We start from the raw sequence: 144179 nt of genomic DNA, 5'->3' as shown, positions 1-144179 counted from the left end.
ATGTGTATATGTGCATGTATATATGTGTGTATGTATATATATGTATATGTGTGTATATGTGTATGTGTATGTATGTGTATATATATGTGTGTGTGTGTGTGTATGTGTATATATATATATATATATATATATATATATATATATATTGTCTTATTGTGTATTCTATATATACTTCATTTTCTATTCAATTTTTATTTATTTGTTTTTCTTAGATTTTGTATTATTTTTTATTATTATCTATGTCTTGTTGCTGTTTTGTATTGTTGTGCACTGGAAGCTCCTGTCACCAAGACAAATTCCTTGTATGTGTAAGCATACTTGGCAATAAAGTTGATTCTGATTCTGATTCTGACACCATTACATCGTATATACGTTTTTGTGAAATCAGTTGTGTTCAAACAAAAACAGTCCCAATGTATCCAAATAACAGGCTCACTAAAGACCTTAAAATGTGTCTTAATGAGAAAAAGGTTGCTTTTCTCAAAGGCGATTACGATTTGGTTAGAAAGAAAAGAAGGGAATTCAGGGGACAAATTAAGAAAGCTAAGTTAGAATATAAGAACAAGATTGAAAGTACATTTTATATGGGTAACGCAAAGCAGGCATGGGAAGGTCTTAACAATATGATGGGAAGAGACAGTAGTAAACAAAGTTCCCTATCTGTCACTCACTCGATGTTGTGTCGATGTAGTGACACTAGGGGTCGCCCTTGGGAGCCCCAAACACCTCTGATCTTTGAGAAAAGGCAAATGGAAATTGGCGAGTGGAATTTGCATGCCACTCCCCCGGACATATGGGTATAAAAGGAGCTGGCTTGCAACCACTCATTCAGATTCTCTCTTCGGAGCCGAGCAGTTGTGTTCAGCGAGCTGAATTACTCTGCCATTCACCTCTAATATCCAGTGAAGCTGTTGGATTTATGGCGCATTACAGCGGTTTCTCGCCCTCTTGCACCGGCGTTGTGCAAAAAATGCCCCTGGGCACTTCAGCAGCTAAAAGAGTATATTCTTTCCTCATAAAGAGTATATTTTCCTACTAAAAGAGTGGCACATACGAAGCATCTTTTTCAAGATGCATTTTCATTTGTGTATTATTCCTGGTTGCAGTGGCTATCTCTCTGCTTCCCACGCAGAGACATCTTTCATGGATGGTTCGTGTCCTCATTGCGAGAACATGACCATGGCAACGTTGCAGTCGTGGCTTTCTTTCGTCAGAGGGAATGCCACCCCAGCGGCTACCCGCCTCGGTCCTTCTACCTACGGGTATGAGGCAGAGACGGTTAGTACTGGGGGTGATTTGGGGACCTCAATGGGAGCTCCCATTCCCCAGCATGCTCGTGTGCCCCAGTCGAGTTCTGGGATGAGGCCGCGGGCTCATCTCAGGGTGGGTTCATGATCTCATTCGGAGCTCGCGAAGAAGATGAGTGTTGATAGCAGCATCGGAGAGCGGGCTCGTCCAGTCCGACGTGGAGGACTCGGCTGGGCTCCCACCCTCGGGTGCGGTCGGCCAGTCGCAGGCTGACATGGAGCTGGCAGCCATGCTTGCCCGGGTGGCTGCGAGCGTCGGGCTGGAGTGGAATCCTCCGCTCCCCCCTGAACCCTCGTGGTTCGATGATTGGTTCCTGGGCCCAGAGCACCGTTCATGGTACCTTTCTTTCCGGAGGTGCATGATGAGCTCATGCGATCCGGTTTCCGGTTCACGGGCTCCTCCACTCTCACTACCCTCGACAGTGGGGTGGCAGGGGATACTCAGCGATTCCCCAGGTGGATCACGCGGTTGCGGTGCACTTGTGCCTGCAGAGCACTGCCACCTGGCGGAGCCGCCCGAGGTCTATAGGCTTACGTCATCACTGGCGGCTAAGGCCTATGGTTCTGCTGGACAGGCCGCCTCTGCCCTGCATGCCATGGCTCTCCTGCAAGTGCATCAAGCCAAGGCACTCAAAGAACTGCATGAGGGTAGTCCTGACCCAGGATTGATGCAGGAGCTGCGCTCAGCGACCGATCTCGCCCTCCGGACAACGAGGTCACGGTGCAGTCTCTCAGGCAGGCGATGTCCACCCTAGTGGTCCAGGAGCACCACCTTTGGCTCAACCTGGTCGAGTCAAGGGAGGCTGACAAGGTACGATTCCTTGAAGCACCCATCTCCCAGATTGGCCTATTCGGCAACACCATTGAGGATTTCAGCCAGCAATTATCGGCGGTCAAAAAGCAGACCATACAACACATCCTGCCCCGGGGTGACTCAAGGTCCCACACCCCGTCTGCTCGTTGCCAAGGGTGTCCCCCTGCGGCTTCGGGTCAACTGGGAAAAGAGCAAGCTCTCCCCAGTTCAGAGCATCTCTTTTCTCGGCATGGAGTTAGACTCAGTCTCGATGATGGCGCGCCTCATGAGCGAGCGCGCGCGCGCAGTCGGTGCTGAACTGTCTGAGAGCATTCAGATGGAAAACGGCGGTCCCACTGAAACTATTTCAGAGGCTCCTGGGGAATGTGTTGTCCTCAGCGGCGGTCACACCGATCGGGTTGATGCATATGAGACCGCTTCAACACTGGCTTCAGACTCGAATCCCGAGATGGGCATGGCGCCACAGGGCACACCGTGTGCTCGTCACGCCAGTCTGCCGCTGTCTGTTCAGCCCTTGGACTGACCTAGCATTTCTATGGGCAGGGGTTCCCCTAGAGCAGGTCTCCAGGCGTGTCGTGGTTACAACGGATGCCTCCAAGCGTGGCTATGGGCGCCGTGTGCAATGGGCCTTGGACTGGCCCGTGACTGCGTTGGCACATCAACTGCCCCGAGTTGTTGGCAGTGTTGTTGCTCGCCCTGCGGAGGCTTTGGCCATTGATCCAGGGCAAGCACGTTTTTGCTTGGCTGGGGTTTTGGGACTTATTTGTTAGGAAATGTGGCAATTATTTGGGTTTTTTGGGGGACTCTCCGAGAGGGGATGTGGAGAGTGTCATATAGTTCCCTATCTGTCACTCACTCGACATTGTGTCGATGTAGTGACACTAGGGGTCACCCTTGGGAGCCCCAAACACCTCTGCTTTTTTAAAAAGGCCAATGGGAATTGGCGAGTGGAATTTGCATGCCACTCCCCCAGACATATGGGTATAAAAGGAGCTGGTAAGCAACCACTCATTCATATTTTCTCTTCGGAGCTGAGCGGTTGTATTCAGTGCACTGAATTCAATTCCCCCCAAAGACGCACCTCAAAACTGCTGGATTTATGGCGCATTTCAGCGGCTTCTTCCCCTCTGCACCTGTGGAGTGCAGAGAACACCCCTGGGTGCTTCAGCAGAGTGAAAAAAGAGAGTATATTCTAAAAGAGTATATTTTCATTCACAAAAAGAGTGGCACACACGGAACGTCTTTTTAAAGATGCCTTTCCGTTTGTGTGTTATTCCTGGTTGCAGTCGTTATCTCTCCGCTTCTGACGGCCACGATCGCTGTCTGACATGTCTGGGCGCTGACCACGTGGAGACATCGTTCGTGGATGGGTCATGTCCTCATTGCGAGAACATGACCATGGCAACATTGCGGTTGCGCCTTGCTTTCATAAGAAAGCAAGCCACCCCAGCGGCTCCCTGCACCAGTCCTTCTACCTACGGGTTTAAGGCCGCATCGATTAGCACTGGGGGTGATTTGGGGACATCAGTGGGACCACCTCCGCTGGGTATCCCCCCACGGACCTCCCATTCCCCAGCACGCTCGGTTGCCCTGGTCGGGCGCTCGTCTCAGGGCAAGTTCGACCTCTTGTTCGGAGCCCGGGAAGACGATGAGTTATCGAGCGCAGCATCGGAGAGTGGGCTCATTCAGTCGGATGCAGAGGCTTCGACTGGGCTTTCTCCTTCGGGAATGGTCGCCCAGTCTCAGTCCGACACGAAGATGACGGACATGCTTTCCCGGGCGGCCGTGAGTGTCGGGCTAGAATGGAACCCTCTACTCTCCCCTGAACCCTTGCGGCTAGACAATTGGTTCCTGGGCTCGGGGCGCCGCCCACGGCCACGCCCCGCCCCGGTTCCTTTCTTTACGGAAGTGCATGAGGAGCTGACAAGATCGTGGGAGGCACCTTTTACTGCCCGGTCCCGGTCTTTCAGCTCCCCCGATCTCACTACCCTCAATGGTGGAGCGGCCAGGGGGTATTCGGTGATCCCCAGGTGATAAGGCGCTCGCGGTGCACTTGTGTCCGCAGAGCGCCGCCAACTGGCATGGGCGTCCGAAGCTCCCGTCCAGGGCTTGTAGGTTTATGTCGTCCCTGACCACTAGGGCCAATGGTACCGCCGGACAAGCTGCCTCCGCCCTGCACGCCATGGCTCTCCTGCAAGTAAACTAAGCCAAGGCGCTAAAAGAGCTGCACGAGGGTAGTTCTCGGTGGTGAAGAAGCAGACGAAGGCCATACAACACATCCTGCCCTGGCGCGGCTCAAGACCCCACACCCCGTCTGCTCATCGCCAAGGGTGTCCTCCTGCAGCAACAACACCGGCTCTACCGCAGCCCGCCTCTGTGGCCCCTGCGTGGAGCCCAACGCAGGAAGCAGACACCACCCATCTCACAGCCAGCCGCCAAGAACCCGAGGAAGGCTTTGAAGATGGGTGACCCAGGGGTGAGGAGACCTGCTTCTCTGGAGCTGGTGAACAGACCACTCCATCCCCCAGTGGAGGGCCAGGAGGAAACTCTTTATTTAATTTTTTGCCGCATGCCCAAGAGGCTGAGCCCACAAGGGATTGGTTCCGGTGGACTACGGGGACGAGATTCCTCCTCCCCCCTCCTCAGCCAATCTTATGGTGGGCAGCAGGAGCCAGGTAAGTGCTTCGATTTCCCCGGACTCAGCATGGCCATGGGGCTCGAGTCCCCTTGAAGTGGCACCTCAAGCTCTGCCACACCGTGAGGCCCCACCCGCCGGTACATCCAACGTGATCATTCCCTTGGTCCCCCTCACCCGGAGTTTCGGCGCGTGGCTCACGCTTTCCAACCCGTCGCAATGGCTGACCCAGACTGTCTGACTCGGCAATGTGATTCAGTTCGCCAGGCACCCACCCAGGTTCAGCGGCATCCGCTTCACCTTGGTGAAGGGCGAGAATGCCGCTACCTTGCATGCGGAGATCGCGACCCTTCTGCGTAAGGGCGCGATAGAGCCTTTTCCTCCAGCCAAGATGAAGAAAGGGTTCTACAGCCCTTACTTCATCATACCGAAGAAAGGCAGTGGGTTGCGACCAATCCTGGACCTGCGAGTACTGAACCGGGCTTTGCACAGTCTCCCGTTCAAGATGCTGATGCAAAATGCATTCTAGCGAGCGTCCGGCATCAAGACTGGTTCGCGGCAGTAGACCTGAAGGACGCGTACTTCCACGTCTCGGTCTTACCTCAACACAGACCCTTCCTGCGGTTTGCCTTCGAAGCCCAGGCGTACCAGTACAAGGTCCGCCCCTTCGGCCTGTCCTTGTCCCCTCGTGTCTTCATGAAGGTCGCAGAGGCAGCCCTTGCCCTGCTAAGGGAAGTGGGCATCCGCATCCTCAACTATCTCAACGACTGGCTAATCCTAGCTCACTCTTGAGAGTTGCTGTGCGCACTCAGGGACCTCATGCTCTGGCAACTCAGCCGACTGGGGCTTCGGGTCAACTGGGAAAAGAGCAAGCTCTCCCCGTTTCAGAGCATCTCTTTTCATGGTTTGGAGTTGGACTCAGTCTCGATGATGGCACGCCTCACAAACGAGCGTGCACAGTCAGTGCTGAACTGTCTGAAGGCATTCAGACAGAGGACAGTGGTTCCACTGAAACTTTTTCAGAGGCTCCTGGGGCATATAGCATCCTCAACGGTGGCCACACCGCTCGGGTTGATGCATATGAGACCTCTTCAGCACTGGCTTCAGACTCGAGTCCTGAGATGGGCATGGCATCGTGGGACACATCATGTGGCCATCACGCCGATCTGTTGCCGCCTCTTCAGTCCTTGGACCGACCTTGCATTTCTATGGGCAGGGGTTCCCCTAGAGCAGGTCTCCAGGTGCGTCGTGGTTACAACAGATGCCTCCAAGACAGCCTAGGGTGTCATATGCAATGGGCACACAGCTGCCGGCTCCTGGACTGGCCTGCGGCTGCATTGGCACATCAACTGCCTAGGGTTGTTGGCAGTACTGCTCACCCTGCGGAGGTTCCGGCCGTTGATCCAGGGCAAGCACGTGTTGGTCTGGATGGAAAACACAGCGATGATAGCGTACATCAACCGTCAAGGCGGTCTACGCTCCCGTTGCATGTCACAACTCGCCCACCGTCTCCTTGTCTGGAGTCAGCAGCGCCTCAAATCGCTACGAGCCACTAACATCCCAGGCAACCTCAACACCGCAGCGGACGCACTGTCACGACAGGTTACCCTCAGGGGAGAGTGAAGACTCCACCCCCAGGTGGTCCAGCTGATTTGGAGTCAGTTTGGTCGAGCACAGGTAGACCCATTTGCTTCCCAAGAATCCTCCCACTGCCCGCTTTGGTATGCCCTGACCAAGGCACCCCATCGGTATAGATGCACTGGCACATAGCTGGCCCCCTGGACTATGCAAATATGTGTTTTACCCAGTGAGCCTACTTGTACAGACCCTGTGCAAGGTCAGGGAGGACGAGGAGCAGATCGTCCTAGTAGCACCCTACTGGCCCACCCAGACATGGTTCTCGGATCTCACGCTCCTCTCGACAGCTCCCCCCTGGCAAATTCCCCTGAGGAAGGACCTTCTTTCTCAGGAACAGGGCACCATCTGGCACCCGTGACCAGACCTCTGGATTCTCCACGTCTGGCCCTTGGACGGGACATGGAAGACCTAAGTGGCCTACCACCCATGGTGGTAGACACGATCACTCAGTCTAGGGCTCCCTCTATGAGGCGCCTGTATGCCTTGAAGTGGCATCTGTTCGCTAAGTGGTGTTCTTCCCAACACGAAGACCCCCAGAGATGCGCAGCCGGATCAGTACTTTCCTTCCTGCAGGAGAGGCTGGAGGGGCGGCTGTCCCCCTCCACCTTGAAGGTGTATGTAGCCGCTATTTCGGCTCATCACGATGCAGTAGATGGTAAGTACTTGGGGAAGCACGACTTGATCATCAGGTTCCTGAGAGGTGCTAGGAGGTTGAATCCCTCCAGCCCATGCCTTATTCCCTCGTGGGACCTCTCTGTAGTCCTTCGCGGTCTATGGGGAGCTCCCTTTGAGCCCTTGGAGTCAGCTGAGCTTAAGGCACTCTCTTTGAAGACTGCCCTCCTGACTGCGCTCACTTCCTTCAAGAGGGTAGGGGACCTGTAGGCGTTCTCTGTCAGCAAATCCTGCCTGGAGTTCGGTCAGGGTTACTGTCACGTGATCCAGAGACCCTGACCGGGCTATGTGCCCAAGGTTCCCACGACCCCTTTTAGGGATCAGGTGGTGAACCTGCAAGCACTGCCCCAGGAGGAGGCAGACCCAGCCTTGGCATTGCTGTGTCCGGTGCGAGCTTTACGCATCTATTTGGATCACACGCAGAGTATTAGAAGCTCCGAACAGCTCTTTGTCTGCTTTGGTGGACAGCGGAAAGGAAACTCTGTCTCCAAACAGAGGATCGCCCACTGGGTCATTGACGCCATCGCGATGGCATATCAGGCTCAGGATGTGCCACCCCCTGTGGGGTTACGAACCCACTCTACCAGGAGTGTGGCGCCTCTTTGGCAGACATCTGCAGAGCAGCGGGCTGGGCAGCACCCAACACCTTTGCGAGGTTCTACAATCTCCGGGTTGAGCTGGTCTCATCCCGTGTATTGGCAGGTACGAGCAGGTAAGTTCCGGGACAGCTGGCCAGGTGTACCGCTTGCGCATAGCGCCTTTCCCCTCCCTTGAGGTGAAGACATGTGCTCTTGACTCCCAGTCGTCTTCACAGACTGTGATTCCTGGATGACTTTCCTCCTTAGCCCTCTGGCAGTTGAGTTTGTGGAGAAACTCGCTGCTGGCCCAGTTCATGCGCTAATGAGGCCCTGTACTTAGGTAAGTGCTCCACATGTGCTGGTTCCCCGAAGGCAACCCCATGTGATATCTTCCGCAAAATCGTTTCCCTATCGGTAAACTGCATCTTCCTTGGGCAGAGGCCCCTCTGCCCCCGGTCGCCATGCTTTGTAGAAACACCTCCCCCTTTGGGTTGGACATACCATGGGACCTCTCCACATGACATACTTCCGACAAGACTCGGTAAGACCATGTGACATATTCCACTCAAAATACCCCCCTCCCCCCTTCTTTTTGGGCGGGGTGTGGTCTCCGCGGTGTCTTCCCCTTGGGAGGGACACCCCCCGACGTAGACACTTATGGCTCCCAGTCGGTTAACAAATTCTACTCTTTTTAGGGAGAAAAAAGAGGAAAAGATGCCTCAGCTGGGCTAGCCTGTCCCTGTTGTTGGGCAGTTGACTTGTTCCTGAAGGACCGTTCGACGCTCATAAGAGTGTTGGGGGAGGTTACGTGATGGCCTTGTGCGCTGGCTACGAGGCACACAGCAGTCTGCCCGTCACGCACCGCCAGTTCACGTAACACAGTTCAGATAGTTGTGCCATTTTGCATAGGGACCCCTAGTGTCACTACATCGACACAACGTCGAGTGAGTGACAGATAGGGAATGTCATAGTTACTTTCATAACCTCCATTCCCTGATGGAGGGAACGAGACGTTGTGTCCCTCTTGCCACAATGCTGAACTACCCGCTGAAATGGCCGGGACCTGGTCTCGGCTCCTCAGCACAAAACCTGAATGAGTGGTTGCATACCAGCTTCTTTTATACCCGTATATCTGGGGGAGTGGCATGCAAATTCCACTCGCCAATTCCCATTGGCCTTTTTTAAAAAAAGCAGAGGTATCTGGGGCTCCCAAGAGTGATCCCTAGTGTCACTACATCGACACAACGTCTCGTTCCCTCCATCAGGGAACGGAGGTTAGGAAAGTAACCGTGACGTTTAATTATGTATGTTTATTTTATTATATTTTATTTTGTGTGTTTTTTTTTTGGGGGGGGGGGGGGGTTGTTGTGTGTGTGTGTGTTATTATGTGGGACCACAGGGGTGTTCTTTGGGGGTTGGGGGGGTTGGTGAATGGGGAGAGGTATTAGTGGGGTTTGAATGTGAAATATTGATGTGTTGGGTTTTTCTTTATGTGTATATATATGAATCAATAAAAGATGTTAATTACAAAAAGAATGTGTATCAGATGTCAATTGTGCCAAATGCAGTTAGACTATTAAATTGCGTTTTTTTTTTTTTGGGTGGGTATTTGAATATGCCTGCAGAGGGTATACTTTTAATGGATCATATTTGTTTATTGTTTTTCTATGCTGTTTTATGTGATGTGCTGGTGTTTATATTGTCTATGGTGAAACCGAAGACAAATTTCCACATTGTGGATATTAAAGTCACTGAACTGAACTGAATTCAAGAGAGCATTTGATTGGACAAAAATATGTGTAGCGCAGGATGAGTCGTGTGATTTGGCCTGTTTTCCTTTAAGAGAAAGACTGTAAATTTGAAATGTGTTTATATGCTATAAGTGAACGTTGTCAACATATAAGAGTACAAACTAGAGGTCCTCACAGGTCCACTTGGATACGAAAACCCGAGACCCGTGCGGGTTCGGATCCAAAATTTTCACGAATGCCTTGGACATGGGTAAGGGCTGATATTAGTAGCCTCGGGTCTTGGGTAATTTTAAATAAATGTGTTTTTACCGAATGGACCCGAGAAGACCTGAATTCTTTTCAAATATGCCAGCTTTCCAATATTCGTTTTGGCCATTTAACAATATTTAATTATTTAAAACAAATACACATTAAATAATTCTATGACAACGTTATTATCTCACTTTTTCTCTGGTCTCTGACAATCCACGTGCAATTTACCAAACCCCCTGCCTATGCCAAGAAATCAGCGAGTATATTTGAATTTCCGTAAGCCAGGCCTATCAATCAATTTCATAAACTGTATGAGATTTTACACTGCCGTGATTACCTTGGCCCTAATTTTTTTAGCAGATAATCATGGAGGCGATATCAGAAATTGCAAAGAAGGTGAGGGAAAATGAATATGTGGAAATAAAACATCCAGGGTCGTCATCGGTATGGGCAACTTATCCGAACGTTTCTGACTGCTCTTCGTTGCTTTTTCTTTCCAAGCTTCTATAGTGATGGTAATTTGGCTGGTCAATGATGCAGTCGACACGACTGAAAATGAAGGTACTCATTTCATTCGCTGGATTCTGATAAAGCATCTTTCTGAAAAGTGCTTACACATAGGCAGAAAAACATTGCAAATAAAACTCGAAAACACACACACAGTCATAACATGGACAATGAGTGTTAAAAATACTCTGTCTTTCTTTCTGTTTTTCTTATCTTTACAAACACACATTTACTTGGCTAACTAAATGAGGACATGCCATAGGCGTCCATCGCTTCCATTCCAAGTAAATTATAGTTGCTACAGACTAACTGTACTACATTTTTTTCCCAAAATATATATATATATATATATATATATATATATATATATATATATATATATATATGTGTGTATATATATATATATATATGTATGTATATGTATATGTCTGTATGTACATATATACATATATATATATATATATATATATATATATATATATATATATATATATATATATATATATATATATATATATGTATATATATATATATATATATATGTTTTTTATTTTTTATTTTTTATTTTTTACAACAGTTACAGTCCACCTATTTAAGGCATCACTGCCTTTTACGTTCGGGTCCAGTCGGGTTCGGAAAAAATTGTTGTCAGGTCGGGTCAGACTCGGGTCTAATTTTATCAGGTCTGTCTCAGGTCGGGTTTTTCCTTTGTTAAAATTAATTTATGCACATCGGGTTCGGGTAAGAAGTGATTCGGATCGGGTACAGATCTTAGGACCTGAAAAGACCTCTAATACAAACTAGCAGTGTTTGGTAGATTACTTCTGAAATGTCAGTCACAATCTTTTAGATTACACTTTTGAGGTAATCTAATCTAATTACTTTTGGATTACTTCATTGTATTAATTACCAATTTACACTTGTTTATAGAGATGTATTGAAATTTCAGTCTCCTCATTTTTTTTACCGAAAATGGCATAAAATGCTTTTTCCGGTTTTCATCCGAAAGAGAAAAAAAAAGCAGAAATTTTGGCCAAAAATTTGAACAGAAACAGAAAACACTCACATAAAGAAAAAGCATGGTTTATGTTGCACATCCACATCCCCAAAACTGAAGTGATCACTCTCTTGAGTATTAGCATATTAATTAAGAGCGTTTTTCAGTGCTCCGATATTGTGTGTCATGGTCATTACTGTCAAGCTCCAAAATGACATAAAGCATAAAAGCACCTTTATAGCAGTCCGTATGACTACATTATATTTAAAGTCTTGAAGCCATACAATAATTTTGTGAATCGCAAAGGATGCGTTTAAAAAGCATATATAGAGTCTATGAGCAGGGCACTTCAGTGAATGAGTGCTGCTCTGTTGTTGACACACACTCATATCACACGCGGGGCTCACTATATGTGAGTGCTCCACACTAACTACATCAGATGTAGAAGCTTGATCATTCGGTTTGCTTAAAACATTAAGAAAGGCATCCGAGGAGCATTTCACCTGATGAGAAGCATATTAAAACTGTGACCAAGCCAACACACAGACAAGCACAAGTTCTTCCTAGAGTGTTCCGCCAAAATAAAAGCCAGAGGGTTTTAAGGTTAAGGAATTACAAATGAAATGTTATTATTGTATAATATAACTATATTATTATTAATAATAACGATGGTAATAATATATTACAAATTACAATAATATTTAAATTGATTGAGCAATTTGATTTCCGATCAAAACTAAAGTGAACACAAGAGATCCACTAAAGAATCCATTCCACATTCCAGGTCCACATACAATGTGAAAAAAAAGTGCCAATAAAACTGGCTTCATGTTTCATGAAAATTTTCACTGGAATTACGGTTCATTTTAAAACTGATAACAATAAAGGTTTTCTTACAAGGCTATTCATTTTTTATGTAATTCTTTTCTGTCTACTTTATTTTATAATGTGTAGTTCTAGAAGAAATGGTTTCTGTGCATCCCTATTAATAACTTTTAGATATTGTTTAATTATTCAAAACAAAGCCTAATTTAAAATAATTATTTTTGTGTTTCTAAATGTACTTTAGTAAAAGTGTTTAGATGTCGTAAGATAGCATTATATGAGGAACAGCACAAAAAGCAAGCATTTAGGGGAAAAGTGTTTAACAGGGCAAAAAGTATTTATAATCTTCTGTTTTCCTCGTGATTTGTATAAATGAAAATATAAGTCGATGCTGTAGTGTCTCTACTGTTCATTTCACCAGGAAACTGCCACAATACAGTACATACAATGAGCAAGATAAAAAATTATTTTGCAAAAAATATAAGTACAGGATTTTATGAGACCTGGTTAAAAATCATCCTTCATAAAAAAAATATATAGAGAGAGAGAGAAATGATCGAATAAGAGTGATAGATGGTTTCATCTCTATCCCCACCAGAATGAAAAAACAACAAAGACATTTTATTTTTCATTTAGTCTTCATCAATAATACACACACTAAAGCCAATCTGTCCCCATGTTGGGAAAATCGAAACAAACTATTAAGCCCCCTTCCTCACTTTCTTTCTTCTGGCGTATCCATCTCTTACCACCCCCTTCATCTGAGGAAGGGGCCGAAGAATTACATTTTAGCCTGTGTAATTTTTATCAGATTAAGCATCTGGGGGAATTATGTGTGTGTGTGTGTGTGTGTGTGTGTGTGTGTGTGCGCATCTCTGCTTTTTTATGGTTTACTTCAATAGATCCTAGAACATCTCTTGCTACCAAGCAACAAAAACCGAGTAGAAGGTCATTATGAGGTTGAGTTATCAGTCACAGCTAATACTATTAAATACCTGCATGCATTGACACACATGCATGAAATCAAGCACCAAAACAAACATATAAACATATTCAATCATTCTCACAAAGATACATGCAACATATTGGCTTTGGCTTTGAATTATGAACCATTTCATCCACAGTTCATGAAAAGCCTGTTGCATGCAGTTCTGCTTTCTATCTACCACACAGCATGATGGACATCACTGATAAAGGGCAGGATATTAAAAGCAGAGCAGGCCATGGTTGAGTACTTTCTTTTATGATTAAAACCCAGTGAAACACTGATATAAAGATATCCACTTCAGGAATCTCTTTACCAAAGCCCTGATTTCAGGATAGACAATCCATGCTTTCTTAAGCTGCTATGGCATCTCTGTACGGTACAGACTTGAGTTCCTCATTTCTTTTTTGTTTTGTTTAGTTTTTTTGTTTTGTTTTTTGTAATTAAATTTTTTTATTGATTCCATTGACAGATTAAATAAACCTGACAGAAAATACGGAATCAAATTATATTAACTTAAACCCTTCCCTCCGAATTTTCCCACCCGACACAAACACGCACCTCAGTGGTCTGATAGTAAATTAATAATGACACATAGATAAACAATAAATCAACAGAAAGTATTTATAAAAAAAAAAACAAAAAAAACAATAAGAATGCACACACACATTTGACTATCTCCCTCCACTGTCTCCCCCCAAGAGCCCTCCAAAAAATCCAAATAACTACCCCATTTTTTATTAAATAAACTCATGTTGCCCAGTCTTCTATATATCATCCCCTCAAATGCCGCCACACCACCCATTTCCATGCACCACTCCCAAAACGAAGGTGCTCCAGCTGACTTCCATTCCCTAAGGATGACCTGTCTTCCTATCATGACACCAGCCAGGACCCAATTGAGTTCCTCATTTCTGACAACATTCTACTCATGCACCTGCATTAATATTTCACTACATATGGCTGTGTATTGAATTCTTCTGTGACTTTTTTTTGTTTTGGTATCTTATGTCTCTGCAATGTATGTTCTAGCAGTGAGCTCTCAGACAACTCATTATCCAGTGAGCCCTGTGGCCTGGAGAACACAGTTATCTTCCAAAACCTAGTGAGCTGCCTACGTAGACAGCATTTTAATGCATTACAGGCGTTCTCCTGACATGAAGGCAAAAGTTAGGCAGCAAAATTATACCGAGACATGCTAAAGTAGCTCATTTTGGACAAATTTAAAGGAATGAAACATAGTTTTCGTTTGTTTTTGTGCATTGTTATGTTCATCATTACACAATGCGAGTGCACATTGCATTCTCTGGGTTCTTATTTGGTTTCATTCTTAAACTACTGTCATAGTAGTTGAAGAGTTCAAAGTCAGTTAAACTGTCGACATGCTTATAGCTAGGTACCTAAATAATAACATATCTGTTTTAATGACAAAAATAACTATATCGCTGTTTATTTTTGAATGCTAACGAGGCTGTGAGGGATAGACTTACAGGCTCTTTAATGGTATGCACTGTATAAAGCTGTATATAGCTCCTAGATCACATCTAATTTTCAACAACTTACACTGGCGGCCAAAAGTTTGGAATAATGTAGAGATTTTGCTGTTTCGGAAGGAAATTGGTACTTTAATTCACCAAAGTGGCATTCAACTGATCACAAAGTATAGTCAGGACATTACTGATGTAAAAAACAGCATCATCACTATTTGAAAAAAGTCATTTCTGATCAAATCTAGACAGGCCCCATTTCCAGCAGCCATCACTCCAACACCTTATCCTTGAGTAATCATGCTAAATTGCTAATTTGGTACTAGAAAATCACTTGCCATTATATCAAACACAGCTGAAAGCTATTTGGTTCGTAAATGAAGCTTAACATTGTCTTTGTGTTTGTTTTTGAGTTGCCACAGTATGCAATAGACTGGCATGTTGTAAGTTCAATATTAGGTCAAAAATGGCAAAAAAAAGAAACAGCTTTCTCTAGAAACTCATCAGTCAATCATTGTTTTGAGGAATGAAGGCTATACAATGCTTGAAATTGCCAAAAAACTGAAGATTTCATACAAAGGTGTACACTACAGTCTTCAAAGACAAAGGACAACTGGCTCTAACAAGGACAGAAAGAGATGTGGAAGGCCAGATGTACAACTAAACAAGAGGATAAGTACATCAGAGTCTCTAGTTTGAGAAATAGACGCCTCACATGTCCTCAGCTGACAGCTTCATTGAATTCTACCTGCTCAACACCAGTTTCATGTGTAACAGTAAAGAGAAGACTCAGGGGTGCAGGCCTTAAGGGAAGAATTGCAAAGAAAAAGCCACTTTTGAAACAGAAAAACAAAAAGAAAATGTTAGAGTGGGCAAAGAAACACAGACATTGGACAACAGATAATTGGAAAAGAGTGTTATGGATCTTAACCCCATTGAGCTTTTGTGGGATCAGCTAGACTGTCCGACAAGACAGCCACATCTATGGCAAGTGCTACAGGAAGGGTGGGGTGAAATGTCACCTGAGTATCTGGACAAACTGACAGCTAGAATATCAAGGATCTGCAAAGCTGTCATTGCTGCACATGGAGGATTTTTTGATGAGAACTCTTTGAAGTAGTTTGTAATAGTAAATTTTCACGTAATTAATGTCCTGACATACATTGTGATCAGTTGAATGCCACTTTGGTGAATAAAAGTACCAATTTCTTTCCATAAGAGCAAAATCTGTACATTATTCCAAACTTTTGGCCACCAGTGTATGTTTTGTGGAGTTTTTTTGTCTTGTGCGGTTTTCCTCATTGGCTATCATTGGAATATGACCGACCCCTTTAAATGGTTTATGAATCTCACGTAATCCATATATTATCACTAAATATTGCATTAGATATTTTTTTCAACTTGATTTTTTAATAACTAGAAAAGATTTTGTACCTGTTTTTGGAATTTGACAACAGGCCTAAACTAATGCAACATTTTCACACAAAACATTTTTTGTGGATATTTTTTATATATTACAAACCATACATACAATTTTCTGTCCTGTTTATCACACTACTTTGTTTTAATGTTTAACCAGAACATTTTACTCTTATTTTGTTAAAATGGCAGAAAATCACACTTGTGGTATTCAAAAATGACCGGCCCATTAAAATGTAAATAAATCTCTTATATTCACTAGATATTGCTATATATATTAGATCTTTTTGTTAACCTGATTTCTAGTAATCAGTAAAGTAGTTTGGAATTAATTGATAGTAGGCTTTATTGACCTGAAGGGAAAGCCTCTGTATATTAGTAAACATGGATCTTACTCTTTGTGAAATTGTGAAAGTTCCCAAAACACATTATTTTTCCTTTGTTCCTGTAGGGTTAAGAATAGGTCTGAAGTTGTTTGTTTGTGTGCATGTGTGTGGTTTAAGAGGAATTTTTTTTTTAGGTTAAAAACTGGTAATTACAAGGGTATTATGCTATAAATGTGGTTTATGAGGACATTCCTAGTGTCCCCGTAATTCAAATCACTTAAAAAAAAAAAAAAAAAAACACACTAAACAATGTTTTTTTTTTTTTAAATGTAAAAATGCAGAAAGTTTTTTGTGAGGGTTAGGTTTAGGGGTAGGGTTAGGGGATAGAATCTATAGTTTGTACAGTATAAAATCATTATGACCTTAGAGAGTCATCATAAGCATAGCACGTGTGTGTGTGTGTGTGTGTGTGTGTGTGTGTGTGTGTGTGTGTGTGAGAGAGAGAATTAGTGAAAGTTCCCAAAACACATAGTCATAATATTTTTCCCAATGTTCTTTTGTTCCTATGGAGTCAAGAAAGGTTCAGAAGTTGCCTGGGATGTCAAAGATTCAAAGGGTGGGTGTTTATTTTCAAAGACTGCATGCTTATATTGAATGTGCACATCTAATGGTTGGACAGGCTCCTGAACACTCATTATTTTCTTTTTTGTAACCTCATCCATTCATTCCTAATGGCCAGTCATATCTGATTGGGAACACCACAGGTGTGTGTGTGTGTGTGTGTGTGTGTGTGTGTGCGCGTGCATGTCTGAGCACACACACACACCCTAAGCATCCCCACAAGCCCTTTGAATTCCCAGGCAACTTCTTTCCTGCAGTGGTAAAAATCATACAAAATAACAGAGCTTGCCTAGGAAACCAAAGGGTGTGTATGTATGTGGGTGTGTATGAGTGTGTACACATGTCCGAGGACTTTATGTGTGCAAGCACACATGCACATTTGTGCTCAGCAGATGGTTGGACAGGCTCCTGAACACTCATTTTGTCTTTTTTTGTATCCTGCCCATTCATCTGGCCGGTCATTTTTGACCGGGAACACAAGAAGTGTAATAAAGTGAAATAAAACTTATAAAATGTAAAGATAATGGTTATTGTGGGTGGGTTTAAGTGGTTTACGAGGAAATTTTTTTTAGGTTACAAACTGGTAATTACAAGGATATTATGCTATAAATGTGGTTTATGAGGACATTTCTAGTGTCCCCATAATTCAAATTGCTTAAAAAACATACTAAATTATGTTTTTTTGAAAATGTAAAAATGCAGAAAGTTTTTTGTGAGGGTTAGGTTTATGGGTAGGGTTAGGGGATAGAATCTATAGTTTGTACAGTATAAAAATCATTATGTCTATGGAGAGTCCTCCCCTGTGTGTGTGTGTGTGTGTGTGTGTGTGTGTGTGTGTGTGTGTGTGTGTGTGTTTTCAGATACCATAAGTGAACAAAGTCAAGGAATTTTATTCCAATTAGATTAAGTAAAAAAGAAAAAGTAATCCGGGTCAAAACAATTTTATTTTTATGTTTTGACAGCGGAATGATCCAAAGCACTTTAAACAACAGCACAACCCTTTGAAGCAACTGTAAGTCTATCCCTCACAGCTTTTAATTAAAGATGGCGCTCTAATAAGGTCCATTTTTGATTGATTTTGGGTGAACTATCCCTTCAAGCATGTGCAACAGGACAGTGCACTTGTAAAGTCTTGGCCAAAAATTTGCTTCTGCGTATGCGTTACTCGCATAAGGTATATTTTTGGTCAATGGCAGCACTGCATGTATACTGAGATAAATGTTATAAATATAAATATATTTAATTCAATATGGAAAAGTACTGATAAAACAGTTGTGATCAAAAAAGAACAATCTTACCCAATATTTGTTTTTGCTCTGTATTCTTAATGCTTATAAGAGTATTGTGTCATTAGCTGAGCAACATGCTACCATCAGTTTCATGTGGACTTCACGTGAGGAGTGCTATTGGTTTGCTATTCTGCTTGGCTGAACCAATATACTAAAACCTTATTTGTACTAAAACATTAACAAGCAAACACATTTACATTCTGAGCACTCTAACAAATTGTGGCATGGGGGGCGTGGTCATGTGTCTGTCTGCGGGAGAGGGAAAGCGGTAAGGCTTGTCAGCTGGGCTGTAATTACTCTAACACCCCTCTCTCATTATAGTGATGGGAGCCCTGATAAGGCATGCCAGAGCGTCAGAGTGGGAGAGAGAGAGAGTGGCAAGGAACTGTTGTTAGAAGGACTGGCAGCGGTAGACAGAGACTGCACCTTATAGTTCCATTGCCAGGTTTCGGCACCACTGTAATAGGAGGAGGCAAGGAGGAGACGGGAACCGGCTGAACAATCAACATAAACTTTTAATGCATAAATGAACTTACAACAACATAAAACATAAGGACACAGACACACATGCAACGCGTCTCTCTCTCTTGAACTGGCATCTCCAGCTGCCCCTTATCTCGCTCTCCCACTGATTAAGCGCCGGCCATGCTCCATCATGGCCCGGCCACGCCCTCCTCCTCGTCACAGTGCAGTATCTGTCTACTGCTGCCAGTCCTTCAAACGAAAGTTCCTTGCCACTCTCTCTTTCCCACTCTGACGCCCTGGCGTGCCTTATCAGGTCTCCCTCCGCCAACACTGTAATGAGAGATGGGTGTTAGAGTAATTACAGCCCAGGTAACGAGTCTTACCACTTTCCCACTTTCCCTCTCCTGCAGACAGACACATGACCACGCCCCATGCCACACATATTATAATCTAACATGTTAAAATCTATTACTCATGTCAAAAACTACCTGATTAAAGAGGTAAGGAGAGAAAGTGAAAAAAACGGTCAAAGGAGTGATTAAATGTGTGCGATGGGCATGATAAGGCTGGACTTGAGTGAGTCTGTTTCTGTTTCTTCATTAAAGTTTCATCGCCAGGCCACACTGATTTATTCCCTTCTGCAGGACAAACAAGAGACAGCTCCATCTTTCTCTCATGCGCACACACACACAAAAAGCAGGCATCACCTGTTTAGCTGCTGCATTCATGTCTCATTCCCTCTGCCATCCTTGGGGAGGCTCTGTAGTCTTCATTAGACATGCACAGAAAGGCTGGACATTAATATGATTCTACCCTCATGAGGCTGATGCAAGGCCTGCCTCCCTTAACTCAATACAAACTCTAATTATTACCCAAGAAATATCTGACTTGCCCACAGATCAGTGTAAAATCACCTCTAAGAGGTACAGTTTGCTGCTCAGTTTCGTTAGGGTGCTTGCTAAGGCAAGCATCACTATTACTACTGCTCATACTTAAAAAAAGTTTGAGATCTGAACAAATCAGATCAAATCAGGAAAGGAAAGGAAAGTTTGTTTATTAACTTTTAATGCCATGTCAGCAACAAGGCTATTTACATGGCAAGCACAGGGTAAACAATAAATATATACAGGGTGACCATACGTCCTCTTTTTCCCGGACATGTCCTCTTTTTCGGACCTTAAAAAAGCATCCGGCCGGGATTTCTAAATTTGCGAAAATGTCTGGGATTTGGTTTTAGTTGCATTATAATGTGCATCTGGTCTAATACTTCATTGTGTGCACGCATATTTGCATTGCTTTAACCCCTCTTTGTAAGTCCCACCTTCTCGCACACCAATTGGTCGATTATAAGAGGCTTGCAGCAACTATTGGCCAAATTCCTGCCTGTCAATCTCTCTGCGAACGCACGAAGCGCTGTTGTGTTCGGCATCAAACTGTTGCTTGACAGTAGCAGCAAATGACAGCTGAGTGGAAACAATGCCCAAACGAAAGTGCAAATTTACAGAAGATTTGCACAAAAAATTCCCATGCTTTCATCCAGGTCAAGATCCGTGGGAAACAGAATATATGACATGTAAAGCTGGCACTTATGTGTCAGTTGCTAATAAAGGTGCAAGTGATTTAGAAGCACACATTAGCTCTGCAAAGCATAAAGGGTCAGCAAAAGGTGAAAGTTCATCAGGTAAATTAACGGACTATTTTTTGCGACCAGGTTATCACATTGCTTCATTTTCCATGGCCATTCAAAATAATAGTAATAGTTAATGAAGGTACACTCATGGCATCAAATATTTTATTTTAGTACATGGACATTCAAAAGAATATTGGACATTTTTATTTATTTATATATATTTATGTTATGCTAATAGAGTGTCTTTTGTATATAATCATACACACGCACTTAGTTTACTAATTTTAACCATTAATAGATCTAAAGATAACTAATATTGGCATTATATTCATTCATTTTCTGTTATAGCATAATTTCATTTACAGCTGCTTTGAAACAACGGCTGTTGTGAAAAGCGCTATACAAATAAATTTGACTTGACTCATAAGATTGAAGTATACTACCTCCGTTACTAAGAAACAAAATAAAGCAATACACTTTTAGATAAATTAGAATTACAGCCTTAAAGCAAATTACAAAGACCAATTAGAGTCCCCACGAATGCAAGGATGGAGTGGAGAGAAATAATATCAAGGAGAAAAATAAGGATGGAGTGAAACGAAATATATTAGATGGAGAGATCAATAACATATAAGATTAAGATCCTAAAATTTGACACAGATGGGAACTGCTTAAAGAAGTAATTATATAATATTAAATGATGACAATTCTTTCTGTTTGACAGAAATATAATAGGTAGAGCCCGACCGATATGGGATTTTTGAGACCGATACCAATTTTAGAGAGGGAAAATTCACCGATTACCGATATGGTGGCCGATATAGTTCATTTTTGAGCTGGAATGAAAACAGACCTTTTCTATGTGGATTGTGCACTGATTTTGCACCGATATAACTATGCAAAGTTACTCAGAATGCTGCTTTCTTAAACAAATATTTTTATCAAAGAATATTTTACATTATTATTATACATTGTCAACTAATTCTAGAAATGAACACTGAGAAAATAAAGAATAAATAAAAATAAAATAAATAGCTAAATAAACATCAGTACTGTATGTTTAGTATAAGTCAAATGCTGACCATTAAAATAAAGAATAAATAAAATAAAACAAATAGTTAAATAAACATCTGTACTGTTTAATATCAGTCAAATGCTGACCATTAAAATAAAGAATAAATAAAATAAAACAAATAGTTAAATAAACATCAGTACTGTTTAGTATCAGTCAAATGCTGACCATTAAAATAAAGAATAAATGAAAATAAAATAAATAGCTTAATAAACATCAGTACTGTTTAGTATCAGTCAAATGCTGACCATTAAAATAAAGAATAAATGAAAATAAAATAAATAGCTAAATAAACATCAGTATTACTGTTTAGAATCAGTCAAATGCTGACCATTAAAATAAAGAATAAATAAAAAATACAATAAATAGTTAAATAAACATCAGTACTGTATGTTTAGTATCAGTCAAATGCTGACCATTAAAATAAAGAATAAATAAAAATAAAATAAATAGCTAAATAAACATAAGTATTACTGTTTAGTATCAGTCAAATGCTGACCATTAAAATAAAGAATAAATAAAAAATACAATAAATAGTTAAATAAACATCAGTACTGTATGTTTAGTATCAGTCAAATGCTGACCATTAAAATAAAGAATAAATAAAAATAAAATAAATAGCTAAATAAACATAAGTATTACTGTTTAGTATCAGTCAAATGCTGACCATTAAAATAAAGAATAAATAAAAAATACAATAAATAGTTAAATAAACATCAGTACTGTATGTTTAGTATCAGTCAAATGCTGACCATTAAAATAAAGAATAAATAAAATAAAACAAATAGTTAAATAAACATCTGTGCTGTTTATCATCAGTCAAATGCTGACCATTAAAATAAAGAATAAATGAAAATAAAATAAATAGCTAAATAAACATCAGTATTACTGTTTAGTATCAGTCAAATGCTGACCATTAAAATAAAGAATAAATAAAAATAAAATAAATAGCTAAATAAACATCAGTATTACTGTTTAGTATCAGTCAAATGCTGACTATATTAATACTGCGGAGACAAGAGATAAACAGTGGCAGCCATGTTACAACGTATTCTGCTATACAAGTTCAGGGGAAACTTTAAACGGTGGAAAATCAGACTTTTAGATATTACATATTGTAAATACAACGACTGGAATTGTTCGGTTGATGGGGGTACCAAACTGTGAATCCTAAACAAAACAGTTTGGTGAATACATGTTTACTCATTAGCTTCCACTCAGCTGACAACAATGAAAATAGCTACGTGATTAGCTAGTTAGCTATAAGCTTGTTGTCATGGAGAGTAAAAGATGGATGTTGTTTATTTTACTTTCCAGCACTGTGTCTCACCAACTAGGTAACAACATACCGTGAAATCAACACTCAACAGACAAAATCCACCACCGCACTGTTGTCTGCTGAGCTGCAAAAAGATGCTCTGATGTTTACCTTTCAATCTGCTACATTATTGACTGCACTGACAAACTATAGCTGGCTAAAAGCAAACAGACATGAGTGATATGGTTGTCAGGGACAAGGTTAACGTTATATTAGTTATATTGAAAAGGGAATATGATGGGGTCATGGTTTATTAAGTTTCCAGTATGTATTTAACAGACTAGTTAACAACTTACCGTGATGACACTGCTGAACTCCGCCCTGTCTGCAGAACCACCATCAGTTCAGCTCTGCAAACAATGGAGTCGGAGCGCGCTCTGCTGGACAAACTACGCTATAACACCAATTCTAAAGCAATGTTTTCTGCATAATATGTTCTGAAAAAAAGTTTTCATATCAGCGTATATCAGTAAAATATATGCCGCTACCGATATATCGGTGAAAGGCGAATATCGCCCGATAATATCGGCCGACTGATATATCGGTCGGGCACTAGTAATAAGCAATGGTACTGCCCTACTAAGGCAAAACGCAAAATTGAGTTCTGACTGAAACCGGTCTCTTATGATTTGTCCAGTAACAGACAAGTTTGTCTCATATGCTGAAATTCAGAGTAACCATTGTGTGAAAATGCAGTAACAACAAAATCCACATCAAAATAATTCAAGCCATTTTTCTCTGTTTCAATGTTAGTTAATGAGTATGGCCTTTGTAGGATAGCAAAGTGTATTGATATTTTTTACCAGTGAAACTATGTGTAAAGTAATTTGGGGAACACAGGAATTTGGATGGATGGATGGATGGATGGAAAGTAATGCCATGTAAGCACCAAAGGTTATTTTCATGGCAAAAATAGTTTAAAAAGCAATGTCAAACAATAAACAAAAAACTATCACAGCACTGTAAAAAGATGCATAAGAGATGTAAGACGCGTGGAGACAGCATCTCTCATCGACACCGAATTAACAACAGGGAAAACAGAAGCACACGTCCTTCAATCAGTGCGGTGCAGGACAAATTTGATTGCTGAGTGCAGGTGCAGGCGCAGGCGGGATGATATGTGCGTGGAAACGGGAGAAAGAAATGACCCGCATGACTCCCGCAAAATATAAATCTATTTAAAAAATAAACTAGATTTATTTAATGTATTTAAGGTACAGAGTGTTATTTGTGCTCCATGCAGCAGAAAGTCCCTTAGTGCTATGGATGTTAATGCTTTATTAAAAAAAGGTACAAACAAAACTTTGAAAGCAGCCAAAGGTCAATCAGATATTTGGCAATGTTAGAGTGATAACACTACTGTTCACTCTACCTGTTTTTTTTTTTTTTTTGTTTTTTTTCAGATTGGGAATTGGAAATAGGGAATAGGGAAATAGCCTATGATACCAGAATGGGACAGAATCTTACGGGAGTGGGACTGAAAAATTTGCGCACTACCTTCGGGCTTTTGCTGGTGGGAGCGGGACAAAACGTGAAAGTTGCAGGCGGGAGCGGGACAAAATATTAAAAAAAACATTGGTGGGAGAGGGACAGAATCTCTCGGGAGCGGGTCTGAAAAATCCATTCCGCACAGACCTCTACTTTATAATTCATGTCCAGTATTTCACGAACACCTGCAGCGTGATTTTGGGTAGCTGATTTGGAGGGAGAGGGAGATATTTGATAAGAGAGAACCTGTGATACATTAACAGTAGCCACATGGTCACAGCACACTGAGACAGCACCAGGCTTCTTTATGGGCATTAAAAACCTATACATTACACAAAAATATATTTTATTACAATTCTTGCTCGCGTAACGTTTCGGACTCTCTGGTTTGCAGCAGCCGCTTCTTGTTGCTTTCGGCCAATGACAAAAATAGAAAAACACTACACATTTCTGGTGCTGTTTTGTGATTGGCTGGACAGTCTACAGCCCACCCTCAGTGTTTGCAACACACAGCCCGCCCCATATTGCTTTTAACCAATGCACAAATTGGAAAAATATATATTTTTTATTCAAAACCGTGTTTCCCAAATGTTTGATTGTGTGGGCAAGACTCTCATTTGGGTGGGCTCAGCCCACCGCTGCCCATGCCTACATCCGGCCCCAGTCTTGAATGACCCAGACGGCACCTAGTGAACATGACTTGATCATGCCTAGACTTGAAGTTTGAAGAGAATCTTCTTAAACTGGGGTTTATTTCATAGCTTATTATTGTTGCATTCATCCCATACCATCTGCCACTTGTTACAGATATGTGCTTATTAATGATCTAAGGATGTGAAGGGTGGCATTTGACATTCAGAGATTTCCAGGTTGATGGCCTCCTTAGCAGCAGTGTCTGCTGTCTAGTTGCCAACCAGACCAATATGTCCTGGGACTCAGGAGAAGAGGATATTGAAGTTTTTCTTCTGTAATAGAGCTACTTTGGTTAAAATGTTTACAATAATGGGGTGGACAGGAAAGGTAAGGTAAATGTAACCCAGATGTAAAATCAGAGTAAATTGTATTCTAAGTTATAAGCTTAAAACTAACTAAAGTGCATATTTAACTAAAATATGTGAAGACACTAAAGACAAGTAACTAGAAACAGAATGAAAACCAAAGAGTCAGAAAAATATGCAAAATTTTATATTTATTATTAATACTTGCAAATATATGTAAAAAAAATATATTGCAGATAAACTTGACCAATAAGAGTCTGGATCAGCACTGCAAATGTGATTTATCCAATCATCCAATCCTGCTGTAGCCGCTGACTCCACCCTAGAGTTATGCAGACAGACGATGAAGCAAAGAACAACGAGATGCCGATCAACTGCGCTGTTAGGAATTTATAGCAGCAAAAGTCTGAAAAATAGAAAAGATTAGTTTAATCTTAAACTAAAGCTCTAGAAAAAGAGAAAAAATATTTACCTGAGAGTGAATCTTGATGTCCAATCGAGATAAAGCTGATTGATGAAGTCAATTATTTCACTGTTCATCCGGATAAAACCTGGAAGAAAAGAACAAGTTTAGTTAATTATCGAGGAAATCGGTAAGTTTAATCTTTTATTCTAAATATAGATGAGAATCAGAAACGTAAACTTGTTTGAGTAAACTTAGTTGAGAATCTGTGTTGTGTAAATGGTACCATGAGGCATAGCATTTAGAGCTAAAGCTAATGCATGTATTGTAAGTTAAGAAAGTTAAAATAATTGTCTGAGATGTTAGGAAAATATTTCTGTGAATGTTTTCCTGCTTTGTGCAGGCCAGTTTTTGTATATATGTGTTTTGTTCAAGTTGTACCACGTTTTCAAAGAGGATAGTGAACATTTCATTGTGGATGTTTCTGGACGAAATTTCTGGAAAGTTTGATGGCGAGCCAAAAACCCAAGAGTCTTATCTGAACTGTGAATATCTTCTGTTTGTGGATTTCCGAATAATCTTCAATTCATCTCTACTTTTAATTCATTCGACAACGAAAAGGTCGAGGTATTTGTGAATCTGGACATTTATTGAATGTTTATTCGTTTTTTTTTTTTCACCCAATTTGGAATGCCCATTTCCCAGTGCGCTTTTTCCTCGTGGTTGCGTAGTGATTCGCTTCAATTCCGGGCGGCGGAGGATGAATCCCAGTTGCCTCCGCGTCTGAGACCATCAACCTGCGCATCTTATCATGTGGCTTGTTGAGCGTGTTGCCACGGAGACATAGCCCCACCGAGAACGAACCATATTATAGCGACCAGAGGAGGTTACCCCATGTGACTCTACCCTCCCTAGCAACCGGGCCAATTTGGTTGCTTAGGAGACCTGGCTGGAGTCACACTGCACACCTTGGGATTCAAACTAGCCAACTCCAGGGGTGGTAGCCAGCGTCTTTTACCACTGAGCTACCTAGGCCACCACTGAATGTTTATTCTTGAAGAACTCTGAATTTAGTACATTTGGTAATTCAGTTGATTGATTATTGTTTGTTTAATTGTATAATTGTTTATTTTAATTGTATAGGTAATTAATAGGTAACTGTAATTTTATTTGTTGGTTTTAATTACGTTTTGAGTTTATATGGAAAAAGAGTTACAAAATAGTTAAATTTGATAATAGATAGGAAAACCATTTTATTAGCTTTCACTAAACTAAATAGGTGTGATTAGATTAGCAGAATTTGAAGAGAAAGAACATTGAATTGAAATAACTAAAAGGAAGATAAATTTGTGAAAAGGAAACAGAACAAAGTCTATTAATGAATTTAAATATCAAATTGTTTATTGTATTATTTTATTTAAGATCCATTTGTTGTATTGTCTTTTGTTTTTATCTGTGATGTTTATTTTATTCAAATTATTCAATACAAATCAGTTATTTCACTAAAGTCAGTTGTTGAGTGTATGTGTACATTTTGCCTCCTTCACGTACCCTGGTTATCTTCTGATTGGCCCATGTCTTGCCGGCTCGGTGCACCTGCTGGTGTTCCCATTTGAGGTGTGCTGAAAAGTAATTGAATTAGACACCCCTAGTGGGAGGTTGGTGGAATAGTAATCGTTCATACCGCCCCAGGTGCCATCACACATGCCACACGCTACATAAAGGAAAAGGAAAGGAAAGGAAAGGGGATGGATGGATGGATGACTACTTAAATGGACTCCTTAAATGGATGATTATAGATTGGAATCTAAAATTGGAAGCAATGGCAGACTCCATAATAAGTGTAATGATACAACCCCTCTAGTGTTCCAGGAATTAACTGCATGACTACACAACAAATGGGGGGGGGGGTTCTTAAAGGGTTAGTTCACCCAAAAATGAAAATTCTCTCATTATTTAATCACCCTGTCATCCCAGCCAGGTATGTATAACTTTCTTTCTTCTGCTGAACACAAACAAAGATTTTAAAATGAATATTTCAACTCTGTAGGTTCATACAATGTAAGTGAATGGTGACAAGAACTTTGAAGCTCATAAAGGCAGCATAAAAGTAATCTATATGACCATAGTGGTTAAATCCATGTCTTCTAAAGTGATGTGATAGGTGTGGGTAAAAGGTTTTTTAAGGTTTTATTATTATTATGTGTGATACCATGTAAACATTGTAATTTATTAGCTACAAAGGGGGCAGGGCAGTAATGGAGCACAAACCCCCAAGACTGAAGCCAACCTCAGTTTGAACTTGCCAATGAAAATGGCCAACAATTAGAAACTCGGATAGCTATTCATGCGCGAGACTGTCTTCCCCATTGAGTATCTGCCAAACGGATTATGATTTTACACAGGATCCACAGTTTGGAAAAATAACTGCCTGAGAGAACTCTTAAAATTCATACAAATCAATGCTATGATATGCAAGTTGCAGCTACTCCCCACGGTGCAAAGACCAATAGTAGCCTGCAAACAGCAGCGCCTAAGAGAATTTTTGCTGTTGAAACTCAGAGCAGGTTAACAGTGACCGGTGAGAAACAGGTCAGAACAAGCTCCTAGCTCTGCAGCACAATATCTGATCCAAACAAGTGAGCAAACAGGCGCTTGTGTGACACTGTAAGCTCACCTTCTCCTCAGAGTCCTGCACAGGAAGGGAAGCAGGTGTTCCAGAGGTGTCATTCCATCTGAGAGTGCAAGAATGAGTCTTATCAGGACTGTGCCTGCAGAAAATTAGGAACACTGTCCTCAGTGACAGGTTCGGTACCCCTGGACTTTATATCACTGCCAGCTGAAAACCGCTTTGATCTTCTGCCTCACCGTCTGGAAACAACGCTGATTTGTGACCCCAAAAACTGTCTATGAGTATACTACTTTTCTGCTTAGACTTGTTGATATTATGGTGATATTCCAAACGAATATATCTCTAATGTTGTACGTTACTTGTTTTGAGATAAGTGTTTAAAGATTTGATTTTAAGTTGTGAGGTGAGCCCCTTCTTCTACCGTCTTGCTCCTTCAAAAACAAACCTGAAACGAAACACAAATTATAAAAATGCATTGTTGCCATTGTAGTCAGCTGGATAGAATGTTAAAAAAAAAAAATGTAATTAAAAAATAATAATAAGAAAACAAATGTCAAGGCGGGCATCATGCTTCAGCAGTTTAGCAAAGAGCCCCTAGACAACAAATAGCACTTTTTGGAAGGCCTTTATCTTGAGCCAATGCGCCCTCTGCTGGAAACCTGCTTTGACAACTCCGACTAGTACACAGAGTTATGCCAAAATAAAATAGGTATACTGTAACAAGGTGACACCAAAACAGAATATTTTTGGAAATCAGGCATAAACCAATAAATGGAACTCTGTTACATACAGATCTGTGCAAAACCTACTGTGTGTGCTGCTGAAAAAAGGTATTGAACATTTGTAATAGTTTAGGCCATTAAAATGTTTTACTTTATCAGTTATGATAAATTTATGATATTTAAAATACGTGACAATGTACCCCAATAAAAATGTGACAACTTGCCTCGACCTGACATCCTTGTCCTGAAAACATAGTTCAAACCTTCAATTAAAATCTTTCTGTATTATATAGTTGACACTTGCCTGAATATACTGTAGGTATGTCAGTCTGGTTTTATTGTGGTCTCTTGTTTAACAAATAGCATTACAAAAACAATGTATCACCCAAATGGCCCTGATCAAAGGTTTACATACCCTTGAATGTTTTGGCCTTGTCACAGACACACAAGGTGACACACACAGGTTTAAATGGCAATTAAAGGTTAATTTCCCACACCTGTGGCTTTTTAAATTGCAATTAGTGTCTGTGTATAAATAGTCAAAGAGTTTGTTAGCTCTCACGTGGATGCACTGAGCAGGCTAGATACTGAGCCATGGGGCGCAGAAAAGAACTGTCAAAAGACCTGCGTAACAAGGTAATGGAACTTTATAAAGATGGAAAAGGATATAAAAAGATAGCCAAAGCCTTTAAAATGCCAGTCAGTACTGTTCAATCACTTATTAAGAAGTGGAAAATTCGGGGATCTCTTGATACCAAGCCAAGGTCAGGTAGACCAAGAAAGATTTCAGCCACAGCTGCCAGAAGAATTGTTCGGGATACAAAGAAAAACCCACAGGTAACCTCAGGAGAAATACAGGCTGCTCTGGAAAAAGATGGTGTGGTTGTTTCAAGGAGCACAATATGATGATACTTGAACAAAAATGAGCTGCATGGTCGAGTTGCCAGAAAGAAGCCTTTACTGCACCAATGCCACAAAAAAGCCCAGTTACAATATGCCTGACAACACCTTGACATGCCTCACAGCTTCTGGCACACTGTAATTTGGAGTGACAAGACCAAAACAGAGCTTTATGGTCACAACCATAAGCGCTATGTTTGGAGAGGGGTCAACAAGGCCTATAGTGAAAAGAATACCATCCCCACTGTGAAGCATCGTGGTGGCTCAATGATGTTTTGGGGATGTGTGAGCTCTAAAGGCATGGGGAATCTTGTGAAAATTGGTGGCAAGATGAATGCAGTATGTTATCAGAAATTACTGGCAGACAATTTGCATTCTTCTGCACGAAAGCTGCGCATGGGATGCTCTTGGACTTTCCAGCACAACAATGACCCTAAGCACAAGGCCAAGTTGACTCTCCAGTGGTTACAGCAGAAAAAGGTGAAGGTTCTGGAGTGGCCATCACAGTCTCCTGACCTTAATATCATAGAGCCACTCTGGGGAGATCTCAAACGTGCGGTTCATGCAAGACGACCAAAGACTTTGCATGACCTGGAGGCTTTTTGCCAAGACAAATGGGCAGCTATACCACCTGCAAGAATTTGGGGCCTCATAGACAACTATTACAAAAGACTGCACGCTGTCATTGATGCTAAAGGGGGCAATACACCGTATTAAAAACTAAGGGTATGCAGACTTTTGAACAGGGGTCATTTCATTTTTTTCTTTGTTGCCATGTTTTGTTTTATGATTCTGCCATTCTGTTATAACCTACAGTTGAATATGAATCCCATAAGAAATAAAAGAAATGTGTTTTGCCTGCTCACTCATGTTTTCTTTTAAAATGGTACATATATTACCAATTCTCCAAGGGTATGCAAACTTTTGAGCACAACTGTATATATATATACACACAGTCAGGGTTGGGGAATAACGGATTACGTATTTAAAATACAAAATATAAGTAATTGTATTCTACTACAGCTACAATTTAAATCATTGGTAATTAGAATACAGTTACATTCAAAAAGTATTTTGATTACTGAAGAGATTACTTTGCATTTTATTGTCATTTGTTTCATTTAATATTTAGTCCTTTCAGATGAAAAACATTTATACATATAAATGATGCGATCCAAAGTGCATTTGAACAGCGGTGAAACACTTTCTTATGATGTGTAACATTTATATGAGCAGACAGAGAAGTATATTTGAAGTAAGTTTGGAGCAAAAGAAACAGAAATAAACCTTGTGTAAATTGTCAGCTTTACGCTAAGCTAAAATGCTATTTCTAGCCATTTTACATGCACATGTTATCAGGCATGATCATATTTTTTTATCAAGAAAATTCACGTTGGATCATAATTTATTTTTTTCTAGTAAGACCTTTGATATTAGGGCAAAAATCTTATTCTTGATAATAATTTGTGTATTGTTTTCCTGTAAAAATATCTAAAAATCCTTAAAATAAGATCAATTTGTTTTATCTTGTTTTAGAAACAACACTGCATAAGATATTTAGGTTTTTCAGAGAATGTCTTTTTAACGTGTATTTTGTCTTACTGTACTGGCAGAGTTTTTATAGTCAAAACAAGTGAAAAAATCTACCAGTGCTGAAGAAGTAATCCAGAGTATTTAGAATACGTTACTGACCTTGAGTAATCTAATGGAATATGTTACAAATTACATTTTACAGCATGTATTCTGTAATCTGTAGTGGAATACATTTCAAAAGTAACCCTCCCAACCCTGTACACAGTCTATATACAGTGCATCCGGAAAGTATTCACAGCGCTTCACTTTTTCCACATTTTGTTGTTACAGCCTTATTCCAAAATGGATTAAATTCATTATTTTCCTCAAAATTCTACAAACAATACACCATAATGACAACGTGAAAGAAGTTTGTTTGAAATCTTTGCAAATTTATTAAAAATAAAAAACGAAAAAAAAATCACATGTACATAAGTATTCACAGCCTTTGCCATGACACTCAAAATTGAGCTCAGGTGCATCCTGTTTCCAATGATCATCCTTGAGATGTTTCTACAACTTGATTGGAGTCCACTTGTGGTAAATTCAGTTGATTGGACATGATTTGGAAAGGCACACACCTGTCTATATAAGGTCCCACAGTTAACAGTGCATGTCAGAGCACAAACCAAGCCATGAAGTCCAAGGAATTGTCTGTAGACCTCCGAGACAGGATTGTATCGAGGTACAGATCTGGGGAAGGATACAGAACAATTTCTGCAGCATTGAAGGTCCCAATGAGCACAGTGGCCTCCATCATCCATAAATGGAAAAAGTTTGGAACCACCAGGACTCTTCCTAGAGCTGGCCGACTGGCCAAACTGAGCGATCGGGGAGAAGGGCCTTCATCAGGGAGGTGACCAAGAACCCAATGGTCACTCTGACAGAGCTCCAGTGTTTCCCTGTGGAGAGAGAAGAACCTTCCAGAAGAACAACCATCTCTGCAGCACTCCACTAATCAGGCCTGTATGGTAGAGTGGCCAGACGGAAGCCACTCCTCAGTAAAAGGCACATGACAGCCCACCTGGAGTTTGCCTAAAGGCACCTGAAGGACTCTCAGACCATGAGAAACAAAGATTGAACTGTTTGGCCTGAATAGCAAGCGTCATGCCTGGAGGAAACCAGGCACCGCTCATCACCTGGCCAATACCATCCCTACAGTGAAGCATGGTGGTGGCAGCATCATGCTGTGGGGATGTTTTTCAGTGGCAGGAACTGGGAGACTAGTCAGGATCGAGGGAAAGATGAATGCAGCAATGTACAGAGACATCCTTGATGAAAACCTGCTCCAGAGCGCTCTGGACCTCAGACTGGGGTGAAGGTTCATCTTCCAACAGGACAACGACCCTAAGCACACAGCCAAGATAACAAAGGAGTGGCTACGGGACAACTCTGTGAATGTCCTTGAGTGGCCCAGCCAGAGCCCAGACTTGAACCCGATTGAACATCTCTGGAGAGATCTGAAAATGGCTGTGCACCGATGCTCCCCATCCAACCTGATGGAGCTTGAGAGGTCCTGCAAAGAAGAATGGGAGAAACTGCCCAAAAATAGGTGTGCCAAGCTTGTAGCATCATACTCAAAAAGACTTGAGGCTGTAATTGGTGACAAAGGTGCTTCAACAAAGTATTGAGCAAAGGCTGTGAATACTTACGTACGTGATTTTTGTTTTCGTTTTTTATTTTTAATAAATTTGCAAAGATTTCAAACTTCTTTCATGTTGTCATTATGGGGTATTGTTTGTAGAATTTTGAGGAAAATAATGAATTTAATCCATTATAGAATAAGACTGTAACATAACAAAATGTGGAAAAAGTGAAGCGCTGTGAATACTTTCCGGATGCACTGTACACCGATCAGCCACAACATTAAAACCACCTGCCTAATATTGTGTAGGTCCCCCTCGTGCCGTCAAAACAGCACCAACCCTATTCTGAGATGCTATTCTTCTCACCACAATTGTACAGAGCGGTTATCTGAGTTACCGTAGACTTTGTCAGTTCGAACCAATCTGGCCATTCTCTGTTGACCTCTCTCATCAACAAGGCATTTCTGTCCACAGAATTGCTGCTCACTGGATGTTTTTTGTTTTTGGCACCATTCGGAGTGAATTCTAGAGACTTCTTTCTGGAATTTTCCAAGCTGCTTAACTTCTGATCCACTGGAATTGTGATAGAGTCAATTAAAAGTGAAACAATCTGTCTGTCAACAATTGTTGGAAAAATGACTCGTGTCATGCACAAAGTAGATGTCCTAGACAACTTGGAGCCAAAACTATAGTTTGCTAATATTAAATCTGTGGAGTGGTTAAAAAATGAGTTTTAATGACTTCAACTTAAGTGTATGTAAACTTCTGACTTCAACTGTATATAGGCCCTCAAGTCAGGTTGTCGCACAAATGTAAACAGGCTCAAGAGCACAATATTATGCAAAGACCTTAATCAACTCAAAGAAAATATACATATATAGCTTCCCAACTTAAAATTCATAGTTCAACAACATTTTCTGACAAGGGATTATGGTTTTCAGTTTCTTACTGGTTGTTCAATTGCTGTTGCTGTGCATTAAATCCAAGCATGACACTTGATGAGATATTAATTACATTAGTGTGAATTTTCTGATTTTCTAAACATTTGTGTTTATGCAGGTTGAAAAAATAATAAACATCACTGTTGGAAAAACAGTCTGACATTGTAAAACACAGTCAACTAAATACTGAAAGTAGCAAGTATTTATTCAAGGTAAAATTATTTACATTGTAGCCAAAGACAACATCCTTGAAAATTGTACAAATTATTATTTTTTCCCCTTCAATATATATATATATATATATATATATATATATATATATATAATATTTATATATTTACTGTAATTGTACTTTTAACTTTTTAGCTAAAATAATGGGGGGAAAGTATAAAACAAAAATCTGGTTTGGAGAAAGTAGTCTAGCATTCTAACATCAAATAGCAAATATTTACAGAGGTATGTACAATTAAGACAACAAATTCTAAAAAATCAGATCTGTAAATTAACTTCATCATAAAACTTGCTTCAGTTTTACAAAATAGAACAAGCTTTACTCCATATGGCTCTGCTTCAGCAAAGATCTGAAAGGAATAGAAGACACTTGCTTAGCTTTAGGCTGAAAAAAAAAAAAAAAATGCAGCTTTTTTTCTCCCTAAAACCTTTTGGCAGCTTCAAGCCATTCTGCAGGATCACGTTCAGCTGAAGATAAACACAGGATGGAATTATGTTTGAAACACAATTAAGAAACAATATTCCTAAAATCACATTAAAGGTAAAGAAAGCAATTCTGTCATAAAATTATAAAACAATAAAATCTCAATCTATTATATTAAAATCAAGAGTGTTGTTTAAATTAACAGAAGATAAACATTTTTGATGGAATCATTTAAAAACCCAATAAAACACTAAAACAATTTCTAAGTGCTGGTTTTTTTTTTCATAACATGTCATAAAATGGGGATCACACAGCACCGATTCAAAACTAATAAAAAAAAAATAAAAAAAATAAAAAAAGAACACAATTAAATAAAAGGGGGGGAAAGTCTATATTTGATGCGACTATTTAAATCATGGGTTACTCTAGTAAGATGATGATTTTTCACAAATAATTATCTAAAAGAGCCTGTGAATGATCAGAGGAAGTGAAAAGCCAAGAAAAACTAATTTCTAAAATCCTCCACAGATAAAATAAAATAGGTAAAATAAAAAAGTTTGCTGTTGTCATGGTGTCACTTTTTAAAAGAAATTAAACACAACAGATAAATTGCATTGTATTTGCAAAAGAAAGAAACAATGATTGAAACATGGTTATTTAAAACATAATTTCATAAGGAGTCCACAGAAATCCATACAGGAACAAATGGTGTTGTCCTCATTTTTGCAGGACAGAGCTAAGCAAGAAATCTAGTATATGTGCTTTGCTTTGAAATAGCTTGTGTCTGGGATATCTGTACTAAAGATGGTTCTCTTGTGGTTCAACAAACAGATGAACTGACTAACCTCTGATGCCAATGAAATCTGTCAACAACATTCATCTGAGAACCTCACTTTCAAATTGAGTCTGTTTGCCTGTCTAAAGGGGTTTGATCTTTGGTTCAGCACGCATCTTATGACCTCATCAACATATTTTTCCACACATGGTGTTTCAGATATCAATATGTTACTAGTAGGCTTGATATTGACTGTGAAATGGTTTAGAACTGTTGATAAAGAGAAAATATTTAAGCTTAAATCATGGTCAAGTTTAAAATCATTCTTTTGTTCCATAACAGAGCACAAATCATAATTTTAACTGAGGATCAGTGCTTTAAAAACAACCATTATGGAAACACATAGTTTGTGAGTGTGTATGAACAAGAGAGAGAGAGAGACAGCACAGACAACATAACGTAAAAACTAAAAGAATGAAGCAAGTCTCTCCAGTGCGAGTCACTTAAGTGACGTGACCGTAGCGACGCACACCACCTTTACCACCGAAGCTGCTGCATCCTGTCCTGAAAGGCCTAAGGCACGTTGCCAGGTCCAGATTTATCCCACGGAAGAGCCGGTGGTTGGGGAGGGGATTGTGACACCTCTGCTAACAGTGCTCTAAATATTCGATCACCCGTGTGATAGATTTCTGTCCTGTGGTTCCAACAGAACACTGATAATTGGAAAGGAGAGGGAAAGAAAATAACAGATATGAATGTCAATGCCCACATGAGAGCACTCCTGATGGCCACACATTTTGTAAAATCTGAATGGTTTCCAGATACCATGGAGTGCAAATATTCTTCACTTTGACATCACTGATTGCACTTACTGTCAAGTTCATGAAATTAAGGAATTTCTTCAGCATTTCAGTCATTATAGAGAAATCTCCCTTAGGAAGGGTTTCCCGCACTGTTTTCACATTCATCTGAAAAAGAGGTTATTAAAAAAACAAATATTTTCATGAATAAAAAATTTTGTCGTCATTTTCTTTTCTTTGGTGTTCTCTTTGGCTCAAGACCAAAGAACAGAAAACAACAACAAAAAATGTCTTTATGTTGTTGTTAAACAACTATGTTTAATTTTCACACCTCTATGACTTTCCATTAGACACCATCTCTCTCGCTCTCTTTTTTTGTCTTGTCTTCCTTTGAATTGTTGTGTTGTACATCTGTTATTTTAGTGGATTACCTGTATTAAAGGAGCTTCAGATGTTTTTGCTTCTCATTTGTGTTGATATCAAACACACTGAAGTAGATCTGTGAAGTTCTCATGTTTGTGTATGAATTTTGTTTTCTTTTTGATCAGACGTTTTTGACTGACAAAGTTTAAACTCTTGTTTAAGCGCAGCGCTTGATTGACAGATGAGGGTTGGTGCTTCACTGCTGTCTGGGATGCATCAGGACGGATTAGCGTTTACAACTCAAATGCGATGTGGTCATGTGTTTTTGACTATCTCCGCTAGTGGTTTTTGTGATCCGATCACAAAACGTTTTAGACCTGTATTTAGCGCTGACCACGTGATCAGATCACCAAAAACACATCTTAATACCAGGTGTATACGGGGTCTCTGGAACAGGTGGAGAATGACAGAAAGTGATGCTCACCGGACTCTCCTGACATAAGCACCCTAGCAGAAGAGCTGTGTATGATGCCACAATGCTGTCTTCCATGTGTTTCCCAGCATGCTGCAAGGCTGTCATAGAAAGGAGGAAATAAACATGAAAGTTGGCAAGTGCATGACAATGTGACAGGGCACAAATAAAGCATTTTAAAATACACGTTTGAGGGAGTTCTTGAATCTATGAATGACTTCATGTCAATTAGTCATTAATCAAGTCATTAGTTATTATGAATCATTGAATAATTGCTACCTTTATTAAGATCAAGCTCCTCTTCCTCCTCCTCTTTCTTATCATTTGTGTTGTTAGTTTCCGAAGCGACCCACTGGATCTCTCCGGAAGTTTCCTGCCACTCTCCGCTCTGGTCTGCCTGAGACTTTGGTGTCTCGCTGATGAGGTCATCAGTCTGTGCCTCAGCTAGAACAGCAGCTCGCTCCCTTTCCAGAAAGAACTAATGCGAACAGACACACAAAAATACTTGCATTAAAAAGAATTGCTTGACGTGTGCGGTTCTCTTTCCAGTGTTGACATATTTCCTACTGAAACGTTGGGCCCAACACTTTTGGGAAGTTTGGACAGGACATTATTTTATTTTTTTTGTAGTTATGTCACAGCCATGAACCATTATTTGATACTTGTTATTACCAGTCGATAGCAGGTGGTATTAGGGGGAGAGACATTCTTATGCTAGAGAGAATTTTACTGGACATCAATTTTTGTAGCTTTACCAGAAGAAAAAGAATGTAAATTTTAAATGAGTTTATCAGCTACAAAGTTTACTTTAAGTACACTAACATGTACTGTAGATGATTTTGAAACTAATAGACACACTACAAGCAACAAAACTCAGATTTTGAATTCATGGGGAGTTTAAGTGGCATATAACGATCCAAAACAGTAAAATAAACCATAACTAGCTATGTACATCATGTGCCGTGCTTTCTCATAATGTAGTTTCTCAGAATTGGACAGAGCAAAACCCTGAATAACAAGCCTCTATTTATCTGTAGTTCATGTTCTTTTTAGAGAGATGATGCAGGCAGATACATGGACGAGCCGTCCTTAATTGACACTGTCAACATACAGTCACCTGATTGGCTGGGGGCTGAAACACACCTGCACTAGAGCCACCAGGGCGTTTGACGACTTTTGTGTTGTGGGTTCCTTCTTGTCCTCTTCCTCGGTTTTATCCTCCTTTTGTTCCTCCGTTGTCTTCCCCTCCTCTCCTTCCGACTTCACGTTATTCTCTGTCCTCATGTCTCCCTGTGTATCCGTCAGGTAGCTCACATCCACCTCCATTTCCACCAAACCGTGTCTGTTTCTAGCGCTGTACTCCACCAGGTTTATCAGCAGACCCAGACCCTGCGTGCATAAAGAAAAGAGGGTCACACAAACACACAAGCACAGATCATGTCACCGCACACGTCCAGAGGATTATTCATAGAGCTCTCACCAGCACACGGATGTCAAATCTCTGCTCCTGAGGCAAATAACGAGGAACATTCAGAACGCTGTCTAGAGCAGTCAGTATGAGTCTATCCTGTTCACCTGTTTTAGTGCTGCCCCACTCTGAGGGTTCAGAGAGAGAAAGTCTGTTAGCATAAGTGTTCGTTCTCATTCTTTTTATCTTTTTGTATCATGACATTTATACTGGGGGTGGGAGAAAAAAAACAATATAAAGTATTGCAATATTTTTCCTCACAATACTGCATCCATATTCAATATTTTCATATTAATACTTTTGGAAACAACAAGGTTGACCACCACTTAGAGCAAGTGTGTGTGAAAAGACAAAGGTCAACAAATACTAGGGCTGGGTATTGATCCAGATATCCAGATTCGATTCTGATTCACAAGCTCTCGATTAAATTAGATTCCAATTTTGATTCGATATCGATTCAAATGATTCCGTTATAATGTCCATTTTGCTCACGTATGAAAAAAAAACCTTTCTCAGGTAATGCTGCTAATTATAGATACCACCTTCTAAATGGTGTCGATACTATCAAATATAGATATATCGCAATAACTTTTCTCACGATATATATATATAACTTATGATAATAATTTGTTAAATTAATATTTCCGTAATTTAACAAGTTCATCTCATAATTAAAGCATCAGCTGAAAGATAATTTCTTTCATACTGTAAGCAAAATGGACATAACTGACATATACCCAAATTCATTTGAATTGAAAGCGTAATCGAATCATGATATAGTGATGTTTCACGATATATCAAATCGTGACATGTGTATCGCAATATGCATCATATCGTGAGGTGGTTCGCAATACCCAGCCCTACTTCTAACTAGGTACATTATGAAAGTATTAATTTGATCAATTAGTTTTTCATCATTTAGGTCACATTTTAGCTTCATAAAATGAACAAATTCATGTATTCCATCAATAAATAGGATATTATATTGCATATATTATATTTTGTTACATGTTTATTAATTGAATAATCTATTAACAAGTATTTACATTGATTTGTTAAACGTGCAAAATTCTGTACCGTCTCTTTAAGAAAACCAGCATTTCTGTAAAGCTCGTCTGTAAATAAGTACATATAAACGAGAGAGGACTCGAATGGCTTTACCTCATCCATGCTATTTGTGATTAGTTTAATTATTTATGTTTAATGTTTCTTTTTTTATGTTTTTGATCAACAAATGACTGCAAAGAACACAAAGGATATTAAAAGACATTATTCAATGACAAATGGGTTGCGTAGAGCTCGTCTTTGGTCAAAACAAACTTGTACTCACAACATGCAGCGAAAGAGTCTCGCTACTGAACTTCTTCAACACTATACTACTTAATCACAGGTGAGTGAAATCTGAACATTACCAGCCAGTGGCTAATCATCAACATTTTTAGTCGCATAGCGCGAAATTAAGTTGCAAATATGAGTTATTTCCTCTCATTGTAGTAGAGGGTTGCATACAGAGTAAAAGATTGATTTGGGGATTTAAAAATCAATATCGAGATCGTTCAAATGAAGATCGCGACGCATTGTAAAATCGATATTTTTATCCAGTCCTAAAAAATACAGTATTTCTATGACCAAAATGCAAACTCAGAATGAGCTGAGAATATCTAGAACTCATTTAATTTGAAAATGTGTTCATAAAGATCCACTGCATTGGTTTTCATGTAACGACAAACACACTGGAACCAAAGTACGCTATTTCCTCCCACCATATTAACTCTGATGGGTCTATTCTTTACACTACTTCTGTGGCTCTACGAAGAAGGACGTTCAGCACTTGTTGTGCAAAGCTCAATGATGCCCAATGAAGATGAGAGAAATAATTGAGTAAAATGCAAAGAATCGTACAGTATCGCAGCTGAGATATCAATACAATATTGTACTGCCAGGTCCCTGCTGATTCCCTCATCCCTTACATCTTTTTTCCATTTATTAATCTACATTCCTTAATTTATTACTGCTCTTTATTGTAAAAAAAAAAAAAGAAAAGTTTATAAATAAAGCAAGAGGAGAGCGTGGTGTGAATTATCAATGCATCCAAGTGTCTCTCACCATTATCGTGTGTAAGGTTGAGCAGAACTCCAATAACAGCTCTCATACAATCCTCCACAGCCTTACCCACATTGATATGACTACACTGCGGGAGGGCGGAGCTAGATGAAGAGACCTCTCGGCTGTAGCGCTGTATCATCTGTTCACAATAATGCAGAGCCCTACACACACACACACACAGCACAATGATACCACACATCCTTTCAACACAAAGCAAAACTAACTTAGGGAAATGCAAACGCACAAAAATATATCAACACGCGTCACCTTGCCGAAGACACAATGAGCTGGGACTCTTTGTAGGCGATCAGATAAGCTTGGTTCTCGGGGTTGTGAACCGTAACCTGGATTTGAAAGAGAAATTATACATTAAATTAAACAGAAATAGCATGCAGACACGATTGAACATGTATTACACACATATTCACATTCAAAAAGGTGTACACTCACACTCTCCAAAACCCGTAAACAGCGCTCTGCTCCCCATAAGGATGCCACCAGACTCTCCTTATCCTCCTCTTTACTCAAGTTCTCCACACACTCTTTTACTGAGGAAAGAGAAAGATTTCTGATTGATATGTCTTTTAGCAAACATGCAAATCACAAACATATAAATGGGGTAGTTCATGGACAGATTTTGTTAACATTTTTATGAATGTATAAAGGAAAGTGCATGCTTTAGTTACTGGCTGTCCGTTCTTTAGAGTGTTCCACCATTTTTAATTACCTTTTTGCCTTTAATAGTTCATTTTAAATGGTTCTGCAGTCTACTTTATATTATTATGAAGTCATTACAGCTGCATGCACAATAATTACAAAAGAATGAGCAAAATGCTGTTTTAAAATAGCTTTAGATGGAGTATAGCATGTCATACCGCAGGACACTTCCACTTTCCAAAAGTATTTCATGTCAACTACCCACATCAGGCATGCGATTGGCTAAGCACAAAAAAAAAAATGCAGGAAAATGTACGGAGCAAAGTGAACACCCCCACCCCCCCCCTCAGTTATTAACATTGTTATTACAGTTATCAACATTGTATCAACATTGTTATTACCATTATCAACATTGTATCAACATTACTATTACAGTTATCAACATTGTATGTTAATACGTAAAAAAACATTACAACTACTTCTACAGTATTTATTAATCTTGGTTCATTTTAATTTCAACATTTATTTAATATACATTTTTTAATCAAATGTTGTATATGTTAACATTAGTAAATGCACTAGGAACTTCCGTAAACTGACAATAAAAATTTGAAAATGAACCAACATTAACAAAAATTAACAAATGCTGTAAGACAATTATTGTTAATTGTTAGTTCATGATGCCTAAAGCATTAAACTAATGTTAACGAATATAACCGTACTGTAAAGTGTTACCAATAATTATTGCTATTAATATAACACAATGACACATTGCTATTGTTGATCAGCACAAAACCACCCAAACAGAGTGCAGAAGTTATGAAATCTAAGGCCAACATTTGGGAAGGGATCATTTTGACAAGCTATAAATTTGATATAATCATTGGCTCATCTCATATTGATGCTGTTAGCACACAGCCGCTAGATGGTGCCAGCAGCTTGTGCAGTGCTGAGTGAAGCTGTCAATGCAGACCATTTTAAACAAGGATATGACATGCAAGGCTATATCACGATTTCAATCTTAATTCAATCCATAATGCTGCATTTATGGATATCATACCAATGTCTCAGAGGTCAACATTTGCACATTTTAAGAGAGATTTCCCTCAACATGTACTTACTGTAAACACAGCTTTTACAATTGTCACACTGATTTTTCCACAATGTGAAAATGACAATGAATAAAAAATGCAATACTACATGTTCTTAGGAGTGCCGGCCCCTCTTCATCGTGTGGCTAGTATTATTTCTGGATTGAGTTTTTACAGAGTGGTCTCCCAAAAACACAGCTAGAGTACCTTTATCTACGATGTGGTCCAGTCCCCCCAGTAGACGTAGCTCTTCTTTAAACCAGTCTCCTGCTCGCTTTGACGTCAGAGACAGAAGCGTCTCCATTGCTAAATGGCCCGTCTGAGAAAGAGAGAGAAACAGAGAAAATGAAAGTGAAAAAAGTGCATTTAAGTAATAAAAAGGAGACAAGGGCCAAAATGTCCTTTCAAATATTTATTAGAATTTGAAAACACCTCTCCTGCCGAAGTAGCACTTCACACTTAAGAGATAGCAGAAAAATAGACTTCTTTCTGAGAGGCAGGTGTTGAAGAAAGACATGCTCCCTCAAACTTTTATTGTTATACTTTATAGAGCCAATTTTGACACCTTTTAAGGAATAAAGAAAAAATATAATCAAAAAGAAAACTATCAAGTAGCAAGGGCTGTTTACACCTGGTATTAAAGAGATAGTTCAAATCGCATACATCACATAAAGGCAGCATTTAAGTAATCCATATGATTCCATATGTAATCCATGTCTTCTGAAGTGATCCAATCGGTTTTGGGTGAGAACAAACCAAAATATAACTTTTTTCTATAAAACTCGACATCAGCAATCTCCTAGGCGATCATGATTTCAAGCACTTCCTATAGCGCCATCTAGCGCTCTAAGCATGCGTCAAGCACTAGGAAGTGTAATCGAGCTTGAAATCATGATCATGCCTAGAGACTGCAATGGGGAGATGTATAGTGAAAAAGGAGTAATATTTTGGTTTGTTCTCACCCAAATCTGTTTCGATCACTGCAGAAGACATGGATTAAACCACTGGAGTTGTATGGATTACTTTTATGATGCCTGTGTGATATATGGATCTTCAAAGTTTTGGCACCCACTCACTTGCATTGTGTGGACCTACAGAGCTGAAATTTGTTCTAAAAACCTTTGTTTGAGTTCTACAGAAGAAAAAAAAAATCATACACATCTGGGATGGCACCAGGGAGAGTAAATGAGAGAATTTTCAGCTGAGACAGATCACTGTTTACACCTGAAATTAATAGAGTCTCAATTGCATCTCCTTTGCTCAGATTTTGGGAGAGGGTCTCTGATTTTGTGACTACATACAGTACTATGCAAAAGTCTTAGGCACATAAGATGTTTCACAAAAACATTTGTCTTAAGATGGTTATTTATATCTTCAGCTTTAGTGTATCAATAAGAAATATAAATGTTAGTCTCCCAAACATTACTTTTGCAAATAGAAGATTAGAACAGAAGAACAGGGAGCCCTGCAAAAGATGTCATGACCCCCACAAAGCCCCCCACTGAACATCGAGTCAGTCTGAGATTACATAAAGAGACAGAAGCAATTGAGACAGCCTAAATAAATAGAAGAACTGTAGTGAATTCTCCAAGAAGCTTGGAACATCCTATCTGCCAACAACCAAGATAAACTGTGTCCAGGTGTACCTAGGAGAATTGGTGCCATTTTAAAGGCAATCGTGGTCACACAGAATACTGATTTAGCTTTTTTATGTTTACTGGACTTTGTATGACATTAAGTAATAAATGAAAACGGTTTATGTCATTATTTTTGAAGACATCCTCACTATGCAACATTTTTCACAAGTGCCTAAAACTTTCGCACAGTACTGTACATCACTCACTACATCAGTGTTTGCATGTTTGCATATAAAAGAGCAAAATTAACCCCAAAACACATTTTTTACCCAAACACAAATTGATGCATTGAACAGAATTCTCAGTTATTTCAGATCTTCAGATGTGCATGCATCACATGATCTTTCACTGCATGTTGATATTAGGCATACTGAAGAAGCTCTGTGAAGTCTTGTGCATCACTACGTATGGGCTGGTTGTTTTCTTTTAAAGCCGTATGTTATGTTGATCAACAGGTGAATTGTCCAGGATGCCGTTTACACTACAAATGCGCTGTGGTCACATGCGTTTCCAACTTCCTTCGAGTGTTGTTTGAACACAAAACAGCTTGGATAACATTTACACATGTATTAAACAGAGTCATAAATTGCACTTAATTCATTAATACAAATTAACACTATAAAAACACCAATGTCAAACAAAACAGACTATCAAACAAAAAAAGTGGAAAGTAAAGGCTTGGGTATACTTAATTTATACTTTACACGTTCGAGCGCTCAGCCTTTTAAAGTATTCTCTGTTGACCGCAAGCAAATGCAAACACGTTCCACACACTGACATTACAGTCAATGGAAGTCGCATGCGCCAACAATGGGCACAGACGAGTACTGTCTGCATGTGGAGAAAAACTGGGCCGCACGCAGACAGTCCATGCAGACTGTATACTTTATATATACTTTGGCCTTATAAAGCTGGAAAATAAAAATATTTAACACTTTTAAATAATTAAAAAAATGTATTCCTCAAATTCCTTGACACAAGGGAGACTGAAAGGGTTTTTCGATATCACAGTACATTTTAATCATTTAAAAGCTGTTCCTGGGTAGGATCTTAAATGTATTAAGTGCTCTCAGGTCAAAAAGAAGGCTGACCGTCACTTACGTTGATATTCTCCAGGTCTAAATGTTTGTTGTGGACTGTTTCACAGAGTTTGCGGATCTTCTCTTTAACTTTGCTCATTTCTTTAGCCGTGAGCTGATCTGCTACGGAGTCGTCCTGCTCTAGTTCCAGCAGCCTGATCATCAGCTCCAGACAGGACCGGTCCAGATCCATGTTCAGCCGGTCTCTGCTGAGAATGTACATCAGAGACGCCGTGCACAGAGCCAAGTTCTACCAGACCAAGAGGAATGGAGAGAAAGAAGGCAAAGGATTACATTTTAATACCACACTGAAGGTTTTATAAAATGAATAGTTTGAACTATAAATCATGAAATTATTTTTATGTAAATGTAAATAAACCTTCCATTAATATAAAAAGTATATTACAACATAGAAAACACGACGAACACTGCAACATAACAATATTAATTTATATATTACCATTACCTATAATCTGCAATCCAAGTTACTTGTTATTTATTCCGGGGGTTTAGCTAACCTATTTAGCAACAATGTAACATCTCTTCCTCTATTTGTTTGTTCACTCTTATCCATCTCTGTGTTGGCAGACCAAGCGTCCTTTGTCTGAGTGATGTTTTAATTTTCTTGCTTTAATTGCAGACTCCTGAGATATTGCTTTTATTAAAATCTATGCTCACCATATAAATTTCAATGAACTCAAATCCTCTAAGGCCATTTTACTGCAGTCAGAAACAAACTATTTTAGCTACATTAAGCTATTCGAACTTGCATTGATATGAAAAGAAAAAAAAACATGGTGATTTATACAAGAGACCTGAAAGTAGCCGTGATTATACAAACTGTTGAAAGATCAGAATCAATTAGCCTACTGCAGAGAGCCGTGTAATAATGAACTATATTACTTGGCCGAAGAATTGTTTATTGTATTTATAATTAATATGTATAACTATGTATTGAACAATGGTGTCTTTTATCCCATCACTGTTTTTACCATTTTATAAAAACTCTGCTTCACATCGTGCCCCTTAACTGTGGTAAAATCACTGTAATGCATGGCCTCTCGTGGCTTATTGCTTTATTCAAAACATCTGCCTTGACTCATTATGTGGATTTAGCTAGTTTTTTATGCTGTGCATCCTTCGATACATAAATAAATTAAAGTCAGGCCAAATGAGTCAAAGCAAACATTTTCATGCGCCATCTTTGTAAGCAAAACTAACTAGATTTGCAGAGTCACAGCTCTGCATCTGTTCGCGATTCTCACTCGTCTGTGACCAAAGATGATCCCTTCTCTAATCAATCTCTACTAATAAAGTAAACAAACTGCTTTTCAAAGAGCATTATCATTATGAGTACAGCTACGGTACTGTCTGGATTGATGCTCAGTAACTTGGACAGAAGTTTTTTAGTGAATTAAAGTTAGTTGGTTTTCTAGTGAATGAAGAACTGATCATTGTTAGCTTAATTATGCATTGCTAGTTCTTTTGTGGACAAGGCTGACATTTCAGGAGACTCACCGGGTGTTGTTGGGCATCACTGAGCATCTTAAAGACCTGAGCCACCTTCCCTCTAGCCCTCAGGTGCATGCGAAAACTTGGCATGGCACAGCGTGTAGCCAGACTGATTATACTGCAGAAATCGAAGAAACGAGAAACAGCAACAATAAATGAGTGTTTTTATGCATGTGTGCATGGTACGTGACCATATTTATATTTGCAGGGAGCTTGTGCTAAAATATTTAAGGAATGCTCTGGGTTCAACACTAGAAAGGGAAATCACATTACTGTCCCTCAAGCACACAGAATAAGAATAAGTTTGTGTTTGTGTGTCTCACCTAAGGCAGCGTGTGTTGAGGGGTTGTGTGCTCTTCAAGCCCGTCTCCAGATACTCAAAGTCATCAGTGAACTCCTGATTCTCCCCAAACTCCACCACATCATTAAAGTGCTTCACATGCTGGACCACCGTGTACAACTACATTCACAGAGAGAGAAACACATTCCATCAAAAATCTGAGCACATCCTTTTGCTCATTTCTGTCAAATTTATTTACATTACATTTATTTACAGCATTTCCCAGAGTGCATTGCTCACCTCCTTGTGCTCCGTCCTGCATTTGAGAGCAGTGACAATGTCCTGATAAGGCTCAGTGGGGATCGTGACAGACTTGATGACTTTAGGAGGAGGGGGTGGAGCTTTAAACACGCCATCGTCTTTATGGGAATTTGTGTCTTTACTGCCACCTGACACACTGGCCTTCTGTGGTAAAGAAAGAAAAGAAAATACTAAATGGTGTGCAAAGGCAGAAAGAATGGTATTATGTTTTAAATGGTCATGAAGAGGTTGGAGTGCTTTACGTACAGGTACAGTCACAGTGTGGGAGGAAGCAGAAGGCGGCACTTCCTCTGGCTCGGGTTGATTCCAGTGACGAGCGTTATACACAGCTTTAGAAGGAGACTGCATCACATGAACACAAAACACTAGTTTATTAAGAATAATATATCTCAGGCCCTTCTGCACTGCAAAAGTATTTGTACTAAATTAAATGCAGAAGTGCATACATCTTTAAAGGTGAAGGGAGTAATGTTTTTATATTTTAAAGGGCCATGAAACCCCAAAACTAATTTTTTGAGATGTGAACATATGTACAGGTTGCACATCACTGATGTTTGTTGTTAAGGGGAAAGTGGTTAGTTTTCCATTTTATTGAGCCATTTTGTTCTTCCGGTTTCAAAACGAATTTGAAGCAATGTCAAAAAATGCGTAAACTCCGAGTTATTATTGGTAGGACAGCACGTATTTACGTCACCAGATTCTGAGAGTTTTTCCACATTATTCATGAGAAGGAATGCTTCCATCCAATCACAGCGCTGCCTCATGCATGAGCTGGCATTACAGCCACAGCGGAGAATTCAAACTCATGGACATAACGACCGAGACTTCAACAGCACTCGGGGAACAGATTTGACAGCGAACTTTTACATTAAACACCATTGTCAGATCGAAATCTCTTCACAATATGCATCGCAATCCATCACCGGACCTGCGCAAGCATTTCTTGGCTGCAGTTGTGCTAGTCACACTCCAAAGCACGCTGTTTGTGAGGGAGGGCTGTTATGAGCACTGATTCCATCGCTTCTTCTCTGTGTGTCGGATAAAGGACATGATGCGATTGAAATCACACGTCAGAATGGATCACAGTTCATTTCATAACTGCACCGAAGCGAGCATTCCTTCTATCCACAGTATAACGTGCAGAGTCAACTAGAAGTAAGCAATTAGTAAGTTTAGTCCCCTGAAGTGTTTACAATGTGGCTCTATCAAAACACTTTTCTATTGGTATGAGCATTCCAAACAGCCTAACACAGCAAAACTACATTAGCTCATCCAATGGCACGAATTTGGGGCAGGACTACCTGTTTGACGATCAATGGGCTTCCACTGGTATTTTTGCTATGACATTTGTTGACATTAGTAAAGCAAAAATTACAAACTTCACCTCTAGAAAAATCATACCCGTCTGATCCATTTAACAGCATAGTTTTAAAGAACAGACTGAAAACAGAGGTGCAATCAATATTTAAAGATAGAAAGTAAAAATACTTTTTTTTTAGCCTTACTTTTTTAGGCCCACTGAAGATTTTGCGTCCGATCTCCTTTGACTTGTCGGTCTGCTTTCCATGCCGCTCTTTCTGTGACCCAATGGAGCCCGTCTCATCCAACGACTCTTGAGAATCTGACAACAAAGAGGGAGAAAATTAATTAGACCAAAGGGTCAGAGGAAAGCACATAACGGAAACCACCATGACCACATTTGTTTGTTTGTGTGTGTACCTGTATTTGTGCTGCTTTCACTCTGTTGACTCTCCTGAGAATAGCTGATCTGGGGACTGTTCGGGCTGGCTGACTGGGATGCTGTTGCAGCTTTCTTCTCCTTCTTTCTCTGTTTAGCTGCAGAGTCTTCCTCTTCGTCACTGTCACTCTCGCTCAGATCGTCAAAACCAAAGTATTTGATCTTGTAGCTGGTGCTGCCAGACACTGTGGCCTCTCCATCTGCGCCCTGAGCCTCAAAGCCAAAAAACTCCAGTTTCGTCTCCTTCTTAGTTTTACTCTGGGTGGGCCTGAACCTGAATAGAATGACAGACAGAAATATGTCAGTGTATTCTATTCAGTAATGGATGCAACAACACAGAAATCTGGCAGATACAACTTATCATAACAATTAATAATTATTTTAGCCAAATAAGGGATAAGATACAGTCAGCCGATCATTATAAAAAGACATAAACTCCATCAGAGTGACACAAAGCTAATGGATTTGATTAACCCTGAAGGGGTTTATTTTTGCGATAAGGACCGGCTGACTATACATTACTCTGTTTAGTACACAGCTAATTATTACCAAATAAATAAAAAAAAACTGATTTTATTATACAAGAAAAAGATTGTGAAGTGATAAGAGACACATGAAACTAACACAGTTATATAGGAAATTGGTTTCCTGGGACAACAATCAGTTATACCATTTAGCGGTCAGAGGACAAAAAATATTTGGCTGCAGAATGCCAGGAATGACAGAGAGCTGTGTATTAAGGCCGATAAATGTATATGGTTTTACACAAAAGCCACTTTAACATTAAAGCACTGACCATGAATTTTACATGCTTTGTAAAATTGGGGATCAAACCATTTACTAAAAAACTTATTTTCTAAATTGTTAAGAACATATATACTGTTTAAAATGGAAAACAATATAATGAACCATACAACGCATATGTGGGTAAAAAATGACCCAGCGTATAGATTTTAAGACTTTTTTTTATTTTATTTTTTACATAAAGTGGTCTTTTGAACTGCAGCTCCAGGAATTCCTCAATGAAGGTGTCTTCTATCATGTGAACTGACTTTTTTTTACATTTAGTTGAATATTATTTAAATTATAAGACAATCTGCATCACTACCCCAATGCATAGGTGGGTATATAATATGACCCATGTGTGTTTGCTATGGTATTCGATGCATTTAACACTGGTATTATTTTTGCAATACATCAGTTTCCATTTGTTAAATAATTAAATATATGTTTAATACCATGTTCATATTTATGTGTAGTATGCATGTATAGATATGCTTATACAGTATATGCATAATTACACTCATTACAGGGACAGTCACCATGTATAAACCTGAGGTTAGATGCCTAGTTCACGTGAAGGGCACAATGGTTATAGCGTCTGGACCACTGTTTGAACCTGCAACTTTTCTTTTTTCAGTACACCTCACCACTCTGAACAACAACTATAGCTGCATAGAGTGAAATACAAATATAGTGTCATCTAGATTTCACCTGGGTCTTCTTTTTGCTCACATTTTGGTATGCATTTAAGGGGGGTAAAGTTATATATACGTTCTAGTGTTAATGCAAAAAGATATATATCTATTTCTATATATAGTGACCGATAAGTGGGGCATCCCTATACAACAGGCAGATGAAGTACTCTTTACCGAGAAGTAGGTTGGTATGTGGATGTGTCTGACTGTGTGTACTGTTGTGTACCTGGTAGGCTTCGCAGGTTGTGTGTCCGTTTTCCTCCTGAATGTTCCTACATCTCCCATGTCGGCAGGAGCTGGGCTCACAAACTCATCCACACTCCTTTCTATCGAGTCCTGGAAGGTTACATTACACACCGACACACAGGATGGGTGAAGAACGGTGTAGTCCCTAACCCTTCCCCGACCTGCGGGCTTGATCTCTGAACTCCCAGCAACCCCTGAGCTGGTGGTCTTCACTGGGGCAGGTTCTGGTGTAGATCCCACAACTGGTGTAGGACCAACTGCAGGGCTCAGTGCATCACCGGCTGCAAAACTATCTGGCCCTTTATTCCGGTTGGGTCGTCGGTACACTCTATCACTGGCTGGTTTAAGAAGAGGAAGCTGCTCAAAGTCAACAAGTTCCAACACAGGTTCAGGCCCTGCGGGGCACTGCTCTGAGCTCTTGAGCCCATCAGAGGAGTTCCCAGCCTGGGTAAAGCTGTGCTCCCCAGCCCCTGGAGGTGAGTCCACCCCAGGAGAGTCCCAGTTATCGGGGAAGTCGCTGCTGGGGGTCTTTATACTTGAAGGCTGTGAGAGAGGTTTGCTTACTGTGAGACTGGATTTGTTCCAAGCTCCTTCGGTACCAGAGACATGTGATGAAGCTAGAATCGTTTTAGCTGCATTGAGTTGAAAAGAAAATAAGAAATTACATAAAGCTGTGTGTGTAGGGACGGCACTAATACTCGAATATTTATAAATAACAGTAATGAACGATAATGAAAATACAGTATTTGACCCTTCGATAAGCCCCACCTTCAGTGTTTCTGAACAATCCTATCTTAGCAAATGTTGCCATCCGCCATTTCTCTGATGAGTGTTTGCTTTTTTCCAATGTGAGTCTACGGGAGTAATGTGTGTTGGAGTAAGCAGAATTTTACAGAAATTATCCAAAAAATGTAAATAAAAAACCTTGTTGCTGGGTCACTTGTAATAGTGACACGAGGTACCAAGAGTGGTAACACAGTGTTTTCTCTTTCTTTTTTAAAAATCTTTATGAGTATGCCATGGATTAAACTGTGTCAGCCCTAATTCCCAAGTTAACATGTATAACATCAGCAAGGACACTTACATTTGCTCCAAGGTAAAACAAAGCTAATAACTTAACGGTCATTTGTTTATGTATTGATTCAGGTCATAATAATGTCAAAAGAAAATAAAGCATTCACGGCATCATAGTGAGTGTGTTATGAGTAGTTCTGTTTACTTACACTAATGCTATCAGGTGTTTTATCACCATCAAATGACACTTTTCTCTTTTGAAGTGATTGTAATAATCGTTTGCCTTGATTCTGATTCACAGTCTCCACAGTTTTTAATCAAATGACTTTGTAATTATCCATTTATTTTACAAAAAACGTCAGATAACTATGCTTTAAAATGTCACTCTTTATTCCAGCCCACGTAAGAACACGTATATTATCAATTCTGTTTATGAGAATGTTTTGCCAAAAACAGCACAGTTCACTGCAATATCCTATTCATTCCTACGGGAATTTCTGCAAAGCTTGTCAGAGCGAGCAACTGTAACCAAGTGGGGCGGAGCTTAGTGAAGGGTCAATTGCTTGCTTTTATTTCCAAGGTTCCCATTCTTTTGGACCGATGAATTTCTATGACTTTTTAAATTGGACATGATTATTGGATAAGGCTTTATAACAACATATAAGAGAGCTTGCACTCAAACAAAAAAAATCTAGGTGATGACACATTTTAGAGCTAAACATACGGAAAAATTTAATTCACTTTAAGAAATTTCCATTACTTTTGAAAGGATGTATTACTTTTCCAGGCCTGGAAATCTGAATTTTTAAATTCCCTGATATTTCCAGGTTTTCCATGACCATAGGACACCTGTTTCTTTCACCTTTAAAACATTTCACACCAATTGAGATCCTAAGTCAAAATAATTATGTAAAAAATGGCCCAAGTTTTCATTTTTAGACTATTTCACAAAGGACATGTTCTCCATTTCAAACAGTTAGACAGAGTGCAAGTAAATGGAGCAGAGCAAAGGGGTTTGGAGACATGTTTTAAAAAGTTGAACTTTCTTCAATTTGACACACGTTATCTTAAAAAAAAAAAAGCTATGCTTATGGCGCAACGCACATAAAACGAGTGCCTGCGGACATGAAACACAATGGACAAATATAGCCATCTGACACATATGTAGATAGACCAACAATTAAAAAATAGTGCTGATACCTGCACCTAACCCATATTCATCATTAGAGTAATTAGGTAGACAAAATGTCCATCCCTAGTTAAGTGGTTGACAAGTGTAGGAGTTACCAAAAAAAAAAAAAAACGTACAACAAAAACTTAGAATAACAGAATTAAATTTAGAATAATGGAATAACTAAAAATGGAATAACTAATGTGGTCACGCTGAATTGTTAAACCTCAATGAATTGTTCCATGGTCAATTTTATTTCTATTAGAACTTTATTATCTTTAGGGGGTAATAACACCATCTAAGCCTTTGTTTCTGTGCTCCTCTAATGATCGTAATTAGCCTTGCTAAAGAGCCAAGGGAAAGTGTGGAGCTGCGCAGGGCTGAAAATATCTTGCAGAGCCCCAGAATCCATGCCAGTGTACTTAAATGAATAGCTCGTCAACAGAGAGAAGACTTCACTGCTATTCTCAGTACAGTATAAAACAGTCACAGGCACTCAATCCTGCTGCAGAAAGACATCATGACTTAATCACCCCATATAGCACAATGCTGTGACATCATAATATGGCCCTGAATTAAGTGATTCAGTGGCTGGGAGGTCATATTCAGTAACCAGCAATAAGACTAAGCACTCTAAATTACTTTACAGCCAAGTGCGTTTTGGCTCATAAGAACATCAGCAGCACAATAATTACATATTATGTAATTTCATTCATTGTCATGACTGTAGATCAAATTAACTCTAAAGAAATCATAAGGTCACTCAACCAAAAAACAAAATAATAATAATAACATGCTTGCGAGTTTAAGCTTAATTTTAATTTCCCACCTGGGCTGCTGAGACCAAGCACACCTCTTTCAATGCTCGGGATGCTCCCCAGGGTGCCTTCACTGGTCACCGTCATGGCCACACTGGGCTTTTCTGTCTGTGCTGTCTTGGACTGCTCATTTCCAGTCCCAGCAACATCCGAGTCCACCTCAGACTGGGGAGTACCTCTGGACGTTACAGTTTTGGACTCGTCATCGCTGTCAAATCCAAATGGGTCCTCTGAGCTATCGTCATCGTCAAATCGAGGTTGTTTGGTCAGATCTGGGACCTCTGGTTTGAATAAGGGCCGTTTGACCCCCAGCTGGGCCTTATAGGTGGTCTCTCCCCATTTGGTGCTGAGAGTGGCCTTCTTATTGGAAAACACCTCATCAAACTTCGAGCTGGCCTGTCCACCCTTCCGAGTGTACGTTTTACTAAATCTGGACGTCATGGTGACGTTTGTTACATATTCTCTATGAAAACAAAAGTCACAAAGATCATTTTTCAAACATCTCTACAGGTAGTAACAAATATTTATGCTTATAACACCTTTCAATAGCTACAAAGCAACTAATACAGCTAACTATGCAATAAAAAGTTCATTATAACATGATTATAAGTCTAAAGATGGTTTAAAACATTAACCCAAACAAAGTAAGGGACATTATTTTGCAACTCAACTTCCTGTTTCAAGCACATGATGTAGGCTAATAAGCGGGACCTAGATGGGCTTCTGTTCCAGTTACAAACATTACGGATAATAACATTTATTCACTTAAAGGCGCACTCTGCAGCATGATTCATTTAATCCATGAGTGAAAGTGTCCAATAACAGGGCGGTTACTGAAATAAAGCATGTAGCATTCGATCGGTCATGTGATCCTAACATGGTGGCCCCCATGAGGGGACCCTCTCCTTGTAAAACATAATGGCTTTTAGAAGGTTACTGCTGTGACTTAAGTCATGTGAGTGGCCATGATTTTATACATGTTTTAAAATAACTATCTTCTTTAAGAATATTTTTTTTAACGAGGAAAAAAATACTAAGTGTACCTTTAAGAGATAGACAGATCTGAAGAGATAGATAGCACTGTTAAGCTAAGTGTAATTAACTTACAGGAGTTTAAACAAGTAAGAAGCAACGACAGCAAGAAAACAAACACACTGATCTGTTTTATTAGGGCAGAGATACTGCAGTAATGCAAAGCACACAAGCTAAGTAGAGTGCTGAGCGCAGGTTCAAGCACAACAGATGGGACTAGCAGAGCACCGGCAGCTTCTCTACTGTTTATATCGCTATTTTCCAGGCTTTGTTTTAATTCAAGGCTCTACTGCAAGTCTTAACCCACCAGACAAATGTATTCCGAGGCTCGCAGTGGTGTAAAGAGCGCGGTTGGATCATGTATGTTCGGTGTTCGTGAGGGTCAGATGCGCTGGTGTTTGCACACTCACTGGTCCGCCGTCTTTCCTCTGGGCCTCTGCGCTCCAAGCAGCCGCTAAACACAAGCCCAGACGATCTGCTCAATGAGCGAATACGCAAAGCTCAGCTGCGGCGCAATGCGACAGACAAGAAGTACAAATTTGGCACGCTCGTGAAGAACTGATGTTGTTTATTTGTGGCGTGCTGGATCGGTTGGGCTGAGATGCTCCATTAGAGTCGCCCCTCCTTCTCCGCCCCCAACGTCGGCGTAAAGTCTAGCGTCATTCCAGAATACGGGTTGACCAATCAGAAGTACGAGAACTCACGGTCCATGCAGCAAACGTATTTCTGATTGAACGAAAGGAAAAAGAAAGCGCGTTCTAATTTGTGGATCATTTTGGTCGGTGGGCGGGGCTTCACGAGTGAGGGCGGGCAGTTCTTGAAATCAATATATTTTTATTTTTATTTACACAACTGCAGTAAATATCCCAGCTCTGTAGGTCCATACAATGCGAATGAATGGTGACCAAAACTTTGAAGCTCCACAAGGCATATAAAAGCAGCATAAAAAGTAATTCATTTTACTTTCTCCACTTTTACTTCCATATTCTTCTCCTTTTGTTTTTTGGCGATTCACATTCTTCGTGCATATCGCCACCTACTGGTAAAAGGTGGAGATTTATAGTAAAAAAAATAAAAATAATTATTGATCTGTTTCTCACCCACACCCCCATATCATTTTACTTCAGAAGACATGGATATGACCACTGGTGTCGTATAGATTGCTTTTATGCTGCCTTTATGTGATTTTTGGAGCTTCAAAGTTGTGGTCACTGGGATGGTATGAGGGTGAGTAAATGATAATATAATTTTCATTTTTGGGTGAACTGTCCCTTTAAGTCAGTAAAGTGCTCTCACAGTTTTTATGTGCAGAGGAAGTTTGTGATGAAAGCAGTCCATTACATTTATTGTTTCTATTATACAGCCATTGCTTATTAGTGCACATTTTTGACAATATGTATAAAAAACGTTAAATCATTGAAAACTATAGAGCTGTTCAACCGTGACGTCAATTTGTAGGCGAACCCGGAAGGCTAATTCGCCATGGCGGTTCCCTATGGGTTTTTAGAACAGGTGGTTTTCAATTTATGAGCAAAATAAGGTCTGTGATAGACATGCATTGAAGTTTCCTGTGTTTAAAAAAAAAAAAAAAAAAAAAAAAAAAAAAAGGATGTTGCTAAAGAGTTGCTGGAGAAGGACTACAAATACCACAAGCATATGAGTGAACGTCCCTGATAAAATGTAAAGCCGTAGAAGTTATTTTCTAAAAACTTGTTAGCAACATATGTTTTTTTAAAAACACAGCGGCTTCAAAATTCATGTTTATGGTATGAGTGTGTAATTTCTGTTGTATGACAAAACATCCAAGTAACTTAAATTAATATTTGCCACAGACCTAATTTTGCTCATATTGGAAAAACCCCATCATAAAAACACAGAAAATTCCAGAGTGATTTTGGCGAATTAGCCTTCCGGGTTCACCTACAAAATGACGTCAAGGCTGAACAGCTCTACTGTTTTCAATGATTTAAAGTTTTTTATATGTCAAAAATGTGCACTATTGTGCACTAATAGGTCATGGCTTGTAATAGAAACAAAAAATTCCAGAGGGAACCCATGGCTCGAAAATGGTTTTGCGTATTTTTGGACTACAACCTGCTCAGCTCTATAAGACAATGAATAAAAACACTCCTTTTTGTTCATGTTTTAGTTACGTGCTTATTAAAATATAACATCAACATAGTTTTATTTAATTTTTGCAAAGGAATAGTTAACCCAAAAATGGAAACATTTACTCAACCTCATGCTATCCCAGATGTGCATGACTTGGTTTCTTCAGCAGAACACAAAAAAAGATTTTTAGAAAAATATCTCAGCTCTGTAGGTCCATACAATGCAAGTGAATGGTGATCAGACCTTTGTAGCTCCAAAAATCACATAAAGCAAATATAAAAGTATTCCAAATGACTCCAGTTTTTAAATCCATATCTTCAGAAGCAATATAATAGGTGTGGTTAAAAAAAAAGATCAATATTTAAGTCCTTTTTTACTCTAAATCTCCACTTTAACTTTCACTTTCAGATATGAAAGTGAAACTAAACAGGCACCACATGTGACCTTTCACCATTCACTTGCATTGAATGGACCTACAGAGCTGAAATATTATTCTCAAAATCTTTATGTTTTGCTGAAGAAAGAAAGTCATACACATCTGGGATGGCATGAGGGTGAGTAAATTATGAGAGAATTTTCATTTTGGGGTGAACTATCCCATTAAGGAATAGTTCACCAAAAATGAAAATTCTGTCATTATTTACTCACCCTCATGATGTTCCAAACCTGTACAACTTTCTTTATTCCATGTGTAATGTGGAGGAGGGTGTGGCCGGGCCACGGTGGAGCACGGCCGGCGCTGAATCAGCTGATCAGCGGGAGTGCGAGATAAGGGGCAGCCGGAGATGCCGGTTTGGCAGAGAGAGACGCACGCGGCCGTGCTGCACGTGTGTCTGTTCGTTTATGTTTTATGTTGTTTTAAGTTCATATATATCCTTAAACCTTTATGTTGACTTTTCAGCCAGTTCCCGCCTCTTCCTTGCCCATTCTTTAACCATTACACCATGGAACACAAAGGAGATGCCCTAGTCACCATTTCCTTTCATTGTATGGAAAAAAACAGAGTTGAAAATTGAATAGTGACTGAGGCATCTCCTTTTGTGTTCCATGGAATAAAGAAAGTTGTACATGTTTGGAACATCATGAGGGTGAGTAAATAATGCCCATTATGAGATATCCCTTTAATATCATCTACATAATCTCAGTGTACAGTTAGAAATGTTACTCATGTCAGATAGGGCCCCTGAACATGTGACATTTGGGTTGATAACCCCTGTGGTACTTCTAGTTATACATTCAAAGAAACTTAAAACATGACTGTTTTATATTCTGCCACTTATCTGTTGTCTTCTCTTTGTTGCTGCTCTGCTTTAACATGGTGTCTGATGTTTATGGCAGGTTTGATTTCAATATTTGCTCTCAAAATGCTTGTTTCAACTCTCCAATTTGCGTGAAGCGTCATAGATTTCTGTCTTGTCTCACCACCACACATATCTCAGTTCAACTCATTTAGCTACTATGTTACAGAAAGTGGGCAGCAGATGTGACTAAACTGAGAGCAGTGTTGAAAAATAGGATATTATTTATTTTATTTTTTATATATACTATATAATGTATATCAGGCTAATATTAAGATATTAAGGGATATTTAAGCCTTTGTGTCCACTGCACGTTTAAAGGAATAGTTCACCTAAAAATTACAATTCTCATCACTTACTCACCCTTATGTTGTCTCAAAATCATATGACTTTCTTTTTATCTGTGAAACACAGATGAAGATATTTTGATGTCTGTTTGTCCATACAATGCATGTGAATGGTGACCAAACTTTCAAGTGCCAAAAAAGACACAAAGGCAATGTAAAGGTAATCCATAAGAATCCATGTTTTCTGAAGCGATCCAATCGGGTTTGGGTGAGAACAGACCGAAATGTTACTCATTTTTCACTATAGCTAAACCTTGACATCAGCAGTCTTCTTGGCGATCATGATTTCAAGCTCGATTACATTTCCTGGCACCATCTAGCACTCTGCGTATGTGTCAAGCACTAGGAATTGTAATCTAACTTGAAATCATGATCGTGCCTAGAAACTGCAATGGCAAGATGTACCCCATCAAACACAACGTTCCCCTAATGCTAGCGTATGGTTCCATTTGGTTATTTTTTTCTGAACCAATTCCTAACATTCGAAGAACGTTCTTGTAAGGTTCTTAATTTTATAACCATAAACTAACGTTTCCAGAATGTTGCAGGGTGTTTTTTGTGGGATAACCTAAAAATAACTTATACAGAACGTTCTTTAATGGTTATTTTTAGGTTTTCTTTTTATAACCATAAACTAACATACTCAGAATGTTGTAGGGTGGTTTTTGTAGGATAACATAAAAAAAAAAAATGTATGCAGAACGCTCTCTAGTGCTTATTTTTTTGGTTTTATTTTTATAACCATAAACTAAATATCCCAGAACATTCTGTGAACCAACAATTGTTAGCTGGGACAGTAAAAATGTTACATTTTGGTCTGTTCTCACCCATAACTGATGGGATCGCTTCTGAAGGCATGGATTAAACCACTGGAGTCTTATGTATTACTTTTATGCTGCCTTTATGTGCTTTTTGGAGCTTGAAAGTTTGGTCACCATTCACTTGCAATGTATAGACAAACAGACGTCATATCTACAAGTTGGACGACATAAGGGTGAGTAAATGATGAGAGAATTATAATTTTTGGTGAACTATTCCTTCGGTGCTTCACAGTCGGAAGGCTGCAGCCTAGTTAGGCTGGATATCTCGGCTGCCACATCATCAAGCACCGTCGAAGGCCGTGAGGACTTTGTTTGCCATATTCGCAGCCTTCGTTTGCCACATTTTGAAGGATTCATCAAGTGCATCTTTAGCGGTCTTCAGTCACCAACAATCCCATGCACATGTCCCATCTTATAAAAAAAAGAAAAGAAAAAGGAAAAAAATGCAGAAAACTTGTCCTACTGCTGCTATCCTGGTTTCTTCCTCCATATCTACAAAGAACTTAGAGGATCAGCGCAGTTTCCATATCTGGTCATCTTCGATGCCTTTTGTTCTATCTTCAAAGCTTTGAAGAGGTGGAAACCTTTATGACGTAGCCATATTTCGAATATCCTATTCGCACTTACTAGACCGTCCCATTCTAGCGCTGAATGCTGAGAAGGAACATAGACTACAGCTTCAGAAGGACTGGTCTAGGAAGGACACAGCCTATGCTGCGGCCTTCCAATTGAGAAGCACCCAATGAAGCATTGCTTGATTGCCAGGAGATGGCAGTGTTGTAAAGCAAACACTCACGATGACCTTTCTTTGACCTATGTTTGACCAATAAATGTATAAACATACTATAAGAAATGGAAGAACAAAAAGCTAGTCTACTAATACTAACAGTTGCCTGTTAAATTTGTAAGGAAGTGTATTTAAACAGCAAGAAGCTTTCAGAGTGTTTCTGCCATATTTATTTATTTTCTTACTTGCTTTTTAATACTTACTATTTTTAATTTAATAACAATGTAGTAGCAATGGTATTGGTGGAAATTATGATTACCTATATAGAAATGAGGAAAAATCAGGAGTAACACGTTTTATAGAATATCAGGATGTATTACCACAATGACAAATGTGTTAAAACAGGTTGCTATTTGAGCCAGACATACCAACAACCCAAATTTAGCCTTAAAGACATACAGTATATACATTTTGAGTTGGCATCGCAAAATTGTAATAACAGTGATGCCAATCATATAACAATAATGTTTTATTGTATATGTAGGCCTATTTTATTTTGTTCTAACTGCAGTCACCATTTCATGCAATAACATTTTTTTTCTAACATTTTCCATCATTTGATTGTGGTGTAGAAATAGAAGTAGCTAAACTTAATGGGTATTTTTTATTTTTTTTACATGTAGCTATAAGTAGTTTGAGCATGTATACAAGCTAACAGAGGTTTGGGATTGAGACTAAAACCACTGCGTTACCTAACATCTTTCACCAGCAAGCTTCCACTATCTCACAACGAAGATGGAGGTTGGGATTGAGGGGATTCTAAAAGTTTATTCCCTGATAGCACATAAACATCAATTCAAGACTACTGTTTCTTTGATGTGTGTGTTTTCATCTGGAACACAAGTTTTAGATTGTTTGCTCATCTGCAATACATACATCTATTAGACGTTTCCTCTCGGATTTTAAAGAGACATTCAGCAGATGTCTTTGAGACGTTTATGGTTTTGAATGTATGTAAATCTGCTCTTTTCAAGATGTTCAGCAGATGTTAATTAGAATGCAATGCTTTCCAGATTAAACACTTCTCGGAGATGTATGTGTGCTATCTGGGGTTGTACATATGAAGTGTCTTCACATGGATATACATTTTACAGCTACATCTGTAAGCTGATTCTCATCCGCTTGGTCAAACACCTCTACCACAACCCCACTGAGCTGTGCTTAAGATTAGTGTCTAATGGAGGAATAAGACAGCCAGACAAATAATGTTTTTTTATTTGTTTATTTTTTATATAGTGGATTGACACATTTCTAGGAATGAAATACTGAAGATTAAATGGAAACATTTAGACTTGCACCAAATAATTTCACTTCATGTGAATCATATGTGTGAAGCATGTACATCAAATTATATAGACATTTCTACTGATTTGGTGATGTTGAAAATCAGTCAAATTATGACAGATATGTTTTGTCATAAACATTAGGAAGCAAATGCTTAAGACTTGAAAGAAAAAAAAAAGAGCGAGAGATGGGTGAGATTTAGCTGACCACACCTAATTTAGGACCTTAAAAAATAAAATCATCTGTCAAAAATAAATGCTAATGTTCCACAGCAAATCCCACCCCATCCCTGACTACAGGAATAACACTGTACAAAATGTTTCATGATTAATGCTTAAAAAGGTGTTTGCCTAGGATGTACAAACCCTATTTGACATATAAAAACATTTTGACATGTCAGGACCAACATGCAGTTCAGGTGGGGAGCATGTGCATGTTTCATGGTTTGAACACTTCATATGCTACTTGGAGTCCTTTCACATTTACAACATGCATAAATTCCCTGTAATCACAGCTTCATATCCATAGCCCCTCAAACTAAACAACTAGTCTCTAGGATTTTCACATCACTGGATATTTACTTCACATGATCAAATGCAGTGGCGAATTCTCAGGGCCAGCAAAGCCTTCTCTGCTGGCCTAACATGCCAAATAATAAATGTTTTTCATCCTTTCATTCTCAATCACCTTTTTGCCTATGTATTTTTAATCGCTTTCCACTCTTAATTAATCTACATGCAAATAGAGAAAACCAGACAGAAGTTATTCCTTGATGCTTACAAGCAAAGTGTGACAACTGTTTCACAAATCACATGTCCGAAGCAGCACTTGAGTCTGAGCTCCACCCCCTCAGGCATTCAGAATTTCCACAGAATCCCTCAACAGTGCAAATAAATGGGCAACTAAAGTCAGACTGTCAGATTCATCAGCCAATCAGATTGATTTATTTGTTCTTGGTGGGTGTGATATTTAGGATATGTCTCGGTCGAGGCCTTCTATCTGGCCTTGAGTGACGCAATCACGCTTTAAGTGACATAATTTGAAAGCGAAGAGCGCGAGATCTTGCTGACGAGTCGGCTGTCATCACTGCCGCTATCACCATTGAGAAAGAGATCCTTATGGATTTAAAAACACGAGATGTTCTGCATGATCGTGTGATTGCTTAATTTATTAATAAGGAAAGGAGGACTGATTTTCACTTCAAGTAAATTGGTAAGTGCTTTTTGTATTGTTATAGCAACATCAGGAGTTTTTTAAGTGTAAATTAGGCTGTTTGAGCATTCAGTGTCGGATCAAATTTTGAAAAGTAATGCTGCGTTCCATTCAACTCGGAAAGTCGGATTTTACAACTTCCTACTAGGAAAAGTGCAATGGAATGCATCTTTAAGTCAGAATTACAACTTGTAGGCTCCTGCAGAAATTCTCAACTCCGATTTCACCGAGATGCAGGGGCATGGTGTCACATAAACATGTGGACACTCAGGGAGATATACAAAGTAAGTGATAAACATTCACTTTATTAAGTAATATCGATAAATGAGTTCGTTTCCACATTACATGATATTAAAACTTGTTTAACAAACGCCTGCAGAAACAGGTGTATAAAATATGGTAAATTATAATCTCTTTCGATAACTGTACACCTGTAGCACAAATGCTAGCGCTGCAGCATTGTTTATCAGTTAGGTTGCTAGGAGACATCTCTAATGAGAGTCAAACCCCCGCTAAGCTAACGGGAGCATTGGAGTTCCGAATATCGGGAATGGAATGCATTTATGGTCGGAGATATCAAGTAGGAATATCCCACATCCAACTTGAATGGAACGCAGCATAACCGTGTACCCTGACGAAACGAAATTTATTGCAAGCAACATTTAAATCGCAAATATTATTAGATAGATTTTTCCAGGTATTATAGACCTCCTTGGTAGATTCATATGAAAAATTATGATTTTTGAATGTCTGTTCGGGAGACAAAACGGTCATGCTGCAGTTAAAATTAGGCTTGCTTGAGCATTAAGTGTCGTTTCAAGTTCTGGCTTTCGTGCGTGGACGTGTTTTTAAAATGTCAATTGGTATTATTAGTTAGCTGCGACATAATGTATGATGCCCAAAGGCATAGGGTGTCTTATTCATTGTAAAACTGTATTTTCTTAATGGCATGAATCACACTGAAGGCCTAGACTTTAAATGCACGGCCCACCACTGATCAAACGGGAATGCCCCGACAGTCCTTTTTCTACTTCTTAGATCTACAACTTTTGTAGTGTTTGTGGGCCTGAATGATCTCTAAAACAACGGAGGGATCGTCCAGTGTGGAGACGTCCCCCAGATTGCTCGTGTCCTCCATGGCGACCTTCCGCAAGATTCTCCTCATGATTTTTCCAGAACGTGTTTTAGGAAGACGTTTCACAACCTTAAAAAGGAGAGCAGAGATGCTTTCACAGCTGACAAAACAATAAATCCTCTAGCTATCTGTGTAAGCAGTGATAGATTATAGACAAACATTTTAAAACCATTGACTGTGATCAGTCATAATCCTCCGTAATGTTCTTAAAATAAATACTATTGTGTACGGTATTATAGATAAAGGAAAGGACAATGTGTAAAAGGTAATGTCAAAAATGCAGTAAGAGAATCTGTGGGCTTTATCTTACCAGGAAATGTTCAGGGACGGCATATTTAGCAATTTTATTAGTCACTAGATGTCTTAACTCTTCAACAACAGCCTGCTGGCTCTCAATAGCAGTTTTTTTTAAAACCACAAACGCAAATGGAACTGGTGAAAGACAGAGAGAGTGGGAGAATGTAAACATTAAGTAAGATAAAAATGTTATACTACTTTATTACACAGTGTTTATTTATACTCAATTTAACAATTACATTATGTTTAAATAAATAAATAAAAATAACTTTTTTATGTTGGTCTCACTGGAACTAAAAGAGGGTGTTGTTTTAGAGTTTATTGAATCAGGTCTCTGGTTGCTGGGGTCATTCCAAATGGCTCATGAATGAAAAAAGGTGAGATGAAGAACAAATCTTGGGTTGGTCAGGGGTCTCACCTTCTCCTTTGATCTCATGTGAAATTCCAATCACTGCAGTTTCAGGAACATCTGGATGTTCGTCCTGATACCAGAAAAACACAATCAGTCACCCAAAAGTTTGATACTACATTTATCGAATTTGCTTTGGGCTGATTAGTTACACCAATTAATTCAGTGCCGTTTATTTCAATAATTTATGGAAACTGGTTGGCCTATATTAATTGTGTATAATCTCAGAAGTATAACTAATCAACAAAGATCTTGATTTCCAAGTGACTTCAAATCTCTTGCAAATGCTGATGTTGTGCGGTACGGGAACTTAGAATCTTACCAGAGCATCCTCTATCTCAGCGGTACCCAGCCGATGCCCACTGATATTGATGACATCATCCATTCGTCCTGTGATCTGGTAGTAACCGTCTTTGGTGCGATAAGCCCCATCACCCGTAAAATAAAGACCTATGGAGTGGCATTGATTAACACCTTAATACCGTCTTCTCATTGCTTAAATTTTGAATCTGCAATTTTAATCTTAAAGGAATAGTTCACCCAAAAATGGAAATTCTCTCATCATTTACTCACCCTCATGCCATAACAGATGTGTATGACTTTCTTTTGCAGAACACAAACAATTTTACAAGATCTAAAACATTTTTAGAAACATATCTCAGCTCTGTACGTCAATACAATGCAAATGAATGGTGACAAAACTTTTGAAGCTCCAAAAAGCATATAAAGGCAGCATAAAAGTAATCCATATGACTCCAGTGGATTAATCCATGTAGTCTGAAGCGATCTAATCGATTTTGGATGAGAACAGACTAAAATATAACTCTTTTTTCACTGTACATTTTCCCATTGCAGTCACTAGGCACGATCATGATTTCAAGCTCGATTACACTTACTAGTACTTGACGTATGTGCAGAACGCTAGATGGCGCTAGGAAGTGTAACTGAGCTTGAAATCATGATCACCAAGGAGACTGCTGATGTCAAGATTTGTAGTGAAAAAGGAGATATTTTTTGGTTTGTTCTCATCCAAAACCGATGCTTCAGAAGACATGGATTAAACCACTAGAGTCATATGGATTACTTTTATGATGCCTTTGTGATTTTTGAAGCTTCAAAGTTTTGGTCACCATTAATATGCATTGTATGGACCTACAGAGAAGAGATGTTTTTCTAAAAATGATGAGAGAATTTTCATGAAGTATTCCTTTAACATATTTTATGGACACTTTAATGAAAAGGTGTACTGTTGTGAAACCCACAAAAACACCAGAAAAAACCCAAACAAGTTATGTTGCAAGGAACTTCATAAAAAGTCCTCTCATACTCTTGCTTTGCAGGTAGTCTTCAATAATTCAACAAGTACCCTCCAACATTTCCTTTTGTACCGTTAAACAAAAAGAAACTTCAAAAGCTAGAGGGGCCTTACTCACCTGGGTACGGTTTAAAATATGCATCCACAAATCTCTGGTGGTCTCCAAATATAGTTCTGGCCATACCAGGCCATGGCTGGCTGATGCACAGAGCTCCATTGACATCATTTCCTGTTATCAGCTGTCCCTGTTGGCGACAGAACAAATGATGGTAACAACAACATGTTCACTGAGAGGTCCTGTTGCTTCTAAGCAAAGTCTAGAGCTCTCACCCATCACCAAAGCATTTAATCTTAATAGGAGAGGTTAGGCTTGACTAAATAGTCTCAGAGTGTAACAAAAGAACACCAGATTGGACATGCTCCGGTACACATTGTTAGTCTTTTTATTCTAACTGCAGAGGAGAATTTGAGGTCTCAAAGTTCATCAATGTATGCAACACAAAGACTTCCTCTAGCACAGTAGAGGGAGCTGAACTGTGTGGAGATCTCCATGGATATAGACAGAGCAGAACACAACTATAACCCATGTTTTATGCATGTGCTACGTAGGGCAGTCTGCTAATAATTATCTACACTAGAAAAATGTAATACATATTTAATAAATCATTGAGCTTGTCAAGAAAAAAGGAGCTAGTTAGACCTAATTATTTTGCTGAAACCATTATATAACGCTCTGTATATTAGCTGTTCAGTCAGTGGGTTTTATGAATCAGTGGGTTTTAATGCGATTAATGAGTAAAATAAGGTCTGTGGTTAACATTACTTGAAAAGACTTGATAATGATATGTTTTACAACATAATTTACGCACATACCTCAAACATGAATTTTGAAACTGACGTCTGCTTTTAAAACATATGTTACAAACAAGTTACTACAGAATATAAGGACTACAACTACTACAAGGATGCGAGTTTACATGCTTGACTAATTGGGAAATGGTTGTAGTCCTTAAGTAGCAACTTGCTGGCAACTTATCAACATACATTTTCAAATTAAAATTTCTTCCAGGTTTTAGGAATACAAACTGAATAGCTCTATTGGCTTGATCATTAGCACTTAATGCAAAGTATAATCTATAGCCATTCTGTTTAGTTCCAAGTTCTAGTTTATTTTTAATTAATAATGTATATAGTGTGGGTTTGGGGTTCAATTAACCCATTTACACCTGGTATTAAGATGCATCTAGGGTGATTCGATCACGTGGTCAGGCGAGACACATTGCTGTTTACACCTGGTCGCATAAATGAGTCTCCTGTGACCACTTGTATTCGGATTTCAGGGGTAGGGTCTCTGATTTCATGAAGACATGCATCAATCACTATGTCACTGTGTTACTGCATGATATTAAAGTGCAATAAAATCAGAAAAGACAAAGAAAGCGCAAAAAAAATTACAGTGCGCTGTTTCTCCCAGATGCATGTGAAATTTTATCTAAGCACAAATGCAACATTTCCAGCAGAATAATCAGTTTTTTTAGTGGATTACTGTACCTGTATTAAAGGAGCTTTTCAGTTTGGATGCTTATTTCCTTTTTAAAGCCACTTGTATCGGTAAAGTTTAAACTGATGTTTTAGCGCAGTGGTTGGTTGACAGGTGAGGGGTGGTGCTTCGCTGCTGTCTGGGACGCATCAGGACGGATTAGCGCTTAGACCTCAAATGCAATGTGGTCACATGCGTTTTTGACTACCTTCGTATGTGTTTTTTATGATCTGATCATAAAACATTCAAGACCCCATTTAGACCTGTATTTAGCGCTTACCACATGTGATTGGATCACCCAAAACGCATCCTAATACAAGGTGTAAACTGGGTCAGTGAGCGTTAGTATGGCAGTAAAACATCTGTGCTACATGCACAAGTTGCATGGCCTCCTGGTGACCTTTACAAAAGGCTGTTAGAGACCCATATCAGCATTGTGCTGTTGACCAAGGCATTTAACCTGAAATTAATATGCTTTATATATTGCTACACAAGTTAACCAAGCAGTGAGTCAGTACGCAAGTAAACAAGCATAGATCACCTTCTCCCCCATTAGTGCCGGCTGGATGCCAAAAAAGGGTCTCATTGCCATGGCAGGACGGATTTCTGCTCCTGGTTCAGCTGGGAGTGGGGCGATACACACACCCGCAGTCTCTGAAGAGATGAGAGAGCCTGGTGAACTATCTACTGTTACTGTTACTATCTACCTGAATAATGACATGCATGGTGTAATTCCGCTGATCATGACTCCCTGACAAAATTACTGAAAAGTATACAGGGCAGAACAGATGCAGCATTTGCTAGTTTTACACTGAGTGAATTTATTTTTACCCGTCTGCCACCATGTGTCCACCAGAGGGCATCGTCCATCTCCAACCACATTATGGAACCATTCCCATGCCTCGTGATTAATGGGCTCTCCAACTGCAAAATGATCAAACATTCACCATTGTTTAGTTAGATTCATTGACCACACACACACACTCAGAAACACTGCACTTGCAAAAACATGCTCTCTAAGGTGAAAGGAATCTGATATGGCCTTCATTATTCAAGGATAATTTCATTTTACATCTTATGACTCTCCTTTTAAGGGTAAAGGAAAGGTTTTGGGTTTAAGATCCTGTCTGAAGGGTTCAGCAAAACCCAGGCTGGCCAAACACTTAATGTAGTGTCCTTGATACTTTGGCACAGAGTCAGATATTGCACTATTGCAGACTCAAAGGCTGTGTACCTAGACTCATTAAAAATCATCCCAAGTTCCTCAACAAGCTAAACTTTAACTGTGGCTACAGTGGTTTACAATACAGAGGTTTAAAGGAATAGTTCACCCAAAAATGAAAATTCTCCCATCATTTACTTACCCTCATGCCATCCCAGATGTGTATAACTTTCTTTCTTCTGCTGAACAAAAACGAAGATTTTTAGAAGAATATCTCGGCTCTGTAGGTCCATACAATGCAAGTGAATGGTGACCAAAATTTTGAAGCTCCAAATGGCATATAAAGGCAGCATAAAAGTAATACAACTCCAGTCCTTTTCACTATAATGTTTTGCTTCCGGTCGCTCTCCAATGCGTGACAATAAGGGGAATCTGTTCACGCTGCCTCTCACGTGACGTAAGCGCTGGCATGTTCAAATGAAAGCAAAACCAATGAAGACTGTGAACAGTGTTCTGTTGTAAACAAATCAAGCTGCACTTCCGGCACGCTTGCGTTACGCAAAAGGCTGCATGAACTGGGTCCCCTTATGGACGCACATTGGAGAGCGACCCGAAGTGAACAATTATAGTGAAAAGGACTTAAATATTGATCTGTTTCTCACCTAAAGTGATAGTATTACTTTAGAAGACATTCATTTAACTACTGGAGTAGTGGATTACTTTACTGGTGCCTTTATATGCCTTTTGGAGCTTCAAAGTTTTGGCCACCATTCACTCGCATTGTATGGACCTACAGAGTGGATATATTCTTCTAAAAATCTTCATTTGTGTTCAGCATATGAAGGAAAGTCATACACATCTGGGATGGCAAGAGGGTGAGTAAATGATAAGAGAATTTTAATTTCCCTTTAATATCCCTTTAATGCCTGGTCTGGCAACACAAATGTCTTGGATTTAAACCCTGAAAAGGGTGACATAAGAACTGGACAACTGATGTGTTTCTCATCACCATTATGCCCTTGCAATGCACTTATCCCCAGGTTACAGCAGGGTTACTGTACCTGTAGTAAGAGGGATATGTTGTAATACACTGCTTTTTTTTTTTGTTGCTTTTTTTTATTTTTTTACAAAATAATAAAAAACAAGCACAGTGAAAAGGGCATATAGAAAGCAATTTTCGACAAAAAAGGGATTGAGTTTAAAATACTATACCTACCTAGCACTATATGTATTACAATAGATATACAGTATTATTTTTGTGACAGTACACCATAATTATTATCATTATACTCTATTACACTATTTACATCCATTTTTCCATTCCAGGTCAATGACAACAAATCTGTTGCATTTTAGCAATGGGTTGAATTTTGCATTTAAGCAAATGAATTGGTATTGTCAGATGGGTAGTATTTTGCACTAAAGCATGTGAATGTCCAGTGTTGTTTCGTTCAAACTTCTGAAACAAACAAAAAGTATTGTTTAAACATTTTTGCAAAGACAGATGAAAATATGTTATTGGCTTTTGGTTTTTATCAGCACTGTTTTGTTGTATCTATGATTAATTAGGTAAAACTGTGAAGTGTTGGATTAAACCTCTTAAAACAGAGCCTCACCAGATCCAAGCGTCTTCAGAGATGACCTGTCGTATTTCTTCACCCAGCTTTCATCATATTTCAGGAGTAATCTGATGGCAGTAGGAGCGCCATAAAACTGGTTTATTCTTAACCTCTGAACTGTCTCCCAGTAACGACCTTAAACCAATTACAAAACACACTAGTACAGTCAAGACAATAATAATCCAATTAACAATAAGACAGCACCTCATCAAATTGCATTTAAAAACAAAAGGATAAAAAAAAAGAAATGGTTAATTCAGCTTACTATTATGTGTAAATCCTAAATTATGACTGATATCAGTACATAAACAGGGGCTTTAAAAGCAGGTTTAAGTAGGTTTTATTACGAGAACACCGGATGAAATGTTTTTAGTCTGTAGAGATCCCACTGTTAAAAGCACATTGCTTTACAGTCACTCATGATTGCTGATGTCCATTCAAATACATCTACAAGAGGTCCTGTGTTGCAAGTCATCCAACACCATAAAGGCAGATAAGATTCACTATACAGGTTAATGGTTCACAAAATTTAACTGAGAACTGAAAAAAAGAAGAGTTTCCTTTGCTTTGATGGGTGGGAGGGGCAGTAACACCATCTGAACTAATCTAGAAGGGTCACTACATCTTTTAGAATAGATAAGAACAGGAACATAACTGACACAATTCACCAAAGTAAGGATTGAATGAATGTGTCTCCAAACCATTTCTCTACCGAGAGAATTTAACATTAAATTCAAATAATGGTTAAAAAAGGATATTATACAGTACATGTATCTAATGAGGCAAGAAAGACAAAAAGAAAAGCATGAGAGAAAGACTATAGTTTCCTCTGTTATTTTTTATTGCATATTACTTTACTAATTTACTTTTCCATGTTATTTTATTTTATTACAGACTATTGGTTTGGCAATAGAAATATACATTTTTGTAACTCGAATAGACCACACTTACTGAAAATGTAATTTAAACAGAAAGAGAGATGAAACGAGTGTGTACTGTATGTATACAGTATACTGTATGCAATGATAGTGTTGAACATTGTTTGTGAAGTCACATGGTTTTCTCACCAGGATCAGGGTACACAGGTGTGCTCTCAAACAGAACAGAAGTGGCTCCATTACTCAGGGGTCCGTAAACCACGTAACTGTGACCCGTGATCCAACCGATGTCAGCGACACAGCCAAACACATCTCCTGGTGCGTAGTCAAATACATACTGCACCAACAGACACAGGTGTGATGCTTAGTTACACAACTGGAAAAATATTCTTCTCTATTATGTTGAACAGGAATGTGATAAAAAAAAGCCTTTTTGCCAGCTATCGTGAAGACCTGTTTTAAATAATTAGAAGCATTGTTAGAAAAATTGTATCAGTCTATGGGTAATTAAATAATCATTTGATAAAATGTAAGATTATGAGCAAGAAGAATGTAAAAGAAGACTCGGCAGGCCTCACCCAATGTGAAACTACTTTGCGGCACATAACATATATTAATTAATACATTCCACATAATTTAGGATTATACTGTATGTGATTATATCTGATTATATAAGAATCAGATCACTCTACAAACATTTTCAAAGACATAAGTTCAATACACAATAAAGGTGCAGGCACAGTTATTGTTCTGTTATTCTGTAACTAGTGTTGGGTGTTATCCGATTACAAAATAATTCGTTCTGTGTGATCTAATGACTTTTTAAGCAAAAATAAAAAACAGTGTAACGCAGGAGTCTTCAACCATTTTCAGGCCAAAGACCCCTTGGTGGGTAGAGAGATGGAGCCGGGACCCCTGTTACATATTTTATAAAATTGAGTGTTGCATTTTATGCCTATAAAACATGTATGGTAGGCTACCATATTATTATATGTACATACTTCATGATGTTTACATTGCAAAGCCATTGAAATAATCATTAAACGCTGCCCTGCTGAAAAGATCAGCTAAAACCAGCATTAGCTGGTTGGCTAGTTTTAGCAAGTCGCCCAGCCTGGACATAGCTGGTCAGGCTGGTTTTAAAGGGGTTTTTGAACACTTTTTTTAGTTGGTCATGCTGATCCTAGCTGGTCAGGGTGGTCTTAGCTGGTCAGGGTTGTCTTGGCTGGTCAGGCTGGTCTTAGCTAGTCTCCCAGCCTGACCAAGCTGGTTTAAGCTGGGAGGCTAGCTGGTCTCCCAACCTGACCTGCTAAAAAGTGTTCAAACCCCCCCTGAAACCAGCTAACTGACCAGCTAAAACCAGATAACCAGCTTAGGCTTCAGCAGGGCGTACAGCAGGGGTATGCAACATTTTTGACATGAAGTGAGATTTGAAATTTTCCTTGTTAATCCCTGTGCCAAACTTTCTCCAAAAAGAAAGAAAAAGACAGATAGATAGACAGACAGACAGAAAGAAAAACAGACAGACCCTGTCCATGCAGAATAAAACAACTTTATAAGGTTACTTCATCTCATGTGAGTGATTGATTTTATACATATATTTCAAAATTACTGTTCATTTCATTGAGTAAAAATTTGTAATGAGGAAAACAATGACTGAGTGCACCTTGAATTATGTTGATTTGAGAGTCACCGTCTTGTGTGTGTGGAACGTTAAGGACCATGTATGCCAGCTTGATAATCTCAGCGGTAACTATTTATTTACGCCAGGCAAGTAAACTATTGTTCATCTGTTCAACCACACAGCGCGACCAAGGCAAAGCAGACGTGTTTACTCACGCGACCCTCCACTGCAGCGCTGCTAAACCTGATGTGTCGCACATTGATTGGCTCGTGATGAGCAGTGGTCATGTGAAGGGTTTATCCAGGCTGCGCGCTTCTACTGACTAGCGCTGTTTAGTCACACTTTAAGACTTGGCAAGCAGCTGCGAAGGACTTCAACATGTGGACAGACTAAAATTCATACTCCTTCTCTCTCACATGCGAGTGAGTGATTATTACAAATGCCAATGGTGGATAAAACAATAATTTGCGGAACCCCTGCAGTACCACTGCAGACCCCGTTAAGGACCCTTGGTGTAACACATTACATTTCAAAATGAATACATTTTAAGTGCATTACTTGGGTTGCACATATTTCTAAAATAATATTATGTATAATACATTTAAGATTTGAATTCATATGCATGTCTATTTGTGTTTCTGTGATACCTGAGATGTGTGAGACAATAAACGAGGAGGAAATATAGATATTATGACATTGTTTGATGGAAAAACTAAATATTTTCTAAGAAAAGTGTTTTAGAGAGAAACTTAAAAGTAACGTAATTAGAAATGTGATTATTTATTCGATGAAGTAACCATTAAAGCAATCTGATAACAATTTTAAAGAAGTAATTTGTAATTTGTAGTAAATTTCCCAAAATTACCATGTTTATTTTGACATGTACCATGGTAGTAGCATGGATGTATCATCTTTGAAGTACTTTGGCATGCCATGTAAATATGCATAGTACAGAATAAAGTAATCATTCAGTACCATGGTAAATATCAAAGTACCATGGAATTACCATCTAATACTATCACTGTATCATGGTTGCACCAAAATACTTTTCTTAGGGAGAAAATTATTCTGATATTTTCAGATGGTTTGTGTAAAAGAAAAATACAGAGATTTTATACTTGGAGTGATCTTTAGACAGAGTGAAAGCAGCAGTGTGAGCAGAGAAACAGGGATGTTAAATACACACCTGATGTGTGATGGAGGCATACAGCAGGTAACCAGCCTGTGTGTGCACAATGCCCTTCGGTTTACCTGTGCTGCCTGAGGTATAGAGCATAAACAACATCTCCTCACTGCCCATGGGCTCTGGAGCACACACTGAAGGCTCTCCTGCCATGGCCTGAGAAACAGATAGAAGATAAATTATAAATTCAAATGCATGCCATTACGCACAACATTTCAGCCTAGAGCTGCTGAACTTTTTTTACATTCATTCGAAACTCAAAGTCAAAACATATTAATCCACTAAAGATGCCAAGAGTAAGGATGAGGAGAAAAGTTCTTCATCATCATGGTATGCTGGCGCCGATGTGGCGAGAGGAAAAACTTTCCACACCTTCATATTCAGATCCTGCCCCGGGGCGCCTTTACAGTGAGCTCTTCGGCAAACCCACATATGTACATTATATTATACTTTTCCTGCCTCATTTTGCAAACTGTAAGCTCGAAAGGTTTTTTGATGTTCTTCAAAACTGAATAAATAATCACTCAAATGTAAGACACTTCTCCTCATGTGAGCAGTGACCACACCTGAATGTCTCTGGTTTAAATGCTCGTCTTTTACATTCAGTCACCTAGGACTTTTCAGCACTAAACTCCCTTTCATGCCATGCTAAACATATAGCTATGTGGTCCGTTGTTATGGTTTAGATTTTATTTGTTGTGTAATTTTAATCCTTGTTTTGGCTAACGTATTATTCTTGTTTTGCACTGTTAATTTTGAAGGCTAAGGTGTTTTTTTCTGCGAATAACAAAATTCCTGCGAATGAAAATATTAAGCAAGCTGACATGTATTAACATGTATAGATCTTATTCACGCTAGCACCATATTTGATTTTTAATGGGAATGACAACGAGGCTGTGAGGGATAGATGTGCAGTCTCTTCAATGGACTGTACTGTAGTTTAAAGTGTTTCTGGATTGTTCCATGGAAAAACATTGAAAAAATATCTTTCTAAGAACATTCAGTAGACAAAAACCTCAGCGTGCCATTGAAGAGGTGCAAGTCTATCCCTCACAGCCTCGTTCTCATTCCCATTAAAAATCAAAGATGGTGCTACCGTGAATAAGGTCTATAATAGACCCTTCAACAAAAGCGTTAATCTTAAAACATAACTTTATACCTCTGCAGCCCATTTTAACTGCATTTTGAGAGTTCACGAAGGCCCTGACCAGCTTTTCTGTACACAGTATTTTTTTTATTTTTATAAATGCTATTTTACCTATCATATGCAAACCAGAAATTTTGTAAACTTTTCCTAAATTGGGAATACTAAATTGTTCGAAAATCTGACCACTTTGACCAACTATTCTTGGAAAAGACCTGTCCTTGTATATACTAGGGGCAGACCTAGACAATCCTGGCTACAAAAGCAAAAACAAGACAAACCGTGCCCTAGCTACTCAAAAATGAAAAGGAAGCAAGGACACTTCTTGTCTCATGCCCTAATTACATTGTTCCCTTAAAGTCACCATGAATTCAGAATTGACAATTCTTATTTTCTTATTGGATGTTGCTGTTTTTATTATAAACGATTTATCTGTGCACGTAATTTTTTTTTTTTTTTTTTAATGGTTTGCCCTCTTAATCTTTAATCAAAAACAACAACTTGCCTTTTTTACTCGTTTTACTCTTCGAAGGAGGAATATCGGAGAATTAGCGTTTGCGTTGCAAGGACAAGTGGCTGGAGTTTATTGATATTTTTTTGTGCAGCTAGAGATCTTTTGGGATGTACAGTTAGAGTAAGTGTTATTTATTCATTATGTTTGGTGATTTGTGATATATTGTTTTTTTACTCGCTTGTTTCTCATTCATCTGTATTGGCACAATGGCTCCCACTTCATCGTAAGACCGCGATGTGCTGTGTGCGTTTGTGGGCTGATTATGTAGTAATGTTGACAGATCATTCGGTTCTCAAAACTTTTGAAAAGCTGGCAAGTAATGAGATCGCTTCTCAAGTTTTCCTGGTAAGTGACTCTGTGGAAAGGGACGTGTCTGTGTGTGTGGCTGTAGTGTAAACTAAAGCCTATTGGCTATTTTTTAAAATGGGATGAGTCGTTCGACATGTCCCACCCCCAAATCCTGTTTCAGTAGGAAATACATCAAATCAGCGAATTGAACAGGGCACGTCAAGGCACTTCAGTAGTTCAGGAGTTTTTCCCTTATAGAGATAGTTCTACCTGATTTGACCCTGACAAATTTATTTTGTTGGTGTAACTCAATGTAATCAATTTGATTCAGTAATATTAATTAGTAATTCTGAGTTGAATTAAACCAGTTAATTGAAATGTTATAACATGAAGCACATATTTTAGGCTACCTGACATTTTTGCGGTATGGATGAAAGAGAAGTGCAAATGTACCTGAGAGTGACAGACATATCCTCATACACTTCTGCACATGGCAACTTAAGACTAGTATCCCATTGTGTGTATATTATTATTCTTTGGCAACATAAACCCTTATGCCACTTCTTGATTTACAGTAGATTTAGAGAAAACAGTTTCCCCTTTGTTCATGAAAAATGATTGCAGTCATGTTATTTATATTTTATGGCTGAACGAATTCTCTTTCTTTCATTTATCCTGGCACATTGGCAAGAACAGGGTTATGTAAGAACCCTATAATGATACAACAGACAGTTTTGGTTTACTGTCTAATAACATGCACTCTCATTTGAAGAATCTAGGAGTTATTTTTGACTCTGAGCTTAGATTTGATCTTCAGATAAATACTGTTGTGAAAACAACAGTTAAGATGTATTTCTAAGCTAAAATATATCCTCTCTGTTACGAGATTTGGAAAAAGTTATGCATGCTTTTATTTCTACCCGTTTGGACTGTTGTAATGCCTTATATTTAGGCATTAGTCAATCCTCTGTTTCTCGGCTCCAGGTTGTGCAGAATGCCGCAGTGAGGCTTTTAACTAATAGGGAAGAGGACCATATAACACCTGTTTGGCAGCTCTTCACTGGCTTCCGGTGAAGTTAAGGATACAATATGAGGTGTTAATGTTTGTTTTTAAAGCCCTACATGGTTTGGCGCCACTGTATATCAGACACTTGATCATCCCTCATCAATCCCAAAGATTCTTGCGCTCTACTGACCAGTTGTGACTTACAGTTCCGCGATCCCGCCTGAAGTTGTATAGGCGACCGTGCTTTTTCAGTAACAGCCCCTAGACTATGGAATGATTTGCCCCTGTCTATAAAATCAGCATTGTGTATTGATGCTTTCAAAACTGGTTTAAAGACTTATTTACTTTGGCCTTTGAATAAGTTTTAACTTTGTGAGTGGTATTTATTATGGTGTATGAGGCAAATTTGTATCTTTGCACTTGCTTTTATTTCCCAAGTTTTTATTTGTGTTTTTGTATAAGTATTTTAGCTGTTATTATGTTGGTATTATGTTTGATGTTGAAATGGGAATCTCTGTACAGCACTTTGGTCCATTCTTGTGGTTTTGAAAGTGCTCTGAAAATAAAAGTTCAGTATAGTTGAATGACTTTGAAATGTTTCTTTAATTTGGCTTTATAAACCACAGTACACTGCAGGAGATGATTGTTGTGGGATTGTGAGTTACCTCATCTAATGGAATGTCTAGTTTGCCCATTGGCACACTATTGTTGGTCCTTTGGGCCACAAACACATGCTGGACAGACGGACAGCTCTTCACTGCTGTATCCACTGTGGACTTCAGATTGAAGACACGGCCGCCCCTCACTCCTTGGTTGCATGTGATCACAAACTTGCACTGAGCTGTGTATGGAAGAGACAGGGAGACAGAATGAAACAGACACTATCCAGACAATGCACCATTGCTTATATAGCCACTGATCTGACGTATTTAGTACTTCTAACCAGAAGCTAAATTTAGATACGTTTTAAACAACAAGGTGACACAGCATGTGCATATGTGTTACGATGGCTGGCAACAGGCAGACGAAGAGACGATGATGTGTGATGAACCCAAGTGCAGTTTTATTTCCAAATGTGAAATCCAAAAACCCTAACTACAAATGTGAACAAATACAAAACATGGACTTGAATATAACTTGACATAACATGACTATAAACATGACTTGACTTAAACCAACATTACACAAACAATCAATAACTGACAATGGACAATGGCAAACGTGAGGCTTAAATACATGGACAAGGGTAACAAGACAAACAAGTTAACCAATGACAAAACAGAACTGATAACAAGGTAACTAGACAATAAACCAATGAAAACATGACACATGAACATGGAGGTAAACATGAAATCGCATTACCAGGGAACCACATGACATGAAACACATGAAAAAACACATTAAACATTACATATCCCCCCCACTAGGGGCAGCTCCCGACGCCCCAAAACATGAACAAACACATGAAACATGACATAATCCCAAAGTTCTGTAGGGAGCTGGGGGGAGGGGGGGGTCTTGAGGCATGGCTTGGCAAGACAGGGCGTGGAGCATTGAATCAGGGCAATATCAGTGGAAGGTGGAGCCACGAGAGGCTTGAGGGGCGGAGCCTTGAGAGACTTGGAGGGCGACACCAGGGAACTTGGTACCCAGAGAGTAGCCGACGGTTCGAAGGGACATGGTGGAGCCGGAGGTTCAGAGGACCGAGGTAGCGCCGTAGGCTCGGAGGACCGAAGTGGAGCTGGGGGATCGGAAGACAGAGGCGGAGCCGGTGGGACTGAGTTCCAAGGTGAAGCCGTAGGGAAGGAGGTCCTTGGTGAAGCTGCAGGCTCAGTGACGAAGCAAAGCTGGAAGATAGGAGAGTCCAGGCGGAGCCAGGTGACCGACTGACCAAGGCGGAGCCGAAGGGACGAGGGACCCCAGAGTAGCTGATTGGCTGAAGGACCACGGTGGAGCTGAAGGGACATAGGGCCAAGGTGGATCTGAGGGATCGAAGGACCAAGGCAGAGTCCAGGGCTTGGAGGGTCTAGGCAGGGTCAGAGGGTCGAAAGTTCCCCTTGCCTGCTCAGGAGAACTAAGTGTGGGCACAAGGGAGGGAACCAATTCCAGCTTAAATAGCCCAGTGAGAGATGGCTCTGGAACAAAGGAGGCGGCTCGAAAGGACATGGTGGAGCCAGAGGTTCAGAGGACCGAGGTAGCACCGTAGGCTCGGAGGACCGAAGTGGAGCTGGGGGATTGGAAGACAGAGGCGGAGCCAGTGGGACTGAGGACCAAGGTGAAGCCGTAGGGAAGGAGGTCCTTGGTGAAGCTGCAGGCTCAGTGACGAAGCAAAGCTGGAGGATAGGAGAGGCCAGGCGGAGCCAGGTGACCGACTGACCAAGGTGGAGCCAGAGGGATGAGGGACCTCAGAGAAGCCGATTAGCTGAAGGACCACGGTGGAGCTGAAGGGACATAGGGCCAAGGTGGATCTGAAGGATCGAAGGACCAAGGCAGAGTCCAGGGCTCGGAGGGTCTAGGCAGGGTCGGAGGGTCAAAAGTTCCCCTTGCCTGATCAGGAGAACTAAGTGTGGGCACAACGGAGGGAACCAATTCCAGCTGAGAGAGCCAAGTGAGAGATGGCTCTGGAACGAACGAGGTGGCTCAAAGGGACATGGTGGAGCCGGAGGTTCAGAGGACTGAGGTAGCGCCGTAGGCTCGGAGGACAGAAGTGGAGCTGGGGGATTGGAAGACAGAGGCGGAGCCGGTGGGACTGAGGACCAAAGTGAAGCTGTAGCGAAGGAGGTCCTTGGTGAAGCCGCAGGCTCAGCGATGAAGCAAAGCTGGAGGATAGGAGAGGCCAGGGTCGGAGAGTTGAAAGTTCCCCTTGCCTGATCAGGAGAACTAAGTGTGGGCACAAGGGAGGGAACCAATTCCAGCTTAAACAGCCCAGTGAGAGATGACTCTGGAACGAACAAGGCCTGCAACGCTGATTCGTTGGCCAGAGGTGAGCCTGAGACCTTGCATGGAGCAGACTGAAGCTTGGCTGTGACATGGCATGGAGCACGCTGAGGCGTGGCTGTAATGTGGCATGGAGCAGGCTGAGGCGTGGCTGTGATGTGGCATGGAGCAGGCTGAGGCGTGGCTGTGACATGGCATGGAGCAGGCTGAGGTGTTGCTGAGACATGGCATGGAGCAGGCTGAGGCGTGGCTGTGACATGGCATGGAGCAGACTCAGGATCCAGGGCAAAAGATGGCTCTGGCTTGGCGGCCATGACGTGGGACTCCGGCTCGGTGGCCATGATGTGGGACTCCGGCTCGGCGGCCATGACGTGGGACTCCGGCTCAGCATCCGCCTCCCCCACAGTGAATGTAGAACCAATTATCTGCAGAGCAAGGCCGATATACTAAGCCAGATTAAGGGGACTGCGACCGCCAGGCATCAGGGAAGAGACTGGCTCATTCAATCCCACCTGGAAAATGTCCTTGAGGGCGACTTCATTAAAGTCCACCCAGCAGGCCAGAGTGCAGAAGTCCTCCACACAATTTTCCAGGGATCGATTCCCCTGGTGAAAACGAAGAAGCTGGATTGCTGGGTTCATTTTGGTCGGTCAGGCATTCTGTAACAATGGCTGGCAACAGGTAGACGAAGAGACGATGATGTGTGATGAACCCAAGCGCAGTTTTATTTCCAAACGTGAAATCCAAAAACCCTAACTACAAATGTGAACAAATACAAAACATGGACTTGAATATAACTTGACATAAAACTGACTTGCCTTGACTTGACTTAAACCAACATTACACAAACAAACAATAACTGACAATGGACAATGGCAAACATGAGGCTTAAATACATGGACAAGGGCAACAAGATAAACAAGTTAACCAATGACAAGACAGAACTGATAACAAGGTAACTAGACATAAACCAATGAAAACAAGACACATGAACATGGAGGGAAACATGAAATCACATGACCAGGGGACCACATGACATGAAACACATGACCAAACACATTAAACATTACAATATGTGTGTATTTCAATAGGTGCATGAACATTCTGCAGGAAATTCTTCATGGAAATTAAATTACCTCAATCCAAGTCAAGCTGCAAATAAAATTTTAAATATAAAATGAAACAAATTTTTTGGTTTTGTTGTACGTAGCGCATTACATTTACTGGAGCCCCATATGAGGTTTTAATGAGTTAGATTCTATTGTTTAATTTAAATATTAATTAATAACTAAAGGAATAATTATTAATTATTTCTGATCGTAACACTGATCTAAACAACCAGTAAAGCCCTACATAATAATTGGTGCCCCGTGTGAGGAATCCTACGTGCCAGTTTGTCACAGTGTGTATGCATAAGAATCCAAAGTAATAACTTGAATCATTACTTCAAAGTTTGGTTCTGTTTGACAATTGACTTCTCGCAACTTGCCAAGCATAAGCCAGTGTGGTGTGAAAGTGCTCTTAAGAGTGAATTAGGGGTTGGTAAGTTTACGATAGTCTGCTCAAAGCCTGCTGTTGTTGTTATTTAACTCCTAACGCTTTCACCTAGATGTTACAGAGAGGTGCCAAGTCACTTCATTGACATCCACCAAAGAGAGAACGCAGTGAAATTTGCACATTACATAACAGTAGACCGTAAGCCACAGGTTGAAGCCTCTAACCTGTGCATTCGTGTTAGCAAAACAACAAGCTATCAGAGCCACTGTGTCGCAATAATTTTTACTGCCCAGTAAAATGAGTCACCAATCACCCTGCGTGACTGGAGCTGAAGCTCCACAGAGGTCAGTCGACCCAGCACTGCAAGATGTGGTCGATGCTGTCCTCCATCTCTCTGTAGAGGAGAGAGAGAACCTTAACGGCTACAATATTAGTCGTTGTGATGAAGCATTGCAGGAACTAGTTGATTATGTCAACAACCCGGTCGGGAGGCCAAAGAGCACAATCCCGGACCTAGTGGGCCAAATGTTCCTTCTTCATCACCGCAGAACCCAACTGCAAACCGCAGAGCACCAGGCCCAGCTCGCCCAGCTGCAGAGCAGCTACCAAGCGGTGCAGAGGGAAAATCTCAGCCTGCAACAAGAAGTTAGGTGCACCCAAGCTGAGAAAGTCCAGGCACAAGAAGATAATGCCCGGATGCAGGAGGAAAATGAAACCCTGCGCAGGCAGCTTCAAGCTGCCTAGCTAAGAGTAGAGTCAGATCAGGTAAGTGCAGCTGAAACGCACAGCACAACATCTGACATAGAAGAGGGCCCCCTCTTTAGTGCTACGCGTAGAAATGTGCCCCTGAGAAACCCAGGGACACACGCTAGGAGCCAAGCTGCCCCTAGTGGTACAGTCTCTGACTTCGTCCTACAGGACACCTTTCAAGCTCCTCCAGCGGCCCGCTGGTTGGATGCAGGTGCCCCTTCTTACAGTTACCCCCCTCAGTCAGTTTTCAGTCATGGCACCGTGCATTTCAAACTGACTGATTCCACACCACGGAGGGGGAACAATTATTTTCAAGCCCACAGTGGTGTAAGCGGCTCGAAGATCCCATTAGCCAGGGAGCTGTACGCAACCCGGGGTCCACCCCCACGCGTCGACTGGACTCACCCACCACGAAGGGGAGGAAGTCGTCCTCATTGCTATAGTGATCTGAGTGACTATGGTGTTTCGGATGACTCGGATGACCCGTGGTCATACCGACACCTCGAGTCCCTTGCAGGGGACATAGAGCGCTTTAACCCAAGTAATCGAGATTCAAATATCGACAATTATCTCAGAGAAATTGAGCACTGCCTGGTTGACTTGCCTTAGGCTTCATCGCGTGAAAAACTCAAGCTAATATGGAAGACCACGGTAAGGAGTGTCCATGTGTTCATGGAAACGCTACCGACTGGTACCCGAAACCGCTACTCAGCTCTGTGTAAAGCCCCACGCGAGGAGTATTCGCTGTATATTGACGAAGCCTCCGCTACCATAGGTGCTTTCGGCATCATCCAGAAGAGGCACGAGCCTCCGCGTGAGTATTACAGATGCCTGAGAACCACGTACTTCCAAGGAAGTAACGAACCAGGTCTGGAGGAGAAACGAGCTTTCAAGTCTCTTTTCCTTCACAACCTCCACGAGTGCGTGCGATATGACGTCACGATGCACTGCAGAACGGGCAACTCTACCATGCAGGAAATCAGAAGGTACGCACAACTGGCATGGGAGACACGCGTGCGCCCTGCCCGAGGGCATGAAGGCGATGCCAGAGTCCTGGGGATCCAAGCCTCACAATATGCAGACCTAGTACTTGTAGGCAACGAAATGCCTCGCGTTAAGGTGAATGCTAGAACAGGACCCCAGAGGCGCCGATCACCCTGCCAGCAGGGTAGGCAACAGAAGCAGGGGGGTGGTGACCAGACACACCCCCAGGGTCACGGCAGGCCAAAACGACAAAACGTTCGCCGGCCAAAAGGAAAGGCACGGTTCAAACGAAAACCCAAACAAGAAGGTGAGTGGGTAGACAAGGTTTCAAATCCCCTCAGAGAACAAGATTTGAGAAAGGAAATGGAGGATATAAGGAGATGCTTGACTGAGTTAGTAATGAAGTTTGACGTGCTCCGTTGTTCACCAGGTCCGCCAAACTCCTCAAAGGAACACGGCACTGAAACCCCATCAGTATGACTAGACGATGTACCCCCTCCTTTTAATGCCAAAGTTTACTTTGTAGGTTGGGGAAAGGGGAACAGGGTCCAAGTTGCTCCCCAAAATAGTCACATCATGCCACACCCGCCTTTTCTGACCTTCTTGGGCGATCTGTTCCGCAAGGGCAACGCCTGACACATGGGTGCATCAGCTCCCACGCACTACTTGACACAAACTGTTCGGCCTTTCAGTTGCTCTAAAGATGCTGGACAACAACCAACTCTTCAGACCAAAGGGGGGAATGTTGGGCCTCATGTATTCAGATAGAAGACAAAGGCAGGCCTAACAGTCGTAAAAGTCTGACCACACACTCCGTCATAAATCTTACTGATAAAAACTGCGCCAAAATCAAACAAAGGGAGTCCAAAACAGACTACAAATCCCATGAAGCCTTGCTCACTAAAGGATCGAACTCTCAACTCCTATTGGATGAGGCACACAACAGAACGCCCCTCAACCATGACGTCATCGAGAGTAGAAATAACACTGTGATGCTTCCGGGATTTGCTTCCAGCAACTTTGCTCGCCGTGCATATACGCAGCTCATCGCTGCTCTCAGGTGTAGCCTCGTGGCACAAGGAAGTAACGTCCGACTTGAAACTGTGGCCATACAAACTCCATCTCGCTGGACGAGTTGAGATTACTCTGTATTACACCGAACACTCTAACGGATCCGAAGGAGACCACCGAGCAATCCGCATCTTCATCCGTTTGCCTGCAGAAGTGAAGAGATAAAAGATTTCTCTTCCATCTTCAATCAAGTCGACGTCGCTGATTTCTCCGCCAGCCCGCCGAGAATCAGCAGCCGTACCGCCCGCCGACAGAGCAAGGAAATGGCCTCCCGTCATCACCCAAGCCTCGAGGAACCGAGTCGGAGTCAAACGACGGATGAACACACATTCTCTCTCTCTCTCTCATACTAACCACACACACGCGACCCCTCACAAACATTCTCGCACACAATATAGTAGATAACTTCGTGATAAAGCTCAGCTTTGTCCTTAAGCTATCGTACAAGCGGATACACGCGGTAAACTGGCAGATGCCATTGACCGGTTTCTCTCCGCCCACATTCAGGGCCATATTCTCTGGCCGGAAATCTCGCGTGACATACTCTCCACGAGAGTCACGTCCACACACACCTTCCTGTGTTATAGGATTATTTTGGTTACCATATCTAATCATATCACTGTTTAGTTTGTAGTTGTAAGTCGGAAGTTTATTTACCGCGTTGTATTGATTATCAATTGATATTACTGCATAAATAAACTCTATGTTTTGGTTTGTTTTGCATACACCTGTGTCAAATGCTGATGTGCTCGGATTCAAGCCTTCATTTTTTTTTTCGAAAATCGATATTCTTCGGATGTCAATTTTCCTGAGAGTACAATCTAATATTGAGACTGTTATACTACCTGGTTATTAGTCCCTGATTCAAGGGTGGTGCCCCGGCGATATTAATCCTTATTAATCTTCTATTGATTTTTAATAACTGATCATTTATCTTTGATGATTGTTGAATTTGAAGGATCAATAAGCTAGTGTTAATTCAAATCAATGTTCTATTGATTTAAATAATTAATAATTATCTTTGATAATTATTAATTATTGCTAATAACCAAACCCGCTCCTAAACGTAGCGCACTACATTTACTGGAGCCCCATATGAGGTTTTAATGAGTTAGATTCTATTGTTTAATTTAAATATTAATTAATAACTAAAGAAATAATTATTAATTATTTCTGATAGTAACACTGATCTAAACAACCAGTAAAGCCCTACAGTTTGCTACAGAAACATTTTCACTGCATCCACTGCACATGAAAAAAATCCCTTTTGATGTTTTCTTCTTTCATATTATGTTAAATAAGATCAGAGCGAAACATCTGCTCAGTGTCCATTTTAACTAGATAAGAACATGCAGGTTTTTCTGGGAACACCCAGACGCCCAAAACGTATCTCTGTCTACACACACACACGCACACACATCCACACACCCACACAGGTTTTGTTTAGCTATAACAAGCTTTCACTAATATAATGTGTGCAAAACATTTACAGTGCATCCGGAAAGTATTCACAGCACTTCACTTTTTCCACATTTTGTTATGTTACAGCCTTAATCCAAAATGGATTAAATTCATTATTTTCCTCAAAATTCTACAAACAATACCCCATAATGACAATGTGAAAGAAGTTTGTTTGAAATCTTTGCAAATTTATTTAAAAAAAAGAAAACGAAAAAAAAAAAAAATCACATGTTGCTCAATACTTTGTTGAAGCACCTTTGGCACCAATTACAGCCTCAAGTCTTTTTGAGTATGATGCTACAAGCTTGGCACACCTATTTTTGGGCAGTTTCTCCCATTCTTCTTTGCAGGACCTCTCAAGCTCCATCAGGTTGGATGGGGAGCGTCGGTGCACAGCCATTTTCAGATCTCTCCAGAGATGTTTGATCGGGCTCTGGCTGGGCCACTCAAGGACATTCACAGAGCTGTCCCAGAGCCACTCCTTTGTTGTCTTGGCTGTGTGCTTAGGGTCGTTGTCCTGTTGGAAGATGAACCTTCACCCCAGTCTGAGGTCCAGAGCGCTCTGGAGCAGGTTTTCATCAAGGATGTCTCTGTACATTGCTGCATTCATCTTTCCCTCGATCCTGACTAGTCTCCCAGTTCCTGCCGCTGAAAAACATCCCCACAGCATGATGCTGCCACCACCATGCTTCACTGTAGGGATGGTATTGGCCAGGTGATGAGCGGTGCCTGGTTTCCTCCAGACATGACGCTTGCCACTCAGGCCAAAGAGTTCAATCTTTGTTTCTTATGGTCTGAGAGTCCTTCAGGTGCCTTTTGGCAAACTCCAGGCGGGCTGTCATGTGCCTTTTACTGAGGAGTGGCTTCCGTCTGGCCACTCTACCATACAGGCCTGATTGGTGGAGTGCTGCAGAGATGGTTGTTCTTCTGAAAGGTTCTCCTCTCTCCACAGAGCTGGAGCTCTGTCAGAGTGACCATCGGGTTCTTGGTCACCTCCCTGACTAAGGTCCTCCTCCCCCGATCACTCAGTTTGGCCAGACGGCCAGCTCTAGGAAGAGTCCTGGTGGTTCCAAACTTCTTCCATTTACGGATGATGGAGGCCACTGTGCTCGTTGGGACCTTCAATGCTGCAGAAATTTTTCTGTACCCTTCCCCAGATCTGTGCCTCGATACAATCCTGTCTCGGAGGTCTACAGACAATTCCTTGGACTTCATGGCTTGGTTTGTGCTCTGACATGCACTGTCAACTGTGGGACCTTATATTGACAGGTGTGTGCCTTTCCAAATCATGTCCAATCAACTGAATTTACCACAGGTGGACTCCAATCAAGTTGTAGAAACATCTCAAGGATTCAGTGGAAACAGGATGCACCTGAGCTCAATTTTGAGTGTCATGGCAAAGGCTGTGAATACTTATGTACATGTGATTTGTTTCGTTTTTTATTTTTAATAAATTTGCAAAGATTTCAAACAAACTTCTTTCACATTGTCATTATGGGGTATTGTTTGAAGAATTGTGAGGAAAATAATGAATTTAATCAATTTTGGAATAAGGCTGTAACATAACAAAATGTGGAAAAAGTGAAGCGCTGTGAATACTTTCCGGATGCACTGTACACCTTGGAAACCCATTTGACCTTGAGTCAGTGCTCAGCATTCCCTGAAAAGTATGTGGAAGAGATTTACTCAAAAGTTAGCAGAGCACTTTAAATTCTGAGGCTGTGCTTAAATAGGCAAGAAAACCTTGTAGTCTTGTAAATACAACACTGTAATGTGATAACCTGCAATTGTTTGCTACCTTAAGGAGCTATTTCTACTTGATCTAACCCTTTAAAAATGAGTTTTGTTGGTGTAACCTTATGTAGTCAGGTTGATTCAGTAATGTTAAAAATATTTTTGACTTGATTAAAATATAGATTCTACCACATTAATGGAATGTTCCAGGTTCGATACAAGTTAGCTCAATCGACAGCATAATGTTGATAGCCACAAAAATAAAAGGGACTCGTCCCACCTTTTCTTTAAAAAAAACACACATCTGGGTTACAGTGAGGCACTGACAAAAAAGTTAATGGGGGCAATCCTTAAACATTTTCAAAAGTATATGCACAAGACGTAAACAATGTGCTTGTAAACATGATTTAAATGTGATTAAACTGATAAATAACCTTTTTTGTGTAAAGTTGTATCCAATTTTACAACTTTGTAACCATGATGACATAACGCTGCAAACCCTAAAACCCTAAAATGACCGTAAAAACAACGATTTAAACAAATTACAGCTCAATTAAAACCCAAGTTTTAACAGAAGAATGAATGCAAGTGCTTTTATAAAATTATAAGCTTCACATTGCTGCCTTTCAACCATCCCAAAAACTGGCCCCATTCACTTCTATTGCAAGTGACTCACGGTAACCTCGATTCAAGTCAAAATCATTTTTGAAGTAATTAACATAATGCAACAAATGCTGTCGATTGAGTTTTACTTGTATTGAACTCGGAATATTCCTTTAAGCACATTTTTAGGTTACATTTTTTCAGTGTATAAACTGAAATTACATGAAACATTTTGCCAGTTAAAAATGTCAAAATATTTTGCACTACATTTTTACAGCAGCTGTTGAGGAACACATACACTGCTTTATGAAGATGTATCAAAACAACCATACATTCTTACTCACCATCCTGAATTCTGCTGGCCAAAGCCTCTGAGCTGAAGCCTGCAAACACCACAGTGTGTACTGCACCGATGCGGGCACACGCCAACATGGACGCTACTGCCATAGGAGACACAGGCATATAGATGGCCACTCGTTCTCCCCGCCGGACCCCATGACTCTTTAATGTGTTGGCAAGGCGACATGTCATCTCTAGAAGTTCCCTGAAATGCAGCGGCAAAGATTCTAATGTTATACAGCTCTAAACACAGATTAATTATGAGAATAAAATGATACAGCTGACTAATAGGAAATCCCTCAAGTGTGAAAGTTTAAAAATAAATCTGTGATGATTTAATGCTGGTTCAATTTCAAGTGGTTCAAGTGCGAAGTTGAATGAACTTGCATGGAAACATGAGAACAAAAAAAAAGAAAGAAAGAGAGATCACTGATATGTAAAATCTCTGACATCAAATTGGCTGGTAGTTTATGGGTAGTGTATTAATAATGCATTTATAGCATAATACAGTATTAGTAAGATTTTTGCATATGCCTGATGTATATATTATGTATACGGTATATGCGTTGAGAAAAGACTTCATCTGGCAACTGAGTAAGTGTGATTCAGTGGAACAGAGCATAAATGAGAAACAGACACGTGTCTAAGCAGAGAACTCCACAGTACAGCCTGTACTTTTCAAATGTGTCAGGTTCCAAGACTTTTTGGATCTCCTCCATATATTATGGTGAGACCAGCAACCAAACACTTTCACTTTCATTATAATGTGTATCAATGTGTTTGCACTTACTGTTTACCAGTTGAAGCAGGAAAAAGAGTTCAACGGGTACAGTACTGTCCTAACAGTGTCATACTTTATGGTTGCACACATGAATGATAGTGTAAAATGAGTGCTTCTTCACTCAACACCCTGACATGATTCATATCTGAGATACTGAGAACTTCAATGAAATCTGTCTCTGGAATAATCTCTGCATCTCACCAATAAAATATGAGAAATAGTTACTTTTCAAAGTTCAACGCACATATTAGATTAGAGGAAACAGCCTGCTGACCATTGTGTTTTGGTAACACTTGAGAACAGTAGATCTGTAAATATTTAGCCTCCTGTGAACAGCAGTGATCTAAATCTTTGCCAGTGACATTCTACATCAATCACAAGCACCGTGCAGATGGAAAAAGTGAAAGAGAGGGCACATTCCAACACAAGAATCCTAAAAATATGCCTTTGTTCTCCATCAGAAAGAGGGTTGTCTGATGCAGCTCCTTTTGCATGGGAAGGAATTCCCCCAAAGCCTTCCCTTCAGTGGTGTGTGCTCTCATATCACATGTTAAAGGAATTTTCCAATTATGCTCAATTGACAGCATTTGTGGCATTATGTTGCTTACCATAAAAAATTAATAAATAAATAAGTACAGATAAATAAGTGCCCCTCACTTATTTAAGAAAAAAGAAGCAGCAAAAATCTACGTTACAGTGAGGCAATTACAATGGAAGTGAATGGGCCAAACCGTAAATGTTAAAATACTCACTGTATCAAAAGTACAGCCACAAAATGTAAACATTGCAATATGCATGTTAATATGATTTTACGGTGATAAAATCACTTACTGACATTTTTTGTGTAAAGTTATATCCAATTTTACAACTTTGTTGCATGACGACGTATCGCAGTAAATCCTAAAACAACCGTAAACATTATGATTTAAACAGCTTTACAGTTCAAATAAAACACAAGTTTTAACAGAGGAATTAACATATATGCTTTTATAAAAATTATACGCTTCCCATTTCTGCCTTTAAACCCTCTAGAAATTGGCCCCATTCATTTCCATTGTAACCTTGACTTTTGCACTTTTTTAAAGAAAAGGAGAGACGAGTCAAAATTATTTTTTGTGGTAATCAATATTATACCACAAATGCTGTCGATTGAGCTTAATTTGTACAGAACCCGGAAAATTATTTTAACATGTATGTTTAAGCGTATATGTCATGTGGCTATACATTTGAAACGGTGTATTTTAACATTTATGGACAAGCCCCATTTACTTCCATTGTACGTGTCCTACTGTAACCACAATTTTCTTGCTTTTCTTTAAGTAAACGAGTCTAAATTATTTTTGCAGTAATCAACTTTATGCCACAAATGCTGTTGATAGAACTTAACTTGCATTGAACCCAGAACATTTCTTTATCTGTGTCTATCACAGTGTCCACAGAATGTGCCCTGTTAAGTCTATGGGGTGGGGGTGAAGATAAGGGCCAGGGCCACATGTAAGGTTCTCAGGAGCTTCTAACGTACCTGTAGGTGATCCTTTCTTCTGTGCCAGGCTCATCTTTCTCCCAAATCAATGCCACTCTGTCTGGATCCTTTGCCACATGTACATCCAAGCAGTTCACTGTCAATCAATTTAAAATGAAATTAGCCTACTATTATATTTACAGTTGTTTTGGAAAAAGTTTATCTCATGTAATTCTAAAGCATGTGGCCTCTTAATAAATATCCTGGAAGACTGTTTCTAATGGACATTGTTTTTTAACCCCCTTGGATTCTAAAAAGTGTTAGAAGAGTTAGAAAATATTTTTTTTTTCCTTCTGATCATAGAATTTATGTGATCGTAACGAACCAATTAAGATAATAAGCGCAGAAACTCATTACCAGAGACGTTCAGTTGGCCTCCAAGAAACCAGTTGATTTTCCCACGAGAGAGATCACAGTCCTTTACTTGGTCGAAAAGTTTGGTCCATGTCAGCCTTTCCTTGGCAATGGACCCCCAGAAAGTTTCAGGATCTGTCACTGACAGTTCGTATAAATCTGAGTAGGTCTTTCCAACGAGATGCGAGCTCAGGTCCGGTAGAGGCGCCGCGCTGCTGCTGCTGCACAAGGATCTTGCATTGCACTGTGAGATGAATAAAACACTTTTACGCAGACATTTCTTGCTTCTTAAAGGGTTTTCTCTGGTCAAACAATTCAGCAAACTTCTGCTCACACGTCCAGCCATTATTCCGCACAGTTTGCTCAAGTTTCCTTCAACTGTGACAGTGTTTCTCTAAAGAGAAACAGGCTTTCAGAGAGGGAGGAGGAAACTTGTTGACAAAGCACTGGTCTCAAGAAACTCACCACGGGACACTACTACAGTAACCGCCCCCTAAATCCTTCAGCTTCAGCATGTTTGAACAAAGTTGTGAATCACTTGTGTTCTGGCTTTCACAATGGTGCACTGCAATTTCCTTTAACGAGCGGGAGTTTTGGATATTGCATAATATCGGACTGCACGGTCGTCTTTAAAAAAGTAAATAAGTCACGCTAAAAACAACCCTTCAAAACGGTTTAATATAAAGAAGAGTAAATAATATTTTTTTTTATAACGAGACTGTTTTAGATGTTACCAACGTCCTGTTGCTTATGTCCTATCACATAAAATTTATTTTTTAACATAGTAATGGGTTTTATTTGAAAAAAGTTATAATCCAACATGCTACCACAGGTTTCTAAAACGTATTGCGACACGTTGCTTCCCTAGAGATTTTACCCCAAACTCCTGCTGCCCTCTAGTGGACGGCTTCCTAAGGAGCAGTTTAGACACTACGACCTGTTTTTAAAGGAATAGTTCACCCAAAAATGAAAGTTTTCTTATTATTTACTCACCCTTATTCCACCCCAGATGTGTATGATTTTCTTTCAACTCAAATGAAGATTTTTAGAAGAATTTCTCAGGTATGTTGGCTCATATAATTCAAGTAAATGGGTGCCAAAATTTTGAAGCACCAAAAATCACATAAATCAGCATAAAAGTAATTCATAAGACTCCAGTGGTTAAATCAGTATCTTCAGAAGCAATATGATAGGTGTGATAGGTTCACTTTTACATTCTACTTGCATATCGCCCCCTACTGGGCAGGGAGATGAATTTCAAGAAAAAAGGATTTAAATATTGATCTGTTTCTCACCCACAGATAGATACACGGATCATATCACTTCTGAAGATATGGATTAAACACTGGAGTCGTATAGATTACCTTTATGCTGCCTTTATGTGCCTTTTGGAATGTCAAAAGTTTGGCACCCATTGACTTGCATTGTATGGACCAACAGAGGTGAGATTTCCTTCTAAAAATCTTCATTTGTGTTCTGCTGAAGAAAGAAAATCATACACATCTGGGATGGCATGAGGTTGAGTATATGATGAGAGAATTTTCATTTTTTTAGTGAACTACCCCTTTAATGGCGTGATAAATAATTAAAAAAATACATAAATATATAAATAAATAATATAACAGTTAATATATAGTCAATATAATAATATTATATTTATTATATAAATAATAAAAAGTTGTTAAGTAAAATAACAAAACTTAAAATATTTTAACACAGACTTTTGATACCTATTTCTACTTTAACTACCTATTTTTCTACTTTATCTATCTATCTATCTATCTATCTATCATCTGTCTGTCTGTCTGTCTTTTCTTTCAACACCAGGCATACTCAGTTTGTTGCTATCCTTTACCACCCAACAATCAGATGGCCTGTCTTTTTTCAGATCTCACACCCTGTTTCTTGTCCTTTGATATCTGTCCTTTCCAATAAAAGTTATTTGTTTACAAGTTCTCTCTCTCTCTCTCTCTCTCTCTCTCTCTCTCTCTCTCTCTCTCTCTCTCTACCACTCCAATTCTGGACAAATAAAGATCCAGAACACAAACCACTTCTGGATCTGATCCCAGTACATGAACTGTCAGCAGCATCCTGTAGCTCAAGACTGGTTCCCCACTTAAGCTAAGCAGTGTTGAGCCTGGTCAGTACCTGGATAGGAGACCTCCTGGGGAAAACTATGGTTGCTGCTGGAAGAGGTATTATGTCAGTAGGGGGTGCTCACCGTGTGGGTCCTAATGCCCCTTTATAGTGATCGGGACACTATACTGTAAAAAAAAAAGAAAAAAAAAAGGCATCCTTCTTCAGAGAAGCATTGCACCATGGACTTTTGTTTCCAGAAAACACACTGACAGAGGGTCTCAGATAGTCAGTAATAAGGGCTAAATATTAAGATTTTACCTCTGAGATCAGATTTACAGTAATACACATAAAAATGTCCAAACCTCAGTTAATTTTAGGGACTTCTTGTGAACATCAAAGAAAGTGTATTTGATGTAATTTCTGTAAAATATGTAATGGATTTTCATATCCAATCTGAAAAGAGCAGTTTTCACTCGAAACTTCGTTATTAAAAATATAGTTCAGATGATGATAGTAGAACAAACAATATCCAATTATAAAAGTGACAGGTGGTTGGGGGTTATAATGAAATAATTAATAACTCAATCATCTTTTAAAAAGCACAGAAAATGAAGCAGAGAGCATTTGCAGGTACAAAGTTGTTTCATATACAAATGCCAGAATATTATGTCTATATGTTTAGTAAATTTACATTTCTATATATGGAATTTTGTTACAAGTATAATAGATGATTAAAATTGCTTCTCAGTTTCCCAACAAAGCCAAACAGCACATCCTTCCAGTCAGTGGCATCAATTCACCAAAAGCCAAGATATGGCAAGTTCTGTTGACGTCATGTAATTTTACTTCATCATGTGACAGCATCAAATCAAGTCCCAAATATTTTAATACATTCCTGAAAATATCAGTACGTGCTGCAGCAGCCATCCTCAAATATCACATTGAAGCACCTATTTACACACTAAATATTCTATGAAAAGCAGCTTCATAAGACTCATTCAAATACAGTCTACTTTTACTGTACTGAAGCCATTTGACAAATTGAAATGCAAGCACAGGTAAAATGATAGTAGAGAGAAAAACAACAAAAATGTAACAGCACCAGCCTTAAAATACGACCACAAGCATCTAAAGAGTAATTGCATAGCTTTGTCTATAACCCAGCAAATCAGAAAGTTGCTGTCATAAGAATGAACAAAAATATAGCAATAAAGACAAGTCTTACCTTCTGGTGATCTTAATTTCTTTTAATTTGAAAAGCAATCAATTAATCCATTAATTTTAATTAATTTACATTCATTTATTGGCGCCTTTATTTAAAATAGTTTAATATTGATGTAAATATTAACAAATTAAACTAAAACAATGTTGCCTTCAAGTGTTTCTCCTAAACATTGCTTCAAGTTTTTAAAATAATTATTCAAGAGTCAGTAATAAAGCAGAGTAATCAAATAAAGAACAGAGTAAACAGTGCTTTAATTTTTTCAGTAACAGTAGCAATTAAATAATAAAAAGTGATATAAAAACATTAAAAAGTAATCTGATGAAAAACAGAACTACTTAACATACTGACATACACTGATCAGCCACAACATTTAAACTGCCTGCCTAATATTGTGTAGGTCCCCCTCGTGCTGCCAAAACAGCACCAGCCCTATTCTGAGATGATATTCTTCTCACCACAATTGTACAGAGCGGTTATCTGAGTTACCGTAGACTTTGTCAGTTCAAACCAGTCTGGCCATTCTCTGCTGACCTCTCTCAACAACAAGGCATTTCCGTCCATAGAACTGCTGCTCACTGGATGTTTTTTGTTTTTGGCACCATTTTGAGTAAATTCTAGAGACTGTTGTGTGTGAAAGTCCCAGGAGATCAGCAGTTACAGAAAAACTCAAACCAGCCAATCTGGCATCAACAATTATCCATCCAATCGTGTTGCAGCAGTGCAGTTCATAAAATCATGCAGATACAGGTCAGGAGCTTCAGTTAATGTTCACATCAACCATCAGAATGGGGAAAAAATATGATCTCAGTGATTTAGAGCATGGCATCATTACTGGTGCCAGATGGGCTGATTTGAGTATTTCTGTAACTGCTGATCTCCTGGGATTTTCATGCACAACAGTCTCTAGAATTTACTCAGAATGGTGCCAAAAACCAAAAACATCCAGTGGGAAATGCCTTGTTGATGAGAGAGGTCAACAGAGAATGGCCAGACAGGTTCAAACTGACAGAGCCTAAGGTAACTCAGATAATCGCTCTGTACAATTGTGATGAGAAGAATAGCATCCTGGTTCAGCCAAGGACAGTGAGTGATTTTCTCTTTTTCTTGTCAATAGCCTATTGATGCTTGATTAATATTAACAATAGGCTTATAACAGCTGCAGCAGGTCTTAAGTCACAGAACGGATATTTTTAGATTGTTGTCCTGTTTACATACTGGTAATACATTAACAGCTGTATCTTTATATCATTTTGCGTCAAGAGAGGCATTTTAAAGTGCATTTCACACTTGGTCCGTTTCAGGGGTCTGAGCTCAGTTCGGGGGATTTTTGGCCCATATCAGAATCAGAATGAGCTTTATTGCTAAGTATGCTTACACATACAAGTAATTTGTCTTGGTGACAGGACCTTCCAGTGTACAACAATACAAAAACAGCAGCAAGACATAGATAATAATAATAAAAAAATATATATTATACACATATGTACAGACACACACATACATACATACACACACACACACATGGGTAGTGCAAATCTAATACAATTTGTTTTGTACAGTGTAAATACAAATCTGTTATGTACAGTGCAAATTTTTTTTTCTTCTTCTTCAGAGGAATGTAATGGCAGAAGAGGATGGATGTGTTGGATAAATATAAGAAAGACTAAACTGTGTATTGCACATAGTTATTGCTCAGTGGGGCAGTTTAACAGTTCATGAGATGGACAGCTTGAGGGAAAAAACATATGTGAAAACACCAAACGATCACAGACCCCTTAAAAGCGAACCGAGCCGAGACCATCTCGGGAGGTGGTCTGAGTATGGTTGGCTTGCAGCCTTTGGTTCGGTTCCCTTATAACGTGCATTGTGAACAAAAAGCGCTCCAATGTTGTATAGAATTGTATTCTCCGTCGGAATCCGTTTCCCCGTAGCTCCGATAGGGTGTGGGGTTAGGGTTAGGGTAGGTAGGGTAGGGAATGGTTAGGCTTAGGTTTGTGCAAGGGGGAACGCGGAGAATGTAACCGTTAGATAGCCTACTGTTCCCCCATACAGATCTGCTTGAGGGAAACAGATCCCGACGGGGAAACAGTGTTCGACACTCCGGGCTCACTTGAATTTCCCATTCGCGTAATACCAAACATGTTTGGCCCTGACATGTTCCCGTACATAGGAAATGACAATGCGAGCACCAGAGAGACCCGACGAGCCTCTTGCTTTGTTTCTATGGATATGTCAAAGGGAGATGCATATTAAAACTATTGTAAACTGCACACGAAACAAACTCAAAGTTCTTTCTTTAGTGTTCTGTGCAAATGAAGATTCGAGGGTTTAACCGGACGCCTTGAAAACCGAATGAAAGTTAAGAAATTACGATCTATGAATGGAAGTAACACGAGGCTGTCAGTAAATTAAACAAATTGTGATTAATCTTATTGTTTGTCATTAATAAAACTAATCTACCATGATTGAATGCTGAATTTTGCCTCTAAATCCAGTATTTTTTATATAAAAACACAATGCATTCAATTATGTTACATTAATTTTCTTTGTAATAATATATAATTACATAATATTGATGCCAAAGATCAATAAATGAAGTTTTATTGAATATAGACACATGTTCTTATGCTGCTTATTCATTTTGAGAGCATTAAACATGTTTATATTATCTTATTATTTAATAGCCTACGTAGAGCTATTTGTACTCAACATTAAATAGCCCTAATAATTATAATACATACAATATTTTTTAAAGTGGGCTCAGTCCCACAAATGACACAGAGTGTGAATGCAAAAAGGACTGAGACCCCGTAACTGGTAAAGTGGACCAAAAGAGATCTGAGCCCACTTACAAGCTCTCAGACAGTGTGAATGCAAAGAGAACTGGGTCCTTTTTCACTCTGTCCACTTTCTGGTCCGCTAAAAGGGGTCTGAGTTTGGTTCTTAAAGAGGACTCAAGTGTGAAAACACCCTAAATGTTCACGCGCGCAGCTCACCATGAGATAGGAGCGCTCTCTAGAGCACATGCAGACTTTCACATGATGGCCACAGATGTTGTCAAACAAACAGCCAGTGGGTACGGAACTGAGTCAGAATTTATTTGTAATAGAAAATAATTTAAAACTCTGTTAATCCAGGGGCCTGGGTAGCTCAGTGAGTATTGACACTGGCTACCAACCCTGGAGTCACTAGTTCGAATCCAGGGTGTGCTGAGTGACTCCAGCCAGGTCTCCTAAGCAAACAAAATTGGGCCGGTTGCTTGGGAGGGTAGAGTCATATAGGGTAACCTTCTTGTGGTCACTATAATGTGTGGTTTTGCTCTCAGTGGGGCGTGTGGTGAGTTGTGTGTGGATGCCGCAGAGAATAGCATGGGCCTCCACACGCGCTACATCTCCACGGTAATGCGCTCAACAAGCCATGTGATAAGATGCGCCGACTGACGGTCTCAGACATGGAGGCAACTGAGATTCATCCTCCGCCTCCTGGATTGAGGCATCACTATGCCACCACGAGGACTTAGAGTGCTTTGGGAATTGGGCATTCTAAATTGGGGAGAAAAGGGGAGAGAAAAAAAAAAAAACTCTGTTAATCCAGTAAATAAATGTATTCCTTTGTATTGACCAGTCAGCCCAGGTATGGCAGCTGCCATTCGCAACTGACACCCCTGCTTCTAGTGTAAGCCCATAAGTGGGTATTTATTTGATCAATTATACATTTACATATAAATTGCCATAATGTTGCAATGAAATGGCAGTGGCAAAATTAAAGAGATGGTTCACCCAAAAATAATTTTTTCTTTCATAATTTTCTCACCCGTATATCATTCCAGATGTGTATGATTTTCTTTCTTTTGCAGAAGTGAAGGGAAGATTTTTAGAAGAATGTATCAGCTCTGCAGGTCCATACAATGGTGGCCAGAACTCTGAAGCTCCAAAAAGGAGATAAAGTCATCTTAAATGTAATCCATAAGACTCCAGTGGTTTAATTAATGTCTTCTGATGCAATCTAGTCATGATCTAATCATGATTTCAAGCTCGATTACACTTTCTACTGCTTGACGCATGCATAGAGCACTAGATGAAGCTATAGAGAGTGTAATCGAGCTTGAAATCACGATCGCCAGTGAGAATGCTGTCTAGATGTACAGTGAAAAGGAGTTACATTTTGGCCCTTTCTCACCCAAAACCAACTTGATCACTTCTGAATAACCACTCCAGTTTGATGGATTGATGTTTATGCTGACTTGATCTGCTTTTTGGAGCTTCAAATGCCTGGCCACCATTCACTTGCATTGAATGGACCTACAGTGCGGAGATATTCTTTTAAAAATATTTGTTTGTGTTCTGCTTGAAGAAAGAAAGTCATAGACATCTGGGATGGCATGAGTGTGAGTAAATGAGAGAATTTTCATTTTTGGATGAACTAACCCATTAAGGGACTCACAGGGTTAAAAGAACACCAACATTACGTATTGGACAGTTTAGCCAATCAGGAGTCAGGGGTGTGGAAACAAATCTCGGAAACAGAAGGAGGAGCTTCGCGGCAGTGTTTAACGTGCGCGAGAGTTTTTCTGTTTGTTTATGTGTGAGTAACAGAAACGAATATGCAAATATAACATTGCGAAAATTACTGTGATATGGTCATTTACTGCACTAGCGTTTGTAAAGAAACCTTTTAATCTATTTAAAGCGGTGACTGGAGGCTACTCAGCAAATAAATAAATAAATCTTGATCCACTTTGGATCCAGATAGAACTCACGAGAACAAACTACAAGTTCCTTTTATTTCGGGTTCCTAGATATAAACGTTTTTTTTTTTTTTTTTTTTGTAGACGGTGATACAGTAATGCATATCTTGTATTATTAGGCATATCTTGCAGATGGAGAGAGAGAGAGAGACGTGTTTGTGATATGGAGGAGGACATTTTTCAGATATGATTTATATGCTGTTATTTATTCAAAAAGAGAATAAAATAAAGAATAATATACTTTGCATAATTTGAATAACTGTGTGAGATTTACTATTCTTGTTGCGACTTATTCTGACATGGGAAATGTAATGGTCTATGAACAGAATCTAATAAATTTTCCGTTACATTACTCTGAAAAAAAAAAAAAAAAAAAAAAATAGGCCATGCCAGACCGCTGTCTATACAATCCTTATCTTATAAAGTCACAGTTTAAGCTTTGGTCTAGTTTTTCTGCTTATGGTAAACTATATTTTCTTAAACTTCAGGTTCAGCTCTCATGACTCCTAAATGGGAGCAGGCATCTCTACCTCGATGGGAGATTACGGCATACTGGATTTTCTCCTTCTCTTCACATTTGTATTCCTTCTACCAGCTGCACAGATTCTCCAAAGGTGAGCTGCAGAAAAAACAGAAACCTCCAGCTTCCAAAAAGAGTGTGTGCTTTAGATACATATTGTATGGGCTATTCATCTCAGTAACTCACCGACTGACCAATTTCAACCAGGCCTGATCTTTAACCACTAGACAATCACCACTCCACAGTTACGTCATGTAGACATAAAAACAAAATATTCTGACCATTTCTAAACCGATATCATATATTTGTTGAATGAGTTTGATGAATTTATCCAAAATAAATATAAAATGCAGGTCATTTTAAGCGCACACATTGGCTTTATTTCATAACGTGTCAGTTTGAGAAGGGCTGCGCTCTTGTGTGTTGGAAAAAAGCCCTTTTCTGTCGTGTTAATGGCTGACTAACAGCTTTGAAAAGGTTGTGCTGTCATTTTGAGGGCCGACAGGATCTCAGGTCAGCAAAAGGCAACACATAGCACCCATTTTATCTCTTTTAACCAAAACATGCCACTCAACACAAGTGCAAAAATAAACCTTCAAACTAGACACAATCTCTTCGTGCTTACAGAAAGAAAACACTCCATAAACCAGAATGGTGGGTGATATCAAAGATACATGTAAAGATAACTTAGTCTTTTAAGCATTGCAAAAGCTCTGGAATGATTAAACAACATCTAAAAGGATGGTCACCTAGCTGACTTTGGTCCAGTTCCATATAATATGTAGTCTATATAGACATATATAGACAGTGAGCCAATTTCAACATAATTCTTTCCAAAGTCTCTTGCCACTTTCACAGTGAATTTAACTCTGACACCATATACAGTTTTAATTCAAATGATAAATAGAACTAAACTGAAAACTTGTGGCCTTAAGTAAACTATTCACACACCTCTGTTTAAGGTTATAGCGCAATCTCTCTCTCTCTCTCTCTCTCTCTCGGTTTTGTGTGTTCAGCTGTTCGTCCTTCATAAATCAAGCCCAAATTAAGCCAATCCTATAAAGAGTATTAAATGGTCATCATTCTAACATGTTTTTTTGTGATATATATTTATTGATCCTCAACATTGCAATATTACAGTTTTATTTAGGCATCTTTCAAGAAACAGGCCCTTCTAAACTATTGTCATTTTTTAATGTCTTTCCATTAATGATTATTTACTAAAGGGCAGTTTCATAGCTCAAGACAGATGTTTATGTCCACTCTGTCCTTCAGCAAAGGAAGCTATGAAGCTCAACTCTCCATTCTGACACTCAACTCTGAATATCTCTGTCTGTCTGTTTGGAAATAAATATCCCAAAACTAAACTACTGTCCATTTTGTACAGTTAACCAAAATGTTCTAATTAATGGATTTACAGTTACGCCGTAGAAGGAAACCAGTTAATTTTAAGGGCTTTAAATGGTGAAATATTTGTGAATTTGACACAATACATGGGGCAGGATTGAAAGCATTGTAATTAATATCGTTGTCTTCTTAGATATTACATTAAGTGGTCTGTCCTAGAGCCAAGGTATATCAGAACCACTTAGAATCTCTGGGCTAAATCTGATTTCTTTAAGATACTTTAAGCATCATGCCTCACGTTACCCCCCTAGTGGATTACTTGGCATCTCTACACAAAATATGACTCCACATCACCTAAGGTCCATAACACAGCAAAGATGCCCAAAGACATGCAATCCTTGGTTTGGTAAGCAGTATTTGTATCTCAACACAGTGTGACCACTAGATGACACTGTTGTCTCACTTCTGTTTCACTTTCTTGCGTGTGCGTTTATGACTGTATGGTTAGATCCCTGCCTGGCAGTGCACCCTGCAGGAAAACATTCTGTCGAGTTGGTGAAAGGTCCGTCTTGAGAAACTGGAAGAAAAAAGAGATGTAGTTAGGGAGAGAGGGACAGAGAAAGAGGGGCAGGGTGGGGCAGAGAAAACAATACCAAACTGGTACTGCAATGCAGGGGAAGAAGACCGTTTATATGTGTGCATGTGGATTGTGCAGAGAATATGCAATATTATCCTTTACCAGAAAAGCCCACTTTGAACTACAGGATGAACATCCACGAACATTTAATCCATTTTAAAACCCAAGCCTCGAAGTTCCTGAACTTCTATGCAGAAAGGAGTTGGTTGGTTAGTTGAACAGACGACAAACCAACTACTTGAGAATGTGTTGTGAAAATAGCCATGTCCTAAAGTGCTCATATGATTAAACTGAGGAGCACTGAAACAAATGCAGTGACTTTATAATATATTAAAGACACTAAACAAACGTGTTGAATATCTGGTATGCTTAATGTGTGTTGTATAGTTATAAACCAGATCGTTGGATCACATAACCAAGTCATTTTCATCAAGTTGTAATCTTACTTGTCCAAAAACTCTATTCTTATTCTGGTATACCCCAAATAGTAATTTGTACTGCCTTAAAGGAATAGTTCACCCAAAAATGAAAATTCTCTCATAATTTACTCAACCCTCATGCCATCCAAGATGTTTATGACTTTCTGTCTTCTGCTGATCACAATTAAAGATATTTAGAATATCTCAGCTCTGTTGGTCCTCGCAATGCAAGTGAATGGGTATCAACATTTTGAAGCTCCAAAAGCACATAAAGGCAGCATAAAAGCAATCCATACGACTCTAGTGGTTAAATCTATATCTCCTGAAGCGATATAAGTGTGGGTGAGAAACAGATAAATATTTAAGTAATTTTTTTACTATAAATCTCCACTTTTACATTCTTATTCTTTTGTTTTTGGCAATTCACATTCTTCATGTATAAAGGATTTAAATATTGATCTGTTTCTCACCCACATCTATCACTTCTAAAGAAATGAATTTAACCACTGGAGTATTATGAATTACTTTTATGCTGCCTTTATGTGCATTTTGGAGCTTTAACATTTTGGTACCCATTTACTTGCATTGTGAGGACCTAGAGAGCTGAAATATTCTTCTAAAAATCTTTGTTTGTGTTCAGCAGAACGCATCTGGGATGGCATGTGGGTGAGTAAATGATGAGAGAATTGTAATTTTTGGGTGAACTATCCCTTTAAAAATTTTCCTATGTGTAATTGGCAGAGCATGAAGCCACTCTGGACAGAGAGGTGCAGCTGGAGAGAGGATTCCTTTTATGGGGCTTCAAGAAGGTAAGAGAACACACAGGAATCATGATTTTGGCTATATAATCAGGAGGACTGATTGGCTGATCCACCCCAACATCAAAACCTGTACAAAAGTACAGAACACATATTTTCTGTGCATATGCATATGTGTGTTTCTGTGTGTGTGTTTTTGTTTTAAGGACCCTACTGATTTCGAGTGGAGTTTTTGGAATGAGTGGGCATGGCAGTCTCTTCTCTGGTCTCTGATTGGCCATGCTGTGTTGTCCAGACTGGCAGCTCATTATCTGCCACGGGTAAATTTAATTCAGAACAAATTAGGCAGAAAAAATCATCAATTGTTTGCACGTCCAGAGCGTTACAGGATTTGTTGCCTTTGTGCATTTGTGTTACAGTACAGACTGGCAATCCTTACGGTGTATGGAATGCTCTCAGCTGGTTGGCTCCTTGGAGTGCGGGGGGTGGCTCTTTTGATGCTGCATCTGAGCATCTCATTTGCAGTTGCTCAGCTACGTAGCCCCACCCTCTCATGGTGTTGCACCCTCCTGCTGATCTCCACACTCAAAATCAGTACCCTCCAGGACTTACAGGTGTGTGAGTTTGTGTGTGCCTGTAATGTCTCTAAACCATGTTTTTGAGGTCCATCCAAATACATTTTGTATACATTCAGCATACAGAAACTTCTGTATGCTGGAATTGCTTTATTTGGAATTAGTTAAGTTTACATATGTGGCCTGAACAACCAGATGCATTTACACTTGGCTGAGTCACGTCTCAAAAAAACATCAAATGATTAATTGTAAATGACCCCTAATTTAAATATGCGGTTTTTGATGGGTTAAAGATGTGAAGGAATGTGGGATTTGTTCTGTTCAGGTTCTGGTCCAGCAGAATCTGTGCTGTTTCCAGGGCTCTCAGAGCACCTCTGCAGAGCTCCGCAGAGAGAATTGAGATGAGACTGGAACAAGCCTGCATTAAACGTCACCAGACTGGTCATACACACTCCCACAGTCTCACATGTGTAAACATTCAAACAAAGACAAAAACGTGCAAATTTCCATTTACTAATACAAACACACACTGATACTCAAAAGATATGCAACATATAGCACCACAAAAAAGTGTCACATATGCCTCACTTTGTTCAGTTCAACAGTTTCAGGGACTTCAGAAATTGCTGTCATTTCTTTTGTCATGTGATGTTAATGTGAGGTTAAAAGAACATTTAAACATGCAAAACACATGGTATGATCTCTGCTGTGGTGATAGCAGTCTGTTTTAATCAGTTTTGTGTTGGTTTGACATGTTCCCCCTTTGATACTTTATCTGCTCTGTCACCTGATTGATGCACACACTGAAAGATTGTTTGACATCTGTCATTAGTTATCTGACTGAAAGGGAAAGGAAGAATTGAGAGGAGATGGAAAGAAGAAAAGAGAGAATATTGATCTGTGGCTAATTTAGTTCCCACCTCTCCTCAAATTTCTCCATGATTAATTGTGACAGCAGCCTTAAGCTTCCTCTATTAATTAAGCCTTCATTTAATTATTATTTAATACTCTGCAGTAGTCATTAACGTGCCCAGTTGTAGAAAAACAACTGTGATTTAATGTATTGTGATCTTTATTTGCTTTTAATGATCTCTTTTTTGTTCAACACATCTCTTTTAACCTCTGTTTTCTGATGAGCTGTTAAAACCCCTCAGGAACTCAGTAAAGCTCATGCAGCTACCACAGAGACTTCCATAATGACACTGAAAGAAAAAAAAAGCATTAGCCAGAGAGTAATTTCAGAACCCAGTCATGTCATTTAGTGTAATTTAGAGGTGATTATAATTTACACATGGTTATATATTTAAAGTGGCTACTGCCTTGTCTCCTGGCTGATTGCCAACTGTCCTCTTCTGAGCATACCCTGAAGATCATATTAGTTTAGCTCGACATCAAGCACAGTCAGTTGCTGTTCTGATGAACATGAGCAGAGAAAATAGGTAATGTGGAAAGATGGAGCTGTTTAGCCCAGTTAACACTACCGTCGTTAATCGTGCAACAGATCTCATGTTGAAAAGTCACACAGAAACCCAATACCTACCCATAACCCTAACCTTACCCCTAAATCGAACTCTAATCCTATCCTTAGTAATAGCAAATGCGTCTCTCACAAGACTTTGCTTTCCTTCAAGACACAGCCCCCAAGCGCTATGTGGGGGCGAGGGCATGGCCGAGTGTTCGTCTGGGGAGAGAGGAAGCGGTAAGGGTTTTCACCTGAGATGAATTGCTGCTAATTGTGATTTCTATGTACACAGTGAGAGGCGGGGAGATAAAAGGCTGCCCAAAACCCCAGAGAGAGAGAGAGAACCCAGCTTACAAGCTGTGTGTGTGTGTTGTCGCTGTCGGCTGTTTTGAAAGCTTTACCGTCACGCTTGAGGCGGACGTGTTTAATTTATAAAATAAAAGTGACATACCTGAGTTTGAATCGACATTTCCCGCTTCCTCATTTCATTGAACCATTACACTGGTGCCGCAACCCGGGAAAAAGGGGAAGAAGGATACACTGCCATGGTGTCATCGCCGCTGGAGGAAGTCTTCAGGTCCCTTGCCAGCATCCACCAGGCCACGTGGACCTATGCATGGAGCAGCAGCAGCATTTTGAGGTGCTCCTTCGGGCCCAAGAAGAGGACCGGCGGGTGCTGCGGAGCTTAGTAACCCAGGAGGCGGCGGCCGCTGACCGTTCCCTGACAGCAACAAACCCTCACGTGCCGCTCACGAAGATGGGGCCTCAAGATGAACCGGAGGCCTATCTCGAGATCTTTGAGCACACAGCCAAAGCCCTGAAATTGCCGCAGGAACAATTCTGCCGCTGCTGACCAGGGAAGCCCAGATTGTGGCGCGACAACTTCTGGTCGCCAACTTACTGGACTATGCGAAGTTGAAGAAATCCATCCTGCAATGGGTCGGCCGCAGCCCAGAAGAACACTGCCAGCATTTCTGCTCCTTGACGCTGAGCGAGGTTGGCCGCCCATTTGCCATTGCTCAGCAGCTCCGTGACGCCTGCCGGCGGTGGGTGCTGGCCAAGGAAGACAGCGACGCCAATGACGTCATCAGCTTAGTGGTGCCGGAGCAGTTAATCTCCCGGCTGCCTGAAGTGTGGGCCGGAGGCCTGGGACGGTCTGCTGGGGTTGCGGGGAGCCAGGTCATGTCCGAGAGCAGTGCCCTGTATTGGAGGTGGGGGCCTTGATCTGGGTCTCCGACACCCCACGGACTGCCCCCAGTCGAGCAGGGACATACCAAGTACCCGTGAGTATTAAAGGGGGTACATACCAAGCCTTGGTTAAAAACAGGCATTGAAAACAAATAATCGGGTGAAGGTGAGGTGTGTGCATGGGGATATTTATGAATATCCTGTAGTGACTGTCATGATAATGTTCCAGGGACAAAAGCATAATGTTGAGGCGGTGGTTACTCCGTGCCTCACCCATCCACTAATTTTGGGAACTAATTGGCCGACTTTTCGTTTATTATTGAAGGGGCTGTGTGCGGATGGGTCCTGTGAGGAAGTGAATCGGTGTGGGATGTGCGAAGCTCTGGCTGGGGAGGTGTGGCCTGGGCCGTCTACGTCTGCTCCACGTCAGGCTGACACTAGGGAAGGGGAGGTGTCATCCTCCCCTGCCCTTAGTGAATTCCCAGTAGGGGATTTCCCTCTAGAGCAGTCGCGAGACGAAACCCTGAAACACGCGTTTGACCAAGTGATAGTGATTGATGGTCAACGTCTTCAGCCGGACATCGCACTCACATATCCATATTTTTCAATTATAAAAGATCGGTTGTATAGAGTGACACAGGACACTCGCACAGGGGAAAATAGATACCAGTTGTTAGTACCGAGAGACATTGAGAAATGTTATTCCAGGTGACTCATTATAATCCGATGGCAGGTCACTTGAGACAGGGGAAAACACTAAGCCGTCTCATGGCCCATTTCTATTGGCTGGGCATTCACGGGGATGTTCGCTGGTAGTGTGCGGCATGCCGTGAATGACATCTGGTAAATCTGCCGGCCGCTCCAAAAGCGCCATTGCGCCCCCTTCCGTTGATCGAGGTTCCTTTCAAACTAATTGGCATGGACCTCGTCGAGCCATTAGAAGGGACAGCATGCAGGCATCGCATTGTGTTAGTCCTGGTGCGATATCCGGAAGCAGCACCTCTGCGCAACATCTCAGCACGTAGTGTTGCAGAGGCACTCTTCAGAATAATCTCCCGAGTGGGGATTCTGAAAGAAATCCTCATTGATCAGGGCACTACTTTCATGTCACGTACACTACGCAAGCATTATGAATTATTGAGTATTAAATTGATTCGGACAAGCATGTACCATCCACAAATGGACGGCTTGGCCGAATGATTTAATAAGACCTTAAAAAACATGATTCGTAAGTTCGTACACGAAGATGCTCAGAATTGGGATAAGTGGCTCGAACCCCTGTTATTTGTAGTGTGAGGGGTCCCGCAAGCCTCCACTGGGTTTTCCCCGTTTGAACAGTTATATGGGCGTAAGCCCTGTGGCGTGTTAGACGTCATGAAGGAAAATTGGGAGGAGGGACCTTTACAGAGAAAAAATTAAATTCAATACGTTCTTGACCTGAGAGCAAAACTCCACACACTGGGGCGACTATCACAGGAGAATACATGCGCAAGAACCTGGCTGGATAACAGGGGAGCTCAGCTACGGGAGTTTGCACAGAGAGAGAAAGTACTTGTATTGCTTCCCACATCTAGCTCAAAATTACTCGCGAAAGGGCCTTTTGAGGTCACACAGCGAGTTGGGGAAGTTGATTAGGTGGTAGTGCATACGAATAGGGGCGGGGCACATCAGATTTACCACCTCAACCTACTAAAACCATGGAGAGAGGTGGTCCCCGTATCCTTGGTAACGGTAACTTCTTCTGGAGAGGAAGGAGCTCGGTCCGGAGGTGAGTCTAAAAGCCAATCAGTTCACCCCTATCCCTTATGGAGACCACCTCTCACAACGTACGGATGTTGCCAGCTTACAATAGAATTTCTTTGATGTGTTCTCGCCTCTCCCCGGCCACACTAATCTCATAAAACACCACATCGAGACAACCTTCGGGGTAGTGGTACGTAGTCGGCCCTACTGGTTACCCAAACACAAAAAAACAGGTAGTACGGGAAGAATTAAAGTCCATGTTCAGTATGGGGATAATAGAAAAATCGCACAGCGATTGGGCCAGCCTGGTAGTTCTGGTACCTAAGAACGATGGCTCGTTCCGGTTCTGTGTGGATTATAGGAAAGTCAATGTGGTGTCGAAATTTGACGCATATCCATTGCCTCGTATTGACGAACTGCTCGATCGGTTGGGCACGGTTCGCTTTTATTCGACACTGGATTTAACAAAGAGATACTGGCAGGTCCCCTTAACGCCGATGTCCCGTGAGAAAACTGCCTTCTCTACACCGTTTGGGTTGCACCAATTTGTGACCCTTCCGTTCGGTTTGTTTGGGCCCCAGCTACGTTTCAGCATCTTATGGACAGAGTCCTCAGACCTCTGCTTATTTGGATGATATCATTATTTACAGTAATGATTGGCAGTAGCACATGTAGCATCTGAGGGCAGTTCTGAGGTCGCTGCGGCGAGCGGGGCTCACAGCAAACCCGAAGAATTGTGCAATTGGGCGGGTGGAGGTACGGCATCTGGGTTCCACTTGGGTCATGGGCAAGTGCGGCCCCAAATTGATAAAACCGCAGCAATTGCGACATGCTTAAGACCCAAGACCAAAAAGGAAGTGAGACAGTTCCTGGGGCTGGCTGGCTATTATTGAAGGTTTATGCGTAATTATTCAGATATCACCAGCCCGCTGACTGATCTCACTAAAAAGGGACCTCCAGACCCGGTCCAGTGGACGGAGCCATGCCAACAGGCTTTCACGCAGGTAAAAGCTGCACTTTGTGGCGGGCTGCTTCTGCATTCCCATAACTTCTCTCTCCCATTTGTTTTGCAGACGGACACATCAGACAGGGGGGCTGGGTGCTGTACTGTGGGGAGGGAGAAGCGCCCGGTGCTGTACATTAGTCGGAAGCTCTCTATGAGAGAGACTAAGTACAGCACCATAGAGAAGGAGTGCTTGGCCATCAAGTGGGCGGTTCTCACTCTCCACTACTATTTGCTGGGACAAGCATTCACCCTCTGTTCAGACCATGCCCCGCTCCAGTGGCTCCACCACATGAAGGATGCCAATGCCCGGATCACTCGTTGATATCTGCACTCCAGCCGTTTAAGTTTGAGGTGGTCCACAGGCCGTGGTCGCAGACTTCCTCTCTAGAAAAGGGTAGGGGGAGAAGTGGGCAGGCCAGGCCAGGCTGTTCCCCCGACCTGAGTTGAGCGGTGGGGGTATGTGGGGGCGAGGGCATGGCCGAGCGTTCATCTGGGGAGAGAGAGGAAGTGGTAAGGGTTTTCACCTGAGATTAATTGCTGCTAATTGTGATTTCTATATCCACAGTGAGAGGTGGGGAGATAAAATGCTGCCCAGAACCCCAGAGAGAGAGAGAGAACCCAGCTGACAAGCTGTGTGTGTGTTGGCTGCTGTTGGCTGTTTTGAAAACTTTACTGTCACGCTTGAGGCGGACGTGTTTAATTTATAAAATAAAAGTGATATGGAAGTGGCACTTGGGCAGGGCCTGTTGACTGGGCCTGTCTTAGGGGCCATTCAGACCACGTGTGTTCTTGCTCTAATTTAGCTGGATGCAGTGCAGCACATTTTTTAAAATTTTAGTTCAGCATCTAAAAAACGTGGCGCTCCTGAACGAGATGCAGGGCAACGGTCAAAAACATCCGTGCATGTTAAAGGTGCATTCAGTAATTCTTTCCCCATTAAAAAGTTTTACGCCGAAAGAAATTAATTGTAATTTTGAAACATGTGTAAAACCATGACCACTCACATGAGATGAGGACTCGTCATATCAGTAACCTTTTAAAAGCTGTTTTATTTTACATTGAGAGGGTCCCCTCATGGGGGCTGCCATTTTAGAATCACATGACCAGCTGAACACTACTCACTTTATCTCAGTAACTGTCTTGTTATTGGACACTTTCACTCTTGGATTAAATGAATCATGGCTGATTGTGAATAGTGAATTTCTACAATGGCATCTGTAACTGAAAACTATTGATTTTGAATGATGCTGCATCCATACCACTAGGTGTCACTGTAAGTCCAAGATGACACGAGCAAAAAGTTACTGAGTGCACCTTTAAAATGCAAGAACAGATGCACATAGGCATTCAGTGTGAATGGCACCTATTGATGCAGTTTCATTACTTTTTTCTGAAGTCAGATTTTTAGCTTTGTGTGTTCATTCGGTAATTATTATTATTTTTTTATATATATTTTGTTCTCTCTCTCTCTCTCTCTCTCTCTCTCTCTCTCTCTCTCTCTCTCTCTCTCTCTAGCGTGGCTGGTACACTTCTGAGGAGCAGTACTACCTCTTGCTTTTCAGTATTGCTGTTTGCAGTTTGCGGTGCATTAGCTTTAGTCTGGAGCTGTGTTGGTGCCCTCTGCAAGCTGGAGAACCAAATCACAACTGCCCCCTTTTACAGCACAAAGGGCTGCAGACACTAATTTCTCAGATCTACAAACTCATTGCCTACTGCTTCTATCATCCTCTGTTCTACAATGGACCCATTATGACCTACAGAGACTTCAGCGAACAGGTGGAGGCAGACGTTCATAACATACACATTGCATGAAGATTCATAAAATTAGATCAGATAATTAGATTTGCTAAAACAGAACGTCTCTCTTTTCCTCTCTGTTTATGCAGATAGAGAGGCCGATGTGTAAAGTGTCTCTGGTGGATGTAATGACAGGGGTCTTGCGTGTGTGTGTCTGGTGGTGTTTAGCTGAATTCATGATCCACTTCATGTACATGCACGCCATCCAGAGCAACGAAACCTATCTGGCGATACTACCACCATGGGCACTTGGTAAGTCTGTGTTACATGGTAAAAATGTAAAGATACTCGATGCACCATTTGGGTTTCCTCAGCTGCTACACCAGTGGAACCCTCTGGAGATCCACCAGACACCCTTTAAAAGAGCCTCAAATATCCTAATTATGTACTAAAGAAATTTCAACAGATATTTGAAGAGCCTCAAAACATTTCCCTTATGTTATTAGTTACTAAAGGAACAATTGACAGTCCTTAGAGTTCTTGCAGGAACTAACATTGTTTTTTCAGAGAACTGAAAGGGTGTCTGGTGGATCTCAAGAGGGTTCAGTTGGTGTGGCAGCTGAGGGACCCCTAATAGAGCCTGGTCCAGCTAATGAGTGGTTTCCATTTTTTATGTCAAGGACTCCCAAATATGATGATTCCTTTTTAAAGGACCTCCTTTTTAAAATCTAATGGCATCCCATTTACACTGCATGGAAAATAGTGTGATATTATAAAGACTAGATGTTGTATTCAGAATTACACAATTAACTTTTTTCATTGTGCTGAAGTCAAAATAACTTATTAAATATTAGTTGGCAAATATTTACTTTTATTACTAGTATTACATTAGAGAAACCTTTTTTTTTATGTTTGTGTAGCCCAGTGCGTTGCATAATAAATACAGTAGCATTCCAAAGCAGCTTTATAAAAAAAGTCCCAGATGAACACTTTCAAACATTTTCCCAAAAAACTAGATGCAGTTTTAGTATTATTTCTTACTTGGAAAATACATAAAATGTTTTTTTTTTAAATTATGTTGAAAACCATTGTGTTAATGAATTTCTTTGCAAATTTCTTTTCTGCTCAGTCATTATCCAGATTAGTGTTTCTTTCAGAATGAATGCAAGCTGTCATAGCATAACTGGTGTTATTTTGGGTTTTGAGTGTTAAAGTGTTTATTACATTATTTTCTTGCACAGATGTTCACAATGAAACACAGACACAATTTCAGATGCTCTCCTGTGCAGCCCCATCTGAATTCCTCACTTGCTGTCTATTGATCTGTGGAAGTTGCTGATTTGTGCTGCCTGAACTTTTATCCAGAAACACAGACTCTGCAAGAAAGAGCAGGGTCTAAACAGCAGCACATTGGAGCATCGAGTCATTATCGCCACTTTGTACCTGTGTTTCCAACAGAAAGGGCTCTCAGCAGAAATTCTCTATTCTCTCCTATATTTGAAAGCTTTTAGCTCCGTACCGATGGGATATAGGAGTAGAACGATGCCATTCTCAGTTTCCTGTGACACACACTTACACAGAGAGAGAAAGAGCGCAGAGAGAGGTGAATAAAAAGTGATGACTAGAGAGGATGAGCATGATATTGCTTTATAAATTTAGAACCAAATAAATTAATCTAATAATCTAATTTAAGGACAGATAATCCATATCTTGTCCTTGGGCCTTTATCAATATCAAGATTGTATTTTAAAATGTATATATATAAATATAAAAGGAGTATATATCTTGGGCTGTGGAACTGGTCACAATTTCTTTAAAGGGTTAATTCACCCTAAAATGAAAATTCTCTCATCTTTTACTCACTCTCAAGCCATCCCAGATGTGTATGACTTTTTGTCTTCTGCTGAACACAAATTAAGATTTTTGGAAGAATATTTCAGCTCTCTAGGTCCATACAATGCAAGCAAATGGGTGCCAAAATTTTGACACTCAAAAAAGCACATAAAGGCATCATAAAAGTAATCCATACGACTACACTATTTTAATTCATATCTTCAGAAGCGGTATGATAGGTGTGGGTTAGAAACAATCAATCAAACAGATCAATATTTAAGTCCTTTTTTGCTTGAAATTCTTCTCCCTGCCCAATAACGGGTGATATCCATGAAGAATATGAATCATGTCGTAGAATGTAAAAGTGATCAGTTTCTCACACACACCTGTTACTTTTATGCTGACTTGTGTGATTTTTGGAGCTTCAAAATGTTGGCACCCATTCACTTGAATTGTATGGGCCATAAGAGCTGAGAAAGTCTTCTAAAAATCTTCATTTGAGTTCAGCAGATGAAAGAAAGTCATACACATCAGGGATGGCATAAGGGTGAGTAAATGATGAGAGAATTTTCATTTTTGGGTGAACTATTCCTTGAACAATCAATTTTGCCATTTGAAATTCATTTTAAAATGTGACATTAATTTTTAAAAGTACAAAATTCCCATTGTAGTCTTTCAATTAATATGAGGTCATTAAAGCTACATGATTAATACTTTTAATTAACAGTTTTTGATGGAGTACAGGGTGTTACATGGCAAGACAGTCCAAATATGAACAGTCCAAAAGTATTTCATATCAACTTCACATAAATCAGTAAAAACTCTCCCTGGACCAGTGGAGGACGTCACACGTGCGCAAACCCCGAGTGATAGACTCAAAATGATATGTGAAGCTCATTTTGCCCCTTTTAATGCTCTCTGGGGGCTGAGAGGGACCCTAGACACAAATTCGGATGTAGAGTGGAAGAGCATGTCACTGGACAACTGTGTCATTTCAACTGTTTAAAGGGCAAATGTCTGTGAGAGAGATCAAACACATGGCCGCTTTATACTGTTTCAAATCATTTAACAGCTGTGTAAGTGATTTCCTCTCCCTCTCTATCTCTCTCTGTCTGTATCTCTCGCTCTCTCTTTCACTCTGTATTTCTTGCTCTCTCTTTCACCTGCAGGTGGCTTGGCTCTTGCTTTAGTACAGTTTTTCTATGTGAAGTATCTGGTCTTGTTTGGAACTGTGGCTCTGCTGGTCAAGCTGGACGGATTAGACCCGCCCACGTTACCACGCTGTGTCAGCATCATGTACAGCTTCACTGGGATGTGGAGGTAAAACACACACACACACACACACACACACTTTGGCACTCTGTCCCTCTGTCCCATGTCTGTTCCCCCATCTCTTTAGTAGTTAAGATTTTGAGGTGGTTCAGCTGCCTCCTGAACTACATCTGTATACCAGCAGGGGGCAGAGCTGTGCTCCAAGCACTCTTGATTGATTTAAACTATGAAACGATTTGGTGGAAGAGCTTAAGACTCACTGACATATACTTACAACTGTACACATTCACAATATGGCAACATATTGTGATTCATGCCATCTCCTTTTTTATGTCACAGAGGTCTTGACAGTATGTTACCAAGCTTTATTCAAAACCAAATGTTAAAGTTTAAGAATTGTTCAATAAAAAACCCTTATTGATTGAGATCAATCAATACTGATTGAATATTGGTGAAGGATGTGTCCTCCTCAATGTCTATAGTGGCTACGGTTCCTCTATCTTGAATAGTTAAGTGTACAGGATTGTGTGTTGGGCTTCTCTCAGGAAGCGGAGCGCTCTGATGTCCCGTGAGAGGATGTAAAACAGGCTCATACATGCAGGCCTCCTACCAGCTGATTGGATTTTAGTCTAAAAGCTTCATGAACATAAACAGCATTGCAGCTTGAAAGCTCTGGAATGGTCTCCTAGGCAACTCCAACAGAGTTTTAAATTTGCAGACTTTTGTGTCTGCATTTGGCTTCAAACTCCTTAAAAATAAGAAGAAATGCACATTACTGACATTAAAAGGTTATGAAGGCTAATTTGTTGCCTTATATTTGCTCACTTTCATATTTCACTTAAAAAATTTACAATAGTGGTATTACCACTTTTTTTAAACATGGTACCAGGGTAATACCATGTTTTTTATGGATACTGCAATTATGGTAATACCATGGTATTCTTTGAAGTACCTTGGAATTCCATGTAAATACCAATGTATATGAATATGGTGCCATAAAGTACAATGATATTACTATATGTAATGATATTACTACAGTTGTGCTCAAAAGTTTGCATACCCTTGGAGAATTGGTAATATATGTACCATTTTTAAAGAAAACATGAGTGAGCAGGCAAAACACATTTCTTTTATTTCTTATGGGATTCATATTCAACTGTAGGTTATAACAGAATGGCACAATCATAAAACAAAACATGGCAACAAAGAAAAAAATGAAATGACCCCTGTTCAAAAGTCTGCATAGTTCTTAATACTGTGTATTGCCCCCTTTAGCAAGTCTTTTGTAATAGTTGTCTATGAGGCCCCAAATTCTTGCAGGTGGTATAGCTGCCCATTCGTCTTGGCAAAATGCCTCCAGGTCATGCAAAGTCTTTGGTCGTCTTGCATGAACCGCACGTTTGAGATCTCCCCAGAGTGGCTCGATGATATTATGGTCAGGAGACTGTGATGGCCACTCCAGAACCTTCACCTTTTTCTGCTGTAACCACTGGAGGCCTTGTGCTTAGGGTCATTGTCTTGCTGGAAAGTCCAAGAGTGTCCCATGCGCAGCTTTCGTGCAGAAGAATGCAAATTGTCTGCTAGTATTTTCTGATAACATGCTGCATACGTCTTGCCATCAATTTTCACAAGATTCCTCGTGCCTTTAGGGCTCACACCCCCAAAACATCAGTGAGCCACCACCATGTTTCACAGTGGGAATGGTATTCTTTTCACTGTAGGCCTTGTTGACCCCTCTCCAAACATAGCGCTTATGGTTGTGACCATAAAGCTCTATTTTGGTCTTGTCACTCCAAATTACAGTGTGCCAGAAGCTGTGAGGCATGTCAAGGTGTTGTCGGGCATATTGTAACCAGGCTTTTTGTGGATATTGGCGCAGTAAAGGCTTCTTTCTGGCAACTCGACCATGCAGCTCATTTCTGTTCAAGTATCGTCATATTGTGCTCCTTGAAACAACCGCACCGTCTTTTTCCAGAGCAGCCTGTATTTCTCCTGAGGTTACCTGTGGGTTTTTCTTTGTATCCCGAACAATTCTTCTGGCAGTTGTGGCTGAAATCTTTCTTTGTCTACTTGACCTTGGCTTGGTATCAAGAGATCCCTGAATTTTCCACTTCTTAATAAGTGATTGAACAGTATTGACTGGCATTTTCAAGGCTTTGGATATCTTTTTATATCCTTTTCCATCTTTATAAAGTTCCATTACCTTGTTACGCAGGTCTTTTGACAGTTCTTTTCTGCTCCCCATGGCTCAGGATCTAGCCTGCTCAGTGTTTCACGTGAGAGCCAACAAACTCATTGACTATTTATTCACAAACACTAATTGCAATTTTGAAAGCCACAGGTGTGGGAAATTAACCTTTAATTGCCATTTAAACCTGTGTGTGTCACCTTGTGTTTCTGTAACAAGGCCAAACATTCAAGGGTATGTAAACTTTTGATCAGGCCCATTTGGGTGATTTCTGTTATCATTATGATTTAAAAAGGAGCCAAAAAACTATGTGATAATAAATGGCTTCATATGATCACTATCCTTAAATAAAAAACTTTCTGCATAATCAGTCATATTTTCAAAATCAATGCCAAAATTTCACAATTTCTGCCAGGGTATGCAAACTTTTGAGCACAACTGTATATGGTATGATATTTAATTTAATTTAAAATCTATTCTTCTTTGCTTTTCTCTATTATACAGTGTCATCCCATTCAATGAGCGAAAAATTAGTGAATTTGCGTACAATAGCCAGTGCAGAAGCCAGATTTGTGTGCAGATCTTGATTGAGAGGACTGACTCACAACTTTATATAGAACCAAATATAATCAGGATATTTACAGGTTAAGTTTAACGTTATCACTTTTTTACGAGTACTACAGACCTTGAACAGATGAGACATGCCTGTTTAACACTTTAAGAATAGTGAATAAAAGCAATTTGCACATTTTCTTTGAACGTTCGGTTTTCATCATTTTATCTTTTGTTGCTTATTATGTGCATTTGAGCTGACACTGTTTCTGTAACAACTGCGGTGGTCATTTTCAACATTTGTAGATTTGACCACACTCCACACAGCTAAGCAATTTACATAAATAAATTTGATTGAATGAGATGCGATTAAATGCTAACTTAAATGGTGCGATCCATGTTTAGCAGAGCATTGTAACTAAACTATGTCCAGAAAAGCTTAAACACGTGCTCCGGACTGGACAACTGATGACGGCTGATTGCTATTGTTGTTAAGCTCACCGTTGAATGCTATTGCTCGTGCCTGTGAAATCTGAGTTTTGTGCAGAGTGCGCCCTAGTATTTCAGCCTGCAAGGCAATTTGATCAAAAATCAGTCGAAGGGTAAGATAAAAATGATTGGCGTGCCGGATTTGGCCAGCGGGCCACCAGTTGACTAACCCTGACACACCTTACATTTATCTATATTTATCTTGGATGGATGGGTATACAGTATGATTTCTTTCAAAGCTGTAAAAACTTGGAAAATATTGCACAGCTATCATATCATATGTCACATCATATAATAATATATTATAATGTGTTATTCTATATTATGTTATATTGTGCAATAGTAATATATAACTCTTATAAGTCTTATATTTTCGTGGGAGTTTGGCACGAACCACCGCATACGAAGAACACTGCAAGTTGCTTCAGAATGGTTCATCTTCATGCACTCCTCAAAATTAGTATTGTTACTACTTTTACAATTTACAGTAGTAACAATAACTAGCACAAAATATGGTTACCTTGGTAAATCTTTGTGCAACATTCTGTTTGCCTTAAAGATAAAAGTGATATTAAGTTAATATTCCCAAGCTAAAACATCAAAGAGTACTCATTAGCCTTCACTGTATCTTGGACAGTGTGACACTGTCTTCTGTTTTCTGTGTAATCCTGCGTGTTTTGTGTTTATCAGCAGAACTGCCCAGCAGACAGCTGCTGAGACTATGAAAGCTGGAAAGGTTAAACACCAGTGTGCATGTGTGTGTGAGTGGTGCTGAAGGTGATGGAGTTTAGAGTGTGATGAATGAGAGCTGTAAGGAAACAGACGTGTGCTGGAGACTATAGCAGGATCTGCTGTAAGACCCCGTCTGGCCTCAATCCTGAAAGGAGCAAGAGAGCTCAGCTCCTCTGGACCCAAAGAGTGCAAACACACACACACTCACACTTTTTCTTACAGCTCAGTATAGCCCCAACTCTCTCAAAAACCCTGATATACTTCGACACCCATTGACCCCAAGGCTGGATCAACGCACACACATACATCTAATGGTTCAGAACTGTCCGGATGCACCATAAAGTGTGAAGACAGCACCCCACACTGCAGGACAGCAAAACTGACACAACTCTGATTATAGTGCAAATGTCCTACAGGGAGAGAACAAGAGAGAGAAACACAGAGATGTTATGAAAGAGAGAGAGGGCAATTGAAGGACTATGTCCCTCTTGGCTGCATTCAAGAGAGTTATTAGTGTGGAGTTAATACTGGAGATGGCTGCCTGTGTGTGTGCTTGTATGTGTCTGTGTGCACACATGCGTGGATGTGTGTATATGTTGCTGTGTGTACATGTGTGTGATTTATTTAACACATGGCCTGGGTTTACGACAGTTGGAAGGTTTATAGGTTGCTATAAAACATTGTTCATTTAGATCAACATCAATACACACACACAGTATGTGTAGCTCTATACCATCCTTCTGACTCCTTCCTATAGCTTTCTAATCACTCTCAGTACTCACATGCACACACACACGTTTACTTGTTAAATTGGTATGTCCTACATTTAAACCAGAACATACTATAGACTTCTATTGTTTTATATAAAGATCATTTTAATTAAAGGTGCACTAATTTTTATGTTGCGCTGGTTGGTATGGCAGTCATTTTGGAATTCAGCATAATGCAAAAGCATTAGTTTTCAGTTGCAGTGTCATTGCAGAAATACTGTATTCACAGTCACCACTGAGTGTGTTTATATGCACGATCTTACACAGTTTAGGCTGTGTAAGCTCATGTAAACTCCTTTTATGGTTTTCCTTTCCGAGGAACAGTCATAAATGGCTTAAAGGAATGTTCCGTGTTCAATACAAGTTAAGCTTAATCGACAGCATTTGTGGGCTAATTGATTACCACAAAAATTTATTTTGACCTGCCCCTCCTTTTCTTTTTTCTTTCTTCTTTTTTTGGGATTTTTTCCCCTTTTTCTCCCAATTTGGAATGCCTAATTCCCAATGTGCTTTTTAAGTTCTTGTGGTCGTGTAGTGATTCGCCTCAGTCCGGGTGGCAGAGGACGAATCCCAGTTGCCTCCGCGTCTGAGACCGTCAACTGAGACATAGCGTGTGTGGAGGCTTCACGCCATCCACCGTGGTAACCACGCTCAACTCACCACGCGCCCCACCAAGAACAAACCACATTATAGCGACCACGAGGAGGTTACCCCATGTGACTCTACCCTCCCTAGCAACCGGGCCAATTTGGTTGCTTAGGAGACCTGGCTGGAGTCATTCAGCACACCCTGGGATTCGAACTAGCGAACTCCAGGGGTGGTAGCCAGCGTCTTTACCACTGAGCTACCCAGCTACCCTTGCCCCTCCTTTTCTTAAAAAAAAAAAAAAAAAGCAAAAATCTGGGTTACAGTGAGGCACTTACAACTGAAGTGAAAGTGGCCAATTTTTGAATGTAAAAATACTCACTTTTTCAAAAGTATAGCCCCAAGACATAAACAATATACGTGTTAACATGATTTTAGTGTGATAAAATCACTTACTAACCTTTTCTGTGTAAAGTTACAGCCAATTTTACAACTTTGTTGCCATTACGATGTAATGTCAACAAACCCTGAAACCCTAAAATGACTGTAAAAAATATGATTTAAACAACTTTACAGTTCAAATAATACATGAGTTTTAGCAGAAGAATTAATGTAAATGCCTTTATAAAAATGTAAGCTTCACATTTTTGCCTTTAAACCTTCAAAAATTGGCCACATTAACTTTAATTGTCCGCATTCACTTCCATTGTAAGTGCCTCTGGAACCTATGTTTTTTCTTTTTTTTTTTTCTTTTTTTTTTTAAGAAAAGGAGGGATGAGTTGAATTTTTGTTTTTGTGGTAATCAACATTATGACACAAATGTTGTTGATTGAGCTTAACTTGTATTGAACCCGGAACGTTCCTTTAAGAATAAACCGACCACTGATTTTTGCTCATTGCCCCTATGTCTCATTGCATGTAAACACTGTGTAAATGTTAACGTCAAAAGCAGAGAATAACCCGATGATTTCAAATCTCATGTAAATGCGGATTTCTTGTATTGTCAAATTTTTTGAATAGGCTGATTTTTGGTAGTTATCAGCATATTGATGTGCATATACTGTAAATGCAGTCATTGATTCATTGATTCCATGAGTGAAAGTATCCAATTATAGGGGGGTTAATAAGAGAAAATGAGAATTGCTGCTCATGACTTCATGTGGGTGACAAATTTGTCCCCAAAGTATCGCTAAGTAAATCCTCCATCACACACACGTGCATAAATGAGGTGAGAATCTCACATGGCCAGTTTTAAATTGCTCTTCGTCCTCTTCATCATAAATGGGCAGCCCACCTGTAGTTTAGTGGCATCATGGGAAACGCTGTATCTTTGAGCCATGGGTATCCTGTGTTTACAAACAGTTTTTGTCAGGCCATTTTTGTCAGATGATCTCTGAAGAGGCTTGAAGTAGCCCTTTCTGGAGGAAAACAACAGGATATTTACAATTTGAATCCCACTTTCAGTCTCATGAATCACTATCTGACTCATGTACTTTGGAATGACAACTCACATGAGATTCCAGCTTAGTTTATCCTCTACGTACAGTATGTTTTAATAGCTCCGCAGTGCATCTAGTGGAGTCACATAGACAAACTGAACTGAATTAAATTAAAACGAGTGGCAGCTTTCTTAATGTGTTTTTTAAGGCCCAATGCACTCTTATGGTGAATGCAGACACTTCTAGCTGTGCAAGGTCGATTCACATGTTGTTGCATTTCGAAATGTGTTGGAGTCCAATTTATAACAACGCAAGTACGTGTACTGCCTTCTAGCGGGCATAAGCATCAACTCTACTTCTACTGTCAGTTTTCCCCTTCAGGTCAACTACTGTCATGGCGGAGCTACAGTTTGAAGAAAATCTTGCTGAGCAATTAAGATCTTGTTAAACATTTATAGATAGCTATCTGAGTAATAACACATCCAATCTAATGAGATAGACATATGAAGGTAACTCTGTCACCCCCTTGAGTACTGAGATTTATTACTGGCATAGTAATGAAACATTGCACAGGTATGTTCAACGGGACCATGGGCATGCAGTATGTTAGCCAAGGATTCGTGTTTGCATTTGCATACTTAAGTACAGTATGTTTTAGGCCTTAAATGATAAAGTTGTGCACAACTTTAAAGACTTCACATATTGTTTCATTAATTTAGAATTGAGGCAATATTACTTCTTCTTAGCCTGTTCCCGGTGCTTTCTCGGATGACTTTATTTCCCCAGAGCTCAGGCAGATTTCATCAATAGTTGCTAATGAATGCTGGGAAGTGCAGGAATGAATCAAATGGTCCTGGACAATTAGATTTAGGAGTCATTATGTATACCAGACCCAACCAACCCCCCTCAAAACACACACATACTCTCTCTCTCTTGTTTTGTCTCACTCTAAAGGCCAAAGTATAATTCGGTTTTCCCATGTTCCAGATTAGATCCTGCAGAGTATGCTTGATGCAAATTTCGTCATCAACATAGTCTTCATCGGCCCAGACTTTCTCAACATGCGCCTGCCGTTGACTGTTTTAAAAAAGTATCAAAAAGCAGTCATAGTGTGCATGCATTATATGCATTTGTATTTGCTCGCTTCAAATAAGAGTATAATTTGAAAGGCTGAGCACTCAACCGTGTGTGAGATGATCCGGCACGCAAAAAAAATAAATAAATAAAGCACAAAGAAAGTATACGCAAGCCTTAAGTCTCTCTCCGGTCCAACATTTTTGTGATGTAACTGGTTCTCTTGTAAACCGTTCACTGTCTGGCTTTTAAATAATTACTGATGACTTTGATTGTTGCCAGTCTATGGGCTCATGAAAACTTCATGTCAGAACTCTCCAACATGTTAGCTACCATCAGCTGGCACGTGTCGGCTTCTCTTAATACAGGCTTGTTTTTAGAAGCAAGCAGCACAGCTCTTTACTGCTGTCTCTGGGGTCTGTGTGTTTGGACTAAATAGCGTCTGTTGGTGTCAAATTCAAAGTGTGTGTTCGCTCTAATTGGATGAGGTGATGGTCTCTCTAGTCTAAGCATCAGCTCATCCAAGGAGTCTCCAGATCCAGGTCCACTTCCTGATCCATTTGAATTACATCCGTCCGTCCGTCCGCACACCCACAGTACAATATTTTTTACCATCAGTAATATTCCATATAGCATCATGTACAAGGTCAGATAGGAAAGAGGGATGTATGTGCGGATAACAATAAGAATACGTATATATGGCTAAAGTGATGACCTGTGTTCACTCCTAGAGAACAGATAAGTCTGATCACACCTGCTCAGCAAAACAGGAGGAGGTGAGGAGGGTGAGAAAGTCCTGCTGGGAAACAAATTGAGAGTTACAAAAGAGTCAGGGTCTATATTTTTCTGTCATGATGTTTTGACATGAGCTACATTGGTCAAAGATAGAGACACCCTGTGTGATCAGTGAAACAGGAGAGAGCTCAGTGTGACTTCTTGTTTGTTAGAAACATATTAGATCAAGTATAAACCAAAAAGGACTGTATTGATTTGTCTAATTTTCTGAAGACCAAGCTATTAGTTTCAGTTCATTTTATTTCAGTTTTAATTTACTTATACAGCTGTTAATAACTGAGATCTTCTTAACCCTTATGCACTGTTCATCATTAAATCATGTTCCAGTTGTTACTGGAAACAATAATGTGTAATTATTTTAATTGTTATGAAAGAAATGTAACAACTCTAAATAAAGTAAAAGCACTAAAGTTGTGCATTTTGTGTGTGTGTGTGTGGGGGGGGGGGTTGTATTTAGACCTTTTTTATTTTATTTACTAATTTATTTACCTATATCACCTTGAGCTTGAAAATTTACTTTTTTTACTTATAATTTCTCAAATACTGAACCAATCCTCATAAATTTAATATAAATTTAAACATTATCAAAGACTACTTTTGTCAAAGTTAAGCATTTTGTTTGATTTGTTTGAGGTTATTTTTGTCAGTTTTTGCATACCTGAAATGAGTAGAATAACAAGTAATAACCTAATTTATCCCTGGTTGTAACAAGGTGTGTGTGTGTGTTCAGCATTGTAGATGTGTTATGGTCTTACAAATTCATTTTGGTGTGTGTGTGTTCTGCATTGTGGCTGATTTATTTTGACAAATAAAAAAATAAAAATAAAAAAATATGTTTTATAGTCTGACCAGTTCAGTTTTTTGTGTTTGTATGTTTGTGTATGTTTGTGTTTTGCATCCTTGATGTTTGGTAGTTTCACCCCTTCATGTCTGTGTGTTTTTTCTGCATTGTGGCTGTTTTTTAGATTTTATATAATAAATAATGAAAAAAAATCTGTGATTTTTATTGTTTCCCATTCATTTCCTATGGCAGTCACTTTTGACTGAGAACAGTACAAGTGGAACTTTTTTCTACTACTTAGACTGATCGAATCAACTCCAATTTCTTTGTGTGTGTTCAGATATCAAATGGACAAAAAGTCACCAAGTCTCGTACCCGTCAGATAAAGGAAACCAGTTTTATTGAAGAAACAAAATTGATTTTGGTAGAAAATGTCCAAACAGTGCATGAGGGTTAAAGCAGCTTTTCAGGTGCTGAAGCCGAAAATTCACTGATAAGTAAAACGAAATATATTTTTAGTTGCTAAGGCAAGCGTCACTATTACAATAGATCATGCTCTAGCGGTTTGCACAAAATACAAACCCTACCGTTTGTTTTACAGACATGAGTATTACCTTAAGTTGTGTGTTTTATTTCACTAATTACACATATATCAGACTTGCTCCAAAACCCAGTGTCAGGCTACAGCTGAACTAAACAAACAGCAGAACTGTTCTGAAATCAGGTGCTTTTGAGAAAACGTGTCCCAGCACTGTGACTGTCTCAGAAAATGCCACGTTTGTCCCATGAGATTAATTAAAATGGTTTTCTCAAGTGTTTCGTTTATGCAGATTTTACCTCTCTTTTCGTCTGTGCTGGTTGTTTAACCCCTGAGCTCACTCATTACTGTCTTTTGCTTTTCAGACACTTTGACGTGGGGCTTTACAAATGGCTCATCAGGTAAGATTCATCTATTTTACTCTTATTTTGTGTGGGTGGGTGTCTGAGAGTGAGGGAGTTATTTTGCACTGCTATGGACACAATTTTCCCTTGTTACAGATTGGAAAGTGCATGAATAATTATCATAATCAAAAGCATAATCAGAGAACAATTACATGCCTCTGGTACATAATTCTGGCATAATACAATGAAGAGCATTTAGCATCCATTACCTTTTTTTCTTGCTAGTTTCAGATCTTTTTCAGCTCTCTTTTTTTTTTTTTTTTAGAGTGTTTTGGAAATTTACTAGTACAAACTATGTTCAACTGATGTTCATCTTCAGCTAGCAGCAAGCTGTCTTTTATTATTTTTTTTATGTTTGATGTTTTCAGCTAGTGCATTTTAGCTGAAGATGATCAGTTTTAAAGTGAACATGAAATTAAAATGGACCCTATTTACTTTCTAAATACATGTTTCTGGTCTTTTGTGCACAACTCATCTGTGCATGTTATGTTAGTCTTCATAATCTTTCATCACAATGTAATAACTTTCCTATTCCATTGTGGTCACCGAGGCTGTGCAGGTAATTGGTTAATTTTAACCAATAGCCAAATAGCTATTTAGGTATTTAGGCTCCGTTCTGGTATAGAAAACCCCACTTTTCACAATCCAATCAATTCCCAATGGATAAAAGTTCCACCCTACTTTTTTTTTTTTCTCACTCAGAAATTAATTGCATTACATAAGTTTAAAAAACCAACTCCAAACAGGTTTCCCAAACATTCCCATCAAATTGGATAGTGTCCCAAACTCATGCCATGGGTTTAGCGTCTGAGACCGTAAATCTACGCATTTTATCACTTGGCTTGTTGAGTGCGTTACTGCGGAAACATAGCGCGTGTAGGGCTTCACGCTATTCTCCGGGGCATCCACGCACAACTCGCCATGCACCCCACCGAGAGCGAGAACCACATATGGTGACCACGAGGAGGTTACCCCATGTGACTCTACTCTCCCTAGCAACAGGGCCAATTTGGTTGCTTAGGAGACCTGGACGGAGTCACTTGGCACGCCCTGGATTCAACTCCAGGGGTGGTAGTCAGCCATGCCCCCCCCCCCCCAAAAGGAAGGAACACTTTCTTAATGCATTTATGATATGTGAAAATGTGATCTGCAGATGTGCTGCAGTGGGTGAGACTGACACTACGCACTTAGTAGTCCAGTACAGAAAAAAACTCAGCAAATGGCTCATTTACATTTAAAGATAAATGCAAATCAGTTAATTATATATATTTAGGCTCAAATTTATCCAATTTCTGCAAATGAGCTTTATAATGGGGTGTGTTCCACAAACCCTGTCCATCAATGTTACTGGGAACTGGCAGTGGTTAATGAACAGTTTTTATTTCAGGAAGACACAATGGATAAATTTGGCACTGGTCATGATTGGTCACCCAAGAGTCCAGAAACACTGCTCTGCTCAATCTCTCCTGCTGCAGAGAATATTCTGCAGTTTGCTTGCAAGTTTTTAACAAGTTCTTCTGTGGCCTGTTTTTATGCCAGAGACTTTTTGCATCTTCCGTAACTGGATTTCCAGTCAGACAGTAGGCAGGATATGAATATTAGATTTTTGATACTGGCCCTTCCATGCCCTGTCAATATTTTAGGTTCGCCAGTGAGGTTCGGCAAAAATGCAGTTACTGAATGCTTCCCAATATGCCTGGCATCTCAGAGGCTAAGTTCACACAACAAAATACGATTGTCGGTCCTGTTTTAGACCACACCCACACTAATACATTTGCAATTGAAAATGTGTTGATTTTTGTTGACGTTTGGATTCATGAGTTTTTTTTTAAACATGAAATACTGCATAGTTACACAATCAGCACTGACAAATAGTTTATAGTTTGTGTGTGTTTGTGTACATTGAGATGTAGTTTATGAGATGTGTGTGTTCTCTTACGCCTATGATGTGTGCTTGTGCAGTCTGGCGTGTTAATGCACACACATTTACACTCAGTCATTCTTAATTATTGATATCATACATTAGGACATTGCACACAACTTTATTTTTTGTAAGTTTGAGGGGACATATTCCTGGTAGGAAGTCAAAGAGACCCATAGTTTTCCAAAGCAGCTGGACAGATGGTTGCAATCTCTCTCATTTTGTTTAATAAGATTTTTTTCTTTGCAGATAAATACTCAAAGGAACTGGAATTGGTTGATTAAGCAGTGAAAACCTTAAAAAAAAGAAAAAAAAAAAAAAAAGAAAAAACAAAGCCTCTTCAGGTCCTGGCATAGCCCTGTCTGCTCAGCTGTTGCATTTTCTGACACAGTTTATTCATATTCTAATGTCCTGCTGCTTTATGGAGAGATCATTGTTGAGGTTTTGGAGAGAGAGCCCAGTTGTATTTTCATGCTGGGTTTGGTACTGTCAGTCTCTGGCAGGGCTGCAATCTCCATATACAAAAGATGTTTGATCAAGGTTGTATTAGCATGTATTTAGCACGAAGAGCACCTTATTCGATCCCAACCTGCTGGAAACTTGCCAGTCTGTGTGAATATGTACATGGGAAATTAATGGGTTATGCCTGATGCTGCATGCGCCAGAAACATTGATCCAACTGTTGTAGAGAGAGTCAGAGGGCTGAGTTTTATTTAAAGCTGATGTAACTTTTTCTGCATTAAAATACTGTCTCCTATTCCAGATTAATATGCATAGACAACTATTAGTAAGCCAATTATAAACAATTATAGTAAGTATAGGCTAATTTTCTCGAAAACTTTAAGCTCTGTTTCTTTGGCGCTATGAAAATTGCTCTGTTTATTTTGAGTGACCCGCTTAGACCCCCAACAAAGTTACTCAACCAATGGCGTGAATTGGGGGCGAGACTATCTCTTTGTTTGACCAACAACAGACGGAGCATATTCAATGTATCAAAACAAAATGTATTTTTGCAATTCCGTTTGGTGGTGCTAGTGGCATAGAAATTACATGCTTATAAAGTGAATAAGGGAAATGTGTAATCACAGGGCAAGAGCGAAAGAAGAAAACGTGCTAGAGAACAAATTAATGAGAAATGGAGAATAGAGAGTGGAAGGTTTTTTTTTTATTTTATTTTTTTATCTTGATTTAATGGCAGTTGTGAAATGCCAGTCTGGTTTTAAATGGTTGAGTCTGGTTCCATGACATGAACATGGATCCAAAACCGTTCAGGCACAATAACAAAATTTATAGTGAGTGTGTCTGTGTTGGTGAGCTAACTGAGTTGAACATGCTGAACTCCGGTGTTATGCCAAAATCTGACTGCCCGCCATATTCTGACTCCCCGCTACCTAATTGGCCCTTATCTCTAAAACTCACCCCTAACCTCTTTGGTCCCTACCTGTAAAGCCCATCCCTACACCTACGCCTAAACATATGGATACTAGGGAGTCTAAATTAGGTACTACACCGGCAAAATGAACCTCTTTAAAACAGGTTAAGTCCTCATTCAAATGCATCTTGTTTATACATGAGATTAATCACTATATCCACACCATATACACTGGCAGCCAAAAGTTTGGAATAATGTATAGATTTTGCTCTTATGGAAAGAAATTGGTACTTTTATTCACCAAAGTGGATTTCAACTGATCACAATGTATAGTCAGGACATTAATAATGTGAAAAATTACTATTACAATTTGAAAAAAATGTTCAGAACTTCTTAAACTACTTCAAAGAATTCTCATCAAAAAATCCTCCATGTGCAGCAATGAAAGCTTTGCAGATCCTTGGCATTCTAGCTGTCAGTTTGTCCAGATACTCAGGTGACATTTCACCCCACGCTTCCTGTAGCACTTGCCATAGATGTGGCTGTCTTGTCGGGCACTTCTCACGCACCTTACAGTGTCTCCGTGGCATCACACTCAACAAGCCACGTGATAAGATGCACGGGTTGACGATCTCGGACGCGGAGGCAACTGGGATTCGTCCTCCGCCACCCGGACTGAGGCGAATCGCTACGCGACCACGAGGACTTAAAAGCACATTGGGAATTGGGCATTCCAAATTAGGAGAAAAAGGGGAAAAATAAAAAAAATAAAAAAAATAAATTAAGCTGTCAGCTAGGACATGTGAGGTGTCTATTTCTCAAACTAGAGACTCTGATGTACTTATCCTCTTGTTTAGTTGTCTGGCCTTCCAGATCTCTTACTGTCCTTGTTAGAGCCAGTTGTCCTTTGTCTTTGAAGACTGTAGTGTACATCTTTGTATGAAATCTTCAGTTTTTTGGCAGTTTCAAGTATTGTATAGCCTTCATTCCTCAAAACAACGATTGACTGACGAGTTTCTAGAGAAAGCTGTTTTTGTGTGTGCGTGTGTGTGTGCGTGCGTGCGTGCCTTTTTTTTTTTTTACCATATATTGACCTGAAGACATGCCAGTCTATTGCATACTGTGGCAACTCAAAAACAAACACAAAGACAATGTTAAGCTTCATTTAATGAACCAAATAGCTTTCAACTGTGTTTGATATAATGGCAAGTGATTTTCTAATACCAAATTAGCAATTTAGCATGATTACTCAAGGATAAGGTGTTGGAGTGATGGCTGTTGGAAATGGGGCCTGTCTAGATTTGATCAAAAATTGTGCTGTTTTTTACATCAGTAATGTCCTGACTATACTTTGTGATCAGTTGAATGCCACTTTGGTAAATTAAAGTACAAATTTCCTTCCGAAACAGCAAAATCTGTACATTATTCCAGACTTTTGGCCGCCAGTGTATGTGACATTACAACATACTGTACATCTGCACAGACAATGAAGTGATTGAACAGGTGAACTTGCACTAGTCATATATTTTGTCAATATTTGTCTTTTAAATCTTTTTTTAAAAATAAAATTACTTCCTCAGAGACATGTTCTTTTTAGCTGTTATGTAACGCCCACTAATCACAAATCCAATCAATTCCTAATGGATAAAATCAATCCCTACATTTTTTTCTCAATGAATATCCTATTTCACTCAGAAATACATCAGATTACGTAAGAAAATGGGTTTGTTTCATGTTGACTTTAGGGAAGAGCCACCAAAATCCCCCCAATCAGAAAGCTGACAGTGTCTATAGCTATGCCCCTTCTCAGAATTATTTAAACATTTTTTCTTCATTCCACCTTGACTGTGTCCAGTTGGAAACTTTGAGCTTTAAGTAAGTCTTATGTTAAAGCCCCTCCATTGTGAACAGAAAACCAAACCTTTCTCCATCTCCTCCTGATTGCTTCTACTTCTCATCTCTGTCTTTCTATTAAAATGTGTAGTGATAGCATTGTGGTAAAGAAAGCTGATCTGCATAATTGGAGTGTGAATGTGGGCTGTGTGTATGTGTATGAGCGAGTGTTGTGAAGTGCACTCGGAGAGATCTTAATGTGCTTTTAAATGTGCAGTACTTGTGAAGTTTTGGAGTGTGGAGATGTGGGAGAGGATCTTCGCTTGCTGTGTGACTCAACACTGATCTTATTGCGTCCACATACACACACTGCACACCCCTTCTGTTTCGCTATTGTCTGCTTGAATGCCTCGCTTTAAGCCTGTTGAGTGTCATCTAGGATCTATTGAAATGTGCTCAAAACAATCAAATCACAGATGCGGTTCATATAAGCTTATATAAGGGCGAGACAGAGATAAATAGATGAGATTATTCTATATTAGTAGCCATAGAGGCAGGAGGACAACTTTATTGTTTCTGTGCATATATAATGTATTCGTTCATGATGAAAATGCACCCATAAACACTTTTCTAAACAGCTGAACATCTTCTCAGACGCTTTGAAAAAGGATACTGCACCTGTAAAAAAAAAACAACTCGTGTTGTTCCAAACCTGCATACAGTGGAAAACAGAAGGAGATTGTTATGCAGCAGGTTAGCCTCATTCACCATTCATTTTCATTGCAAACAACATGAGGGTGAGTAAAAGATGACAGAAGTTTCATTTTTTGAGAGACAGAAAGTAAGATGTGCTGACCAATCTCAAACTTTTTTTCTTAAGTATGTTACCGGTAGATGAGTAACAGAAATGTGAAGGGATTTGTACTTCTGGTGGAGTGTGTTTCAGAGGTTTTAGAGCTTTAAATATTTGAGAGGGCTGTATTCTCTATGTTCTTAGTGCAGAAGATCAGAAGAACTGTGGGAATTTAATAGTCAGACAAACTCAAGTTGAAAACAGAGCACAGAACCACACTGGGACACTGTGCTACAGTTACACTACTGTAGCCTGGATCAAGCCTGTAGAGTGGCTACTCAAATATTATTATTTCCCATATAAATTATATCAAGTATTTCATAAGATAATATTCAAGCATTCTGTGGTTGTTCCAAATTTCTCAGAGGCATTTTTGTCTACACGCATGTGTGTTATTTAGGGATGTCCCAATACTGATAATGGTATCGGGATTGGGTCAGATACTGCACTTGTATACTTGTACTCGTGCGTGTAAAAATGCTCCGATACCAAGAACCAGTACCGTTCGACATACGAATGTCATTGCATAAACAATCAGCACACAAATTAAAATATGATTATGTCCTAGTGTGATTATTAAACCACGAAGGCTGCAATTTAACGAGATAAACATATCACATGACAGTGAGCAGAGCGCCAATTTACTTCGTAGCGTACAGCACATACAGACTATATTTAATTAAATAGCAGCCTTTTGCAGTTTAACAATCACACTGGCCCTGCAATCCATATGGGATAAATAAGCCTCCAAAGGGCACTTAGAGGGGAGAACAATCTTAATAGTAATGCTGTAATATCGAGTCAAACAGCGTTTTTGATAAAAGGATTTAAAATGAGAGTTCCAAATGAACGTTATTTTCAGCCCTCCTAAGCTCTTTCAGTGGATGGTAAAGTCTTCAAATTGAATATGGCATAGGGATGATCACTTCTGAATGGAGTGCACCCCAAGTCATGTAGCAACCTGCTTTTCAGAAGGTAAGAAGCTACTGTCAAAAACACACAAAAAACGGAAAGAGCCTCACTCCTAAATAAAAGCTTCCGCCAAAAGTATGACAGAATTATACTATTACTACTACTACTCATAATGCTACTACAACATCCATTGCAATATTAAATTTAAGCAATATCTCACATCTGTTATGCTCTGTTGTGCAGCACTTTATCTAACCAAAAATAACTCCAGTGTTATAAAGTATTTTAGATTGTACTGTGGGGTTCTGTATAAAAGCACTTCATTTAATAAAAATAATACAATATTATGTTGAAAATTATTTGTTCTATATTAATTTGGTTACATTTTCAACAAATTAATGTACTTAGACAACATTTTGATTATAGAATTGAAATAAACTGTTGAATATGGAATTTAGAAAAAATAAACAAAAAACAGGTATTGTGAGAACCGAAAAGGAAGTATCGGTACTCATATTAATTTTCCAAATAATGGTATTGGGACATCCCTAGTGTTATTTATGGTGGGGCAGTTGGGACATGTCTTTTCTTAGCAGGGGAATATGTTTTCAATGTTTTGCTGAGTGGTCTTTCCATTTCCATTTAAGTCACAGAAAGCAACAGTGGAAATAAACAAATACTCTAAAACTTTATTTTTGAAATTCTGTTTGGTGCTAGTGGTGCAAAAATCACACACTTCACTTTTAAAGCTGTATGTAATTTTTTCGATGTTCAAATTCTTTCTTGTATCTCAGCTTAATATGCAGAGTCATCTGTAAGTAAGCCATTTGTATGTTGATTTCACCTAAAAGTCTACTGTAACTCTGTGCCACTGTAGCACTATAAAACATTGCGCTGTTTGTTTGAGTGGCCCGGCCAGCCCAGCCCAGCAACAGTGGCTCAACCAATGGCGTGAGCTTAGAGCAGGACTTTCTGTTTGTACAACCAATAGAAGACAGTTTTCTAGAATCAGTCTAAAACAGTCAGTATTTTTGCAATTCTGTTTGATGGCGCTAGTGATGCAGACATGGCATACTTCAGCTTTAAGTTGGTTTGGTGACAAACATGAAACAAAACTGCTCTTGGATTGTGTTGTGTATAATGAGCCCTATCAATAAAAAATGAGTGAGATCAAGTAGTGTATCTTGCCTGAATACATTGTACTCTCTCCTTTAAAAAGGTGAGAAAGAAATACTAGAGACAGTGCAGTGCAAAAATAGAAAAGCCCAGATTGGATTTAAAGCATAAATAGATCTTGATGATCCTTTTTTTTTTTTATCTCTATACACTCTGGCACACATAGTAACATGCTGTCAGCTGGAGCCATGGTCAGGGGGCTAATCTTATCCTCTTCACCATCTCTCACACACACGCAGACGAGTCAAGCCCTCCACTATCCCAACAGCCTCATTAGAACAGATTGGTGCTCTCTCAGCCCTGAAATGGAAACTACTACACTAGAGAGAGAGAGAGATATCAGGGTTTAGTTCAGAGATATACAGTATCTCTCTCTACTGTCTATTATCTCTGTGACGGTAAGGGTGGCAATTTTACAGACAGTATTTCATCCTAAGACACTTTTTCTCTCTCACACACATTGATCTAACAGACATTCAGCAAGTGATATGTCCCATAGTGTGAGAACAAACAGGGAATGCCGTGTGCATTGTTACACCCGGTTCACTAAAGTAATAATGCAAATCCCGACAGCATCGCTCCACCACTGTGATATATGAAGACCCCTGAATCATCTCTTTAAAATGCCGAAAGTGCACTCCACTCACTGCACCATTCATCTGAATATATGCCCTCTTACAGCACTCTTCTCCATCATTTGATAATCTTGCGCTGTCATGATCCATAGAAAATGAACTCAAACATGTCTTGTTAAAAAAATTCTGTTTTAATAGCATGACGTTAATTGTGCCATGGAAATAGTATTCACTTTTGAAAGTTAGCACAATCTATAATAAGCTGAGTTGACATAAAAATTTTTGTGCTGAAAAGGATGACAATGAGCCCATGCACATGCACACCAATATGCTGATTACTTCCAAAAATCAGCTTATTTAAAAAATCAGACAAAGCAAGAAATCCACATAAACATGTTATTCTATGCTTTTGATGTCAAACCTTGAAGACGCATGCCCACAAAATGTGCGCACATTGGATAAGCAGTAAGAACGGCGGTTAAGGTGTTTACATGCAATGCGGAATCGGCGTAACGGGCAAAAATCTACCCGTGTCGATCAATTTATTCTTACCCTGTTTACGACCTTACACTGATAAAGGAACAGCGTTTAATGCATTTACATGAACACTCACGCGATGTTGGCTTATTAAGCATAGTCAGTGTCAGAACGTTTATGTGAACGCGCTTAGTGACTTAATTGAAATACTCATGGCACAACGCTATTTTAGCGCATTTAGCACCAAGTTCAACTGGATTACAGGTTTTCGTGCTGAAACACCACAGGAATATTGATGCAACTTTTTTGTGAATTCGTCCCAGAGAGCAGGGGATGATTTTATGTCACGGCTCAAGCTGACAGAAAATCCGTAAAAGCTGTTAAATCTTTTTTTGCATTGTTATTTTTTTGTAACACACAAAGTGTCTGTGATCAGTTTTGTGTGTGTGTGTCTTTAGGTACATATATGTGCCATTGGGTGGCTCACGTCATGGTGTGTTCCGGAAGCTCGTCTCCATCGCACTGGCGTTTGTGTTTGTGTGTTTTTGGCATGGTTGCCATGACTACCTGCAGTGCTGGGCCCTGCTGAACTGGGTCGGGGTGTCGGTGGAGAACGCTCTCGCACTCCTCTTCTCCTCTCCTCCTCTCCATCACGCTATTGTGAGACACACACACACACACACACACACACACACACACGTGTTAAATATCAGCTTCAAATTAAAGTGCAATGCTAATGAAATGATGAGTTGTTATAAGACTACTAAATAAATACCATACATTATTACACAGCTGTCTGGAATATCTGATTCTGATTGGCCAATTACAACATTCTGTGGTCAGTTATTTTTATATAATGACCTCTAATCTGTATAATTGAGTTGTCCGGGCAACCAATTCACTACATAGCTGTGCAAGTTTCACGTCTCACTCTACAGTCTCTTTCTTCTCACATAATAAAATATTGTCAACTCAAACCAATATTTCATATCCGTAGCTGTGTAGTAAGAGTATTAATCACCCTGTCTGTGTTTATAATACAGTAATAATTGACTGATTGTACATTATCCCTGACTTGTATAAATGTTGAGAAAAGTGTAAGCCATTGTTCCTCAGGGTTTTAAAAGAACAGAAATAAACATACAGATACACTGACACTTACACATTTCTCTTTATGACTGATATTGCTCTCATCTCTTCACAGGTGTGTTGTATGTCACCTCGAATGCAGAGGCGTGGCCTAGCTCTAATCTGTGCCCTCTCGACTGCTATGCTGATTCTGTCCAATCTGGTGTTTCTGGGTGGAATCCATGTGGGTAGAGTCTTCTGGAAGAGGGTGTTTGTCCAAGGTTGGTCATTTAAATACACTCTCAAATACTTGAACACACATGTTTTCATGTGTTTAAATGAACTTAGCTATAAATTGGGTACAAAAATGAGCTAAATCTGAAATTTTGGGATATTTGGGGACATTCTCACTTTGAAAAATGGTTCATAATTGTTTTTTTTAAATGCAAAAATTTTTCTTTTAGCAGTTAGGGTTAGGTTAGAGTTAGTCTGTAATCCTTAATTATATTGTTACTTAATAAATCCTTAATTATCTAAAAAATAATTTGCTTTATATAAAAACAATCTAGTCTGCCGTATGTCCTCGTCATATAGCCAAGTAAATGTGTGTCTGTGCTTGTGTGTGAGTGTGTAGAGAGTGTCTCAGACACAACATTTTCATCTCCATTGGGATTTTATTCCTCTCAAGCTGTAACTGCTGATAATTCAACCACAGCTGCTGATAATGTGTTTTTTAAATCTCTGGGAATGTGAAACTTTTTGTGGATCAAGCATTGCAGCATTTCAGAATAAAAGCTGTAATGATTTGCTGTGATTTCTGATGTGGGGTTGCTTCTCATTTCACTCCAGATCAAACACAAAAGAGTGGAAATGAATTCAGTCTGAAGTGCTCTGAACACACAATGGGTTTGAGAAGAGATGAATCACTGTTTTTTGGTGCTGAAGGGATGCACTGTAGCTCATAAATTTATACGGTGGGATTCAATGTGTAGTCCACATTGTAAATCTGGGATTCACAATTTAAATCTAGAAATATGTTTTAGGATAATGAATAAATGAAAGCAGAGATATGTTGTAACATAAAATAAGACATTTTTAAGATTCTGCACTATTTCTAGGTAACTAATCAAATTTTTTCAATTAAATTTTTCACTCAAATTGTTATGCTGATAATATAATTGGTAATGGAAAACAAAACAGAAGCATTTTGACTAGTGGTCTCAGACTTTTAGACACTACTTTAGTTTTTTTTTTTTTTTTTTTTTTTTTTTTTTTGTAAGATGGTTGTGGGTGATTTGCAATGGATTGTTATGCGTTTTGATATGGATAGCAAGTTTTTCTTATTTGACTTGAAAAGCCCTCAACAATTAAATCAGGATCTGATTATGTGCATTTAATGGCAATTGAAGCACCAGTGGGCATCTGGATATTTATCCTAAAGAGTTGAAAAAGATGTGAAGAAGGGCTTCAGTGATACAAAGGCAGGTGAATATCTCTCTGGAAGCTTCCAGAAGCTGCTTTTCACATTTGCCACCAGGGCTGCATCAGCACCACAGAGTCTTAACAGCAGTCACCATGGTATCATTTATCCTTGACATCTCTGAGAGGTAGCCATGCTGATCCCACCCACCCCTCACCGAATCTTCCAATCAGATGCTGACAGAGAGGTTTTGTGCCACTCGGTTAGAGGCAAGAGGAGCTGTTGGATACTGTAATACAGAGAAAGAGACCTGCTGGGCACAGGGACTCACAGAAGAGCAGAACCATAAAGTTATGTGTACATGTTATTCATTCATTTTACTGCTTCTGTATTATAGGAACCATACAGTGTTCTACACTAGTGGTTCTCAGATAGTTCCATGACCCCGATATTACTTTGGACATCAGTTTTGTTTAAAAATTGTTTAGCATAAAAAACATAAACAAAAATGTCCATAAAATCAAATGTTTTTATGAACCATTTACACCAAACCGCTGTGTAAAATTATGAACATGACATATTCTGAAAAGGAATACTCTGTAATACTTTACTATAAGGTTCCGTTTGTAAACATTAGTTAACAAAATTATTTAACATGAACTAACAATGAACAATACTTAAGCATTTATTAATCTTAGTTAATGTTAATTAAAACATATACTAATAAATTTTTTAAATCAAAAGTTGTATTAGTTAATGCACTATGAACTAACATTGAACAATTGTATTTTTAAAAACTAACATGAACTAAGATTAGTAAATGCTGTAGAAAATATATTGTTAATTGTTTGTTCGTGATACCTAATGTATTAACTAATGTTAACGAATGGAACCGAATATTAAAATTATTTCATTAATAAACATTTTAGTCATATTACCAAGTGACAGATGTACAGTAATTCTACTTTGTGCCAAAATGCCATATAGTGTTTGTTGAATGCACAACAGCAGACAAATATCAACAAAAAAGATGTGCATTTTATCCACTCTTTTAAAAGTTAATAACCCTATGTATTTTGCAACTTTAACTTTACATTATTAAATGGTTGGTTGCATTTTATGATTTGCATTTTCCATTGCAGCAGAACAGACCTGCATTTTTTTGGGGTCATGACCCACCAGATGTTGAATTTTTAACCCTTTAAAATTCACTTATAAAGTTAGTCAAAGTTTCATGCAGTAAAGACAGTTGTAATAAGTAGTTAGTTTTGCATAACAATTTCCACTCTCTCTTAGAAAGGTCTTTTTATTTCCTACCGTACCTTTAGGATTTCTTAAACGAATTCTCAGGTGAACCTTCAGGTACCAAAAAAAGTTCACACTGTCATTGATCAGGGTGGTCCATTAAGATTTATTGATTTAATAATAGTGGGTTTTACAGAGATTAAAATGTATTATGCTGATTTTCAGCATTTATTTTACACATTTTTCAGATATGTCTTCATATAGTATAACAGTAACCTGTGAATTATAACCTGTTTATTTTAGTGTGTGTGTTGACGTGTCTCTGTACTCTCTCTCTCTCTTTCTCATTTCCCTTCTGCTCTGTCCTTCTTGTCACTCTGATGCAACAAGACAGGTCTTTTTAATGAAGCCACCAGAGGCACACACACACACACACACACACACACCTTTCCAGTGTGTTTCAGCAGCTTGGGGGAGTTTTAAATTTGGCTTTATTGTACATGGGGAGGGGATCAGATGTATAATATATAATGAGAGAGTTTAAATTATGGGAAGAGTGATGCCTTTAATGGATCCCCTTGGTGTTTTTAATTGCCCGTCGGATGGGCCTCCTCTGACCCCGGGCCATATGTCAGTTGTCCACCCTGCCCTCCCTGTAGGTACGCCACTGGGGAGAATGATTCCTGGATACTGCAGTAACCTGTAGTATCTTAAGTACTTTACATAAGTGATTCTGTATAGGGAATTTTAGTGTTCGACTGAGTGTAACTGCTGTTCATTGTCATGTGTTTTGTACAGTGTGTACATGTTGAGATATTTTTTCTTTAGGTACAGTTTAGGTTCCCTCGGGGCATGGCAGCTTTGACAAATCCCAAGTTTAGTTTTGATACACCAATGCATTGCTGAGATACGTTCTCAGTTCCTGTTTGCCGTCTGCTTAGAACCATGTTTGTGAACTTTTTTTCAAAGGACAATTCTAAGTAGGCCTACTGTATGTTTACTGTGAACATATTTACCCGTGTACAGTTCAAACTCTCTTTTCTCCTCTCTCTGTTTCTTCAACAGGCTGGTCTTCTGTGGCCATTCCAATGATTGCTTTTCTCTACTGCTTCGCTCAAGTTGGTATTGAGTGGGACATGAGATGACATCACTTCTAAAATGTTGAATAATGGGATTGTGAAGCTTCTCACAGAAACATAATGGTAGTTAAAGTTTTCCCACAGTTTTTGCCGGTCATAATGTGGAGAAACTGCAAGATCCTCCAAGCAAGAAATTACTTGAAACTACATTTTGCAACTCAAAAAGCAGCAGGTGCATTCCAATGAACTACTGAAATATCATGTGTTTGTACTTGGATTCTCAAATTTGAAGAAACTATTCAGATCTGTGAAGATTCTTGTATTCAGACTACTGTAAAAGCAAATTTGGAAGAAAAAGCACCTTTTCCATCTCCAGCTTTTCTGTAGCCTTTTAGCTGCCTAAGGGACCGTTTAGACCGAATGCTGTTCTTGTGCTGCAAAAAGAGTGACGTTATGTGCGTTGCTCTACAACACAACACATAACAGGATGCAAGTATCACGAGACATGCTTTTAAAGTTCACTTTTTTTTTTTTTTTTTTACTGATACACCATCTAGAAAATGTGGTGCTGCTGCATGGGATGCTGGAAAAGCAGTTGGACATGATGCAATGGTCAAAGATGTCCACCTAGTGCATGGTTATTTAGAAAAACAATGGAAAAGCTAGATGCAGCACAACACATATAAAAGAATGCAGGTGTCTTGAGACTTGTTTTTAAAGTCGATGTTCTTTTTTACCTGACACGATGACTAAAAAAGCACAGGCCCAGTGCGAGACGCTGAAAAACAGCTCAAACGGCACAATGGTCAAAGATTTCCATTTAGCACACGTTTACATAGGAAAAACAAAAAGACAGCAGACACAAAAATGCATTCGTTGTGAACGGTCCTTAATGTGTGTGCACATGAACTACAAACTACAGGTGCATTCTTAATTACTGGTTCAGAAATATTGTGTTTGGTTGGAGTGCTGCAGGTGTGTATTTGGAATTGGTGTGTGTTTGATGGTTAATCTTGTCTCTGCTTTATGAGTTTGGCTGAACACTGATGATCAGCCGCCAGGAGAAAGCCAGCAACAACCTGACCATCTCTCTTTCTCCCTCTTAGCCTTTCTCCATCTGTGTGTATTTTCATTCTCTCATTCATTTTGTCTCTCTGATCTTTCTTGTCCTGATCTCTCTGTCTTGTCTCATTTTTGTATCCATCACTCTTTCTCTCTCGTTCTCATTCTGTATCTCTGTCTAATTGGATCATTTTACTAACAGCTCAAGCTGTTTAATTAGATTAGTGATCTGGTAGCAGGTAACTTCTAAGATGTGTGTGTGTGTGTGTTTCAGAGTTAGAAAGGGGGATTACACTTTAAAGTGCATTATCATTACAGCATACTTTATCAGCATCAGATTAATGATTTATAATCCATTCACAAAAGGCATCTCACTCTTTCTCTATATATATCTCTCATTCTCTCTCTCTGCTTTATGTTATATGATGTTATTTTAGTAGACAGTATGGTAGAGTGGAGGTCATGTGTGACTTGCCCTTTCCATGAGTCTTACTGAAATTGCTTACTGACACCGCACGTTACAAAGGTGCTTGATGTGTGTGTGTGTGTGTGTGTCTCAACACAGGTGGCTGTGCTATTAATAAATGTTGATTAATTGTTATGTAACATTACAAACTCTTGAAAGTGAAATGAATTGCATAGTGAAAAACAACACAAACTCATATCTTGGCATTGGCATTTGCCATCAAAATTGTCTTGCGTTCATAATATGGGTGAGTACAGGTGAAGTGGGGCCATTTTGATATTTCACTGGTGTTGTTTTAAAATATGCCAAATTGTTTAACCCCTCAAAAAATAATGTTTTATAAATGAAAAGCTAAATATCTCTATACAAAGGAAAATGGAAGAAATATTCAATAAGTAAATAACTCAAGTGTCCCACTGTACCAGTTGTCCCACCCTCACATTTATGTGCTCAAAGAAAAATCAACTGACACAATAATATAGAGAGTAGGAGCAAAACTATGTATATAAAATATTTTATTATTATAAATAATATTTTACAGCAACTTTACAAATCTTGTCTTTGTGTTTTACAGTAGTTGAAATATCCATGTAAAGAAGTGATTTGAGTGAGAATGTCTCAGTCTGTGGATAATGCCTAAAAAACATGCTGTCCTCAGAAAACATTTGAAAGAACATTTTAATTAGGGTTATTCAAGAACGACCCTTAGAAGGACTTCTGAGAGCATACAGACATGCGAGTAGCAGCCTATTTTTTCTTACAAACCCTGCTGTGTGATATAACAGCAGGACTCAGTTTTGAATTCAGTATCGTTAAGGATTCCAAAAATAATTGTTCTCCAAAACACAGTCAAAATACGTCAACTTTCTATCCAAAACTTACATAAACAAACTTACAGGTTGTGTGTGTGTGAATCTCATGAAATGGGTCCTATTTAACCCCAAAATATAGAGGAAAAAAAATGATAGTTTGGATAAATTAAAATGAAGCATATTTTGGGCAATTAAGCTTTTTTTCATTGTGACAATAAAACAAATCTCATTCTCATTACTTAATGTGAAAAAATATATAAACCATTAGGTACTTGTACATCATGGTATTATATGTATTAGGGCTCAACATCGATACAGATTCAAGCCCTCGATTCAATTCTGATTTGATTAGATTCCAATTAATTTGGGTATACTTCACTTATAATGTTCATTTCGCTTACTTACGAAAGCAGTTTGACGATCTCAATACCAGCTTGATTAATATTCTTTAGATTCTTTTGCATTACAGCAATTAGAATTTAGGGGGAAATTATCATGATGCAAAAAATCTTAATCGTCCTAAAAATCTGCTTCATTTACTTTTAAATATATAGCCATTTCTTCATGAGATTCACCAATTTAGACTCCTATCAAAGCAAACTGACTGTAGAAAAGTTCCTGTATCATGGACTGGTCTCTGGTCTCTAATCATATTGTGAAGCCTGGCCATGTAGAGGAGAGTTTTGTCTGTGTTGAGACACCATACTTCGCTTCTCAAATTTGAAGAAACTATTCTGGCATCTGCGAGGATTCATTTTCCCCTACTAAATGCAAATTTGGACTCACTCACCAAGAGTCAAACAGGTCTGCTACAAAGAGTGAATCCATTAGCTCTATTGGGTAAGAGGCAAGAGATTAACTACTTGTGCTGAAGAGGAGTACTTTATTTTAATGGTAATTTATTCCGCTTTCCTTTTTATTTACCATGCATGTCTTAACCTTATTTTAAGTGCAAATCAAGCCATGCTGTTGTTGTATTTGATCAAATCAGGTCGGTAACGATCGGATGGTAACAAATCGTTGCTTAAAAAATGCTCACAAGTAAAACATGCTAGTATGTATGGGCTGTGAGTTCCTCTCTGCTTAAACTATTTAAATAATGTGCAATCCTTATTCTCGTTCTTCCTTGCCATGAAAAAGTTGCATTCTTTTTATTTGAGTCTAAATATGAATCTTATTGCTGTGTGCTGCAGAGGCATGCACTGACATAAGGGCTGCAAGTGGCTATATGTTTCGTATTATGTTGATTCAATCTTGTGGTTTCGTTTACATGTTATATTTGAATTGGACAAGCATGGCAGGAGTAATCTGTGGGAAACACAGCAGCAATATTTATTGCTTCAGTTCAGAATCAGCTCAAGCTGATGCTTTACATTCCAGTTTACGTCAATTCAGTATTGTCATTAATATTATTGTAACATTCAATTGTCATATTCAACATCATATCTGGGTTGCTCTCTAAAACACTAAGACATGAATTTATGCTGCTGGGTACTAACACTGAATATTTTTCAATTTTTGGAGTGTTTGAGTAAGCAAAGAACCCATAATATTAAAGCTAATTAAGATGTCATTGTAGTTGAAACATGCTCTGATGCGTAAAACAACGTTAATGGGAATTTTACCATTAATAATGTTTCTCTGGTGTTCTGCTGACGAAAGCAGCTAATCATTTCTCAAGGACTCTAAAGTTTTTTTTTTTCCTGATATGTCAAATCATGAGATTGTAACAAAATGTACCTTTTTATGAAAGCAGTAAACCTTTATTTGAGAAAGTGAAGTTTGAAGCATCATTAAATGCTAAAGTGTTGGAAGTATTATTTCTTTCACTTACTAAAGGGGGTTACATTTTTTTATATGACCTTGGTTGCTATTTCCTTTGTTTTACATCGTTCTTCTGTTCTTTCATAATTGATTTTTTTTCTTCCGCAGACTCCCTCTGAGTTAGCGCTATGTTCTCAGGTTGTAGGTGCACAGGTGATACTGACCTAAGCACATCTCCTGTGAACCTGATAATTACATGATATCCAACCCTACAACACATCTACCACACAAGCTAACATGCCTCATAACCACTCTTCTAACGCACACACCACACAGTATGCTGATGTTAATTGCCACAATTCTCAAAACAACAACAGGTCTGTGTCATGTCTGTTTTTGTAGGATCCTGCTCTCCTTATTATAGAAATTGTCATCATTAAGTTTATTGGAGACACTTAGAATTAGATTCTGTTTTATTTCATTATGAACATAAATTCATAAAAATCTGTGACAAATATAAAGATAAACCGGTTTAGTGTTAAAGCAACTCAATCTCTGTGTTCCCCTCTGGACCTCATTGTGGAAATATAGGTGGAGCTAGTATGGGGGAAGGATTCTGGAAAAATCATTGAAAGACTAAAATAGCTATTTATACCTTTGCCATGTGAGAGTCCCCCAGGGGGTTGCGTCAGGAAGGGCATCCGGCATAAAAACCTGTGCCAAGTCAAATATGCGGATCACGGATGGTCCGCTGTGGTGGAGCAGCCGAAAGAAAAGGAAGCTATCTTTGCCATGTGATTAATGGTATTAATTGAACCGGTTCCTCCCAAATGTTCATTCGGAACACGGTTTAATACAGTATATTGACCATGGAAAGGCTACAAATATGTTCCGTTACGAACATCAGACATTCTAACAGTAGGCCTGGTAAGAAGATAATGCCACATCACATCTTCAGTACTGAATATGTAATATCCAGATTGAGCTCAATTAGAACATCATGTCCATAACCAATCAGCCAACCAGCAAAAAAAAATCAACCCTTTCATTCCTGAGACTTTGATTTAGATGTTTGCTTTAATGTTAAAAGTTCCACATAACTGTATGTTATGATCTGCTATGATGTTCTGAGAGAAATCATCTCACTGTTATTGATGTGTCTAAAGCACATCTGATAAAGAAACAACACCGCACATAAACATGATTCCGTTCATTGCTATTTATGAAATTTGGCCACTGCAACCCTCAAAGTCACTAGTGATCACTAATCGCTTATTGTTTAAGGTCGAAACATACTTTATGCAAGAACGTGAATGCAGGCTGCACAAGCTCGATTTTGTTTATTGTTGCATTCCAAAATGTGTCAGACTGCAATTCATAACAAAACGCAAGTATGCGTTGCATTCTCAGCATTGCCGTAAGCGGCAATATATTAGTGTGAACTGTCTGCTTCTATAGTGAGTTTTCTCTTTTATGTCAACTACTGTCATGGTGGAGCAACAGTTTGAAGAGAATATTACAGAGCAAGGTAGTTAAAGTCAATATATTTAAAGCAACTTACCTATGTAGAATACAGAATATAATAATAACACCTCCATTTTAATGGCACAGACTTTTGAAGGTAAATCTATCATCCTCCTTGTGTTCAGCGGTTACCGCCGCAGAACGCAAGAACGCACGTTAAGTATGTTCAACCTGACAATGCGTTGGCGAAGTGCTCGCATCTGCATAAACATACTTGCGTGAAGCATATTTCTAGCCTTAAAGATGCCTGTTACAGACCTGATCGCCTTCAGGTAAAGTCCCTTTCACATGACTTGTATCAACATTCCCCTATGGACTTACATTCATGCATTTGGTGGACAATTTTATCCAGAGTGAATAACAGTGCATTCACAGTATATTTTATCAGTTAATGTGTTCTGTGGGATTCAAAGCCACAACCTTAATGTTTTTAGCACCATGGTCTACCAGTTGAGCTATGGGAACACTGTGCATTGAGTACTATGCAATAAAGAGTAAAGCTAAAAAAATCAAAACAAGAAAGACGGATCCTGGGCATATCTAGATACATTATCTTGTATGACACTTGTGTTGCAAGTTGAGGTGCACGGAATCCCTGATGCAAATCATGTGAATGGGCCTTAACAGTAGTCAGAAATTACACTTCAAAACCCCTGTAGATCTCATTAGTGTCTGCAGTAACACATGTGCCCCTTTCAAGTGTATAACTCTCGGGATAATAGTTGATTTAAAGTATTTAAAGTAATTCACTGCAGGCGAACTGCAGGACTGTTAGGGCCCCTGAAGCTCTGGTTCCTGGGACAATAATGGCTCCTAAACACCTTGGGACTGATCCACCAATCTTTTGGCTAGCAGCTCAGATCCACCACCGCCCACAGATTTAAGCAAGACAAGCAAGGCAAGTTTCCCAGCAGAACTGTGCAGAATGGATCTCAATACCAGAAAGACTGGTCTGTTCACTCCAAGATATGGGGAGCACAGACAGTTGTGTGTCAGTGAGAAAGAGAGTGGAAGACTTGCTACATGAGTGGGAAACTGAAAGGCCTGCACTTACAGTTAGGAGGACGATGCGTCGCTATGACAACCATCAGTCAGAGTGGGCCCTGAGGCAAGAACTCTCACTGTCTGTCAGCCTCTCAGGACTAAACCAGGGAGAAGTTTGACACAAAGTGCC

The 144179-nt window shown here is 39.6% G+C and overlaps 3 protein-coding genes across 4 annotated transcripts; 1 reads left to right on the top strand and 2 right to left on the bottom strand.

The window, feature by feature from the left end:
* Positions 1 to 34449: 34449 nt before the first annotated feature.
* LOC127410648 (wings apart-like protein homolog) lies at positions 34450 to 55171 on the bottom strand. 2 transcript variants are annotated; one of them, XM_051645764.1, is made up of 20 exons: positions 54851 to 55171; positions 53523 to 53974; positions 50489 to 51140; positions 48766 to 49058; positions 48552 to 48667; positions 47293 to 47388; positions 47026 to 47190; positions 46769 to 46905; positions 46452 to 46563; positions 44956 to 45183; positions 42425 to 42536; positions 40920 to 41017; positions 40737 to 40813; positions 40470 to 40630; positions 38376 to 38491; positions 38039 to 38284; positions 37175 to 37373; positions 36908 to 36996; positions 36133 to 36228; positions 34450 to 35973 (listed from the first exon to the last, which is right to left on the bottom strand). In XM_051645764.1, the coding sequence occupies exons 2-20, from the start codon at positions 53950 to 53952 to the stop codon at positions 35908 to 35910; spliced, it is 3489 nt and encodes a 1162-aa protein (XP_051501724.1). In that variant the 5' UTR covers positions 53953 to 53974; positions 54851 to 55171; the 3' UTR covers positions 34450 to 35907. The 2 variants fall into 2 exon arrangements, with proteins under 2 accessions (XP_051501724.1, XP_051501725.1); XM_051645765.1 differs by having other exon boundaries at positions 54954 to 55171.
* Positions 55172 to 61114: 5943 nt separating this feature from the next.
* LOC127410651 (acetyl-coenzyme A synthetase 2-like, mitochondrial) lies at positions 61115 to 91046 on the bottom strand. The gene is made up of 14 exons (XM_051645769.1): positions 90555 to 91046; positions 90198 to 90294; positions 87900 to 88099; positions 77184 to 77359; positions 73570 to 73722; positions 70949 to 71096; positions 69879 to 70016; positions 67932 to 68024; positions 67642 to 67754; positions 65679 to 65805; positions 64568 to 64695; positions 64255 to 64318; positions 63850 to 63971; positions 61115 to 63608 (listed from the first exon to the last, which is right to left on the bottom strand). Exons 1-14 carry the CDS (start codon positions 90895 to 90897, stop codon positions 63432 to 63434), a joined length of 2079 nt encoding a protein of 692 aa, XP_051501729.1. The 5' UTR covers positions 90898 to 91046; the 3' UTR covers positions 61115 to 63431.
* Positions 91047 to 98379: 7333 nt separating this feature from the next.
* hhat (hedgehog acyltransferase) lies at positions 98380 to 141515 on the top strand. Its single transcript, XM_051645770.1, has 12 exons — positions 98380 to 98439; positions 99091 to 99216; positions 102267 to 102334; positions 102490 to 102603; positions 102703 to 102897; positions 109773 to 110033; positions 110144 to 110306; positions 112997 to 113147; positions 123408 to 123443; positions 133024 to 133225; positions 133770 to 133914; positions 137364 to 141515. The coding sequence occupies exons 1-12, from the start codon at positions 98436 to 98438 to the stop codon at positions 137441 to 137443; spliced, it is 1545 nt and encodes a 514-aa protein (XP_051501730.1). The 5' UTR covers positions 98380 to 98435; the 3' UTR covers positions 137444 to 141515.
* The last annotated feature ends 2664 nt before the right edge of the window (positions 141516 to 144179 follow it).

The sequence above is a fragment of the Myxocyprinus asiaticus genome, chromosome 20 (genome assembly GCF_019703515.2).
Source record: "Myxocyprinus asiaticus isolate MX2 ecotype Aquarium Trade chromosome 20, UBuf_Myxa_2, whole genome shotgun sequence".
Taxonomy (NCBI): domain Eukaryota; kingdom Metazoa; phylum Chordata; class Actinopteri; order Cypriniformes; family Catostomidae; genus Myxocyprinus; species Myxocyprinus asiaticus.
Note: the sequence above shows the minus strand (reverse complement) of the source record. Positions and strands in the feature narration are given on the sequence as shown.

Excerpts from the sequence above, each read along its gene's own strand:
- LOC127410648 (XM_051645764.1), bottom strand. The coding sequence starts at position 53,952 with ATGACGTCCAGATTTAGTAAAACGTACACTCGGAAGGGTGGACAGGCC. Across the intron at positions 49,059-50,488 it reads CAACCTGCGAAGCCTACCAG|GTTCAGGCCCACCCAGAGTA; the intron begins GTACACAACAGT and ends CATTCTATTCAG. Across the intron at positions 38,492-40,469 it reads CAACCTTACACACGATAATG|AGTGGGGCAGCACTAAAACA; the intron begins GTGAGAGACACT and ends CTGAACCCTCAG.
- LOC127410651 (XM_051645769.1), bottom strand. The coding sequence starts at position 90,897 with ATGGCTGGACGTGTGAGCAGAAGTTTGCTGAATTGTTTGACCAGAGAA. Across the intron at positions 67,755-67,931 it reads GGACACATGGTGGCAGACGG|AGACTGCGGGTGTGTGTATC; the intron begins GTAAAAATAAAT and ends TCATCTCTTCAG. Across the intron at positions 63,609-63,849 it reads CCGTCCCTGAACATTTCCTG|GTTGTGAAACGTCTTCCTAA; the intron begins GTAAGATAAAGC and ends CTCCTTTTTAAG.
- hhat (XM_051645770.1), top strand. Across the intron at positions 99,217-102,266 it reads GCTGCACAGATTCTCCAAAG|AGCATGAAGCCACTCTGGAC; the intron begins GTGAGCTGCAGA and ends TGTAATTGGCAG. Across the intron at positions 123,444-133,023 it reads CTTTACAAATGGCTCATCAG|GTACATATATGTGCCATTGG; the intron begins GTAAGATTCATC and ends GTGTGTCTTTAG.